We start from the raw sequence: 103,618 nt of genomic DNA on the forward strand, positions 1-103,618 counted from the left end.
ACTGATCTACTTAAATCTTAAATAGAAAACAAGTTGGTTGCATTGAGGATCAATTAAAAAAAGGTATCATTCAACACTTTATCCTTCAAAAAATGTCAAAGGCTCCTTTTTATGAAAAGTTTTTCTCCTCCCTCCCCCCCCCCCGCCCCAAAAAAAAGGCTTAATACTTTTTTCCCTGAAAAAATTATTATAGAGCTATTTTCAATGGCCTTTTGCAAGAATAACATGGATATTTTAAGCAAGATCAATTTGGTCTGGAGGCTTCTTCAAATTCCGTTATCAAAATGAAAATTTTAAGGGATATACTATTTTAAAAATATACTGCATCTACAAGAGCCTTTAATATTCTGGTTGATTTTGGTTTTCAACAGTTGTTTTGTAATATAAATGACACATGACTACAACTAATTTTCTAATTTTCTGTATCCCTATCACACCATTAATGCTGAATGAACCAAGAGTGAATCAGGGACTCTCAGAATGGACAGGATTGTTTATCCTAATAATCTTTAAGATGTTTGTTCATAATGAAACCCCTTGAAATTGATCCCTTTGCATTTCTTCATCCATTGGGATTCTTCACAGTTTTGAAGCCATGACATTGACATGTGGTTTCACCAATGGAAAGAGTGGTAGACTGCGTTTGAACTCTGTCATATTTTGAATCACATCAGGCTGCAGAGAAGTTTATTTGAAAAAAAACAAAAAAACAAAAAACCTCTGCTTAGTATCAAATAAAACATGAGAAATTGCTCACTTTCAGATTTTATCACTTAATTGTTCTATCCATATACGCACAAATCCTGTTTGCTATATCAGTGTTACTATTACACTCACAACATAATAAAATGGCTTTTAAGCTTTGAACCCAATCAGAACTTTCAGATTTATTCTAAATTATTTCAGACTATATTTATAATACATTTATTCTATAGTGTAGGTGCTCAGCATACAATTACCTACTTCCATCTACTGCTTCTACAATGGATTAATAGGGACAAGGGCAACTGGAAAGCCCAGCATAAAGCAGAAGTTTCCTCTTCTGTTTCAAAACACAGGATAAAATCCACCCGTACAGAAGCAGGCAATGTGTTTGTAAAAAAGTAGAAGCTCTGAGACAGTTGTGAGCCTGAACCTCAATTTGTAATGATAATGTCACAGGCAGGATTTCAAACAGTCTGTACCCTCACTCAATGCCCATTTTTCTATACTATCAAATAATTTTTAGTATCCAGATTTTTTTTTTTTTTTACCTGTGGCAAAGGGGGTGCTGGTGCCAGATTTACGTCATTTTGGCTTGGAAATTCTCCAACAACAGGACCTATTAAACAAAATTAACTTAGAAAGACTGCAGCTTCTAAAATATCTTCTCAAATAAACTACTTTGTAAAGTTAGACAAATAGCTAAAAGTACAGTTTATGAATTTCAAGATCCCTTCCTGTAGTTTTTGCTTAGCAGAACCCACCACCTAATTTATATTCTTAAATACCCCAATCAATAAATAGTTAAGAGGGTTTTAAATAAAAGACTTTGTGAACACTAGTCAATGCCACTTCTAATCACCTTCTAGAAGAATCAGTAGTTAATTGATAGCTACATATACCATTGACTGAATTTGTGTGAAGCAAGGATAACATCTCATGGCCAGTTACAACAATCATACATCTGTGTTCCCTATATATTTTCCAGGGGCTACCCAACATCCTACAACTATTACTCCCTTGGAAAAAGATGGCAGACCACTCTAATTTATTTTTACATTTTAAAAGCATATTTATGTTCTTCCTACTCATGCATTTTATTATCAGCTAAAAGAACTTAATGAAGATCAGTCAGTCATGTAAGTTAGAGATGGGAAAGTTATCTTAGAGCCTGTGTCACAAAACACACACAACCTGATGCAAACTGACAAATAATTTTGCACAAAATGTCATGGAAAATTCTTCACCAATCTTGCAGATAATTAGTGAAACCATTTTTTATTTTTTACATTTTAACTCTAGAGAGGAATAGGATAGTTAATAATAAATGACAACTCAGTCTGTTTTCCAACTGATTAGTTAATTAATTGGAAATAAAATCTAAATAAAATTATTAGTATGTGTATTTCAAGTATAGAATAATATGTTTCATATTACCAGTTGGAGGTTTATACATTTCTTTCCTCAGAAATGCCCCAATAACAGACTGGCATTTCGCTGTTGATCAGAACAGTCTATTCCATTTCTACATGGACATACTAAATATGTATATTTTATTTTCCAGAGCAAAGTGTTTGCAGGGTTTTTTTTAATGTCTTGTTATTAAAAATAGAAGTTGTACATTTTAGGACATACCATTTTAACATAGCCAGACACTTCAGAATGGGTGAAGCAATGGCAGGCTCATCATCTTTATTGTGGCTGGAAACCCACAACTATCTGAATTTCCCTCAAATGAACTATTTTTAAATATCCTTGTGGAAAAATACCTTTCTCCAAGAAGATATAAACCTCCTTTCCAGAATTTGGTTTCATAGTGCATTGTACTTGTACTGCACAACACACTGCTGTATTGCACTATGTCTGACTTGAACAGGAATAAATTAAAAAAACTACGCAATACAATACTTACAGGAATCCATTTCCCTTGCAAGGACGTGTACGGATACCTTGTGTCTCCTGGGAGCATCTACTGCCAACATCTCCTGCAGAAAGCAGCAAGGTCAGTTATTCCACAACAGAATCTAAGTGACAGCTAGCTGCTATCAGGAAGGGAAGCCCTTTGTTGTCTACATATTACAAAGGGATGGCAACTATTTAATGTGCAACTTTAGTGGTAATTAATGTTATAGTAAATTTTGGTTCTTTGAACCCATGTTGGGCTTGTCCCTGGAAATTTAACCAAAGTTCCAGTCCTTCACAGCTCTTAATGATTTCGGAACAGAGCTGCATGAGAGATTCAGTCTTGTGAAGTTCAGAAGCCGCAAGGAACTAGGGGTGAAATGCTGGCTCCACAGAAATCAGTGGGAATTTTGCCATTGATTTCTATGGAATCAGGATTACACACTAGATCTTTGGTCCTACAAAGTTTCTACAGAGCTGTTAACGGCAGAGCCCAGCAGCCTTGGGGAAGCACATCAACCCTGAGCACAGATGTCAAAGTCAGTTGGGCCAGCTCACCTAACTATGTAAATGTTTCTAGTGTCCCCTCCCGCATCCTGGGACAACTGGATAATCATGCACTGTGTATTAGTACAAACATTAAAATGGATAGAAATAAATCTACTCCAACTGGATGGAGTAGGATTCCACGAATACTGGTACCTTGGACAACCACATCGGTTATCACTTATTAACCATCTGTTAAAGAAATCTCTTAGTAATTTTTTATTTGCTGTCTTTGATTTTTAACAGGTCTCTGTGTGTTTAACTAATTGATGTGTGTAGTGTAGTTGTAGCTGTATTGGTCCCAGTATATTAGAGAGACAAGGTGGGTGAGGGAATATCTTTTATTGGACAAACGTCTTTTGATGAGAGAGACAAGCTTTCGAGCTACACAGAGCTCTTTGCCAGTCTCACCGCAAAATGTGAGGCGAATAGATTGTTGAGCATAAATGATCCAGGGACCAGTGCCACAAGTTCAACCGGTGCCGCGAGCAAGAGCGGCGCCGGGACTCTGAGCGGTGCCGGGAATCAGGACAGTGCCCCCTTTTCAGTGCCGGGGATCAGTGACCTGGCAATGTAGGTGGGCGCATCATTGTCAGCTTGCCGTGGGAGAAAAATTGTTGGCAAATGTTGGCATCATTGCTGGCTTGCTGGGGGGAAAATTTCCCGCAACTGTGCACGTGGCCTGCGCACACCTGATTGGAATCGACGTGAACAAGCACTCGAAGAAGAAACATGTTTACAATTTCCAATACTGGATATATATAGTGTTATTACAGTTGTCATGCTAATGTGAGTTGCAATACATGCATACAGTCGTGCAAATCATTGGGGCGGGGGAGCCATACTCCCATTAGGTATGCAAATTCCCACTAAAATCATCAGGAGTTTGTAGATAAATAGTTCCACATTGACTCCTAACTGTAATATTAAGACATCTGGACCAATCATGTTACCTTTATAAGACAGGCATAAACGTACTAACTTGTAATTCACACAAATAATCCCAAGCATATTTTCCTTTAGTGCCTATGTGTCTTAGTAATAAAGTTCTAAATATATGACTAACTTACCTTATAGAACTGTATGATATCGTCCTTGGTCAGGGTCTTTAGATACGCCACTTCAATGTTATCTGAACAATAAGTTTTAATTAAAACAAGTCTGCAAATAATAGTTAGTTATGATCATGATATTTTTTCAAAGTACTTTTCTTTCAAATTTAGACAGTGCAATTGACTGCAAATGACACGCTTTTCATTCTTAACTTACAAGCTACTATTTGAGTCTATGAAAAATAAATAGCAGTGGAAGCTTTAAAGAATTACACAAAATGAGCCCGTTTTGATTAAATGTGCTATAAAAGGCATATCTATTTCTGAACTCCATCTTCAAAAAAAGAGTGAATCAGATTCATAACAGATACTGATTTTATAGATAGCTTTTATTCACATTTATTATACTTAGGTAACCTTTTATTTAGGAAATAGCAAGATGGCATGAGTTTTAAAATATATAATAGAAGAAAGAAAATGTGCGTGATCTTTAGTGTGCAGTGTGGTCCAAAGTGAAAAGGAAGGTCTTAAAAATTAGTTTTGCAGAGGAAGTGACTCAGTAGCTATAGTATATTACTAAATACAGATACATTTAAAGGTATGCAAGTCCATTGTATAATGCCACTATAAAAGTATAATTATTACAGAAACACAGAGCCTACCATAAGGGGCAGCATAAAAGAAAGAGCAATCTTCAAATGAGGAGACTTGTGGGGCAGGAGGATCCAATTTAAGAATTAAAACATACATGACTAAGAAGTCAGAGGCAGATTGGCATTAGTCCATGGTGAGTTTTGAAAAACAGAATGGAATTTTTAATTGAATTCAGAGATGATGGGAAGTCAGTGAAAATAACTGAACAGATGTTGCCCTGGTTGGGATGGTGATAAGTAAACATGGGTGGGGAAAAAAAGTTAGGTAAGAAAGATGATTCAGACTTCTAGCCTTTAGAGGAAAGTTAAGTTTGAATCACGTGGTGTGAAAGAGTAAGAAACCTGGGACAAAGAGGGGACTTTTTTCCCCTTTGCATGAGTTGACTAACTTCTGTTTTTGTCAATTCTAGTTACACAAAAACCTTCTACTAAATTCTTCTAAATCAATGTAGGTAGATGGGAACTAAAAGGATCAGGGAACAAGTCAAGGAAATAAAGAACTGGGCATCATCTGTATAGAAGAGATGATCAAGGATAAGGTTACAGATAGCAATGAGTCATCCTGGAAAGAGAAGATATATGAACAAGAAAGCGAAGGATGGGGACATCTGAAAAACAGATGACACTGGAAAGCAGGACAGACAAGGTGTAACGCTCCTACTCGAGATGAAAAAGCAGCAGAGAGTAGGAATTTTCATGCTTCTCCCTACACCTGGAGTGACATCTCATTGCCAGTATACCAAGGGCCCTCACTCCTTTCAAAAAGTGTTTTCTGAAAGTTGTACTGAGGCCAATGTATAGGACACTACAGGAGGATACACAGTTAAAGCAGTTTCTAATAGGACACTGACTACCCCCAACAAAGCTGAACTTGGTACTGTGACAGGACAGCATGTTGAATGGAAAGCAGTGGAGAAGCCTACAGTGGGAAAGGTGGCCACAGAGTGTACAGATCATGTTTCCCAGAACCTTAGTAAATAAAGGAAGGTTGGAGACTGTACTTCTGAGCAGTAACATTCAGACACACACCAAATATAAGGCAGAGTAGATCTGGCCCTAAAACCTAAAATGGGACAAGTCTTTTATTTGAGAAGATAATATATGTTTTAACTGTCAAAATGATTTATCTTTCTTGTCATGAATTGTATTTTAAAAGGTTTACTAAGTAAATAGTGAACAAAGCCAAAATCTAAACTAGAATATTCCATTCCTTCCTTTTCTTTTTCTCTTTACCTTTTGGGAGGAGTGGAAGAGAAACATGTTTTTTATGGCAAAACCAATTTAGCTTTCTCTGTTTCAAGGTGTACTAAGTAGTAATACAAAATGATACTCTATCTAGCTCAGAATATTTCAGATAAAGATTATGGACTTGCTGGTGAAAAGAAAAAAAATAGTTTAAAAGGATGAGCTAGAAGATAAATGTTTCAATATTGATATAAATGATTTTTAATTCATTTTCAGTGAGAATACTATTATTCTCACCCTAAACACTTCTCCTGTAATGTTTGTAACCTTTAGAATACAAGATTAAATCTTCCAGTGACATCTAGACCTGCTCAGAACAGAGACAGACAACATGGTGGTTCAGACACAAGCTGTGGCTTACACTAGTGCTCCCACTGTTGCTAGCACTAGTAGAGCTGCACTGGTAGCAGAAACGGTGGGAAATTTTAGCGGGGAAAAGCCTATTATAAAGGCTAAGAATGTATGCATTGTCATAAGGACTGTGCAAGGTAAATATGACTGCACCTATCACAGGCACTAGGTGCACATGTAGTACAATCTTTAAAAATACATACAAAATAATTCAGGCTGACACAAAGTCAATATATAAAGCCTCCTATCATATATCCAATCCTTTAACACCCTTGGCCTACTTTATTGGCTCATGGAACTCTGCAAAAAGAGCTGAAGATCAATGAACGTGGGCTCAGTCCAACCAATGGGGAGAGTAAATTTCAGAGCATAGGATCCTCCACTATGAACGTCCCCTGACAAATACTGCAAACTCAGGTATCCTATTGGATATCTCCCAGGGTAGAAAGAAAAGACTAAAAGCACTCACACCACAAAGAAATGCATAAAATTATGTACAGAAGGCAAAAGATTAGGTCTCTAATAAATTCACTCCTATTCAGTGCAGCTGTAGTTGTAACCAATTTGCAATCAAATGTTACTTTTAGAAACAAGTGATACAGAACTTTTTAAAGATACTTACTTATCTGGGCCTACAGTGTTAATATCAGTGTGTAACCTGTAAGTTTTCCAGTTGTAAGAGAAGCGTTACCTGCTCTCAGCTCTCTCCTTTATATAGCTGCATTCATTAATAGCCTGAACTGTCCTAATTAAATTGTTAAACATTCTAAGTGGGGTCCCTTGTGTGGTTTATAATATATTGGGTGAAATAGTGCCCCTGTTAAAGTCAACAGGAGTTTTGCCATTGACTTCAGTGAGGCCAGAATTTCACCCATTATCTTCACTGAAAACGTAAAGAATATTTGACTCCTCTTTTTTTCTTGCCTTTCAAGTTATCTACTGTGTCCCTGAGAGATTCCTGGAGAATATTTCTGTGTACATTTCTGTGACAAGCGGATAAGAGAAATGCAAGAATTTTCAGTTATTAAAATCTGTTATATATTTAAATACAAGTGAAAGTAACAGTATGTTTCAGCACTTCAGCCCTCAATTTCACATTTTCATCTGACAATTTTCTGTTTTTCTTACCTCTGTCAAAGTTATACTGCTGGGAAATTATTTCTCCCCAGTATTTAGCACACTCTGCAGACAACTTCTTTGGTTTGTCTAGACGACGAATTGCTAAAGCTTGGATATGTTTCTGGAAGGCCTCCTCTGACATGTCTTCAATGCACTTCTCCATGGTTTTTAGGAAAGCTTCAACCCTGCTTTCCAAGTAGTGCGGTTGTTTTTCTGACTGAATAATAAACCGCAGTCCTTGTATGCCATTAGCCCGTCGGGGACCACTGAACACAATGTAACCTTGACAAAAGAGAAAAATTGCAACTGGTTAACTACATCTATATCTATGTCCAGTAAAAATGTTTCAGTTTGCCTCCTCTTCAATGAATGCTGGCTATTAACAATGTAGGATACCGTGAACATCTGTTCCTTATTTGTCAACAAGCAACACACCCTGTCCCATATTTTAGGAAGTTATTCAAAGTGTCACACACTAGAACTGAATGTATGATTTTACATTGTGTGTGATTCCATGAATAAAACATTGCAGGGTTCAAAAAATAGAAGCTACATCTTGTATTTTTCAAAGTTTTCTTTTATTTCCCTGAAATGGATGTGGTTGCCCTAGAGAGGAGGAAAAAAAAGAATGAAGAAAGGTTGTTTGTCATTATTAGTTTCTGATACCCAGATAGTAAGTGTTATTAGGTTGAGCATTCAGAATAATTACTTAGATCTACTATTTCTATCTAGTTACTACTTCTGTGTTTTATAAACTTTCATTACACCCCTCCCCCCCCCCCCCCAGCGGAACAGTCTCATTTTGAAGTAATTTTTTCCATGTTAAACCTTCACCACTGAGGTTTGGTTCAACTGTGTGCAATTTACACCCAGCAATGCACTGAAATGATTTTGGAATTCATTCCACAGACTATAAAAAGGAATTTTACTAAGTGGTCCTATTCATTTATCACAGTGGTTCTCAAACTTTTGTACTGGTGACCCCTTTCAAATAGCAAGCCTCTGAGTGTGACCCCCCTATAAATTAAAAACAACTGTTAATATATTTAACACCATTATAAATGCTGGATGCAAAGCAGGGTTTGGGGTGGAGACTGACAGCTTGCGACCCCCCATGTAATAACCTCACGACCCCCTGAGGGGTCCCGCCCCCAGTTTGAGAACCCCTGATTTATCAGTTCCTGTAGCCATGTTATGGTTAACATTCCAGCAGTTGTTTCCTCTATAGAGCTGTACTACTCTCCCAATGTATTATATACTGAAAAATATCACTATGGTTTAAAACTTAAGATTCTCAGGACAGAGGAAGGCCAGTGATCCTTGTTGAAATCCATACAAATAGGGAAATTCTTAGTAAAATGATCAAACCTCCAATACTTGGCTAATACCTCTATTACACACAATGGGCCCCCCATCTATAACATTATGCAGCCGTACAGACCTGTGCCTAGATACTAGAAATGTGATCCCTTAACTGTTCATGTCCATGTTTACATAGGTTTAAGTTAAAAGACCAATAGGGTTCAAATAGATTTTTTTATATCTCCAAATTAATATTCATTTTGAAAGCTATCTTTTCCAAGTTGATAACTTACATTATATTTTAATACTGGGTGGCAAACGGGATTTACTCAAAGTGTTTACTCAGCCTAGCAGGGCATTTTGTGCTTGGTATTTTGCATTTTCATGCAATCCCCCGCCCCCCCCCCCCCCCCCCCCACACACACACACACCCCCCCCCATACTGCTTACATGGTTGGTCACTTGTCCTTCAAACATAGCATCAGTTTACCTAAGAATAGGATCCTTCATAATGAAAAGTTCTATCAACATACAGCTTTTATTGTTGTTATTACAGTAGCACCCAAAATGTACTATGTGCTGTACTAAGGAGGATATGGATAAAGTTCATGCTCCAAAGAATTATTTGTAGATATTAAGCTAAAAGTGATTGTTTAAGGTATGATTTGCAGCCTGGCATGCCATCTAAAAAAGACCATTCCATGTGTAGTGTGTGTTGTGGAAGAAAGGGCAATGACAGTTTTGGGAAAGGAAGAGTGGTTTTACTATTGTAAACACCCGCCTAACAGAGAGGCAAGTTTAGTGAATGCAGTTTAAGGAACTCAGCAAGAAGACTGTGAGGCTTCATTTTTTTCATTTTGCTGCAATTTGATAATTTAAGCTCTCTCTTGTGTGGTAGTGTCTCTGCCTAATCTAATAGCAGCCACTGGATAAAACACAGGCAAACAGTGGCTCTGTCTCTGAAATGGAAGAGGAATCAGAGAGTTGTAGAGGCATTGGTGGAAAATTTCATTTGAATTAGCTCGGATACATGTGCAGTCACATCCTTACTAACTATAAGTCATACCTAGGGCTTTGTAAGCATTATTGCTTACCACTTCCCATAAAGGCAGTAAGAACAGGAGTACTTGTGGCACCTTAGAGACTAACAAATTTATTTAGGCAGTGTGACTGATTCTCTGTCAGTATTGCTCAGTTTTCTTCTGGCAGTCATTTAGCTTTGGGAAGCTGATCTAATAATCCCACCCTCTCCCGTCATTCACAGCTTTAGATGAAAGAACAGGGGTACTTGTGGCACCTTAGAGACTAACAAATTTATTTGAGCATAAGCTACAGCCCACTTCATCAGATGCATAGAACGGAACATATAGTAAGAAGATATATATACATACAGAGAACATGAAAAGGTGGAAATTGCCATACCAACTCCAAGAGGCTAATTAATTAAGATGAGCTATTATCAGCAGGAGGGGGGGGGGAACTTTTGTAGTGATAATCAAGATGGCCCATTTCGGACAGTTGACAAGAAGGTGTGAGGATACTTAACATGGGGAAATAGATTCAATTTGTGTAATGACCCAGCCACTCCCAGTCTCCATTCAAGCCCAAGTTAATGGTATCTAGTTTGCAAATTAATTCCAGTTCAGCAGTTTCTTGTTGGAGTCTGTTTTTGAAGCTTTTCTTTAGATGAGGTGGTTTCTATATAGCCAGTAAGACACCATCTTTTTCTGGAGTGAGGCAGTCTTCAAATATTTCAGTCTTGATCTTAAAAGCTACGCTTTTTTCATCTCAGTTTACCATTGTGAACTGTATAGTCTTTGGGGTCTCCATTAGTTAAAATAACTTGTTTACCAAATGTCCTTTAAATGGCATTCAGGGAGCAGGGTAGAAGCAGAGCTATAGAAAGTCTATCATCATACTTATCCTTATTTATTACTGAGATATGGAGGATAACTCTGGGAAAACTCACCTAACTGTTCCTTAGTACGCAGAGTGTTGAAGCAAGGCTCTGATATAATTTGACAGAAGAGCTCCAAAAACATATTCTCAGAAGTACTCTGCATATCTGTTTGGTAATATATTTCTATGCCACAGTTGTTATGAACTTCATTCCTCTGTTGATAGACAAACCAACCTCCTAAAAGAGAAAATTAAAGTAATTAGGCTCTCTCTCATACACACACCTTCCCAAATAGAGTCCAAGTAGAAAAAACAGACAGTCTAGCTGCAGATAGAATCTGATTTCAAGAAAGAGACAGATTCAAAGCAGATCTTCTATTAATAATCAGGCAACCTGTGGGAGAAAGACTTTTATAGTATGTTCACAAGGTTAACAAATCCTAGCTTGGCGAGTCACATAGGTAAGTGAATTCCAAAAGCCAAGGGTCCTCGCAGAGAACACCATGCCGATGTCTCCTCTCTTATAATGATCTCAAATGCCTCTGCTGATTTCCCACTGATTAGACTTGGAGACTACTGCACCCATCATATCCCTACCTAGAGGTGGTCCCTATGGATCAGGGTTGAGGTACATTTGTGTGGTTGGAGGGGAAGCTTGCACTGCCTCTCCCGTGCTTGGTTTGTTCTGTAAACAGAAGACTTCAATTTCTACGACAGTCAATCCAACAGATTTATAAGCATTAAAAGTAATTCAACAAGTAATACCAATAGCTTCTTTGGTACAAGGCATTTCCTATAGGCTAATGATCAGCTAGAGATTATGGCCTTTGGCTGTACATTAGCTATCTATTCGTACATATTCTCAGGAATTGTCCTCAATCTCCGTAGTAATTATTGCTTAAATCTTGACTTTTTGGCAGTGCACAAAAAATTGAGTACTATAAATAAATTCTGTAAAATCACCCTAGGTTAAAAAATAATCAGCTATTAGACATGGCAAGAAGTTATTTGGATAGAAACTACACTTTACTCAATGAAGCAAAGGCAGCAGCATATCATTGAGCGTACAAATGCAAAAAATGAAAGTTGCTCTCCAGGAGCTCTGGTCATTCAATGTGGACATTAATACCTCATACAGAATGAGGCAGGGCTCTCACTTTGACTGTGTAGAATAAGGAAGGGCTCAGATTATATTTCACATGCACCTACACACTAAACGTAAAATTTGTGTCAATTAACATATGCATGCATGTGCAAAGCAAGGAGAATGTTGGCACATAATTACAAATATCGTTATACTGTACCAAAACACACTGCAAATGCACGAAGTACATTTAAAAAACCCTTTTAACCCTGTCAAAATTTCAAGGTTCCACACCAAAACCCCAATACACTAGAGCTATTAGAAAGAGAGAAAGACAGAAAGAGAGAAAGAAAACTGCACAGCAGTGTCGGTCCTGACGTGAATAATGGCACCAGAGCGCCCTACTGTACTGACGCCAAGGGTGGTGAAAGCTGCCAGGGAAGCATGTGTGGCGCCAACTGCAGAGGAGGTTCCTGGCACTGGGGTCCTCCAATACCAATTCTGATACCAGCTCTATCCCTACTACTGGAAGAGGAGTGCTGGGATGTGGTGCCAACAGGCATGAGGGTTCAGTGGCTTGCTCCATTGGACGGGCTATAGATGGCACAGACCTGGAAAAGTCCTAGACCAATGGTGAGGTTGGGACCAAAAGGCAAAGGAGGTCTGCGGCTGCCTGGTACGCTGATGAACAAACACAGTCTGTACTGGCATCTCCCTCATCGGTAACAGACTCAAGGGATGCCCGGGGGTGGTTTCTGACCTTCCCACTCAGTACCGGGGAAGGGTCACAGGCACCCATGCCTTCCTGCCCACCACCACCAGCTCCATGTCAGTCTGCGCTTTTCCTGAAGGAGGCAAAAGAGTTACCCCGAGAACTAGAGTGGTCGTGGCTGGTCTTATGTGACATTTCATCGGCACAGTTGACAGGGAACAGCTTCTCCACCTCTTCAGAGAGGCACTGCTCCCACACGTGAAGCAGTCGCAGTCTCAGAGCCTGAGGGTAATTGTTGGCCTAATGAAGGCCTCTGTACCAGATCAGGCTGCATGGCCTGCCCGAGGTGAAAGTCCCAGGCCACCTGAGTCCTTTTATTGAACAATCTGCAGATCAAACAATGCTCTTTAAGGTGGTCCTTGCCAAGATAGAGCAGGCACCGTGCGTGAGGATCGTTGTTAGAGATCGCTCCCCCACATGAAGGGCAGTGTTTAAACCCTGGTGAAGGCATCAACAGGGAAAAAAACCTACTAAAGCTAACTACAACTATATACAATAAACAACTATGCTAAATCTGATTGCAAGGATGTAAGGTAATACCACACAGAGCTCCGACTTCAGCCATGGGCGGTAAGAAGGAACTGAGGGGAAGGGGTCAGGGTGGTGCCACCTCAGATAGCTAGGGATGGGGCCACAGCCATGAGGCATGAGTGCTGTCCCTCTACAGGTATTGCTAGGCAAAATCTCTGGCTCCGGCGCACTAAGCACGCACACACCTAATGGAATACATGTCTGCATCCACTCAAAGAACAGTTGTTACTTTAATGTTATTTTGCTTCAAACTGCTGTGCAAGCCACATGTCTGTATTCATCCTTCACATCAACACTCCAATATATTAAGCAGCTAAATACTATTTTATAGTTCTACAAAAAACAGTTACTGAGCATAACAGAAAGATTAATGTCACAGACCTACCTATACTACTTTTCATATGATGATATTTCCCATTTAATTCTGCAAGATTTACAGTGCAAAATCATTTGAAGTTGATTTCTAGACAAACTACAGGTAATATTCACTTCAAAAGTCATTAGAAGACACCAGGAAACAGCTTTAAATTATTTGCTTTATAACATAGAAAAAATGATTCAACTTACTGTCAGGAAGCTGCACTTCTCTATATCTTACTAGCTGACTGGGAAGGAGGGGCTTTGTATGAGCATGCTCAATGAGAGTGTCCTCAACCATTTGCATAATTCCTAATGCAGCCTGGAAAAGAAGACATTAATTTCAAGTTGTTTATTTAGTCTTTGACAATCCTAAATCTGGCAGCACACTGAAGGACCGCAGTTATTGTTGGTAAGATGCAAAATCAGGAATGGAAGGATGGAATGGTTAATTTAAAACAAAGTATAAGAAAGTGAAAAATAAGGTGGAAATAAGTGAGATTATTTTCCCTACATTAGCTTATTTATTTTTATTTTATTTATTTATTTTATTATTATTATTTATTTTATAGTAACCCAGTGCTACTGGCGAGCACCTTCAGCTACATTCATCTTTACACATTTAGCTAAACATTTTGGACCTATTCTTAATGTGCTCTCACTTTCTTACCCTTGAAGTATTTATCTGTGCAAACTTGGAAACTGCATACGTACTTCCCAATTTATAAACACAAATGACATTTTGTTAGCTGTTAATTTGGTTTCTCCAAGTCTTTCTATATCAGCACAGCTATTCACCCCATTTTGTTGCGTTGGTGGAGTTGGGACTGTTGGGATCAAGGCAGTCCCTTTTATATGGGGATAAAAAAAAAAAAAAAATCACAAGATTTTTTTTTTCCTGTTCCATCTGCTGGTAAGGAGAATAGGAAAAATAATTTTATCCAGCAGCCAGTGACAACTGATAACTCAGTCTACGCAAGTGAAATTTACTTGCTGTCAGATTAACAGTTGCAGGCCCGCACTTTAGGGCTGGAATTTTCAAGAGTCTAATGGAATCAGGCTCCAACTCCTAGTAAAAATAAATGAGAAGTTCCTAACTCCCTTAGGTGAATCCCTTCCTAAAATCCTAAATATTTCCTGTAGGGAGGGACAACACAAGTTTCAAAAATAAACTAGAGCATCTTGAGTAAAAAAAAATTAGGACCACCATATTTTCTTATTCTTCAAATCTGAGATCCAGGTTTCCCAGGGAAAAGTCAACTAAAATTTTCTTCTCCTAGCCTGGCAGGCTATGTTGGCATACAGAGATGCTGCAGGAAGCAGTTTTTAGACCCCAATTCAACAAAGCATTTAAACATGTGAGTAATCCTGCCCCTATTTGTCAAAGCACTTAAGCACAAACTTCAGTGCCACTGAAGTCAATGGAATTTAAAGCATGTAGTTTACTGTATAGGGATGGGATGACTCACATGCTTAAAGACCTTGCTGAGTTAGTGCCTTCGTGCCCACAAACACAGCACACATAATTAAGAAGTCAAAAAAGAGAGAGAGAAGGTATGTGACAGGGTAGCAGACCAGCTCTGTTACCATTTTTAATTGAAAACTATAAACTTCATTTGTTCTTTCAGAAACCTTACCAGATTTTTTTTTAAAAATACACTACAGTATACAACATACAAACATCAATACATGGCAACTAACATGGCAGGAAATGCTGAAGTAATGTAGTTTGGATGCAACGTTGGTCATAGTTCTAAAGACAGAGTAAAATTTATAAAACTGCCTAATCGACGGTCCATGAGACCTAGACTCCTAAGTGCCTAAGCTAGTATTGAAAAAGAATCATAGAATCTTAAGTCACTTGGGCACTTTTGAAAATTTTATCAAGATGCTCCAATATGTGAGTATACCCACAGATGTAGACTACATTGCTGTGCTTTAGTTATTAAATGTGGATGTTAATTAATATTTTAATTGAATAGGAGTTCTTAAAATGATAAATTCAGATTTTCCTTTACTGTCAAATATAATTAGCTTTTTATAAAAAGAACAGGAGTACTTGTGGCACCTTAGAGACTAACAAATTTATTAGAGCATAAGCTTTCGTGGGCTACAGCCCACTTCTTCGGATCCGAAGAAGTGGGCTGTAGCCCATGAAAGCTTATGCTCTAATAAATTTGTTAGTCTCTAAGGTGCCACAAGTACTCCTGTTCTTTTTGCAGATACAGACTAACACGGCTGCTACTCTGAAACCTAGCTTTTTATAAATACACAATACAGTGTTTATTCCTAAGCAGTTCTAAAGTTATAGCCATTTTCAGTAAATCTACAGTTTCAACCTAAACAGCATCAAATACATAGGCTATTTGAAGTTCAGGTGGTTTTATGAAAAGTTGGTCTTTAAAAAAAAAAAAAAAAAAGCAGCAGGGATTTCAGTAAATTACATTAAAAATTACACTTCAATGAAAAAAGTCTTTAAAACCTGACTGTGATGATGGGGGAGGAGGGGGCGGACAGGGTGTGTGTGAACAATATGTATGCCAACATTTTTTAAAAGTCTGGCCTCACTTAGATGTGTAACTTCAAACGGCTTGATTGCTAAGTGCCATGGCTTACATGTTGAAAAGTATAGCAACTTATTACAAAATCTGCTTCAAAATTCTATGCAGAAGCCCAAACCTCTTACTCTGTTCTGCCATGTAAACTCACAACACAAAATGGTTTCTTGCAGAAAACCTGCAAAAGATCTCTAAATTTATGAAGGAAAAGAAATGGAAAAAAAGGGATGAGGGAAATATAGGAAATTTCAAGGCAAAGCCAAAATAATATGTATTCTACTCTAGAAAACAACAAATTACCACAGAATATTTATAACACGGTGTCACTGTGAGCACCATTAGCCTACTACTAAGCAGAAATCAACACCCTATTGTGGCAAAATACAAACGTCAGAATAGAAGTCTAAGCAGACAGGTAGATTGCAAGGAACTCAGAAGAAGCTTGCAGTTCATTTCTGATCACCATGGTCTCCAAATACATAGATGCACCATATGCAGCGATGTATATTTTTATCCCTCCAAAAGCCACCCACACGACTGCTTACAGAAAACATCTTTTTCTCATGATTGGGTCGCATAATACATGTCAGCACAATACAGGACTCGGTCCTGAGTAATTCTGTGGTGCTTTATAGAGGAATTTAATCACATCTTGTTCACATATAGAGGGGGTTAGGAGGAAGATGGGATTATTCTTTAGTTTACATTTCCACACAAAAAATGTAAAAAAATTAAAAAACAACTTTCCTGGAGCTCTTATTTAAAGCTCCAACTTTCTATAGCCTATCCTTCTGGCTCTTTCCCTCACTGCTGCTGGCCACTTCCCTCTCGACGCACTCACTGCTGACCTGCAGTGTTTTAAGATACGATAGTCTAGTGTTAGTGTACTTTCACTAGACTAGTATAGAAGCATGTCTGTATCACATTTATCCAAAGATCTGAGTGCATTTACAAATACTGCATGTGACAATAGCTTTGTGAGAGAGTTAAAATATTAAAATGGCTGCATCTATTCCCATGGGGCTGATATAGCAGCATTCCCAATAGTATCATGACAGAAGTGCAACTCATTACAGTTTTAATGAAGGACACATTAAATAGTCTGTGCCTCTTACTAGCAGTGCCCTCTTACTTTCACAAGGAAAAGGAACTAGAAGTCTGATTTATGGACCCACACACCTTAGCCTTGTACTTAATGCTTCACTTTGAAGGATTCTGATTTTTTTAAACTTTGCTAGTCAGCTGAGTCACATGTCTGAAGCTTGTAAATGGAAAATCAGGAGCTGTAGCATACAGTTACTTTTGCAGTCTAATTACTTACTGTAATGACATGCAATGCAGACTTTAAAATATTTAGATCATAAACTGTTTTCTATTACAGTAAATCTCAAATACCAACATTCAAAGGGACATTGAGCCTGACAGACAGCAGACAAAACGTCATCATGATATACTTGCTGTAAAACAGCTAAAAATTAAGTGAAGACTATGAAATCATATTTGGCAAAAACTGATTTAAAACTTGGGACGATTAACTAAACCCTTGGTTTTAAATCCTGTTTTTAATACAAACTATTTCTATTAAAGAAAATATCAGACCTGTTTTGTTATATTGCCATGGAGAAGAGCCTCGATGTGTAACCGTGACAACAGTTGAGATATAAAGGCCTTGAGGCGGGGAAGAGTGACATCTAGAATAGATAAATAGACAGTTAAATTAATCACATGATTTTTTTACATTACAGGGAATTGACCTCATCTTCAGCAGATATGATCCGTTTCTTGGAGAAAAGGGAAAATCATAATAGTCAAAAGCAATGGATTTTTCCTTAAAAATTCATTGTTGGAAAGTTTCCAGGTTTAAATATCAGCACTCATTGCATAGTTTGCTTTGCTTAGAATTCACTTAACATCTGACCCAGATTCCACTAAGAAAAACAACAACAACCCTGCTCTCCAATCATGCTGAACACACATTCACTCTCCAGAGAAAATAGTTACTATCATTTAGGTGGGACTGAGAGATAAAGCCGTAGCTATTAACTACATAAAGAACATGTGGCTTACAATTCTCCTGGAAGTTACAGTACATTACTATCTAGACTAAAACAATTTCTGAACTCAAATTTCAGTTTTATAGCAATTAGCAATAAATCATGTAAATTAAGAATTATTTTTTGTAAAATATATATACATACCTGTACATGTACACACACACACCTGATTTTCATATTTTAAACACTTTTACAATCAGTATTACTCATCCATAAAGCAAAATACAAGTTACATATTAGAATCAATAGGCAGAATCAGCAGACTAAGAGACAGTCCCCTGGTATGAGCACTGACTTTGGAGTCAGGAGACCTGGGGTCCATTCACTGGCTCTGCCACAGACTCCCTGTGTGACCTAGGGAAAGTCCCTTATTCTCTCTGTGCCTCATTTTCTTATCTGTAAAATGGGGATAATAGCACTTCTCTATCTCAAAGGGGTGTTTCTAAGGATAAAGACTGTGAGGCTCTCAGTTACTATTGTAATGGAAGGCATATAAGTACCTAAGTTATTTTAGGATAAAAATATCTACCTATCATCAATACTTAATAATTTTTCCTCTTACTACAACCCCAACAAATGGCCTCCCAAAAACACACACCATTTCCACTTCTTTCCTCACCCCAAATCAATTATTAGTTGCTCTCACTTTGTTAGTCATATCTTATATTTAAACTTTGTCTCCTGGAAAAGGCAAGGGGTCTCTTATTGTTTGTGTAATTAGTCTCTTAATTCTGACAAACATTTGTCAGCAGTACATAGGGCTGGGGTCGTCTGGTAGTGGTGGTGAGGATGATAGTAGTAAAAATCAAACCAAAAAATCATTGTCCCTCAAGCAGATCTCTAATGTTGCAAGACAGTTAGACTTTAACCTCTTTGAACAGCAATTCAGTGTTAAATTGCCATGTTATGGACACTCAGTATTAAACTTTAAATGGATTATGTTAAGGGACAGAAGTTAGTAAATATAAAAAAGGATCTGCAATTCCTAGGAAGAGGAAAGGAGTGTCATTTATCAGGCTGACCCTGCTCTCGCTGAAATTAATGCTAGTTTTGCCACTGACTTCAGTAGGGCCCATTGAGAGTCACCTTACTTAACACTGTACAGACAACAGAACAAAATATTTAGGGCCCCGTCCCAAAGCTACTCTGTACAGTCAGGCCGTGCACTAGTATAAAGCCTAGGGTTGCCAACCCTCCAAAATTGGCCTGGAGTCTCCAGGAATTAAAGATTAATCTTTAATTAAAGATTATGTCATGTGATGAAACCTCCAGGAGTAAGTCCAACCAAAAGTGGCAACCCTAAAGCCCCCTATAGCGTGTATAGAGGACTGCCTGCATGGAGCAGCTTTCAGGATCAGAGCCTTAAATAGTGGGATGCAACAATATACAGTATAGTGAGTTTCTGACCATACTGGATTTTTCTTTCCCTCTAAAACGATTTTTCATTGGCATCTTTTAGAGTCGAATACATCAACCAAGAATGATTAAATAACTATCCTGCAGTACTACCCAGAAGCCTCAATCAGAAACAGGGCCTCATTGTGCACTGTACAACCACAGAGGTATTCCCAAGAGTTCCTGTTGGAAAAGATTTATACAATTTGTTTTTAAATTTTGTTGCTGATATTTTTCTGGTAAAAGCTTTTTCTTGCAATAATTAAAGGGTATACAGTGCCCAATATATTTTAAGCCTGCCTCAGTAGCAAGTGTACAAGATGTGCACACTCACCTCTTTATAAATATCTCATCAAGGGAAACAGGGGGAGGGAAGGGCAAGTTCACATCTTTGCTCATGATGGCCTTCAGCTGAAAGCAGTATTTAGTAAGGCTGGTTTAATAGGGTGGTAAGATGTCTGAAAATTAGAAGATGGGAAGCAGCTACCAAAAGATAGAAATATAGGGCCAAATCCTGCCCACTTCACTAATATGAGCAGTCCCAACAAAGTCAAAACTTGCATGAGAAAGGCAAGCTAGATTTGGCCCTAATTTACATCTTTTGGAAGATTTGTTGGGAATGGTCCAAGGAAAATCTTCTTTCTGCAGACTGCTCCAACAGCAGCCCATTCTCATGTCAGGCCAGAGTGGGGTACTACATGTAAAGTTCACCTCTGCTAAAATTATAAATACATCCTCAGATTATTTTGAAGTTGTTAGTAATTTTTATATTTTAAATTACCCTCCCCAGTGAATATAGCGAGGGATCTGTTCTTCATTAAGGACTATTTGCATGAAAAGTTTATAGGATTTTTTCCAGATATTTTTGAGACAGCGGTCATCAAAAAATAAATACATAATTTTAAAAAAATCTTAAATTCCCAAACTAAAATTTAGTAACTAAAAAAAATTAATAGTTTTTTCTCAAACTTTAAACACACTATGAGGCAACTGCTGTACAAACGTTGCAAAATATGGTTCAGAGTTCAAAATATGTAGCTCCATTAATGTTGATTAAGTAATTACTTGTGAGGACAACAGACTATGTCCCCATTCAAAAATGGAAACTCTTAACTCTACTAAAACAATACAAAGCTCAGGATTCTAAACATGACAAAAGTCAAAACAGGCCAAAATAGTGAATTCGGTAAAAGAAACAAACAGTTAAAAATTGGCAGGAACTCACCATCTAGAGCTTCTTTTAATTCATCTTTGGTCCAAGCAACTTCTGTCATCAACAGTCGGAGATAATACATAGCATGCTGGTGAGGCTGTTCAGCTCGAAAGTTGTTAAGTGATCGCATGTACTAACAAAGTTGAAATAGGACGTTCAATAATTACAAAGCTTAGCTTCTGAATATAACAGCAACATCACCCTGAATTACTTGGCTTTGTATACAACCCAAAACCCCACATTCAAGATGCCAGCAACTATTCTACACTTGTACTTTCTTGAGTAGCATAATACGGTAATTGGATTGAACTATGCTCATGATGATGCAGCTTTGCTTACATGATGAAGAAGCTAGGAACTAAGCTAGTTTCAATTTTGACAAAAACATGTATTCTCAGAGTGCATTTTTCCATTAATTCATTATGACCAATATTTTTAATTATTCTAATCAAGGCCTATACATTCTGTGGCAACTATTACCAAATTCATTGCTAGCTGCAAACTATAACTAATTGTCCAGTGCCCTATTCTCACACGGTCAGACAGAGGCAGGGGCAGCTACATACAAGAGGAACAAGAAAAGAATCTATCCTTGTGAGCAGGGCTGTGACAACTGTTCTTTTGTTCAGTTTGCATCCAGGCAAAATAAACACAGTCATCTCCTCAAACAGAAAGAATGAAAAGAGCAAGCTAACAGTCTTGGCAATGTGGGATCTACTGGGTCCCCATACAGCCACAGGTAAGCATAGCCTCAATTTCACAAGAGAAAGTCAGCTGTTTTTCAGAGGCCAGTGGGTAGGTGGGAAATACAACCCCTGAGACCATAAGGTGAGAGGGCTTTGTCTGGACTGACAGGAAAAAAGAGCAGTGTCTCCTTTAAGAGTCCCCCCCCACATGGGAATTGGGAGAGGGTGGAAGGGATCACCTAAGCCTGCAGGCAGGTCAGTAGGACTTAGGTAAGCCACTGGCCCCCTGCACACCTGGAGAGAGTATATAAACCCTACTCCCTCCAGCTGAGCCCCCTCCTAACCCAGGATTAGTTTAGGTCTGGATTTCCCCCCCTCTGTTATGGGCATTGTACTAATTGCCTCATTTGTGACTGGGAATGACTTACACCCCACCATGACCAATCTGGCAGTGAGGGGGAGTGTGAGTGTGAGTGTTTTTTCCTTCCCCATAGCAGCTCAGGGACCTGGTAGAGTAGATCAGGAGGTAAGGTTCAAGATGCCAGGTGTCCAGTGCAGCTACTCATTCCATAGGGGTCCAGTTCTGTGTAAAACTGGAATTGGAAGTGGATTTAGGGGAAGGCATCCCCTAAAGAAAAGGGGGAACAAGGTTAGGCCTCCAAGTGTCTGCTGCAACACAGCCCCTTAACCTTCATACAAGGGGAGGGTGGGGGCTGGAACCAGCGTTGGAGGGCTGATGGCACCACATCCCTTGCATCTTGTCTTTCTTTCTGTGTTTCTGGGACAAAGAGGAAAAAGTTGGTGGAGACTGCCTTCCCTGTTTCATAAGAAGAAAGGACCTGACCCTTTCTTAACATGGATGAGCTTGTGGGAGAAGAAAATGCAACTTTTCCTAGTTAGATTTTGATTTTTTTTTTCCTTTATATTGTTACACACATGGATATACATACAATAAAAATTGTACATTATCACAAAATATGCAAAATAATGAAAAATAAATTCTGAGATAAAACTCCCCTGAGTTCTGGAGACATAAATGAGAAAATATCTCATAATAAAGGAAAATCCCCAAGAAGTATGCATTATAGATAATGTATAGATATATTTAGAAATTTCTTTGGGGTTTTCCTTAGTTTTAAATTTAATTTTTATCTGTTTTATGCTGCCATGTGTGTCAGTTTACCACAGTAATGAGATTCAACGTGCCACATATATATATAGACCCTGATATTAGACTAAATCTTCCTTATATTTGATGTTCACCTATTTGAATATTAAAATTAAAAGTTTCCTGTTGCATTATATAATGCTTTCTTCTTATGTAGACAACTCCAATGTAAACAATTACATTTCTAGACTGAACTAACAGAAGTAACAAAGAAGTTGTAACCTATTTCAAAAGTTTTTAAAAAAACATTTGTAAAATGCAGTATATGAATATGGATCACTGAATTTTGTGCCAGTTTTTACTTCCAGAATTCTGCATATCCTGCATATCCATGTACTTCATCCTACACCATGAAATGGGTTATGATCCCCTGGGTCCAGAGGGGTCACAACCATCCCTCCTATCTATCCTGTTTCTTTATGGCTAGGTCAGACTGAAATCCTAAAATCTTTTTCTTGTTGAAAATGGGATCGGAGTATGGAAAAGTTTGAGAACCACTGTTCTACTCCTTTTATAAATGAAAGGCATAATCCAGCAGTTACAAAAAGTTCACCACACATTTTGCCTGAATAAAGACTGTAGGGCCAATACTTTTGAAGTTGTACAACTGTCATTTAAATACTTGGCTAGAAGTTCACCCAAAACTGAAGCCAATAGCAAAACTCCCATCAACTTCAGTGGGCTAGGATTTCACCCTATACTTTTGGGCAGATTTAGCTCTCAAATTCCATTAAAATGTTCACATTTCACTCATAGTCAATATATTCTGTTTTAAATTATCCCAATCACATTAAAATTCCATAGAGCTTACCGCTTCCTTGATAATTTCAAATCTTTTCTCATCAATCTCAAAGGTGGTCATTTTTTCAATGATCTTCTTTAACAAGATATGCTGCTTGTCATTATAACCTTTTACAGAAAGCTATGGAAAGAGTGCATAAGTTTCTTTAAACTTGAAAAGTCAAAGAGCAATTTCTAAAAAAAATAATTTTAAGTGTTTATAATGGCCTAAAACTCATACATCCCAATTAGAAAAAACACAGGTATTTGACTAAATCAATTTAAAATCAATTTTACTCACAAGGCCGTATAATATTGATGAAGACAATACTGTATGTCTTGGTGGTTTTACATGCAAAGGACAAATATAAATTCACTGTAGCTTAATAAAGCAGCAATGTGTCTGAGTATAAACTAACTGTTTATTAGTATGGGCTCTAGTCAGTAAAGTATGTTTGAAGTACTCAAAAATGTTTTTCACTATGGACTTCTCATTATAGTAATAAAAACTAGCTTCCTAGTCTCCTCAAATGTTACCCCAGAAACCTATTTTCAACTCTATATTTAATTTTCCCTCATGACCCATAAATAAATATATTTTACTGGGATGGTAGTAAATAATATCAGGAGACTAGGGTCAGTGTGGACACCTGCAGTCATAGAAGTCAGTATGATGCTAGCTTACAAAACCCAGGGTGTTAGAATCATAGAATATCAGGGTTGGAAGGGACCTCAGGAGGTCATCTAGTCCAACCCCCTGCTCAAAGCAGGACCAATCCCCAATGTTAGTCTCAAATGTTATGAGATATGGGTACCTCTATACAAAGTCTTGATAAGGCTGCATATGGGGTAATATGCACCTGGTATTAATCACCTAAATTACAAAATGAATATATATAAAATACAAAGAAAGGCTACATAATTTTTCATGCTATGAAGAATATCTGATGAGAAAAGGCTCCAAACAAAGGAAAATACAAGATGTAAGTCCTGTTTGCAGGAATCAAAAGAGGGCACACACATTATGATCACAGAATCATAGAAATGTAGGACTGGAAGGGACCTTGATGGGTCATCTAGTCTAGTCCCCTGCACTGAGGCAGCACTAAGTATTTTCTAGACCAGGGGTGGGCAAACTTTTTGGCTCAAGTGCCACATCTGGGTGGGGAAATTGCATACAGAGCCATGAATGTAGGGCTGAGCCAGGGTTGGAGTGTGGGAGCGGGTGCGGTGTGCAGGAAGGGGCTCAGGGCAAGGGGTTGGGGCGCAGGAAGGGGTGCGGCAGGGGGATCAGGGCAGGGGATTGGGGTGCGGCAGGAGGCTCAGGGCAGGGGGTTGGGGCGCAGGGTGTGGCAGGGGGCTTAGGGGAGGGGGCTCGGGGTACAGGCTCCGGCCTGGCACCACTTACCAGGAGGACCCAGTTGAAGAAAACTGTTGATGCCTGCGACCCAACAGAACTGGGGATGAGGAGTTTGGGGTGTGGGAGGGGCTCAGGGCTGGCGCAGAGGGTTGGGGTGCAGGGGTGAGGGCTGCGGGGTGGGGCTGGGAATGGGGGGTTCAAGGTGTGGGAGGGGTCTCTCACCCGCAGGCACTCCCCCCCACCGCAGCAGAGTGCAGAGCTGGTGCTCGGGGCGGGGGCAGCGCGTGGAGCCCCGTGGCCACCCTGCCTAGAAGCCGGACCCACTGCTGGCTGCTTCCGGGGTGCAGTGCGGTGTCCGAACAGGTAGGCACTAGCCTGCCTTAGCTGGGCAGCACCACCGACGGGACTTTTAATGTCCCGGTTAACGGTGCTGACCAGAGCCACAAGGGTCCCTGGGTGCTAAGGAAAGTGACCCAGTGCCTTACATGCCGCGACCCAGTACCCGAACTTTGAAAAATACTACCTTAGGTAATTTGTTCCAGTCCTTAACCACCATAAGGTGAGACAGTTTTTCCAAATGTCTACCTAAATCTCTCTTGCTGCAAGTTCATATGAAACAGTATCAAAAGCCTTACTAAAGTCAAGATATATCACATCTACTGCGCCCCCTCCCCCCCCCCCACATCCACAAGGCTTGTTACCCTGTCAAAGAAGGATATTAGGTTGGTTTAACATATGTTGAAAAATCCATGTTGACTATTACTTATCACTCTATTATTTTCTAGGTGCTTACAAACTGATTGTTTGATTATTTGCTCCATTATCCTTCTGGGTACTGAAGGTAAGCTGACTGGTCTATAATTACCTGGGTTGTCCTTATTCCCCTTTTTATAGATAAGTACTATATTTGCCCTTTTCCAGTCCTCTGGGATCTCTCCCATCCGCCACAAATTCTGAAAGATAATCACTCATGGCTCAGAGATCTCTTCGGCCATTTCCTTAAGTGTTCTAGGATGTATTTAGCCAGACCCTGCCAACTTGAAGACATCTAAATTGTCTAAGTGATTCTTAACTTTTTTTCTCTTTCCTATTTTAGCCTCAGAGCCTACCGTGATGTTAGTCATCCAATCACTGCTAACCTTTTGGTGAAAATTGGAAAGAAAAAAAAAGGGGGGGGGGCATTTAACACTTCAGCCTTCACGGTGTTTTCTCCTATTGCCTCCCCCCCCTCATTAAGTAAGGGGACAACCCTGTCCTTGGTCTTTGTCTTGCTTCTAATATATTTGTAAAATGTTTTTTGTTACCCGTTATGTCCAATAGCTAGTTTAATCTCATTTTGTGCCTTGACCTTTCTACTTTTGTCCCTACAAGCTTCTAGTGGGTTTTTATTTTTTTAATATTCATCTTTCATAATTTGACCTATTTTCCACTTTTGATATGACTCTTTTTGAGTTCAGGTCATTGAAGATCTTCTGGTTATGTCAGGATGCTCTCTTATCATACTTCCTATCTTTCCTATGCATTGGAATAGTTTGCTCTTGTGCCCTTAACAATGTCTCTTTAAAAACTGCCAACTCTCCTGAACTCTTTTTGCCCCTTAGACTTGCTTCTTACCTACCAAGTCTCTGGGTTTGCAAAAGTCTGCCTTCTTGAAATCCACTGGCTTTATTGTGCTTTCTTCTCTCCTACCATGAACTCTATCATTTCATGATCACTTTCACCCAACTGCCTTTCACCTTCAAATTATCAACCAGTTCCTCCCTATTTATCAAAATGCAATCTAAAACAGCCGCTCCCCTAGTTGCTTTCTCTATCTTCTCTAATAAAAAGTTGTCTCCAATGCAATTCCAAGAACTTGTTGGATAATCTGTGCCCTGCTGTATTATTTTCCCAAACAGGTGTCTGGGTAGTTGAAGTCCCCTAACATCATCAAGTCCTGTGCTTTGAAGGATTTTGTTAGTTGTTTAAAAAAAATTCATCCACCTCTTCTTCCTGGTTAAGTGGCCAATTGTAAGCCCCTACCAAGACATCACCCTTATTTTTTACCCCTTTTATCTTTACTCAGAGACTTTCAACAGGTCTGCCTCCCACTTTTATCTCGATCTCAGTGCAAGTGTATATATCTTTGATATACAAGACAATAACTTCTCCCTTTCTCCCTGCCTGTCCCTCCTGAACAAGCTGTACCCTTCTACACCAATATTCCAGTCATGTGAATTATCCCACCAAGTTTCTGTGCTGCCAATTATGTCATGATTGTGATTATTCACTAATATTTCTAGTTCTTCCTGTTCTCCATACTTCTTGCATTAATATACAGACATCTAAGATGTCCATTAGATGTTGCCTCTATATTCCCTTATCTCTCCTTTGTGCCTCCTATGAATCTTCCAGGACGCAATGACAATCTTTCCAAGGAAGGAATAAAATATTATAGTTATGATTGGAAGATCCAGATAGAAGATTTCATCCTATATAGTAGAAAAGGTTTTTTCTTCACTATTATTAAAATATTGAATAATCTACCATATGATTTTGAAGTAGATATCAAAAATACATTTTATGACAAAGGTTGATATATATAGTCATAATAAAATAATATACTTGAGTTGAACATAAACAATTTGAGCACTCAGATACTACAATAATGTGTGCTATAGAAATGTATGTATATCACATATAACACTCTGGTTTTAGTATAACATTCATCCTTCTTTAGGATATCAACATTATAAAAGCATGTCTAATGTACAGCATATACTACAGAACTGCAGAATACCTATCACAGATCTTCTTCTACACTGTAAAAAATATATATATATATATATTGATATATAAACTGAGGGTTCCAGATACCAATTCAGAGTAATATCACTTTACAGCATGAAACTTCACATAATTTTAAAATAAGTTTCCAAAATATGAACTAATTTAACTGCTAATAAAAAACTAAAAATCTGATAGTAAATGAGCATAATTTCTTTTAGAATTAACTCTGACCACTGAACTTGAAAATGTCAGCAAGCTTTCAGAATAAAAATATGTATACGTTTTCAGCCAATTACGTGGAACCACTGGAAACAGGATTTTGTGGCGTTAAAAAAAGTCACTACGACAAAGATGTTACAAGCCTTTGAGCACAGAAAATTCAAAGGCAATATATAGCACACTCGGTCCACTAAGCTTTTCTTTGAAGTAGCATTGTGTTCTATAGGAATGTGATGATGTCGGTGTGTTACATAAAGATTGTTAATAAAAGGCCTTTAACACACCTGCAAGCTAGGTTTTGATAACTTATCAGAAATATCTTAGGAACGCCTAAAGAAGTGACAATACATCATAAGATTAATATTTATTAAACAAAAATTGCCATAGTTTTGGATTTTAAAATGGTTGACAAAAATCAACTCCAAAGGAAATTCACAAAAATGTATCAGTCTGATACAAACATGCACAAATGGATTCATAGCTCACTGCTGATGAATTAGAGGAACTAAGTATATAGGAAATCTAGAGGGTTAATATTCACACAACACAAAATAATTTTTATTTTGAAAGTTCAGAATTAATCCATTTTATATACAAACACACCATCACACTTTCAGGGTTACTATGTAAGCAGGTAAAAAATGTGAATTAGAACGCACACAGTTGCAGCGTGCACACATTCACTAATTAACCAAATCGTTTACTGATGATTAAAAAACTGTTTTTTAATCGTCATGAGATAGATGCAAGGAAAAAATCATTAACCATCTTGTTTAGAAATGCAGAAGTCAATGTTTTCCCCAAGCTCAACTTAACTCTCAAGCGGTCTTCACTTCTTCCTGTGTTTTTTTTTCTTACTTACAAGAATTGCATTCATTCCTGATGCAATGCCATAGATCAAACCTGAGAGGCGTGCTGCATATGTATACTCTTTTAAATCATCCTTCAATAACCTGATAAACAGGTATGTCATGTTGCAATGGAGAGGATCAGCATAAATGTAGCGACTAACAAAAAGAAAAACAAAAGAAATGCTTTGATACCTCAAGCAGTGACATAGTAATGGATGAAGAAACATGACTGAAGAGTATGTATATGCAGCCTCATTATTAGTATCTCTTAGAAAAGAAAGTTGAAGTGAACCATTTATTTAGCAGCAATGTGAAGATTTTTTTTTCTTTGTCAGAAAGTCTTTCAATAGCTATCTGACACAGAATGAAACTAAATCGAAACTCAGAATTAGGAGATGAATCACGTTGTTTTTTTTTCTTTTTTGGAGTAAGAGCAAATCTTACAGCTAGCTAATCTGATGAATGGTGTAAAAGAAAGGAGTAAATTTGCTTAGTATACATGGAAATATTGTTGAAGACTTAGAACAAGATTCAACTTAACATTCAAATTATGAGAAAGTATGGTTAGCTATCAAGATTTAAAAAAGGAGTAAAAATAAAACCATAGACCATCGATGGAAAAAAAGCCATTTTTTAAATAAAAATGCTTCCATCAAATCAATATAAAAATCTTGATGAGTGGAAGTAGATTAAAGGCTCTAAGATTTTCCTTGATTTGGGTACTTACATACATCCCATAGATGGTATTTTGGAGGTCATAGTTCAAGCCAGCTAGTTCTGCTGCATATGCATACTCGTTGAGGGAGTCTTTGAGTAGTTCAAGGTACAAATAGGCCATGTTACAATGCAAGGGATCCACGTAAGCAAATGGGCTGGAAGAAAACATTGAAAGTAAAATATCCAGTTTAATTATTTCCCAGTTCTTTTTGGCCCTTTAAGTTTTAGCACAAGAAAATTTAATATTTAAATGATGCTGTTGGGTCCCCTTATGAAGTATTACTATTTCAAAACAACACACACAGATAACCAAAAATAGTGGTTGATTTCTCGTACGGTTTCAGTGTTGCCCCGTTATAAATATACATTCAGGACTTTAATTTAAATTCCTGTTCTTTTTAAACTGGTAAATCATACCATGCTACATTAACTCTGCTGCTGAAGTCAGAGCTCATCAAGTACATAATTAACTTAAATAAACCCTAAGTATTAAACATAAATAACTAAGATTAATCCAATTACTAAACATTAAGCAGATTAATTCTTTCATGCTATCAGAAAATACAATAGTTGTTATGTATAAAGATGAACAGTTACCAAACCACTGTATGCAAGGCACTGCAGGATTTCCTATACTCAGAGCAGGAAATAACTGCAGCATCTCCCATTCCATGGTATAGTAACTGTATGAGATAAATGGTGTCTTTTTAATGAAAACAACTGTACAAGTTCCAGTGTTTTGTTAGTATTATCTAATCTTATACAGTAGCTACATACATCTCTTAAAAGAGAAAGGCAACTCAAAGACTCAAGCCATGTTTCAACAATATTGATATCTGTTACATATTGGTATTTATTAGAGCACCACAAGCTAAGTCAATACTCTCAATAATTTATTCCTATTTTGGTCAGATATTTATTTTAATAGCATTATATGCATGTGTATGTACATAAATTTATAATAAAATGTGACAGACATAATAAGCAGTACATGAAATAATTCCTTGTTGAAGTATTGATTACCAAATACATACTAGTGTTCACTATATACATGAAGACAAGTCCCATTTCCAACACACATTTGTGGCAAAGCTTAAAGATGAACTGCAGATGTTTTTTAAACATTAACATTTCCTAATTTTTTTTGGCAAAACCTGGATCTCTGTCTCTCTCCCAACCCCCTAAAGTTAGGGAATGGGATGACAAGAGGAACTAAAAGGATACATTTTCTATTACAGAAATTGAGTGGCCCTTCAGAGTCGGATTTCCAACTCAATGGAAGTTGCCAACCCACTACAAAGCTACAGGCTCTGTTTTGGCTGGCCCTTTTCTGAATACTTAGCATGAGCCTAGAAGGAGTCAAGGTAGGATGGGGCTGTTATTTGCATTTCCCTCTATCTATATAAGGAACATCCCAACAACTGATTAATTTGAATATGTCCACTTATACATCTCCCAGGATAAAATACTGAAATCAAGGTAATATACCAGCCAACCATTTAGACTCCTAGATTACCCCCCAAATGGACTGAATTCTTCTCAAGTGTGATACTGGAACCAAGACTTGTTATTCTGGGCTATTTTCAGTATCTATAGCAACTATAACTCTTGCTATTCATTTGGCTGGTGAAGACCAATAGGGGCATTTGGGACTAGGACTATTAATTCACTTTATGAAAACAGAATGTAAGCCATCCTTAAAATGGTGATAGTAAGGGCATTGCTTAAGCAGCTTTTTTTGAGGCTACCAACCTCACCAGCTAGTGCTAATTTCTAATCTAGCATTTTTAAACAAGATTGTTGAGAAAGTGTTGTTGGAGCAATTCAGTCACATCTTGATCTCACGGATGATGTCCTGCTCTTACCAGCCTGGTTTCAGACATGAGTTTAGTACATATCCAATATTTTTGTGCATGGTTGTTGACTTCCTCCTAGCAATGACACAGATAGCGTCCTTGCTGATTTTTTAAGCTCTATCAGCAGTCATTCAATAGCATTAACCACAAGGCTTCTGACTTGCCTATGGAGCCTTATTGGCAGAGATGGAAAGGCTCTTCTTATAAGGTTTGTTTCTCCTCTTAGATCCCAAAATGTGACAATGAATATTTGTTATTCTTCTCTTGTGCATTAAGCAGGACCCCAACCTTTTAACCTGTCTGTCCCATATGTATGTATAACTGCTAGGGGCAGTAGTGAGACATTCTGGCCTGTACTTTCATAGATACGTTATGCCATAGAGATCTACTTTATTTAGTTATTTATTTTTGGTCAAACCAAGGTATAACTGTTTCTTTTCTAGTACCTGATAGACAGGGAAGTAGATGGGAGAAAAGTGGTTTATGCTTAATCCAGATAAATTAGAAAGGATGCTGATAGATAGGAAGAAGTGGCTTTGGGAAATGGCAAAAATGGGGTATACACCTTCTTTTGGAGGTGTATGTCCAATCTTTGCCAGTACATTTCACAATCTAGGGGTTCCTACTGAAGCCACTGCTGCTCCTCAAGTGACAACTTTTGCAAACAGTGCCTTATTTCCATGTATGGTTAGCCTGGAAAACTTTGACAGTTCCTTTGTGATGCTGATCTAGCCACAGCAATTCACACTTTTATAACCTGCAGACTGGATTATTTTAAAAACACATTATTAAGGCCTATACTTACAAAATACCTAGAAACTTCAGCTAGTGCACAATAGAGGCAAGGCCCTCTAAACACAAACAACAATACTCTATACATGAAATTCAAGATGCGGGCAATGATATACGAAGTGTAAATGGTGTGAGATCAAAGAGAACTCCCCTTCCTGCTTCTGTCTTTCCATTGATGGCAGGGAATTCTCAGTGAAGGACTCAGGCCTTTTGAACCTGCTCTCTCCAGTGGTCTGCCAGTGCTAAACTTTACCACGCTTTAGGCCACCAGTATAAGACTTATCTGTTCAGGCCTTTGAAAGCTTTTGAGCTGAGTTTAATAAGAGGATTGGGGATCAGCACTGGGATTTTCAAAGAAGCCTAAGTGAGTCAGACACTCAACTTCTGCTGAAAGTCAACAGGAACTAGTCACCTAACCCCCTTAAGCTTCTTTGAAAGTCCCAGCCTAGTTTCCTCCTCAAACCCTTCCCTCCGGTCAAATGGAGCAGACAGTTGCATCACTGGCCTTGAAGCTAAAATGCTAGCATTTGGCTATTTTACAATTTATTATTTTTATAAATGTAAAGCACTCTGTTGCTCAGTGATGCGTGCCAATATAAGTTTCCAAATAAACAAAATTCCAAAATAGGAATGCAGACTATGCCCATTGGAAAAAAAAAAAAAACAGCACCGAATTTTAATAGCCATCTGCCTAAACCCTGGGAAATCTAAAATGTAGGCCTCCTGGTTTCCCTGCCAGTGTGAATGACTCTACAGCCACCTTAAACAAAAGGTTGGAAAACTTCCTTATTAAACCATTATTTTACTTCTCTTTTTAAAAATGACTGATTGTCAAAATTCCTAAATCATAGTCTAGACAACACCCGAGGCTATTTAACACCCTATGGAGTGTCTGACAAGGCCTGCATCCAGAGGCCTTTAATACAAGTTTCACATGATGCCTGCATCCCAGGGTTTCCAGAGTCTTCAACCCATAGAACCTTACAGAGTTCCATATCCTTGGTCCATGCTGAAAATTTTGAGGATGAGAGGGAATGATTGACTATCCTCATTTTCTAATTTTAATTTCATCCACACAACAGGTACTGTTAGCATCATTCAGCCAGAAAGTGCTCCAGGGATCCTGGCTGCTCAGAGCTGCAGGCAGTAGAAATCCTCCTAAAGGATCAAAGGCTATACTCCAGACAACTTTTTTGGGGTATAGTGGGGTCTGATGTAATGAGGGAGACTCTATTTTTCAATAGGTTCCACTGAACTGCACTGATTCAAAGTAAACTCATTCTGGAACAGGTCATGGTGGCTCAAATCTTTTGCAAGGAAGGCAGACCTCTGCGGTAAGCCTCTTCACTACACCTCTGATCACAAAAATGTCATTATTCTGCTCAAGAGAAAGAACAAAGACCGGAAAACCCCTGGATGCTTTCATCTTCCCATGGAGAAAGATTAGTGTCCCACTTTACTTCTTGTGACAGCAGTCCTGGCCAAGCTCAAGAGAGACAAATGTTCAATGTAACCTCATTGTCAAATATTAACACAGACAAATCTGGTTTCCACTTCTGTTGGAGATGATGGTGGTCAATCTCACCAAGCCACATGTCTCCTCAGAATTGATCATATAAAATCAGGACACCTTCTTGATCCCATCTCTGGCTCCTCGCCTGTGATCATTGCTCCTCAGAGAAGGAAGATGGATCATTCTGGCATTTTAAATAGGGTATTTCAAGTCCTTCTAGCTGTTCAGAAAGAACATACCAGGAGAGTCTATGAATTCAGCTGGCAAAAGGTTCACAGTTTGTTGTGAATATGTCCAAGCGAATCCCTTCACTTGCTCTACATTAGAACTGTTTTAATTACTTTTTTCATTTGTCATACACTGGGTTGCAAATGGCATCCCTCACAGTTCATTTGGAAGCTATTTCACAGCCTTTCATAAACCTGTAGAAGATAAAACTTGTCTCTGTGCATCCCAAAGTGCCCAGTTTTGGACGTACATATTGCAGTGGGTATCTATTGCAGCAGGTAGAAATGGAGAAAGAGGAGAAGGGAAGTTACTTACCTTTAATTCTTGTTTTTGTAAGATAGGAAAGCCCAACAGATTACCATTTTATCCTCCCACCATTTTCTTAGACATAAATATGAATTAGTTTGCTCTGTTTTGTACTTTCAGTGGTTGTCCTGTAGCTTCAAAAGGGAGGTGGAAAGAAAGGCAGTGTCTGGCCAGGCTAGTGGCCCCCATACTAGCAAGCATTCTAATGGCTTGGAACTTTGTAGTAAGTGAAACCTGACCTTGTCAGTCAGCCAAGTATGATACAGACTGGTAATTTATTGCACCTAAATATTTAGAAAAGGAAATAGGTTTCCTAAGACAGGGTGGGTTGATAACTGTTGACATTCAAAGTATCTTCAGAAGGTAAGAGTTACAGGCAAGTACTACAGTTTTTTCAGTCTTCACTCCCATGCCCTTATACAATATGCCTGAACTTGGAAGGCAACTATCACAAGGCCCTCTACACATATTATTTGCTATTTTCTGATGAAGGGAGCATGACCTCTGTTGCACACACAACAGTGAAAGACAGTAACGGACTTTCTTAGAATGGCTCTATATGATGATCTATTGATTTTGATTATATTATATGGATGGCAATTTTTTTATGCTGGATGTTTGTTAGGATACTGAAGAAACTCCTAAAGGTCTGCCAATAGCACCTACAACACACTCCTAATGGCGATTCAAGACAAACATTCAATAGTGTACCCATGAGTGACTAACATCTCATACTCTAGTCTTTTAAAAATCATCACTCTGATCCATCAGGAAAAACAAGGAGAGGTTCTGAAATAATTTAGACGCTCTCTGGCCCAGCATGGGAATCATTGTCACATGACATTCAACAGTCAATACTGCTTCAAAACCAAGAGCTGAAAATGACTGCTCCAAAAGAAAGATCCACAACACTAAAAAGATCGACAGGTTTCCACATTCCCAGAACTATTTTCAGAGAATTCCAACTGGAAGTAAATCTCTTGCCTTGGCCTTTCTTGCCTTTATCAATTTTTTTAAATGGTACAACTCCCCATGAAGAAAATAATATAAGACCTGATTTAACTTTACTGTATGTGCTGCCAATGTGATGTCATGTATCTTCATTTGGGATCCCCATATCTGTTTCCCCCAAAATCAAAAAGTGACTTGATAACAGTCATAAAAATAAAACTTTGAATAATGTTTAAATCTTATCTATGTATGCATTATAGAAACTAAACAAAACCTACTCTGATTTGTGATTATATAAAAAGTGTATAAAACCACATCAGCATATTTAATATGTAAAGCTCTACCATCAAATACTGAACTTGTAATTTATTCATAATTTAAAATATAACATCTTTGAAACAGCAAAGTGAATAATAAGCAGTAGCTGTTGTCAGATGTGTTTCAGGTATAGCAAATAAAGGATTAAGATATATTGTTTTGAGACTGGATTAAGTATTTAATGTTATTACCAGCTTCTCATAAATATTTATCTGAACACCAACTGCTTCTTTCTTCAACTATTGCATAATATATGAGGTTTCCTGATGTATTTTATTGTCTAATATTACCAAACCAGAATAAACCAGTACTCTAGATCATTTTGAAGAGTTAACGCATGCATGAAAGTTTTTGCAACTTAAATGCAGATTTCCTGTAAAGAATAAGAAACTTTTGGGAGTTCAATTAGTGTGATACACTTAATATACTGCGATATACTTAATATACTGCATACCTGAAAAACTCAAAGTTGAGACAAGCTTTTGGCAAGAAGAATTTGTCATCTTGCTTGAACCATAGTTTGCTCATAGCGGTGTCCTGTGTCAAGAAAAAAAAATGTTTAAATTTTTTTAACATAAGACTTTATATTATGCTGTCACTTCTACTCTCAGTTTACATTTTTTCCTTAAATACATGTATACATGACTGGTGTACACAACCATCCGGCCTTGGAGTGAGATTCTCACCTCACTGTAGCTCCTTTATACCTGATAAAAGGGCCAGAATGGTGTAAAGGAGCCCTAAAAACTTCATGTCTAGCTGGGGGAGAATTCCCCTGGAGCAGGAACTGTGGAAGACAGCCAAAAAAGCTGCCATATGAGAAACCTTGCAAGCTCTAGTGTAGGGATGTGCCAGGGCAGGGCTGAATCATGCAGAACTGTGGAGATTATGGGTAGTGTGTAGCTAATAGGTCAGCCTAGGGAGGCTGCTGTAATTCACTCCAGAGAGCAGCTGAGGATCAGGAGGACACAAAGATGGCTTAAAGTCACCATAGCTGTCCCATTCCCTCCATCTTCAGCACTGGGGCTGCAGACAGACAATCTCACCCCCATACTTCAGGCTAAGTATATTATTTCTTAATCAACAGTCTTTAAATAAAATTTATGAACACACATTACACTGTTATAACAATACTGAAAACAAAAATATCCATCCATTTATAAACAGGAAAATATAGTGATTAAAAAAAAGACAGTCCTCTAAAGTTTTATTTTAAAATTCTCAGTGGACGAAAAAATTCAAAAGAACTGCAAACAAACTGACGTAAAACAGACAATCATTTCTCGCCCCACTTTTTTTTTTTTTTTTTTTTTAATTTCCATATATGGTGAAAGAGGCAACGTTGTTATGGCAGGCTGATTTTGTGGGGATGGGGCATTCTTAAACATCTGTTTGTTGCTGCTCATAGGTTTGGAATGCCAGTAGTCCAAGAAGGAGATGGACTAGTGAGCAGAGTGCAAGTGGGGCCATCAAAGATACACAATAAATAGATTTTATTGCATGTCCTTTTAATTTATAACATAGAAAATCACCTTTGCCACTACCACAAATGCTATAAGTGTATACAATTTAATACATAAATACATTTATGTTTCACATGCTTTTTACATATAAAAACGAAGCCTTCTCCCTCACTGCCCATCTCCCCATACACAACTCCCCACTTACACTACAATGCTGAATTTTTCACATAACTTATTTCTATAGTAACAGAAATTCTCATTCTAGTAATATTACTGCTACTATACAAAATTCACAATAAATTCTCTGCTGGCAGGAACAGAATAGTAAAATGGCAGTTACTGTGATTCTCTTCATTGTGTCAGTTCAAGAAGCTTTGAAAGATTTTGCTTAAAAAAAAAAAAAAGATTTAAAAAGCAAATCAAGTTTCCAAAGCTGTGACGCACTAACCACGGCTCATACCAAATGGTTCCTTTTGGTATGCTGCTAGCTTCTCAAGTTTTTGTAGAATTTAAGCTTTAATTAAAAAAAAAAGTGTCTAGCCTTTGTTCTTGTGAAGATAGCCTTCTTAAAGCAGAATATAGTCTTGTTTACTGAACCTGATGTCTGTCCCTATTCATCTCTATGACTCTAATTCAGGAAAGCACTTACGCTCAGACTTAAGTCATCCCTGTTCATGACAGCATGTACGTCCCAATGAGCTGGAACTTAAGCACATGTTTAAGTGCTGTTCTGAATAGATATGCTTTCCTGATTGGAAGCCTATGTTAACTTTAAATTCAAAAGACATCAATGTAGATTACAATATTTTACTGCTACTCATTGATGCACAAATATTAATTTCCTGAATTATCCACTGTGGTTGCATGTCACAGAAATTAGAGACTGAAGAGATCTATTAGATTTGGTGTCCTGCCAGCGTACATGCTTTCAGTATCTCTGGAAAAGCAAGGGTAAGAAGACCATAGAGCAGCGGCTCTCAACCTTTCCAGACTACCGTAGCCCTTTCAGGAGTCTGATTTGTCTTGCGTACCCCAAGTTACAGTTCACTTAAAAACTACTTGCTTACAAAATCAGACATAAAAAAAAAAAAAAAAAAGTCTCACAGCACACTATTACTGAAAAATTGCTCACTTTCTCATTTTTACCATACAATTATAAAATAAATAATTGGAATATAAATCTTGTACTTACATTTCAGTGTATAGTACATAGAGCAGTATAAACAAGGCATTGTCTGTATGAAATTTTAGTCTGTACTGTCTTCACTAGCGCTTTTTATGTAGCCTGTTGTAAAACTAAGCAAATATCTAGATGAGTTGATGTACCCCCTGGAAGACCTCTACATACCCCCAGATGTACACGTATCCCTGGTTGAGAATCACTGCCATAGAGAACTCCCAGGTGTGCTAGATAAGCTATGTTCATTCTGTGATCCAGCAGCAACAGGACAGAGTTGCAGAAGGTTCATCCTACATCCAACTCAGCAAAGCTCATCACTCTTGAAAGAGTAAAACTATTTCTTGACTCTGAATAGCCGAGAAATTATTTTCTCATACTCAGAAATGTTGAACTTTGCTGAAAGTGCGAGGGGGGTCCTTGCTTGCTGCTACCAGAAAGGTAGGGAACAGATAGGTGTCTTTGCTTGCAATTGCAAGCTCTTCATGCACAGCTTCAACAGAACGACCTTTTCTACTTTCTGACTTACCAACAAATGCTCAAAAAAAAAAAAAAAAAATCTGTGTGGCAGTCACTCTTCTGATCAAGAAGTTTCAATATGATTTCTATCCGCGGTTCACGCACTTTCAAAAGGACCAAGAAAGGGTTCAAGCTATTGGCAGACCCATTTTCAGGGGAACCCAAAGAAAGAGTCCACAGTTGAGCTAGAATTGACTGATTTTATTGCTTTCTTTGTTGCCGGTTGAGGTTTTTAAGAAAGCAGTTTACAAACTTTTGTACTTATGAATTAGCTATATATGACAGGTTAATCTAGATTATTTTAAAGCTTTTATCAGGGAATAATGATTAACCTTCCAGCAAGCTAGCTGGCTGACATAACTTCCATTTGATGTAAGAAATACATATCCTTACCTTGATAAGAGCAGGGTACTGTGGTGCATCCTTTTCTAGTGGCAAAATTTCAAAGTTAGTAGGAATAAACTCATTCTTCATTGGAAGCTTGAATTTCCCATTTAGGTCAGCATTTTGCCATTTCTGGATAAACAACAGTATGGTTATTAGTTAAATTTCTAACTAGCAGATGGATATATACTTAAATCCTGTAGCTCTGTAACAGAAAACATAATTTTGTTCTAGTATATACACTCATACATACATACACACACACACACACACATTATATATCTATATATTCTAAGCAGATTAGGATCTGTGGCCTGACAGAGCCCAAGTATCTCTTTCGGGCATACTGCAAGGCCAACTCATTTTAAAGTGAGTAGATAATTTTATCTGATGAAGGTTGTTTCCCCCTTCCCTCCTTTTTCTAAGGTTTTCGTTTACAGAAGTCCACTAAATTTTGCGCAATATATTCATTCTATAAACTTGAGAAAACAAACATTCTGAATCAGCCTCAGAACCATAGTTAAATGGGATGGTATTTCCATTATAAATTTCTTTTTCAGAACAATTATAGTTCATAAAAGTTACTTTTGGCTTAAATGTGATTATATAATTTTAAAAATTCACTCCTTTGTAGCAAAACAAAATTGTCATTTTACAGAAGAAAGAAAATGAGTTTGTAGCCAAGTCAGAAATCCTTCTCTCGTCTTCTAACTAAAACTATCTTTGCAAACAAAATGTTGATCAATAGTTTTTGGCACTGAAAACAATTAAATCGCCCAGGTTATTAAAAATAAGGGTTGAAAAATCCAGGCCCTATTGAAGTCAATTGCAAAACTACTATTGTCTTCAATATGGCTAGGATTTCAGACAAAAATTCATACAGAGGGCCAATCAAAAGTCAGTAGGAGTTTTACCATTGACTCCAAGGGTCCAGAATCAGATGAATAAGCCACAAGTTTTTTGTAACTTATTTTTTAAGTATGTATTGCAGATTACGGAGGTCTTACAAAGAAAATGTGCAAAGACCCATTGATTTCAGTGGATTTGATTTATAGCTATCATAACAAAGTACCTCAATGTACTATTTCGTAGCATGCAATGAAAAGTCTTGAAACCCTTTTAAATGAGGGTCTAATCTCCATTGCTTCCGAACAGACTGAAATATCATTGCTAATGGCAGTTGTAAGTGCAAATTCTCCTTTCCACAAATAGGAAAATTAAATCTCCATGCAAAAATTTTATTTCAGAAATGGAAATCTAGTAACATGCCTGGATGACTTCGTCAGAAATTGCTTCTTGCTTATACTGTGTTCCATACCACTCTTCCGTTCGATCAGTTTTTCCTTCAAAAGATTTAGAAACTATTGCAACCCTAAAAACAAACAGACAAAAATCAAACACACTTAGGTACCAAAGTACTTTACCAACAAATATACAAAGTAGTGTGAGAAATCATTTCATTCACCACTGAAATGCAGTCATCTCCAGCATGGAACTTAGAAGCTGTTCAAGATGCATATTGCCTGCAACTGAAGAATACCATCTCCAAATGAAACCGCAGGAATATTTAGGCCAACAGTATGCATGTATCCAAATTTAACACACAATCATAAGCCCTTAATCATAAACTTTCAATTTGTACTTGTTCAGCCACAATAATTTTACGGTTCAGAGTAAATGAAGCTCTAGAGGTCGGGGTTGTGTGCAAGCTTGCATGCAATTTCTGATTTCTTGGATTCTCCATCCTTGTTTTATGATTTGTATTGAGCAGTTTTAAAACAATGATCCTAAGAGATCCTATAAAAAAATCTGCAATAGGACTACTGCATTTTTCTCAACACCTACATCAGAGACCAAAATTATTAATTAAAGTAGTAACTGTACAAAGATAAGATTTTCAATATACACATTTTATGCATGACCTAGTTTATAACCACAAAGATTTAGGTCCTATTCCTGCATGTTGAGCCCTATATGCAGAGTTCAACATAAATTGCTGTTTATTAGTTAGCAATGGACCTTTTCACTGTGGTAGCAGTTTATTTTATACTTTTTAATCAATACACATTGTCAATCAGAAACCTACAAGAGACATGGCCAAGAGGAGGAACTCTAGAATAAAAGAGGAGAAACAGTGCAAGTAACTAATTACAAACCAAGATGTTTTCAACAGTCTTCACAATAAAAGTGCCAAGAAAACAAAACCTTGAATTCTATAACAGTTTTTACTGCAAAATGGTATATTCAACAAAGAAGCTCAACAGGAATTACAAACTAGATTAAAAGGCACATAACATTTATGAGAATTCTGAAACAGTTATTGTATATCCAGAAAGGTCATATCCTCATTATCTTCTTCATAAATTTAACATTTCATAGAGATGTTTAATAGCAAAATAATTAACAAAATGTCAAATTTTGTGCAGATGGTTAAAATACACACTAAACACATGTGCTGTGTATAGTCTATTAGATTATGATGAGCTCTTCAAGCTAGGGACAGTCTCTTATGTGATTGTACCACACAATTGGGTCCTGATCCCATAGGAGGCATTTGGACATTTACCAGTATCAAACTTAAATAATAAAGAGTATGTTTCTTTTGAAGTATTTATGGAATTTCTTTTATAAAATGCAGTAGAAAAGTTTAAATGTATGGAATGTTAGTGTTCTTAATGTGCATTGATCTACATCTCACTATTCTACTAACTAATGGATTATGTGACCACATTTTTAGTGGGGCATGGAAGGGTGCCACCCAAGCAGTTTGGGGAAATTTGGATTATATTATACGTAACTTCAGATACGTTTCACTAATTCTAGAAGTAAAAATTCAGAAATGCTTGTGAAAGTATTCTGTGCCTTGTAACAAAGGCACATCAGGGAGTGAGGGTGTCACCTGATGTAGTAAATGGTAGGTTTTTTTTGGTTTGGTTTTGTTTTTTTTCAAAAGGAAATACTCCCCTACCCCCAACATCTATAGTCACTGCCACAGAATATGACCAGAGCTTCAAATACTGAAGCAGGATTTGTACAGTAGGCTAGATTATTTTGAGACCAATATTTCTAGTCAGGCATGCTAAGGAGGGATGATCAAATCTCATGCTTCAGGGATGCAGATAATTACTGCAGGGGTCAGGAAGATAATTTTTACTTTCCACCTCAAAGACCATTGGTCAACTGGCATTTAAAAAAAAAAAAAAAAAAGTTATTCAGAAACAGTAGCTTGAGACAATTACCAGAGACAGAATACTGATCTGATCTGCCATAGCAAATGCAATGGTCCTATAAAATTTTTTATTCCAATCATATACAAACTGACTTGTGCCCTCATACATATTTAGTGTGTCTTTTTATTTTTTAAAATAATATATAAATAAAAAAAAAATGTTAAAAAGCAACAAGTAGCAGAGAGGAAAACCTTCCATCCTTAGAGAAGTATTTGTCCTCACAACACAGCAGATACTTACCCACTTACCACGATAAAACCTGCTAGAGATATTACTGATTATACAAAAATGTGCCACCACTATATAATTCTATTACATTTTGCATTCTGACTTGGACATCTGGTGAAGAAGCTCTGTTGTTTACAAATGAAGTTGCTAAGAGACTATGAAAAATAAAAGGTCTTTTAGAATTTGATGTGCTTCTCAGACTTCTTTTTAATGACCCTTTTTTTTCCCCTTTGAAAGCATCCTACTGAACCTAAATATTACTTCATAAAATAATTGTTATAAACTAGATAAAATTCCATGGACCCTACTAGCTGAGCAACAAAACCAAGGTGTTGGATTTCTTCGTAACTACAGTGGTGTGTAATTCCATATTTCATCCCCCTACACTCTCCCACCTTGAAGACTAGATGCCTCAGAGAACTAGTAGGGATACACTCATCTATCACACTGGTGAGTGAGGGAGGTGGGAGAGAGAGAGACAAACAAACTAGTATATTTTTGAGAGAACACCTGGTACATTTCAGTCAATAATAGCTACTGTTGATCTGGCAGAGATCAAGCTAAAGTCCTGGGAAATCACACTGAGATATATGGATACCCGGTGTAATAAAACTGAACAGATTCTGGGTACCTATCAGGAGGCCTGTGCAGTTGTGAAAGCTTAGAAATACAGTAAATAAAGTATTTGACAATATTTATCTGATAGGTAGACAGCATCAGATGAGAACTGAGAAAATTCCTCCTCTCTCTCCATCTGAGGAACCTGGGGATTAGCAATGCCTTCAGTTGAGAGGGGGAAATTTCTGGAGCAATTAGCCACTATCAAAGAGAGGCACTGGTCCATTGTTTTGCCTTCTCATTTAGTAATTTGTAGAGTTTAGAAGATTTGGCTGAGAATAAGCAGAATGAGGTGCTTGTAGAGACAAAGTGCTGTAAGTTAACTGCTGCATGGTTAACAGCTCCAGAACAACTAAATTATAAATTAATGGAGATATCCTATCTCCTAGAACTGGAAGGGACCTTGAAAGGTCATCGAGTCCAGCCCCCTGCCTTCACTAGCAGGGCCAACTGCATTATCCAACTTTTTCTGAAAGCTCAGAGGAAGTACCTCTAGCTCCTCCAAAAGTGAGGAGTTAGCTTCTGTAACTTGATAATCGTTCAGTATAGGAAACTAGGTCATTATGGAAAAAATGCCTTCCATGTTCATATAGTTCCTCTTAGAGACTGTCCTAGTTAGATAGGTCAGGCTTGATTAGGTCAAAATTGCAAGAAACAGCAGGGATAGAAATGGAATGTTGGAAAGTTCTAGGTTAGTGCTTTTCATTAAAAAAGCAACTCACAATATTTAAGGATACATTATCAGATGGGACAAAGGGAGTAGGAATGATTTTAGCTTTTAAGGAGGTCTTAATAGTAGGCCTTTTTCTAATAAATGCAGGTGTTTGCCTGAGGTTGGCAAAAATGAAAGAGTTCTCTAGACGTGCTTTTGCCAGATGCAAAGATCTTGCCTATCAGAAAAAGTAGGTGAGGCAGGAAGGAGAGACGAGGAGAAAAAGAGTCACGTTCCCAAGGCCAAGTCCTATCTTGGAAGCCTAGGGAACTATCTGAACATAAAGCTGTTTTGTTGTTGAAGTCTAGCTCTTCACTAGCCTAATTTGAGGCTGATGTTGTTTGTTGCCTTGCAGAACACCAAAACAATGGCTGGGAGATTTATCAGAAGAAGTATTAGAGACCTAGTCAGGCTGGTTTACACTGCCCTGCTACAAGTGGAGTAGCTATGGGTATGTCTAGTTTGGCTAGTTACCTTTTTCAGGCGCATATAATGGCTGTTACGATCAAGAGGAAAACATCTCTCTCTACACTGCAATTAAACACACGCGACTGTCCAGGTTTTAGCAGACTCGGGCTCACAGGGCTCAGGCTACGGGGCTGTAAAATTGTGGTGTAGACATTCGGGCTGGGGCAGCAGCCCAAAGCTCTGGGACCCCACGAGTGGGATGGTCCCAGACATCTACATTGCAATTTTGAAGCCTCGCAGCCTAAGCCCTGCAAACCCAAGTCAGTTGACATGGTTCAGCTGCAGGTGTTCAAACTGCAGTATAAACATATGCCCTACATGTTTTCCTCTTAACCGTAACAGCCATTTTATGCTCCTGAAAAGGTAACTAGCCAAAGGGAAATTCTGGAAGTAAGAGGGAGAGCTAAAAACTCATGCTATTCAGTCCATACACTCACAAGCGCAAAACTGGGGAAAGCAATAGTGCAAAACTGTTGATAATATCTGCTAAAGGGAAGCCCACCACTAGAATTAATTATGTATTGTTTCTTGAGCACTCAAATGTTTGCTAGGCATTACATAAACAAATAAGGCGGCAATTTGCCTGTCTATTGGAGCTTACGATTTAAATACATGACAAGATGTAACAGCTGAGAGCAACAAATAATAGCATAGCAGAAGAGTTACATATACAAGGTTATGCAGTTAAGTATGTCCCGTGTGCATCTTAAAAATTAGCAAGATATGTTACATTACTTTTCTTTCACAAAAGGTGCCATGAGATCCTTCACTTTCATCCAGTCAGCCAAAGTCAAGAAGAAGCGACCTTTTAACATTTTAACTGAAGTTTGTACTCCTGTCCTCTCCTCACTTCTGCAAGCTCTAAACCAAGGGTAAGAGCCAAGTCCTAATATGGGACATGATTCTTTGGCCCAACTGCTACCAACTGAACCAAATCAACCCAGATTTATGATAGATTTACTGAAATGTGGACATGGACATACCAGCAAGTTTAAAAGGCAAAATAAACCAATAACTGATGGGTAACCCTAATCAAATGCTAATAAATAAAAATGCAAAATCCCCTAACACATGCTGGAAAAGTAGCCACATGATTAGTGACCCTGGCATGCGACAATGGCACATATCCAAGTGGGCAAACAAATAAGAACTAGTCTGTCTTACCAGAATTCCTGTGTGCTATGCCTCTACCACCCTGTGACAATTTTTAGCACAAATGGATCAAATAAAGTCACCCAAATACTTTGTCTCATTGTTTACTTTTCTTTCCCCATCTGTCTGTATTAGTAGTAGTAGGCACCACAAGATTTTTTTTCCAGTTACATTCATTTGTTTTCATCACAGAATATTTGGTTTAAAATATAAAAGTTATTGCAGAGTAGCTTACCGGACATTTTCTGGCCTCAATTTATCCAGCACCATCTCTATTAAATCAGGCCTAAATTCTTCAAGTAAATATTCAGCAGCAAGCACTTCTTCTATGGGATAATACTAAAAAAATAAACAAATTAAAAAAAACAAACATATTTTTGACTAGAAAACATTTTAAAGCAACAAACAAAAAAGCCTTATTGCATTAAGCTAAAAAGTAATTATTATGAAGAACAGAGAGCTTTTATATTAGGTTCTGTATACATTATTATATGGTAATCTAAAAAGCCATCCACCCTAACTATAGTAGTTATTAATATAAAACTAAGTAAAAATAATATGGTAAAATAGTGACCCCTGGAGGATATTTTTAAAGTTAAAAGCAGCAAATAGTAAGTGTACACAGACTCTCAAGAATTCAAGTTTCAGAACTCTAAAATGATCCTTATAACAGTAACTTAGCCAATTTTTCAATTGAAAGAACATCTTCAGTATCTAAGAACACAATATATACTGCTACAATAATTTGGGGTTTTCAAATATTTCTTTAGAACTCCAAGTTATACAATCATTTTCCTTAAGATTCTACAGAGCAAGCTGGATTTATAGGAAAAGTATATTTTTGGACTGTGTGTTCAATGGGCACAAAGGGAGGTACAAATTGCAACCTCTGCAGGCAGCGATGGTGGAGTTAGGATTCAAGCTGGGGAAGGCAAGCAAGCTATTGCAAAGATTCCACCAGGTAACAGCATAACCCACGTGTTACTGGTCCGCCTCTGTGCCTATTCACAGAGCATATGGGTTGCTACTGCCTGCAAATACAGAGACTTAGCTCTTTAGCTCAAGCTGTAGTAGCACGTGTTTAGGTCCGAGATCCCCCATTAAGTCCATGGTGTGTATGCCAAAGGAATGACAATGGCACCTGTACTTTCCTGCTGGGATCTCTATCATTGCCTAATGATGGAATCTGCCTGGGGGAGCTACTGAAATCAGTGCATCTCCTAGACAGCCTGGCTATGGCCCTGCTGTCTGTCAAGCTTGACCTGCCTAATTTCTGATGGTGCCAGTTTGGCTCCTTCAGACCAGAAGGCTCCTTCAGACCCCAGCAGCTGTCAGCAGCTAACCCCTGTCCCCCCACCCTGCTCTGCAGAGATGTATTACATGGGGGAAGGGGACACCCTGACATCAGCATCCTCTCCTCCCCCTCCCCCCCCCCGCACAGTACAGCGGGCAAGAGGGTCCCGGGAGCAGCTGGTCTGGGGCTCCAAGGGAGAGGGCAGGAGCAACATGGCTGCAGAGCAGCGAGGGGGAGGGGCACCTGAACACACATCGCCAGACGTGCACGCCTCTGCTAATCAAGTGCACAACACTTGATTGACTCTTGGGCGGCTGCATGGTTTAAAGAGAACACAGCCAGCAGAATGGAGCACCCCGTGACATAGGGTATCAAATGTCTCTTGGCCAATCGTGTCTGGTCAGAGGCTGGAACCCTGCTCTTCTAGGCTTGAATCTGGAGCTGCATCTACCCTGTGCTACAGAGTCTCCCACGGAACCTCCAACTCATCAGAAGAGAAGACTGGATCCCAGACCACCAGCTAAACCAATGGTACCGATGGCTGCTCCTCAAGCCTGGCAGGTGGGACGGGAGAACAATTCTGCATTCTTGGGATAATCTCTTCCTCTGACGTAACAATGTCTCTGTAATGGTGAGGCACCCGTCTCTCACGAGCACGCCTTCTGGTTGGGTGTGTCTACAGTCTTTAAACAGTCCGGGCCCTGGTATCAGGCTGTACCCCCAGGGCTTCCTCCCAGAAGGCAATGGTTTCACCCTCTTGGTCTACGCTGGTCCCAGCTCTTCAGCTGGGCCACTAAGTAGTTCAGTTCCCCTTCTGGGGATTTATCACTGTCTGATTGTAGGCTAGTTCCCCAGTGGCCTATGGGAGGAGGGGGGGAGAATGGGACCCAGGCCCACACACTACTTTGGTTCCCAGCCCAGGGACCCTAAGAATACCAGCTACATTGCCTTCTCCATCAGATATTTTCTAAGTCTCTGTTCCCAACCCCCTAGTTCAACTGGGGGGCGGGAAGTGACGGAGGGATGGGGGAGGAAGAGTGGCAGATGCAGCACTTGGCAGAGGTGTGAGCCTCGCCTAGGCAGCAGAGGCAGCGTTGATGTTTGTTGCTCACAGAAAAAAAGAGTGAGGGGAGGAAAAACAGTTTTTTGGACTCTTGGCATAATCCCAGACTTTTTTGTGTGTGCGGGTGGAGAGGTTGAATTCCCCAGGTGGGGAAGAAATGGGGTAAAAATACTAAGTATACTATGCTATACTATACCATAAAAACTACTAAACTTCTAAAAACCAACTATACACAATATGTTTAAAGCTATGATGCAGCAGAAAGGAGCTGAGGACACCAAAGATTCCAACTCAGACCCTGCGGCAGAAAGAAGAAAGTGGAGAGGCATCTTTCCACACCACCCTTTATGCCCTTGGTTCGGAGCACGAAGAGAACTACAGCGCATGTAAGGGCCAAATGACACTGCTTGTAAAAAGATTCCAGACTCAGGTGCATGACACACATGCATACCCATGTGTGGAATACGCACAGAGACCATCACTTGTAGAAGAATAGTAAAATATTTCTTTCCATTCAGAGATTGCCCAAAATACAAATGCTTTACTTACATGCAAAATCCCTCCAAGCTTTGATGTATAACCTCGTGGTCGTTCTTTATCTTTAAATCTGAAAGCCACAGCATTTAGATCCTAAAAGAAAAAAAATAAATAAAATTATGCATGGGAAAGCCATTTTCTACTTTGTCAGAATAATAAAAGTTTAATTAATACATTTTACACTCAAGGTCAAACTAGTCATTTAGTCAAATAACTGAAAATAAAGGACTGGACATTTGATCAAATGCTTGTCAGTTGCTTACCAATTTAAATAACCAAATGAATCAGTGTATTACCCTTTTTTGTACACTATCATATACAATAAATCATCATCTATCATCCAATAACTGAAAATCCCATGATTTTATATCACTGGGTGACTACTTCTTTAGACAGTAGTCCAGTGATATCAGCTATTACATTCAAATGCTTCAAAAGCAGCTCAGCTTCAGAAGGACAAAGGGCAGAAAGGTGGCAAGATCAAAGGCTTGTAGCTGCCAAGTAGAGTTGAACTCTCCTCTCAGTTACACAAGTGCTGTAGTTATTATTTGGCATACAATAATTCAGAGCACACTAGCTGGTTCCAATAATGTTTCTTGGATCCACACCACCCCTATCTCTGTTCACAGTAGAAAACTATACAGCTAAGTGATATCCTTCATTACCAGAAAACCATTTTGATTTAACTTATCAATATTTTGATTTATCCTCCCCCCCAAAAAATCATGATAAAAATCTCGGATTAGATTTTTTTTTTTTGTAAGACTGTATATCTCCTGCAGCTGTTTCCAGTTAATTCTTACATAAAGTGTTATATTGTTTATGGAAACTGAGCCTAATATAGCTTTACAAGCCTTAAAAACATCCATGCTCTTTTCACATATCCAAATCCAAGAAAACTTCATAGGGAAGGGGGGAAAAAAACCAAGCTGTTGAAATTTCATTAGCTCTGGCAGCTGTGAGAAGGCTATGCAGGAGAAAGTAAAATTTACACAGCAGGATCTTGAGAAAGGAGGAGCAGCATCATGGAACTGAAGAAAAATTCTAGAGTAGGGATCAATACCAGAGGCTGAGTGGGGATAAACTGGAGAGGTTGATGGGGAGAAGTAGAAGAAGGAAGCTGCCCAATTAGCATATGTGAGCAAAGGGTTGGAATGCAACAGGAACGCTACGAACATTTCTTTATCCAAAATAGCACTTTGGCAACGGAAGTTTTAAAGTTTTTGAATGAAATATTCAAAGTGTTACACTGAACAAGAATAAATAAACTAACACCTGCACTTTTCCCTTTTTTCTCTTATTCAGTCACCAATGGTAGAAACAGAGAGGCAGAAGCCTTTCAGAGCCCCTGCACAAGGCATAACAAGGAACCAGGAGGGTGAGAAAAGGTTTTCCTGGTGCTGTCTTTAACCATATGAACTGGAGAAATCTCCCCTCGGACTGTACTACAAAGAGAGTAGAGAGACATCTTTTTGCAAACACCTGGCATGAAGATGGAAGGAATAAAGACGACAACTGTTGCATTGCTGGTCCCTCTACAACAGGATGAAGAGACATAATAGCAGGGGCTCCTGAAAGCCATGCGGTTGAAAAGCAGGGGTGTGATGTGAAGTGGCAATTGAAAGGGAAGAACTTAAAAAATGAATTTACTAAAATGGGAGTCCTAGTTAGTGTAATTCATGGTTACACCATGTAAGATATATTTATACTCTATAGTTTGCCTGTTGTACCAAAATACAATCAGTGTTTCAAATCATGATCATACAATGGTCAATAGTCTCATGGTCAAGTGGCTAGTTTGACAGAACATATATATTTGCTTGTAATGGCTAATTTGCAGAGCAATATACATTATCTACATAAAAAAACACACACACAAACTTCACACCTAGAGAGAGAGAGAGAGAGAGGCCTTCCTCAACACTGTTACAACAGGGGCAAGGTAACTTATTTCTTCTGCTGTTTGAGACTGTCAACAAGGAAAGATTTTTAAGGGACCTTATGGCCATAAACAACAAAACTCCCTAAATAATTTTAGGCGGTACATGTAGCAAAATTAAGTAAAAGTATTCAGACAGAAAAGTGATTTTTTTCAGTTGATACTGTCTCTCTAAATTCCTGCAGACTGTGTGAATCCAGCACTGATGAAAGGAAAAAACTGCAGCTAGGGAGTAGCACAATATGGGAGGAATAGAGCTGATTACATTATAGTTCCTTCTCAAAATGTAGTCCCACAAGTCCTTGGTACACAGACAGAGGTCAATTTTTTTTTATTTAGTAAGTACCTGGTGAAACAAATTAACTTTTCTCCAGTGTACAACTATCTGTTATGGAGTTACAGTCTATGGCATTCTGCAGCTTGTAAAACTTTGAAATCTAGAGATGCACATGACTGGATAAGACCCTTAATTAATCATTCTATATCTGATATCATCATTTACATAACAGACTGGAAAGGAGATATCAACAAGCAATTACTGCTTTCCTGTATTTATAAATCATATAAAAATCTATACTGACATAGGTTTAGCCAAATGAGACAAGTGCTTGAAAATGTTAACATATTTGACATTTTAACCAAAAATTCTGTTTTATATCTTGTCAAGTAGATAAAGATATTCTGAATATTCTAAGTGGAAACTATTACTAGTTACTAAGTTTAACAGGGTATAACTAAGGCCCTGATCCTGCAACATTCACTTGCATGAGTAACCCTTACATGAGTAGTTCCAGTGACCCAATGGAGCCACTCTTATGAGTAAAGGGTTGAATTACATTTCACATCACCACTGAGAAGTGAAATTTTATTACTGAGTATTAATAAAGCACTTTCAAAGTTTGCTATGTATGCGCACACAATCACACAGCACTAGACTGCACTTTAATAATTAGTTCTGTAGAAGGTGCAGGATACAGCTGTACTGTCCAGGAGGAGTCCAATGAAGTAATTTCCTGAGCTCTTGTTCCACAAGGTAATAGAGAATACTAACCGCCTACATGTCTGTGCCAACAGAATTGTGCCAGTTGAACATGGGGAAGAAGGTGGTCCCATCCATTCCCCACCCATCACCCAACTGTACCAGGTGTGCAGTTCCTGTTTTCCTCCCACACCTGTAATGGAGATGGAAGAAGGCCAGGCAAGTGCATTGAGGGGGAATGTAATACTTCTCCTGACACCTCTATGCAGCCACAGAAGGTAGGACCATGATCTAAACCACTCATCTGGCTCAGAAATAGCATTTTGTATTTATATTAAAAATACTGGTGTATTCAAAGTGTAAAGCTCGGCTTTAATTTTTTAATAAAATGTTATAGTCTCATACAAACTGCTTCTGTAGATTTGTGAAAGAAATTCCAATAGGGATTGGACAGCCATGGAATTTGGTTCTCTAACATCCAAATTCTATCTATAAAAACAGATTAATAGAGAATTGCTACTATAATTTAAAACTACTATACCTTGCACTCTTGGAAAACCCATTCTTGAGGTCCTTCTGTACGTAGTTTTTGAATATACTGAAACATGTGCAAAATTATATCTTCAACGTGCACTGAAAAACAAAGATTACACACTTAAAAAATTCCTTGATTTCTGCATCTTAAAAAAAAATTTCTTCACCTAAAATTAGACTAAAAAAAAAAAATTATGAAAAAAAGTCTTCAACCTTGGTTAATTAGGACTTAATTCAACAAGGTATTTAAGTACACCTCTACCCTGATATAATGCTGTCCTCGGGAGCCAAAAAATCTTACCGCGTTATAGGTGAAACTGCGTTATATTGAACTTGCTTTGATCCACCGGAGTGCGAAGCCCCCCCCCCCAGAGCATTGCTTTACCGCGTTATATCCGAATTCATGTTATGTTGGGTCGCGTTATATCGGGGGAGAGGTGTATGTGCACAGTCCCAGTGCAGAAGTCAACCTGTCTATTTACTTGCTTGAAATGAGGCATGTGTTTAAGTACCTTATTGAACCAAAGCTTTATTTTCTATAGAATTCTTTGAACATGTTAATTTTTCTCTGTGCATATAAGCATTATTATTTCAATACAGATTTATATGGTATGAACCATCTAGCATGTACAGTGTAACAGCTTATTATATTTGGGGAGAAATTAATATCAAACATTTCTTTTGTGAAATGGTCTTATTCAATACACTCATTTACATTTGGTTTCTCACTCCTTGGTAAACAACATACCTGTCAACTTATTAAGAGGATCAATGTGCAGAACACTTTCACAGGGCACAGTCAATGTACAGAAATGTATCAGTTTGTAAGTTATTAATATAATTAGTCTCTTTGGATAAGAGAATAAAAGCCGGAGTGCATCTTGCTTTCTAATACAGGAGATTGAAAAACAAATCTTCACTTACAAAGCCCTTCCTCTGTCAGGTCCACATTAATGATGAAGAACATGAAACCTCTAGCACCTTCTTTCTGTCCTCCAACCAGAGTATTTACCCAGCCTATGAAATTAAGAAAATATATTTCAAAAAAAGTGTGTTGATTTATGCTGTTTCTCTAAATGTTTTTGGTGATAGTAATTTAAATATACACAATATGCACTCTGAAAAAACATTTGTATCAAACAACTTATATGCAGAGTACCTATTTCATAAACAAGTTAAAAGAAGGATTAAATACACACAATATTATCAGAAGCTGAAGAGGATATGTACATGTAAACTGTTGTCCCCTTGCCAGTTTGGGGCTTCAGAGAAGCAGCTCACAGGAGCTCCCACAGACACTATCCCATTCATGGAGAGATCCAGGCAATTTGCCCCAGCTGATGTGGAAGACGTCCGGTGATACTGGCAGCAGTTGATAGCTGCTGGCATTACCATCGAGTCAAGGAGACAGCATGCTTCTCCCATTGTATTGACCAGGAAGAAAACCAGTACTGTCCGCATGCAAATCAACTACTGGACACCCAACAAGAGGGCTATTCTGCCCAATACATGATGTCATGAGTGGATGATTTTGGATTGTCTGACTGGGTACAAATGGCATTTACACTGTATCTATTACTAAATTCCAATGGGGGTAGAGTTCAAGGAGAAAATTGCCTTCATTTGTCCACTAGATTCTACCAGTTCAAGCACATGCCCCAAGACATCCCAGGTGCCTCAGCCACATTCCAGGGACTGATGGAGAAGGCAGAGAGAGACTGATGGCAGTCTTGGTATAGCTTGATGACTTGGCTGTATTCAAGAGCACCCTAGAGAAGCATGAAATTTGGCTCATGAAAGTCCATGATCGGCTAAAAGCGAGTGGGTTGAAACTATAAATAGTAGGGCTATCAATTAATCGCAGTTAACTTATGCGATTAACTAAAAAAAAATTAATCACAATTAATCACAGTTTTAATCACACTGTTAAATAGAATACAATTGAAATGTTTTTCTACATTTTCATATATATTGTATTCTGTGTTGTAATTGAAATCAAAGTGTATATTATTTTTATTACAAATATTTGCATTGTAAAAATGATAAACTAAAGAAATAGTATTTTTCAATTCATCTCATACAAGTACTGTAGTGCAATCTCTGTCATGACAAAGTGCAACTTACCAATGTAGATTTTTTTTTTGGTTATGTAACTGCACTCAAAAACAAAACAATGTAAAACTTCAGCGCCTACAAGTCCACTCAGTCCTACTTCTTGTTCAGCCAACTGCTAAGACAAACAAGTTCGTTTACACTTACAGGAGATAATACTGCATGGAAGCATGTCCTCTGGAATGGTGGCCGAAGCATGAAGGGGCATATGAATGTTTAGCATATCTGGCACATAAATACCTTGCAATGCCAGCTACAAAGTGCCATGCAAATGTTTGTTCTCACTTTCTGGTGATATTTTAAATAAGAAGCGGGCAGCATTATCTCCTGCAAATGTAAACAAACTCGTTTGTCTGAGCAATTGGCTGAACAAGAAGTAGGACTGAGTGGACTTGCAGGCTCTAAAATTTTATATTGTTTTGTTTTTGAATGCAGGGTTTTTATAAATAAATAAATAAATAAATAAATAAAATAAAATAAAATAAAATAATTCCACATTTGTAAGTTCAACTTTCATGATAAAGAGATTGCACTACAGTACTTGTATTGAATATACTATATTTCTTTTGTTGTTGTTTTTTTACAGTGCAAATACTTGTAATCAAAAATAAATATAAAGTGAGCACTGTACACTTTGTATTCTGTTTTGTAATTGAAACCAATATATTTGAAAATGTAGAAAACATCCAAAAATATTTAAATGGTATCCTATTATTGTTTAACAGTGTGATTAATGACACAATTAATTTTTTTAACTGCTTGCCAGCCCTAATAGATAAGTACAAATTTTACCAACTCATGGTGAAGTACATGGGACACATTGTATTGGACAAAGGATTTGCAACAGATATAGCAAAGATGGAAGCCCTTGCCATATGGCCTCAGCAAAAGGACTTGAAGAGTCTGCAAACATTCCCAGGGTTCTGTGGGTACTACACGAGATTTTTGAAGAGCTACTCCATTGTGGTAAAGCCACTTAGTTTTCTGATGTAGGGTTACCCACCCACTCAAAGAAAAGGGAAGACTATCAAGAAATCATCTGACAGGGTGTATTACTGTGTGTCTGAACCCTTTGGTGATCAATGGAATGCATACTAAGCCTTCAAAAAGAGAGCATCTACCGTTTGACTAATGCACCAGTATTAGCCTGAGCTGATAGCACTATAAGCCTTACATTCTACACACAAATGCCAGTCTTAGTGGGCATGAAGCTGTGCTTTACCAGGAGCAGCCAGAAAGGTAATATTGTATAGCCATTTGCTAGCCGAAGACTCTGAGCAATGGTATGCTGCTCACAAGTTGGAGATCCTTGTGCTCAAGTGAGCAATGGTAGAAAAGTTTCATGACTAGTTCTATGGGGTGAAATTCCAAGTCAGAATAGATAATCCGCTGACCTATGCACTCACTACCGCAAAACTGGGGGCAACTGGATAAAGTTGCGTGTCTGAATTAACAATATAGGACTTAAGCCTGAAGTACCATCCTGGGAGTATAAACATTGTTACAGACACTCTGTCATATAGACCACAATAGAATATAAACCCTTAACAGAACTGAGTGTCTAGTTGTTGTATAAACATATCTGAGAGGACAGCCCCTCTCATTACTATTACTAGTGTAGGAGCAACAGAGCTAGTCTGTATGGACTCTCTCTCTTTGGAAACAGATTAAGAATATTGGGACTACTTTGGTCATCACTGACCACTTCACAAGGTATGCGCAAGCTTACCTCACAAAGCATCAACTTGCCAACATATTGTAGGAAGAATATGCCAATGTATTGTGCATTATTGGTTACCTACCAGAATCCACACAGACCAAGGATGAAATTTTGAAAGTTGCCTCATCAAAAGCTGCTACACCTCGTAAGGGTAAAAAAAACCCTGGAACTACCCCTTATCACCCACAGGGAGACCTTCAGAAGGAGAGGTTCAACTGCATGCTGTTAAAACATGTTGGGTACACAGGACTCATCAGAAACACAATCAAAGTCAATGTGTCTCATCTTGGATATACCTACAATTATACGCATAATGAAGCCACTGGACACTCACCTTAGCTTCTAATGTTTGGTCAATAAGCTATCTACCTGTAAAACTTTGTTTTGGCATTTCTGCTAGTGAACTCCTACTCAGAGTAGTAAAGGCATGTCAGGATGCATGGACTTCACTGTAGAGTCCTAAAAGACTGTCCTTTATCACCGCTACCAAAACATCCTTCAATCCTAGATCTGTCTTCTGAGCACCTGAATGTTGGATTTAGTCAGTTGTGGTAAGGAAGCAATGTACAGGCTGGCGAAGTAAATATATGCATGAGGAATAGCTTCTGGTTGTATCCCCAACTAGCAAATATTATGCCCTATGTTGGCAGTTGTGGGGGGCCCCTTAAAGATTACTATCTGGCCCACGGCCCTCACTTCAGATGGAGACACATCAGTTCAGTATACTACTTTCAACAGACTACTCGTCTAAAAGAACAACTTCAAGAGACATACCAACAGGTCACTTCAGCTGCACAACAGAACAATCATAGTAACAAAGCACTCTATGGCCCCCAGGCCAGAGACCAAGAATTGCATACAAAAGACAGAGTCCTCATCAGAAACCTGCACATTTCTGGGACACACAAAACTGCAGAAAAGTGGAAGGCTGAGCCACACATAGTCAAAGAAAAGATGCCTAGCCTGCCAGTCTATCAACTCAAGCTATAGAAAGGAATGGGTCCCTCTACTATCCTGCATAGAAGTCATATCCTGACAATAGGACATTTGGTGAAGATACCAGTCAGGACCTCCTCACATTCATCTATTACCACACAACAGATAATAGATCAACAATGCCCTCATATAATCATGCCTTGCAATCCCCATTGGTCCTAAGATGGGACACAGAGCCCCTTAAAGAGAAGGAATAAGAGGCTACACCACCCTTGAGAATCAAGGGTGCCCCAGAAGAGGCACAGAAAAAAAATACTTCTTCTGAGAAAGCAATATGTATAATTACCATAAGGGAAATATCAATGTCTATATTTCTTTGCAGTTGTTCTGGGCATGAACTCATATTCTGGCGGTAATGGATATCTCAGTGGTATACATTGTAGGTATGGATGGTATTCAGTAAAATGGTTTTGCAGTTAATAATTTGGCTAAACTTCAATAAAAATGATGATATGTACAGAAAGTTACCAATCACAGTAAAATGGGATCCAAGAAACAATAGTTTCAGTATTTGAGATTCTCTTTGTAACCAGAGAAAAAAGAACACCTGAGAAATGCCTTAGAATTAAGATCTAATTTATTTTGATTTCTGATATTTAAGCTTTTAATTTTCAGAGGTCAACCTGAAGTGAAATATTGCTCCAAGGCTTAATGTCATATTTAATTTACTACTTTTCACAGTTCACTTCCAGTGGGCTTACCTTTAGCTTTGAGTTCTGATAAAAGACTTCCTGGACCTTCATGCCCAATGAGATGACCAAGGTAATGACCAGGGTTTGATTTATAGTATTTCTGAAGGTCGGGTATTGGAAACGTGACATAAAGATTTCTAATGTCCTTAATAGGTACCACTTTGTAAAGTTGCTAGAAGTAAAAATAAAACATTCCATTAATTCTAGTATTTCATCTTTTCAGCAGCATATATTATACCCTCCTACACACACTGTTAACTACATACACACCTATACCATACAAAAAAAACAAAAACAAAAACATTTGCTTAGAGTTATTTCTTATCAACACAATTGTTAAAAATTCAGGAAACAACAAATTAATCAACATTCACAATCATAGCAATCTCAACTCACAAGCCTTAGCACCCAAACACACGTTTGGAATCTTCATTTCTCAATTTCTCTCAATCACATTCAAATGAACAATTTTAACTATGACCTTAGCTAGATTAAGCTGTATTGTCTATAGACACCTGTAGTAGTAGTTGTAGTAGTAAAGTGTATGATGTTGTTATTTCTACATGGAAAAAAGTAGGAGAACAGAGTTAAGATCTTCAGAGAGTGTATACCAGAAAGTCTCACAACTTACCCGAAGATGTTCTTCTTGGAAAGGATGTTCAGGAAATTCTGGTAATGGGACATTTTTGTTCTCTACTTCTGAAAATAGCTTCACTACCAAACTGGTCAGCTCATCCAAGGATTCTAAAAGAGAATAATTAGAAACAGCACAAACATTGTCAGAATATTCCAGCAATCTGGGACTTACATATTTCTTTTAGAAAAATAATAAATTATAAGGTTGGACTTAATGCCTCTCCCACCACCACCAAGTGAACTATGATTATTTGGAGAGAGGGAATATATTCTGAGATTTATTTGTATTACTTATAGATAAGGTTTTGTGCTTTATAAACAAGATCTCAACTGTGGTTAAAATAAATTCCAAACTAAAAAAATCTTTAAGTTGCAGTTACGACTGCCAAGAACAGTTCAAGAGAAGACATATCAACCGTAAACACATACAAACATTAAAAACTATTAACATGTAAAAAGCATAATTAACAAGGAATCCAGTATAACGATGCTCAGCACTGCCCCGTGCGCCTTATGCCCTTCCAGAGTGTAAGTTTAATTGCCAAAACTCAAACAGTGGAAAACCAGAAAATACAGAGTTAAAGTGATATTTTCAATACCACCTTAAGTTTGCCCCCTTGGTTCCTTACCCTATGAAGTCCCTCAGGGAGATCACAACACCTTACTCCTCAGCCCGTCAACCAGCAGCAAACCCCCTGGATCAATGGTGCTTCACAGAGCACAGTGAGAGTCTGCTGAACAGTATGAATAGGAATGCTGATTTGGGGTTGTCCTGGATGCGGAGAAAATGGCAATTTGGTTGGTGAGGGGAAAGGAACTATTAAATTCCCAGTTCCATTGCCATCCCCACGAGGCAAAGTTTTCAAATGTTTTTGTTTTGTTTTTTCCTTGTAATGTTAACCTTCTTATAAGGGATTTGTCAGAGGAATTAAACTTTCACATTCTAGAAGGGCATGAGGACCACTGGGCACCTAAAACCTTAACTCCATGGTAAAGTTTTTTAAATGTGAATTTTCCTTGTTTTTCTGATAAAGTGGTTGTGAAGGGGCAGATTACGGCACTCCTTCCAGCACATCAGCTACCAGATGGAGGTACTGCCACAGGGGTAAGGGGAGTCCTAGACTGTGTATTGCTTTCAAGGCTCAGCAAATCAGTGCATTTTAGACTGGCCCTTGGTATCAGACACTAGAGCAGTTCAGGGGCCAGAGAGAATACATTTTTATGTGGATACTGCCCATAGTTTTTTGGCTGGATCTACAGATCCAACCTACATAAACTTAATCACGGGAGTCAACCAAGGAGGGAGATTTGAATTTATGGTCACTGACACTGCAGATCAGTACCACTCCGCATAAGCTACCAGCTGAGTTGGTCAATAGGTTAATCACTCAGCCTCTCTCTTACTGAACTTGTCCATGAGGAGCCTGAGCACTAAGCTGAGCATGAGAGTAAGCAATTTTCCTGATCTCAGCTCCCCACCCAGTCTCAGTATTATGTGCCTACAGGATGCATTGAACCTACCTATTTTCAGATTCCCAAATCAGCAATCTGTGTCTGTGGTACGCATCAAGCATGCCCATTCTCAGCTCCCCAGTCCTGTTTCACACTATGTACCTGTGGCATGCGCAGAGTATATCCTCTCTCAGCTACCCAGTTTTCAGTGCTGCATGCCTGATTCTAAAGCACTCTGAAAATTAAAGCTCACTTGAGGGAGGGACTTTATCCTGGGAACCCCGTAACGCATTGAGTCTAAATTTGCACCTTGTACTCTGACACAGCATAGCTATTTTCAAAGCAATCTGCCTACACATGTGCTTTTTGGAGCACTCTCAAAATAAAAGCAGGTCATTTCAGGAGCAATAGCTCAGAAACCTTTTGATTAGGTGAACCCAAATTTATAACTCAAACTGTATCCCATACTCTCAACTGGTATACCACATTTCAAGATGACCTGAACGTTTCTGAGAGTTTTAGAACACACTGAAACGGACATGCTGTGTTTCGATTTCTGGTTTGCATCAGCCTTATGCACCCCTTTATAGAACCAGGAAGAAATGGCAGTAACGTTTTAAGATTGCACTGTGAAACTGCAAGGAGTCTGGTGGCACCTTAAAGACTAACAGATTTATTTGGGCATAAGCTTTCGTGGGTAAAAACCTCACTTCTTCAGATGTTGTTTTTGTAGATACAGACTAACACGGCTACCCCCTGATACTTGATACTGTGAAACTGGTTCATTAGCTGAGATCAGGGGAAGTCCATTGTTGTCATTTTCATGAGAATCCTGCCTACAGATTTTTACCTAACTGCGGGCAAAAAAAAAAAAAAAAAAAAAGGTTATAAGAACAAGTGAATTTTCAAATGAGGTGTTTCAGGAACCTCTTCACCCACTGACCCCAAATTTGTACCACTAATTCTATCTCTGGCCCTGATGTGGCACAGCAATTTAAGACAATCCGTCTATGTGCATTTTAGAGAATACAGTAAGCTCCATCCCCATTCTTAACAATGGAGTCACTAACACCCACTGCTCCATAATAGAAAGCCTAATTTAAGGTTATATAAGTAAAGTGACACAAACCTTAACATTTAATTCATGTACACAGACTATTAAAACACATACTCACAATAATCAGCACCCAAACAACTATAACTCTGTCACTGCTTTTGTGTTAGTATTTTAGGGTCCAATCCAGCTTCTTGAGTAATGAGACTTGGCTGCAATCTTACAGAATTTTATAACATATATTTAGATATTTGAATATATGTTTATATTTGTCCCGCAGCATCAAACTTGATGGTTCATTATGACATGAATACTTCCTTTTTTAATGCAATGGATATTTTTATCATCGGGTATAAAATTTATGTTTAGTCTATGCTCATACAAGAGTCTTATCTCTAATGATATTCACCTAATTAAGGTGGAATTAATGGACTTGCTAATCAAGATACAAAGCAGAATAAAGAAACAGATACAAGGCGGGAATTAAAGCAGCAGGCTACAACTTTATTAAACACATGGATGTGGTGATGGGGAGTGGGGAAGTTAACGGGGTCCACTGTATGGTTAACTGGCCTTAAGCCACACAATCACATAGAGTGAGGATCAGCCCCCTTGCCTAGGTCGTCCCTTACTAAGACAGAATTCAACCCAGCTATGGAGTCTACCCACAAAGGGGAGAGAGGGTACAGAAGAGGGGTGCCTCAGTCTGCAAAAGAATCAAGATCTCCTTGTGCCCAACAGAACAATGGGGACACGCCGGCCACCTCCTTGGTCCTATGCTTGGGTTTACCTAGGAGTTAGTCCCCTAAAGCCTTTTATCCACACTGGACACCAGCCCCGATTTATTACCTTCATTAATTTCTCTCTTCTGTTCTATTTTAAATTCCTATCTAATATTCTTTTTAACCTTAACAACCAGGCCTTCAGGATGCTCTGAGGAAGCATAAAAGCCTAGCAGATGCCATGCCAATTTTGCCCAGCAGAAAAAAAGATTCCCTCTTGACCTCAAAAAAGATGATTTAGTCACACTCAAAGCAAGCCCCAAAACAGCTCTGATAGGTACAATAGTTTATAGAGCAGGGTGGATTGGGCAGCATTAAGATGTCCAAGATGGAGACCCTGGAAGGTCCTTAAGTAATTGGCAGGTAGGGAGTCCACAGGAGCCAATCAGTTCTATTCCCTCTCATAAATCAGCCAATAGGAGGCCAAGGTTGGCAAACACCCTTTTGCCCCCTATTTCTCAGCCCATATCTCTACATGTGTTGGTGGAGGAGAAGGGAAGAAAAACTGGGGGGAGGAAGAGGGTTACCTGGATGTACAAGAGTACAAATTTACCCCACAAGGGACTTCAAAGGTGGACCAGCAGAATGGTCCAAACAACCCACTGAGACTGGGGTAAAATTAGGTATACTGGCTTGCACTGCTAAAGTTTGTTGATTTTGAGGATTGTGTACAGCTATATGAAAGTTCACACATTTTTTATTACCCAGGTCTGAATAAGAATAAAGTATCGTTTTTTACATACAATTCTAAGAAACTGTGACAAATGGGTAAGGTTCATTTAAACTTCGTAGTTATTGTGAGAGTTTTGTTTCTAGGGCAGAGTTCAAATTGCCTGTGTCATGGACATTGAGAATGTTTCTGTTTAACAGTCTGTATTTGAATTGGGTGCTGAGGTTGGTGTCAAGTGCTTTGTGTAATCTTAACTTGTGATTTAGGTAGCATTTATTTTTTGTGGGTTTAGTTTTAAAAACTGTACAGATGTTGCATCTTTTCTTGAATTGCATTTAGGAACTTTAATTATAACTAAGTTTTTATTAGAGACCTAAACTAGCAAATTCACACCTCAATCCTCCATCTCCCTATCGACACTTGCACCCAATTAAATCTGAAACTAATCAAACTAAACCAAGCTTTAGGCATTCATTTAATCTAGAATGCACAAGGTCTGTTAACTCAATTGGGAGATCCACCAAAGTACAGCTGAAAAGAGAGTATTTTATGTTGTATTCATTTATATTCTGTTGCACTAATTAACAGCACTGATTAGCTGATGACAAGAATGTTGTGGCTGAGAGTTTAGAGTGAAGCTCGCAGGGGTTAAACTAGTGTTGTCTGTGAAGGGCCCTTGGCTATGGAACTTCCTGCCATCAGAGATCAGGAGGAGCCTGAGTCTTGCAACTTTTAATTTCTGTTGCAAGTTCCGTGTCTGTGTGTAGGTCTTCCCCAATAATCGAGTCACAAAGTTGCTAAGATATAGTCTCTTGGAAAGTAACTGACTAAATTATCCCACTTGGACAAACAGCTGTTAGGTAATTGTGGAGAGTTTAGGTCCCTGTGCAGACAGACTTACATGCAACTTTTGTGTAACTATGTCCATCAATGATGGCTACTTTAGAAATACATAAATAACAGAATATTAGAGTGAGCATTCTCTACACAAACACCATGAAAGTAATTTTTCAGAGTACTTCAACAGTATTCAAGATGGCAGCACCAAAAGATTTCAGCTTCCCCTTCTCAAAATAAAATTTCAAAGGCTATTTCTATAGGAAGGAAAATTTATGGGGCCATCTAACAGTTAAGAAATCATGCTGGAGAGAGTTCCATGCAAATACACTTTTCTTAAAAAGTCAGAAGTCTAGCAGCTATACTTTGGAGTTCTCTGGTCAATCTCTAAATAAAGTAATTTGCAGGGCCGGCTCCAGGGTTTTTGCCGCCCCAAGCGGCGGAAAAAAAAAAAAAAGCCGCAATCGCGATCAGCGGCAGCTCAGCCGCACCGCTTTCTTCTTCGGCGGCAATTCGGTGGCAGGTCCTTCCCTCCGAGAGGGGAATGAGGGACCTGCCGCCGAATTGCCGCCGAAGAGCCCAACGTGCCGCCCCTTCCTCTTGGCCGCCCCAAGCACCTGCTTGCTAAGCTGGTGCCTGGAGCCGGCCCTGGTAATTTGTATACTTGCCAGTTCAATATTTTAGAGATTTACTAACCTACTCGGTGACATATTTGTTACTTTGAAAATTATATTCCAGTTTGTTTTGTTTTTTTTTACTGTTTCAGGCATTTTTGTCAAAGCCTTGAAGCTATGAAAAGAAAAAGGACTTAACGAAGAGAAAGTATTATTCAGCACAAATGTATGATTGAATAAATAATACAGCAGGCTCTTCAAAAATATTGAATCAAAGTTAAACAATTTAAGAAAGATTTAAAAGAATTCTCAGATTATTATTGGATAAAGATTGCTAAAGCAACCCTTCTAAGATTTAAGTAAATCTAAGAAATGAATAAAGTAATACCTTCCCTTACATAACATGACTGACTTTTTTTTAATACAACATCAATTTACATGAATTGTACCAACAATGTGATTAAAAAACTCTAAGGACCTTATCCAACTAATGTAAATGGAAGTTTCGTCTAAGAAAGAACTGTAATATTGTGACCTATCGCAAAGTACTGTTAAAGGTAACCTGCAAAAAAAAAAAAAAAAAAATATTAAGGGCTTGAATTATTTATTGTTATGCTTTGCTTTTGTATAAAAAAGTTTTTTCCACTCCCACTCCAAAAATGTTTTTCCTTATCCTTGTTTTAACACAGAAATATCAAGTCCGGTTTTCCTAGGCCTGCTCTACATCACAGAGTTAGGTTGACGTAAGACAGCTTACGCTGATCTAACTCTGTAAGCAGGTGACTCAGTGTCCATGTAGACACCGCGTTACTTACATCAACTGTTGACTATCAGTCCTGCATGGGGCTCACAGCTGGAGCCTGCCCAGTGCCAGGGCTGATAGCTTGGCCTGTCAGCCCCCCAGGGGGGCTCCAGCTGTGAGCCTCAGAGCAGGGGGGCCCCCACAATGCCCCACTCAGTTAAGTCGGTGGGAGCGCTCCTGGTGACAAAACGCACCACTGACAGGAGCATAGTGTGGAAATGAAACAGCACTTTAATTACTGCGGTGACTGTACATCGACTTAACTTAAGTCAACTTAATTTTGTAGAGTAGACATACCCCTAGAGAACCTCCTGGGAGCCTTAGAATATGTTGTATTTTGGAGTTCTCACATCTTTACTGAAAAAGTGAGCATATTGAGTCTTTAACAAAGACATTTAATATCTAACATGTTAATTAGTCATTGAAATTAAACAAGTATCAACAAAGAGAGTTTTAAAATAGTGATTAAAAAAATCAATTGCCCTCTCAGAGACTCTGCTTTCAGGCTTTTGCAATCTTACTAGTTCTCCACTGATCAGAGAGTTTTTCAAGGACAAACAAGTACTGAATTTCCAATCCCAAAAATAACAATCAATGAACGAAAGAATAAATAAATAAAATAGTTCTTAAACATCCCCACCCTCCTTCCTGTTAGGACATCTAAAGCAGTGGTTCTCAAACTATGGGTCAGAACCTGTTTTAATGGGGTCGCCAGGGCTGGAGTTTAGATTTGCTGGGACCCAGGGCCAAAGCCCGAGCCCTGCCGCCTGGGCCCAAAGCCAAAGCCCGAGCTGCACCGCCTAGGGCCGAAGCCCAAAGGCTTCATCCCTGGGGAATGGGGCTCGGACTTCAGCTTCAGCCCTGGGCAGCAGGGCTCAGGGTTACAGGCCCCCCACCCGGGGCTGAAGCCCTTGAGCTTGGTTCCCCCTCACCCCCCAACCTGGGATGGTGGGGCTTGGGGCCTCCCCGCCCAGGGCAGCGGGGCTCAGGCTTTGGTCCCCCTTCCTGGGGTCATGTAGTAATTTTTGTTGTCAGAAGGGGGTCATGGTGCAATGAAGTTTGAGAATCCCTGATCTAAAGGAAACAAGAAAGAGCACCTTAAAAACACACACACACACACACACACACACCCCAACAGTTTGCAGGTCAAATTAAGGCTGTGGAAAAAACAAAGATGTTCACAGTTCTCTAATCAACATGTAATGTTACAAACCACATGTGCTGCAATACTAAAGCATGAGTTAGGCACGTGAGGCCTGATCCAGCAGTCCATACTTGCACAAAACTCCCATTAAGTAATACATAATAATAATAATAATAATGCCACCACCTAGCTCTTATATGGTGCTTTTCATCAGAAAATTGTAAAGTGCTTTAAATGGAGGTCAGTATTTTAGAGATGGGGAAACTGAGGCACAGAAAGGTGAGGTGACTTGCCCCAGGTCATCCAGCAGAACAGGAGGGGGGTAATAGAACACAGGCAGTTCAGTGGGCGTAAGGTTATAATTCCACAAGCATAGTTAGTCAATTAATTTCGTAACTTGAATTTCATATTAAAAGATAGAAAAAGGCAAGGTACCACAGAGGTTGATGATAAAAAAAGCAGATGATGGAAAAAAAGACAACTAAGGGGGGATATGATAGAGGTCTATAAAATCATGAGTGGTGTGGAGAAAGTAAATAAGGAAGTTTTATTTACTCCTTCTCAGACCACAAGAACTAGGGGTCACCAAATGAAATTAATAGACAGCAGGTTTAAAATCAAACAAAAAAGTATTTCTTCACACAACTCACAGTCAACCTGTGGAACTCTTTGCCAGAGGATGTTGTGAAGGCCAAGACTAACAGGGTTCAAAAAAGAACTAGGTAAGTTCAGGGAGGATGGGTTCATCAATGGCTATTAGTCAGGATGGGCAGAGATGGAAACCATGTTCTGAAGTGTCCCTTGCCTCTGTTTGCCAGAAGCTGGGAATGGGCGACAGGGGATGGATCACTTGATGATTACCTGTTCTGTTCATTCCCTCTGAAGCATTTGGCATTGTCCACTGTTAGAAGACAGGATACTGGGCTAGATGGTCCATGGGACTGACCCAGTATGGCCATTCTTATGATAGCATATACTCTTAGTAGCCCTGATTTAGGAATGTTCTTAAACATGCAAGTAGTCCCAATGAAGTTAGTGGGACTACTCATATGTTTAAGATAAGGAAGGTACTCAAGCACATGCATTAACTGGGATGTACAAGTTATCATACGGTATGTTTATGTTCCATGCAATGTTCAACGTCATTGCCGTAGCAATTTTTTATTTTTTCTCAAAAGCAGTATTTTCTAAAAGTAATTAGACAGTTCATCTTATTGTTCTTATTTGACTCTTCTTTAAAGCATGAGTATTACCACATTATGTTACTTAAGAGGCAGACAATTTAACAAAATCTATCAAATTCCATGATTTTAAAAATTAATCATTTATTTCCCATATTTGGAAGTTTGAAATTGAAATATCTGCTTATTGAATTTTGTCTGATCATGTATGCACCCCACCCCGTTATATTATTGTAGTGTGGCTCATGAATGCTGGTCTCCCAGTATATTTAAAAGTTTTTCAACACGTTGTTATTAAGCTTTTTGAAACTCTCACAAAAAATATGGTCCTGATTCTAGGAGGTGTTGAGCATCTGTAACTTTAACTGACTTAATTTAGAATCTTGAGTGCACAGCACCTCTGAAATAAAGGCTTCTAATCTAATTTCTAAATTTCTATAAAACAAATATCTAGATTAAATTTTGGCCCTTCTATCTTTGATTATAGGTCATTGTGGAATTACACAAACATGCATCAGAGAAAAATCACAAATTATGCGAAGTATTTTCAGACTAGATCTGCTAAACTGCGTGTGGTACATTTCTAAAAATATATTTATATAAATTTTAAAAACCTCTCTTATCTGAGGCACAAGTACTCCTTTATCATGCAGCATTCCATAGCAAGTTTTAGGATTGGGAAAAAAAAATCAAAAAAATTCTGCACAGATTTACACACACTGAACTGTGCAGGCAATGAGTATCCTCGCGGACTTCAATGGGATTGTTCACAGTGCATAAAATTAAGCACATCAAGTCTTAGCTGATTTAAGTATGTCTTATTTTCTTCTTTAAGAATTCAAATAATAAATGTAAAAATCATACTCAGCTAACCAAGAAACTACCATTAAAAGTTTGGCACTCACCTCGTCCTAGGACACAAATAGCCATTAAATTTGATGAATAATAAGTGGAATGGAACTTCAACAGCTCTTGTCTTACATCTATTCCTTCTTTAGTTGGTCTAGTTTCCAAAGTGAATTTGTTCCCTGTAATACAAAAGAAAAATCATGAAGATATTTATTGCTGGATATACACACACATTATATGAATTTACAAACTGAAAAAACCTGGTCTGATTACCCTGTGTTCTAGGAGCATGTACAAACTTTTATTAAAAAAGTACATACCAAAAAAATCAGATTGGACCAATATCAGCTAATCTCATCAGGACCAATCAACTCTTCCATCCTCAACCCACTCCTTTCTTAAAAGGCTGGGAAAATAGATAACTTTGCAGTAAAGCTTACAGGTCAGACAGACGCTTTCAGATAAAGGAAAATTCCCTTTTAAGTAGTCACTGCTATTGATTTTTGAAGGTGTCACATTAATGCACAGATGGCAACTTTTACTGTAAGAAAATATTTAGGTTTATAGTTAAAGCAGCAGTCTTGTCTGGTGCAAGAGTAGTGAGGGGACACTAGAAAAAAAGTCAGAATTTGTGAAAAGCAAGCTGAGCAGAGTTGGATTCTAGTCCATTCCACTTCACTTGGTAATCTTTTGTTGTGTTCATGTGGCTGTAAAAGAAACATACTAGAACTTTGATAGGCTACCAACTCTAAGACTAATTTTACATTACAGCCAAACAACAAAGTATTCAGAAAAAAGGAGCACTCAATAAGAAGGTAGGAGGGAGGAAGCAAGACAACAGGGTGGAGGGAGATAATAACACAGGATATGCAATAGCAAGAAGGATAAACATGCTATTAAACAAATCTCCAACACAGGTAGTAATTAACATACATCACCAAGGCAATAAGTAAACACCAGGCATAGTATAAGCTTGCACCAGAAGTTGCAGGCACATAGTTTCTGGTCTTCAACCAACCAAGAACCACAGGTATCCAGTATACAAAGTCTTCATGAAATGATTTATTACTTTTATTTAAAAAGTTATATTTGAAATTGAAGTTAAAAAGAGCATAAGAGCACATAAATGTAGTTCTTTAATGTTATTTGTTTTTAAAATGTTTTGTTGTTTCCTTTTCCTGATCTCCCTCTACCTCTGCTAAGCAGACCACAGATGTCAGGAACTTACTGGCCTTTATAGAGCTCAGCCTGAAGCCCGAATGTAAAAGTACATGTTTCAAAAGACTCACCTAAATGTTTAAGTCTATCATTTCCATTCCCACAGAAATGGGCAATGGATTGGCAAAAACAGGGTGAGATACCAGATGATTATTTTATAAAAATTGTGCTGCTAGGATATATATGAGTGCCAGAAAGTGTCTGGGGTATGTGGGTGGGTGGGCAGAGCACCAGACAGTGCTTGATGTCTGGGAGAGGTAGTTGGGGGAGAGTGCTGGAAGGTATTTGGAGTCAGGGGAGGGAGTTGAATCGCTGACAGATGTCTGGGGCTGCTGGATTAGGTGGGCAATGAGTGTATGGGGATTACTGGGGACTGAGTGGTGATACTAGGAGGAAAGTTGGTGGGCTGACTGTCTATCCAGCATGAGAAGCAGCACAAGGAGAGTCTGCTTGGCTGATGGCAGAATAGGTTCCACAATGACCCATGGTGGCCTGAAGTAGGAATTACAGCCATTCCTGGAGCCCAGCAGAATGCATAACATCTCAGCTGCAGACAGGGCTGCCACATGTGTGCATCGTGCAAAGTGTGAGACACTTGGCAACCCTCTGTGTAATTTAAAAAAATAAAAAATAAAAAAAAAAAAAATCACAAATTAAGGCTTTGGTTCTTCAACTCGGATTGACAAAAGGTCCTCTTTAAAATATCTGATTACAGAACTGGGGCCTAAAATAATACTATACATATTGAGAATTATCAGCTAAGTATTATTACTACTGAATTTGAAAATATTTCAGGCACCCTATCTAGAAAAACATCTGTAAACCTGACCAGCCATAAATCCCCACAGCTAGCTATGGATATGACAGTTGCATAAGGCAGAAATATTTCAACAGGAACTCTTCTAACCTGCAGAAAATGTTTCCTGAAACTTTCCTGGATACCTCTTGGGAGCGGCACAGGGATTTTAAATTATTCCATCCTGCCCCAGCAGCACAGTACTGATTCATGAGCACCAAACCCTGGCTTGCTGAGATTTATGTAATCTGTTTTTTCCTTATTAGAAATTAATCCACAGACACTGGATTTTCTCCCATGGATCATCAGATAGGTAACTTGCAACACTTTCCTTAGATTTTTTCTCTATACATTTTTAAAATGATTTCCCACTTCAGAGAGTCCTTCCTTACTAGGAGAAAGTCAACATGTCCTCATCCAAATAATCTTACCACTTTAGGACGCTAGAGCCAATTAGTCAGACACTGCATCTATTAATCAGCCTGAGAACCCTTCTGAAAGCCTTACATCCAAATGTTAAATATTAATTGAGAATCCAAGGACATCATCATCAATTGTAATAATGTTCTTTTTGCTCTCTAGGGGTCATCTGAGCTCCAGCAACCCCACACTTGCAGTCCCACTATCCTCAAGGCATCAGATTTCTGTGGCCATGAAGGGGTTGATAAAGCCCTGAAAAAGCACCTGAAGTCCAAGAATTAAATACAACTTAAATCTCTTTTGTACTAGCACAATTTGCTAACTAATGTACTTATTCATTTGAAATTATCAAAAAAAGCTCTGTAGTAAAGTGCAGAAAAGTAACTTCTGTGAAGTGAACCTAATCAAGCCTCTCTTTCCATTTTAAAGCTTTTCTGTTTTACGTACATGGAAACAGATAAATAGTATCTAAACTCAAATAAATTTTTATAAATGTTAATTTGAATTTTTCTTCAGCTGTTAAAGGGCATCTAAGGAGCAACAAACCCTGTAAAAGCCATTTAGCCACCTGATCAGTGTATTTATCCAAGGCCTCACTTTTCTTAGCCATCTATCGCTGTTGCCCACTGTGATTTATGCTCTAGATTTTGTCTTGGTGCTCACATCCATTAATTGCGCCAGTGCTTTGCTGAGCTTTCCTGATTTACTTAACCTGATTTACTACAAACTTCTGTTTGTCCTCCCAATGCAATAGTTGTTAGCAAAATGCTATTTGGCTGCTGGCAATTTAAATACTCTTCATCCACTTTCTCTGTCTCACAATGATTTACAGTCCCAACTTGGGGGAGACACTTCCAGTCATTACAAAAGAATCGTCTACTGCTGAAATCATCATCATAAAGGCTGTGTCATCACCAAACTCCTAGTCTTGTATCAGTTTGTGCCATTTGTTTTGTCCAGCTCTTTTTTTAATCCATTGTGTGGAAGATGTAATGGAACATCACAACAAACATGTATGGAGGAAAAAAGGAAATTGTTTTCAGTCCTATCTTCACCAATTTTACATAAACAGTCTCAGCATGGATTTTATGCAGAAATCTGGGCATTTTTGCACCCAGGGAGAGCAAGCAAATTTGCTCCCTCTACCGTTTTTTTCATCTTCTTCCGCCCCATTCTTCCACTCCGCGGCTGCCGCACTTGCCCCACCCTGGTTACAGCCCTGATCTTATGTCAACTCTAATAGATGGGTGATTCTATTCTAACAAACCTGTTCCAAATTTACTGAAGGGATGATTGGGATTTCCAGTAGCTTTCTCCAACTGAAACAATCGCCAGGCATCATTCATTAAATTCTTTTCATGCTCGGAATCAACAGCATTCACCTCCCTTTCCTTGCAGCTCTCATCAAACAGAGGGCATAGGAAAAACTGGGCAAACCTAAAAGAAAATTTTACAAATTTACACAACTAAAATGTAAACCTTTTCCAAATCAGGATTATTGCACATAAAAAACAAAACAACAAAAACCAACCCTCAAACCATGAAGTCTGAAAACTCATGTAATGTTTTAATTTGTTGTTAATTAAGACTAGAACCTCAGAACTCCTGAAACCAGTCCTGGCTTTGCCACAGACTCGCTGTGTGGTTTTAGTCAAATCACTTAATCTCCTTCTTCTCAGTTTCTCCATCTGTAAAATATCAACAATGACTTACTTACCATAGAAGAGTGTTGTGAAAATCCAACACTCTTGTTAATACAGTGCTGTGCACCCATGGAGAATGTCAAATGTTTATTTTTTAATATTTATTGAAGGTTATATAAATATTATACAGACTTATACAAACCTAAGTAAAACCAAACAAAACACATAAACCTTGATCTGTACACAATGCCATAAATGATATTTATATATCACATTATATCACTCACTATAAATGCATTTCCTATAACTGATGCAACTCAGCCCATAAAATAATTTCAGTCTTTCATTTTATCATTCATTTAATAACCAAGATGTTCATACCATGCTACTTTTGTCATTTCCATCTAAAAATCTAACTATTCACCATCATGTGATCTTTATTATTATAGCCCTAGGAGGCCCCAACAGAGATCAGAGCCCCATTGTATTAGGCATCATTCAAACACATAATAAATAAGGCTCCGTATTTGTCACGGAAGTCACCATTCCGTGACTTTCCGTGACTTCTGCAGTAGCTGGTGTGCCTGGCCCAGGGGCCACTTGAGCAGCTCGGGCAGCCCCTGGGCCAGTCGCACCGGCTGCTGCTGGGGCAGTCTCGGGTCCCCCCGCTCACCAGCAGCAGGAGTTTGGGTGTGGGGGGGCTCAGTGCTGGGGTGCGGGGCAGTGCTTACCTGGGGGGGAGCTCCCCAGAAGGGTGACAGCAACTTCCCCTCCCTCAGCTCCTAGCTCCACTTGCTGCCTCTGCCCGCAGGCACCGCCCCCGCAGCTCCTATTGGCCGTGGTTCCCAGTCAATGGGAGATGCAGAACCGGGGCTTGGGGCGGAGCAGAGGCAGCACATGGAGCTAGGGTCGCCGCTTCCCAGGAGCTGGGTGGGAAACCTGCCCCAGCCCCACCAACCCCAACCCCAACCCCCCCCCCCCCGCCAGGCCGCCCCCCCAGGCCACCCTTCCCTTCCCAGCACCCACAGCGCTCCCCAGACTGCCCTCCCGAGTCTCTCTCCCCCCCAAGTTTTAGTCAGGGGTATATAGTAAAAGTCATGGACTTTTTCTTTACTGCCCATGACCGGTCCATCACTTGTACTAAAAATACTTATGACTAAAACGTAGCCTTAATAATAAGAGAGAGTCCCTGCCCAAAAAAGCTTACAGTCTAAATAGACAAAAGGTAGGAGAAAGGAAATAATATTGTCTCCATTTTATAGATAGGAAAATTGAGGCAAAGGCGGCCTGACTCAAAGCCTATTAAAGGTAATGGAAAGACTCCTACTGCATTCAATCGAGCTTTGGATCACATCTTAAGTGATTTGCCCAAGATCACATGGAAAATCCATGCCTTAAACACAAGTCAACTCTTAACAGTCAGTGCTACCAACCCCACCTATAATACAAGATGTAATGCTGTCAGCAAGAGTTCAACATATAATTATGATTTTGTTTGAGATATCACAAATATCAACCCAAAAAAGCCCTCAGAAAACTAGAGGTAACACAAATCTGTTTACCTGTCCAATGCACCTTCTAGATGTTCATGTGACACATCAAAGTAATAATTGGTATGTTCTCCACTGGTGAAAGCATTTGAACTTCCTGCATGCTCACTAAGAAACTGACTGTACTCATTCTCTTTTGGGTACTTCTTGGTTCCCAAGAACAACATATGTTCACAAAAATGGCTAAGCCCAGCAATGTTTGGGGGGTCTGATAATGATCCTGCGGAGAAAAATACACATTAAAGAAGTCATATTATAACATGTATAGTCTTTTAAAAATAATTTATATTATACTAGTGTGTAATCAATTATGTGAATTCTGTAGTTATAAAACTCCACTTAACTCCAGCCCCACAGTCATAGGAAGCCAAACCCAATGTTCAAAAGAGGTATTTCAAAATTAGCAACTTGGTCATCTTGAGAGGGCTCAAACTCTGTTTCTTCCTTTTGGGCCAAGCTAGGGTAGGCTCACTGTACACCCGTGATTCCTAAATTGAGGCCCATGGACCATTTTTAGTCTGTAGAGAACTGAATGATCACATGGTTCTGGTTTCTCCTCTTTGTTTCCAGCAGCTACACTGCATTAAAAGGCAGCTAACGATACACTAAATGCTTTCCTGATATTACATTTCCATACAAGCCATTGCTGCAATTTCCACAAGGTTGCTATGCAATTGTGAATAGAAGGGAGAGGTGTCACTTCAAAAGGGAGGGAAGGTAGTCCATGAGAAAAAACTGTCTATTAAGATGTGATGCACACTATGAAAAATATTGATAACCTCTGCTATAAACTCTGAAATTCATGTATAAGATTTCAGCGTTGGATAGGCTAGCTAGCTACTCTCTGAAGTGTGTAGATATGAAAAAGTCTAGACACTGATTTGTAACACACATCTTTCCTACAAGCTATGGTATGTGTAAAGAGAAATATCTTAGACTTTTCAGATCTCAGAAAAGATTGCTTATCTGTTACTGTAAGAGTCAGAAGCAGATTAACTGCCTTTGTTTTTCCACCCCAGGCACTTTATGTCCACACTCTAAGGGCTTGTCTACATGGAAACACACTCAGGAAAGTTATGATGAATTAACTAAAGGTGTAAAGTTAATGTGCATAAATTTAAGACCATTTAAAATTGTGTGTGGATGCTCTAATTCAGAAGAAAAGTGATTTAATTCTCTGTAATCCTCCAGATTAAGCTAGAGTGAACTAAAGACACTTTACTTCTGGATGGGAGCATCCACAGGATGGTTAAAGGAACTTTAATTTATGCACATTAACTTCACACCTTGAGTTAATTCACCTTAATTATCCTGAGTGTTCCTGTGTAGACAAACACTGCCATATCAGAGATTAAAGTTTTCCTCTTGGCACATTATGCTGCTTTTCTTGCCCATACTCATTACAATAAACATGCATGAAACAAAAATCTAGAATGGTAGATAAAGCAAGAGAGAATGATTTCTCCATCTTTTTTTTTTTTTTTTTTTTTTAATAAATGGCTCCTTCAGAATGTGGAATCATATGGTTAAAATTACAAGTCTGACTACTGACTAAGCATGTGTTACATCAGGAAAATTTAACTAGCTCGAATAATTTCTAACAGGATTTATGGAGAAATAAAACTGGAACTCCCAATAACAGAAGGTTGTGCAACCTGCTGAAAACAACTCCTGTAAATGCTACCATATTTTGTGCTATGTACCATCGGTTTATTTGCAACTAAAATATTGAAATTAGTGGCACACTGAAAGTAGGTCAGATTCCTTTTCCTCACAGAAACATAGTGCAGTAATTATTTGCAATGCAAAGCCCGTGGAACAGAATACAAAATGAATTCATTAAATACCTATGTGTACATCAAGTGCTGCTGACGACTTATCTGTGGTGGGGTCGCAGATGAGCATTGCTTTGATGCCATTTTCCAGTTCTAGTCCACGATATTCTCGCTTATCCTCAGGTGATTTGATAATTTCGTTTGCTATTCTCTTAATAGCTGGATTGCTCATTTTGTTATGGGTATTCTTCTGAAGCCTAGAAGGAAACAGTAGAAATTCAAATTCCTAATTTATATTTAAATAACTATCTCAAGGATAAATTGTGAGGAAAACCTAATTCCCTGTGCAGAACCCTTAAAACCTGTTCTGTATGCTGAATTGTGGTCCAGATTCAAAGAGATGCTGAGCATCTGCAACTCCCATTAAAATCAGAAGATTTCATAGGGGAGTCGATCACATCATTGAATCTACGGTCACTTCCACTCTCACAGTAATTAAAAATTAATAACTTAGCATCAAAGATACAGGTCAGCCACCCTATTCAACTATAATAAAAAAAATTAAAGGCTACAATGCAATCTTGCCAAATCCATCTTCAACCTATAGAAAAATATTTTAAATCTCTTTGTATTTATATTGAAATTTTACAAAAATCTACACTTAAAATCAAAAGAAAAACATTAAGTAATAATAGGTATGTTTACTATCATGAAGACTACTACTATGCTGTCATAGACTGCCTTTCATCCTAGGATCTCAAAGCACTTTTCCAAAACAGTCTTAACTCAATTTTACAGAAGGGAAAACGGCAGGCGGGGAAGGGTTAAATAACTTGCCCAAAGTTCCACAGTAAATCACTGGCAAACTGAGGAACAGATCCAACCTTTCCTGTTCCCCAGGTTCCTCTAATTCAACTGCCTCCGTTCTTAAAAACTACTTTTAGAGTTCACTAGTTCTAGAGATACAGTAAGCAAGCCTCTGGGTGTGGCAGCAATATTTTGAAATGTTTAACACCAAGTGAGATTCTGGAATAACATTCTCTTGTTATTTTAAATTTTAGGCAAACTGCCAAAATAAAAACACGAGACATACCAATCATGAATCCTGATTTTAAAAAAGGGCTTAATTTTATTTGAAACCACATACTTCTTTAAAAAAAAGGAATCAGAGAAATGGGAAATGAGAGAGTAATATTTGAAGCCAAGCACCGTGCAGTCAGGTAGTAAATTTCCACATGTAACTCTGCCAATGAATCTTAATCCTGCTTTACAAGATAAATGTTTCAGTGAAGGGCATGTTCCTAAGAGAGAATGTCAAACAAACAACTTTTTTGTCTGTGGCACAACATATTGGTAAGTGACCACCAGAGACTGGTTAATAGCTAGCGAACTAAACTCGCTTGGGAGCTAAACCAGATTTGAGCCTAAGCCTCCAGATATGATGAGCTTGTGTAATAAATCTTTGTTTATGGTAAAAACTGCTGTAAGTACAGTTCCATCAGAAGCACAATATATGCTATTTCAAGCGTTTGACAGTATTGCTGCTCCTGTCTTCAACTCACATTGGGCATCACAAAAACAAAAGCCAAATTCATTTATTTTCAGACGCTTTAAGATTGTATAGTGTAAGGCACTGAAAAGACTGACTATAATTAGTATATTTTATATATAGAATATTATTATGTAGCTCCCCACACATTTACTGTGGAATGTCTTCAATCATGACATTTATTAGGCGAAATACCATTCGGCTTATAAAAAACATATAACGTTTTAACTAGCTTTCTTGTGATCTGTGCATACCAACTGATTTTTTTAAAATGTTAACAGACTTCAGAAGTGAAGCTCTGGAGGTGAAAATTAGAATGCTTATTTAAATAAAATACCACTAAATGGAAGACAACTTTAAAGTTCCCCTTTCTACAGCCATATTGGTATAGAAAAGTGGTATAGGTCATCATTCTTCTAGATTACCTCCCTTCCACAGAACGGTGATGGCCACCTTGGCGCCAGCTACATGTGTAATTTACACCACTGGTGTAATAAATATTGTGGGTAGCTGATGATGATACTATGAGCATCACAATGAGGTGAATGTTAACACCTCCAGAATCGGAAGGATTCAAATGCTCTTAGGCTTTCTAGAACACGGCCTTTCCTGTATGTTTCTAACAACGAGTAGTCCTTGTGGCACCTTAGAGACTAACAAATTTATTTGGGCATAAGCTTTCGTGGGATATAACCCACTTCATCAGATGCATGAATGGAAAATACAGTAAGCAGGTATAAATATACAGCACATGAAAAGTGGGGGGTCAGTGCTAACGAGGCCAATTCAATCAAAGTGGATGTGGCCCATCCCTCTGTTGATACTCACACCTTCTTGTCAACTGCTGGGAATGGGCCACATCCACTTTGACCCCCACTTGGTAAGGCAACTCCATCTTTTAAGGCACTATGTCTCCAGGTCAAAAGTCTAGAAATACAGATGCAATTTATATCCTGGCTGAGACTGTTAGAATATTTTTTAGTTCAATAGCCCTTATAAGTTGACGTATAAAACAACACAGCACATCTGCAGAAAGGAAAACAGAACCAAACAACTCAGCCTTTCAAAGACATTACACGAGAGATTTTAAGACAACATATAATGCAGTCTATATTTGTATGGATTTTAAGTTACTTTATTTACTAAACTCAGTGAGCCAAAAGTAGTTAAAATTATATTTAACATATTCTGGGAGGAAAAAAGTAAACTAATTACGCTATTAGATGGTTAACAAGAAGTAAATTATTTACATTCCTCACCTCTTGATCAGTTCAATAGGAAAAGTGTTTTTAAATGGGCAACAGACAGCACAATAAGATATGCTTTATAGCCTCCTCTTTTCCAAATTCCAGACTCTAACCAGCGTTCCCAAGTTGTGGTTCATAGAGGACTTGCTGGTAGACCACAAAGTTGGCTTTTCACATGGTGCTGTCTATCCTGCTTGTTTCCAGATGCTAAATTGCATTAAAATACAGCTAAATATATATATTTTTCTAATATTACTTTTCACTGTAAGCAACTGTTGCTGTCACATAAATGTTACATGATTACAAATGGAGGGAAGGTGGTCCACATGACTGAAAACAAGAGGGGGGAGATTGTCCATCAGACTCTCTATCAGCATGGCTCGCACTATGAAAAAAATTGATAACACCTGGAAACTCCTAAGGCTTTTCATAGTTAATTTAGTGGTGGGATTTTAAACCATTTCAGAACATCAGTGGAAAATCCACAATCTTCAAATTATTCAGTGTCCAAGTCACCATCTTGTGGTGGATTTTTTATTTCAGTCAGTAGAATTCTAATGTAGTAAAAGAGCTAAAAGTATTACAGGGACAGTACATGTTATGATCAGAAAAAAATAATAATTAAAGAGCCAAAAATTCTGCAAGTTTAGAACATTTAATACCACTGAATTCACTATAATTGGTCATAGAGACTGCCCCTGAAGAACTGTAAAAATTTCAGGGGACCTATCCTAGAAATACTGCCTTTGTGTTTGTGTTTAATTAAAAAACAGGATCTTCTTATCACTAGCAAACTTAGAATCAGTTATTTCTCCCTTCTCTCTGCTATATTTTGTAAAAATAATCAATTTTGAACAATAAAATCAAAAGTTTTTGACTAGAACATAAAGATTAGGATTCCCTTACTGGAGCTATTAATGATTAGATTTGATTTTATTACTGTGACATATCGAGGGTACAATCCAGACTAATGACTGGCTGTGTCATCCCTGCTCTCTAACCTGGGACGCTTTGCTTTGCTGCTGTAGCCTCCAGTCTGGACTGCTCACAACCTCCAGCATGCAAGTCACTCCCAGCTATGTCTGTGGATGTGCTGCAGCCAGCCACACCTTGGCTCTTACCTTGGTTATACTGCAGGAGGACCCCAACACCTCCCACCCAACAGGGTCCCAGACCTCAAGCTCCAGCCCGAGCCCAGGAGTCTACACAGCAGTGAAACAGCCCCGCAGCCTGAGCCCCACGAGCCCAAGTTGGCCGGCATGGGCCAGCCAAGGGTTTTTTCCTTGCTGTGTAGACATACCCTCAGTCAAGTAAGGCAACAATGTGAGCATCAGATGCTGGAATACCTGAAACTTACGAAAACAACCTTCTTTACTCCACTCCCATTGAAAGCTTTATACAATAAGTAATGAGGTGCCCTTAAATAAGGGCAAAACTTTACTACTCTATATTTTTAGATAGAGATACTGAATACAGAAAGCATCAGAAGAGAATAATTAAAATCAGTATACCTGTAAACAACAGTGAGGAACATGAACTCTTGCAAGCCTATAGGAGATTACTTTCTAAAAAAGTAGAAGTTTCTACTAGCAAAACGGCACTATCACATTACAAATTATAAAACAGTGTTTCATTCTAATATCCATGTAAGCATTAACAAACACACAGAAATAGCAATCCCAGTCTCTAAATTCTAGTTTAAAACTACACTAACCATCTACCAAATTTTATCCTGTACAATGGCTGAGCTGGTTGTGCTCAGGGTTCACAAGTTATCCCATAATTGCCTACTGCATGGGATCATCCTCTGAAATGAAGCAGCTAGTACTGGCCACTTGTCAATGACTGGATATGAGACTATATGGACCACTGGTCTGATCCAGTATGGTAATTCCTATGTTTCTTGTTATGCCTCAGTATTATTAATGCTATGCTATAATGCAGGGGTCGGCAACGTTCGGCACGCGACCCACGTGGCTTCCCGCCACCCCCATTGGCCCGGGACGGCGAACCGCGGCGAGTGGGGGCCGCGATTGGCCGAACCTGCCGCATCAGCAGGTAAATAAACTGGCCCGGACCGCTAGGGTGCTTACCCTGGCGAGCCGTGTGCCGAACATTGCCGACCCCTGCTATAATGCATACAGACTGCTACAAAAAAAATCTGACTTCTAGTTCACAGAATTACAGGACTAATTAGACATGCTCCTCAGCAACTGGGTCCCTCTTAAATAAAAGCAATCCTGCTCTATTTGTTAAATACTTGAAAATTCAAACAGTACTTAACATCAGTTCAATCTGCTATGCCAGACAACGGGGAATATAGAAAAATAAAGGAGGCTCCTGAATCCCTTGATTTCACCTTAACTATTCAATTAATAAACAGTATGCATTCTATCCTTTTTAGTTAAATGTATGTCTAATTCGGTTTCAGACTTCAACATGCTGGTTGCTTACTGGTGCATTAACCTTCGAAGTGTGTTCCACACACTTTCTACCCTGTGTTTGATGATGATACACCTGATTTTTTTTGTCACCTGCTACTTCCTTATTATTTTTAACCCACCCCCTCAAGTCATGAGGTTTTATCATTAGCTTTAATGATTCATCTACAATGGTGACTCATGTAATGCTATGTCCACTGTGAAATCCCATACATTTCAACTGATACCTTGTGAAGGACCACAGAGTATACTGTCATAATAACAATTCTCTGTTTCTATCTCAAAATTGGGTACAGTGAGCATTACTCCCCACCCCTATGTTCTAAAACAGTTAGTTTCAAATCAAAGGATTGATCTTGCATGCCCTTACTCATCACATCAATAGGCCTACTAGGAAGAGCAAGTTGTACTTACGCTGGGGTTCGTAGGATTGGGCCCTAACACTTAAGCAGGATAGGAAATAAATCCATTAAAAAAAAAAAAAAACCTGCACACACCCAAAACATAACCTGCTGCACCAAACCCAACTCAGGAAAAAGCCAGAATAAATAGATAGTGTTTCCCCCTCCTCTCCCCCGCCAAATGCCTGGAAGGTCAACAGACTTGGGCTTATATTTCATTTGTCTTTTTTATATGATGAGGCAAGTGCCGTCCACCAAGAATACTAAGCCTCCTCGGTGCTGAATAAATTATTAAAATATAACCCTTGGAGAGAAGAAAACATATATGGAAAATCAATGGAAAAGGCAATGGAAATATGTTTGAACATTTTTACAACGAAATCAGTGTAAATAAAAAAGGATTGAAAAAAATTACAAGGTGTGAAAAGGCATTTCCTTACTTTTGAATGCTTTATTGTGCAAGCTTAATGTTCTCTTAAGATGGTTTCTGGGTATACTACTACCAGGTACTTCTCCAGTGCTTTTCACCCGAAGATTCCAAAGCATTTTACAAGCTAACTTTCAGATCAAACCTCCATTTCCTTCTAGAAGACAGGCTTCCTATCTGCTCTTCTAAAACTTGCTTGCCTCTTTCCCCTCACTTGTACTTTTGGGTAAGCTGCCCAATTCCAAAGTGCTGATTCCTCTCCTAAGATGCTAGTACTAAGCTAATACCTCTGTTGATGGTATGACCACCGCTAAGTTGAGCACCAAAATGATGACCCACAAAATGTCTTAGCTATTTAGAGAAGACTCATTCTAAATAATTAAAAATAATATTTTTAAAATTAAGATACTTTAATAGTATTGCCATAAAACCACAGCAACATCGAATGGCCCAACAAAATACAGGCAGCAGCAAGAAATGTTCCTTAGTACAGCATTTTCGGAATTGTGCTGCTTGCTCAAAAAGTGCAAGTGAGGAGAAGACCTAAACAGAGGGCAGGATAACAGGCGAACGCAAAGAATGGGCTGAGCAAGGGAGGTCTGAGCGGAAAGCAGGCTCACATTCAATGATAGGGATACATAAAGTACTCTCTTAGGTCCCCCTCTCACCAAAATGCCCTCTTCGGTATAAAAGATCAGGTACTGAGGAAGAAATCAACAGATATTTTATTTTACAAGTAAGTAAAAGCAAGTGGTATACTTTAAGATGCTTTTTCTGCAATGAGATCCATGCAGGTGGACTTCTGCATACCGACAGAGCCTCACTGATTTCAATGGGGCTCTGTGAGGGTGCTGAGGTCCACCTGTGAAAAACTTATTACAGGACTGGGGTTTTAATTTTTAAACTGCATGTGATACCTATGTCAATCTATAGTTATTTTAGAAAACAATTTTTAAATGAAAATACAGTTGGCACATTAGCCAATATAGCCAAACCTCATTTACAGTATTTGAAACCCAGTTACCAGAGACCTCTAGCATTTGACAACAATGCAAAAATTTCGGTGCACAGCCAAAAGAAATGGCTCACTGAGCACTGGCTTCAAAATTTTCTTCAAGATCTGCTGGCTCAACAGGATGTATATGTTTAAGCCATATTAGTAAGGCCCTACCAAATTCATGGCCGTGAAAAACGCATCACGGACTGTGAAATCTGGTCTTTTGTGTACTTTTACCCTACACTATACAGATTTCATGGGGGAGACCAGTGTTTCCCAAACAGAGGGTCCTGACCCAAAATGGGTGATGGGGGAGTCACAAGGTTATTGTAGAGGGTGGCGGTCACAGAAGTATTGCCATCCTTACTTCTGCGCTGCTTTCAGAGCCGGGTGGCCAGAAAGCAGCAGCTGCTGGCCGAGCACCCATCTCTGAAGGCAGAGCCACCACCAGCAGCCATGCAGAAGTAAGGATGGTATGATATTGCCACCCTTACTTCTGTGCTGCTGCGTTCAGAGGTGGGCCATCAGCCAGAAACCACCACTCTCCGGCCGCCCAGCTCTGAAGGCAGCAGCGCAGAAGTAAGGGTGGCAGTACTGCAACCCTCCTATAATAACCTCAAGAGTCTCCCACAACCCTCTTTTGGGTCAGGACCGCTGCAGTTACAACACCATGAAATTTCAGATTTAAACATGAAATTTAAGATTTTTAAAATCCTATGACCGTGAAATTGACCAAAATGGACCGTCAATTTGGTAGGGCCCTACACATTAGCCCACAAAAGTCTTGCTGAGCCAGATGAACATCTATAAACAATAATCAGATCTGGAGAATCAAGCTGAATGGCTATAGTTGGGATGCCAGCTCTGCAGATTTTGAAGACTGTGCTTGGTGAGCTCCTCCAGTTATCTGAAGGTTTTGGGTTTCCCTGAGACCTTCAGATAATCATGGTTTTACTATAAATGCATATCTCTGGTGTGCTGAGCCATACTCAAAGCATGTCTATATCAACTGATGAATAAACAGCACAATTTTTGTTACTGCTTTTTTGGCTCATGTTTCATATCCCTTTTTGTGTACACCATTACACTGCACTGAATGCACCACAATTATTATTTGAGCTCCAAAAGTGTCCTTGGCATTATATAAAGATCATGATTGTGATCTACTATCAATTCCAAATTTTTCATCTGTTCCAAATTCTGCAGACTATGTCTGTATTCCTTATATATACACACACACACACACACACATATTATGTTTTTATTCCAGATCTCATTACCCAGTAGTTGCCATGGATTGAAGTTTATGATGAGTTAATACCTGCCTATGTTCTCAATTTATCTAGATCTCCATCATTGATCTATACTCTTTACATTTTCACTAATCCACCTACGTTTACATTTTCTGCCAACTTTCATAATGTTACAAATATGCTGCTGTTGACAGCGCCTGGCGTGAAACTCTCAGGAGCTGGGTATTTTCAGTAGAAGGCTCTGAGCTACAGATCTCCCAGCCAGTGGGAATCATGGTGAATTTGTTTCTCACCTCTTTTACAGAGAAGATAGTGCTGAATTGAGTGCTCTGGAGAATTTGCTGAAAAACTCATTATACTCTGGTGGGGCTACAATATTAGAATAGATCCCCATTCTCTTGTGTCTCTTTTCTCCTTCCCCTTTACCACACACATCCACTAGTGCTCTTGGAACAGATTATCACCAGATGGCAGGACTGTGACATCCTTACCAATGCAATAGTGACACTAGAGGTATGTCATCCAATAATCAGCCTCCTCTCTTCACCTTCCCTCAATTCACTTGCATGCTATAACTGCATTGGTTAAAATGAGTTAATACTAATTAAGTATTTTCTTAAACTAACAATAAAATGTTTTATCAAAATTTGACACTGCACATCACAGAAAAATAAAATTCTAATAAATTGGAATAGAATTGGAGTACTTTACCACACACAAAAGCAAACTAACATAACAGAACATTATTATAAAGGATGCTGCAGAACATTTTACCCTTATTTATTATATCACTAGTTCAAATGTAGACCAAAGCTATTAGGCTCCCTTTATTCCCTGGTTAACATATGATTTCCTACTTCTTGCTTACAAACTTGGGAATTAGGATTCTCCAAGATATTACACTTCCATAGCTTCAACAGCTATCTTAAGTAAATTCTTTGACCTCTGAATTTAGGTAACTCCCCAATATCACCCTAACCTGAACTTAAATAACTAGCATTGTCTGTTATCAAAATGTATGCAAACTGTTCAAAGTTTTGAACATATATTAGGCTCTTCTGCCCACAGGAATTAGCAGGAACTCATCATAAAATTTGATATCATTCGGCAAACACCCCTCACAAAAAGTTCTACAATAATTAATAAGTATAATTCAATCAACCCCACTTAAAAAAAATTATAAACTGAAAACTCTGGTCTTACAAAATCAGAATTTTTATCCTAATTTTATTCTTGAGAATATGTCTAACCCAGAAGACAACTTACTCTACTGTTTTAAAAAAGCTAAATTTGTGGATGATCATTACTTTGAAATTACTGCTTATCTGATCCATTTTGAGGAAATTCCCATCTTGCCACAATTCAAAATTTACTTCTCAACGTGAGACTGTAGTAGGCAAATCTCTCATTGACTCCACATAACCTTCCAGAGAAGTAAAGGGCAATGTCTACACCAGGGAATTTAACCAAAAAACTCTCATCACTTTTACCATCAGTCCCTAAAGAGTTTACACAACTTAATTTCAGATGTGACAAAACACAGGAGGCAACAAAACAGCTAAACTAATTACTGTACCACCCTAATCTAGTTTCCATATCTGTTTTTAAAACTGCTCCAAACTGAGTATCTTAAGCATGCACTCAAACGTAAGTAAACTTTATCCAAGTTCAACTTAAAATTACAAGCAATCAAAAGTGGCAAACGTGTGAAACCAGTCTTTTCCCAATATTTTTAAATGTAATCTCCAAATATATCTCATTGCACCTTTTACAACAGTGCTGGAAATTAAATGGAATAAATTATGAAGAGGCACTTGAAATTGGGAAACCAATTACCATTTTCAAGGTTGTCGAACGATTAAAAACAAATAGTTATTTATTTTCTTTTTTACCATCCCAAAGCATCTTTACAGACCTGGGGAGTAGTACAGTTTCACCATTCATTCCTGTCCCTAGGTTATTCCTCCATTAAGTCCATCCCGGTCATGTCCACATATATGATTCACTATCTAGTCCGTGGTCAGCTTCTAGGTCTGACTGACCTTGATTGTGTTTGCATTATTTTCTTTAGCATTCTATCATCTGTTTGTCTTCTCCAGTGTCACCACCCTCATAATCTTTTCTATTACAGCCAATCCCATACCCTGACTTCACATCCTACTCTCTTCTAACTTAATTTCTCTTAAAATCATTCCACTTTAAACCTGCCATTTTCTCTCATCTCTACTGCTTCCAGCCTTCTGATGTCTATTTCATGTAATGCAGCAATACAAAATACAACACAGAAGGTTATTGGAAGGCATAAGCAAACAAGGAAAAGCTGGACAAGCAACAAAACAAGACTATTACAGGAAAAATGTAAATAAGTCAAGAATGCTGGGATAATGGAAGTAATAAAAGCATTGTGCAAAGTGGTATAGAAATCACAGACTGGACAAGTAAAAGGCTCAACAACCAGAGAAGTCAGCAAGAAAACCAGATACAAAAGGTTAAGTTGTATGGAAACACAATCAGGCCAACAATGCAACAGTAAAAAAGGCTACCAGTGAACTGACAATAAATGCCAAAGACATGCTGAATGTATAGAAGGAGCACTATAGCAGTAGGAACTAATACTGACCACCTCTCCAGGATGGTCACAGTAATTGTGAAATGCTCAGGGAAATAAGAGAAGCTACAAAAACAAAAAAAATGTAGTAATAAAGAGGGACTTCAACTATCCCCATATTGACTGGACACGTCACCTCAGAACAGGATTCAGAGATAAAATTTCTAGACACCATTAATGATTGCTTCTTGGAGCAACTAATCTTGGAACCCACAAGGGGAGAGGCAATTCTTGATTTAGTCCTAAGTGACACACAGGATCTGATCCAAGAGAGAAATATAGTTGAACTGCTCAGCAATAGTGATCATAATGTAATTAAATTTAACACGCCTGAAGAGGGGAAATAACAAAGAAACCCATCACAGTAGCATTTAACTTCAAAAAGGGGAACTATACAAAAAATAGAAAGCTAGTTAAATGGAAAATAAAAGGAACAGACACAAGAGTAAAATGCCTGCAAGCTTCAGGGAACCTACTTAAAAACACCATAAATAGAGGCTCAAACTAAATACATACCCCAAATTTTAAAACAACAACAAAAACAGTAAGGGGAGCAAAAAATACCACCATGGCTTAACAGATTAAAAGAGACAGAGGCAAAAAGACATCCTTTAAAAATTGTAAGTAAAATCCTACTGAGGAAAATAGAAAGGAGCATCAACTCTGGCAAGTCAATTGTAAAAGTATAATTAGGGAGGCCAAAAAAGAATTTGTGGAGCAACTAGCAAAAGATAAAAAAAAGTTTTTTTTAAGTACCTCCAGAAACAGGAAGCCTGCCAAACAAGCAGTGTGGCCACTGGACAATTAAGGTGCTAAAGGAGCACACAAGGAAGACAAGGCTGTTGCAGAGAAGCTAAATGAATTCTTTGCATCAGTCTTCACCGCAGAGGATGTGACGGAGATTTCAACATCTGAGCCATTCTTCTTAGGTGACAAATCTGAGGAACTGTCCCAGATTGAGGTGCCAATAGAGGAGATTGAGGGGTGGGGGGGAAACGGTAAACTAAACAGTAATAAGTCACCAGGACCAGACTGTATTCACTCAATAATTTTGAAGGAACTCAAATATGAAATCGCAGAATTTCTAGTAACTGCAGTATGTAACTTATCGCTTAAATCAGCCTCTATACCAGATGACTGAAGGATAGCTAATACAACATTTTTAAAAGGCTCCAGAAGAGATCCTGACAATTACAGGCCAGTAAGCCTAACTTCAGTACCAAGCAAATTGGTTGAAATTATACAATGAACAGAATAATCAGACACACAAATGAACATGATATCGTAGGGAAGACTCAACATATAAAGGTAAAACCATGTTTCACCAATCTATTAAAATTCTTTGAGGGAGTCAACAGCATGTGGACAAAAGTGATCAAATTGATATAGTGTACTTGAACTTTCAGAAAGCCTTTGAGAAGATCCCACATCAAAGGTTCTTTAGCAAAGTAAGCGGTCATGGGATAAGAGGGACGGTCCTCTCATGGATCAGTAACTGGTTAAAAGATAGCACACAAAGGGTAGGAATAAATGCTCAGATTTCACAATGGAAAGAGGTAAATAGCAAGGTCCCCAAGGAGCTGTAAGGGACCTGTGCTGTTCAACACATTAATAAATGATCTGGAAAAAAAGGGAGTGAACTGTGAGGTGGCAAAATTTGTAGATGATACAAAATTAGTCAAGATAGTTAAGTTCAAAGCTGACTCCAAAAAGTTACAAAGGTATCTCACAAAACTGGGTGACTGGTTTAAAAAAAAAAAAAAAAAAAAAAAAAAAAAGTTTATAAAATCAAGTATTGTGTGGAGAAAGTGAAGGAAGTTTTATTTACCCAATCACATAACACAAGAACCAGGGGGTCGCCCAATGAAATTAATAAGCAGCAGGTTTAGAACAAACATAAGGAAGTACTTCTTCACACAACCCACATTCCACCAGTGGAACTCATTGCCAGATGTTGTGAAGGCCAAAACTATAACTGGGTTCAAAGAAGAATTAGATAAGTTCATGGAGGATAGGTCCATCAATGGCTAGTAGTCAAGATGATCAGGGACACAACCCTATGCTGTGTGTGTCCCTAAACCGTAGGCTGCTAGAAGCTGGGACTGTATGACAGGGGACTTGTTAAATGCTCTATTCTGTTCATTCCCTCTGAAGCATCTGGCATTGGCCACTGTTGGAAGACAGGACACTGGGCTAGATAAACCATTGGTCTGACCCAATATGGCCATTTTTATGTTGTTAGCATCTTGACAAAGTGCTGAACCCTGTAATTCATCCAAATGCAAACATTCTAGACATGCTAGATGAACAGGACACCTTGCAAGGCTGAACAGATGTCAGCACTTGAACCACTAACAGAAGAAGAAACAAAAAGAGTAGTGAAGCAGTTGAAAATGGGAAAAGCTGCAGAAACAGACAATAAAACATTTGAGATGCTAAAGTTGACTGGACAAGTGCTATCAAAACACTAGGAAAAATATATAAAAAGATATGGGAGCAAGAGGAGGTTCCAGGTGACTGGCTAAAAGGCAGTAGTTGTACCAATCTTGAACAAAGGAGAATAATTACAGAGGTATAAGCTCATCATCAGTCCCAGGAAAAAAATCACAATGAAAATAACTGTCAAAAGATTATGGCCAGTTTTAGAGGAAGCAGAAGGTGAGGAACAGTGTGGCTTCTAACCAGGCCTAAGTTGCATTGATTAGATGGTTATTTATATAAGATCTTAAATGTGCAAGTTGCTATAGACTGACTTCACAAACCAGATAGCAAATAGTTCATACTGAACATATTGTATCAACAAACATTTTGGTTAAAATGTAAAAAAGCAATTCAAGTACAAAAAAGGCTGAGAATTGGTGAGAGAATCTGACCCAAGTATACCAAGATGAAGAATGTGAGGGTACTTAGAAGGGAAAGGGAGAGAGGGGTAATGAAAAGAATTGTTCAGAACTTTCTTCTTTAGTTAGATTCTAAAGGAGAACTCTATTATTTAACGTAATCCTCCTAAAACAACTGCCTGTAACATTAGATCTTTGACAAACCCAACATATCTACAAGGCTCAGCATTTTACAAAAGTTAGCCACGCATAAAAAAAAAAAAAATGCTCATGAGCTCCAGCAAAAATTACATATAAATATAATTTACTTATTGTGTGCTATATTGCAGAATTCTGAAAATATTTTATAATTAGTAAAACCAACATTGTAAGTAAAGCATTTTCAGTATTAAAGCTACAATTTTTTTGGCTTTGCTAATGTAGGTAATTATGATTCAATATAACTCAGAAACAAGTTGTGTTAATTTTATTTTAAATTTGAAACCATCTAAATCAACTTTTAAACAAGTTGAACACAAAATCTATCGTATTACAAATACAAGGTGTTGTCATATTAGCATACAGCAGCCCACAGTCTATGGAAGGATCTAGATGGAATAGAGGCTGAGAGCACAAACCTGTCCATTAGCAGCAGCATGCCATGCATTTGTAGATACAGTAACCATTAAAGCAATCTCTGTCTAGCCCCAGTTGAATGGAAATATTTTTCATTAGACTTTCTATTTTATTAAAACATTAACACCTCAAAATAAAAATACACACATCTAATGCAATGCTATCAAAAATAAATTAGAAACAAATATCATCCCAGAATGTGATAGCCCAACTGCTCTGAAAGTATTTATAGTAGGTGACTTAGACAATAACCTGAAAGGACCCTGGCAGTGAACCCAATTTATTTCCAGCTCAGTGCAACAGGAGTTGCACTGCGGGCAATGTAGAGTGAACAGCCTTTCTTTTGCACTTTCCCCTCCTGGACCCCACACAGAGCCAGGGGCTACTTATGGCACCAGGCCCAAAGTGACACCCCACCTCATGTACTGTTGAGTCCTACCCAGGATGAAGCCACTATAAGCCAGAGAGACATGACAAATAGAGAAAAGGAGTCCTGTTCCTGGAGATGCCTTGATATCAGTACCACTAAGTGATCTTTTGTTTGCCCTAAGATAGAGGATTTCAGTGCTGGGAGCAAGGTAAGAAGGAGGTTGTTAGAAAGTCTAATGGAGGGATTAATGGGATAGGGAATAACTATATATAAAAGGGTTAGGTTTAGGGTTAGATGACAATTGAGAGAGAGAGATGTGGGATGCATAAGAAGGAGATGGTTTGTTTTTTTTAAATGGAAGATGAGTGGAGAGAAGATTTAATGTGAAAGTGTTATTCATGCTCTCGTTTTTGGTCTATTATCCATATAGGTCCTGATTCTATAACTGACCCTACACAGGCAGATCTCTGTCCTGCCGGGAGCCTTCCTGAAGTCAGCGGCATTACTCACATACATAAAGTTGAACACATGCACGTATGAAAGACTGGGACCTAAAAGATCATTAGTAATTTGCTACAGCTAGTTTCTTGCACTTACATACTTTCTCTCCCTGTAATAGATCATGATATACCTTTTCTTCTGTTTCATTGTCATGTTTTCTTTCCCTCCATCTTTTTTTGTCCTACCCTCTCTTTATCTACAAGGTACATCCTATCTCCTCCCTCATATTTTCTCTCCAATTTCTCAAATCACTAATCAACTTCTTCTTTTCTATCAGAGGGGTAGCCGTGTAAGTCTGGATCTGTAAAAAGCGACAGAGTCCTGTGGTCCTATAAGGTGCCACAGGACTCTTTGTCGCTTCTTTTCTGTCGCACCCATCAGCAAACCCACACCCATTCATCCACCCCATTCCAAATTCCCTTAGCCTATCCTCCCAATTGTTCATACACAAAGCTTGAAAAACACGTAATAGACAGATGACTAAGACATAAGGAGTCTAAAGTTAGAAGTCAAGTCTCCTTCCTAATCCCCATCCTTGATACTGGGAAAGGGAAAGGTGCTGGGATTTTTTTCTAGGGTGTTGTCCCTGGGTCCTATTTGTGAGCGCCATCTTTTGTAGTCTCTAGTTAGTAGATGTCTGAAATTTGATGAACCTTCTGGCTTCTGGAAAGGAGCACTCTCTCTGTTCTCCCCCCTCTTACCATCTCCTCCTGTAAGGCTGGTAGCATGGAGAAGAGTCACTGCTAATCGACCCTCCATTCTGTTTTGGGTCCCTCTCCTCCAGTGAAAGGTTCTGGTGACTGTTTACAGCTTTCAAAAGAAGAAACTGACCTGGTTCTTGTCCCTTTCATTGCTGCCTACTGGTTCCCAATAGAAGGAGTGAAAAGTGACAAGTTCTGGTAAGTTTTCACTCTACTGCAGGTTAGCAAATGAATCAGTAGCAGTAGAAGCACTGGAGTTATCGATCTAAAAAAAAAAACCTCAAAAAAGCACTGAACTAGCTTATATTTGGTAGGTTATTTTTTTCCACCCCAAATGAAACCTTGCATTCTGTAAAAGTTGATGATACTTGCCCAGAAGTGTTTCTTACTCAGAAGTGTGGGCAGGTGGATTTTTAAAGATCTGCCAATCATTTCACACTCTAAGCTCTCTCTAGATATTCTTTGGCTTCCTGTTTTCTACCATATCAACTTCAAGTTCCGCACTTTGCACAACCTTGCTCCAGACTGCATCTGTTCTCATTTCCCTCTACTCCTCCCACTCTTGGGTCTACACCTTCTCTTGAAACAATCTTCCACTTCTCATTAGCCAAATACCCTCTCTCCCTTCCTTTAAATCCCTCCTTAAGACTCACTTCCTCTATGAATCTTTTGTACATTGCACGTTTTCTCATTTGTGTTCAAATGTAAGTTCTTCTGTGGAAAGCAAATATCCTTTTCTGTGCTTTATAAAGTACTCTATACACTTATGGTACTATATAAATAACTATGAATAACTTCACACCTAAAATTTGACACACATTGACAGCAGTCACCCTACACTGTTTAAAGGGAAATAGCTGCTTTAGACAAAGTCTACTTTCCATATAGGCCAGTTACCAATCTTTTCTCTCAATAAAGTTGTTTGAAGTTTGCTATCTAAACTATAGAACTCACACAGAAGTATTAAAATTAATTCCATGCCATGCTAGCGATCAATTATCTTGTTATGTAGTGAAGAAGCCCCTCCCATCAACAGTTCCATAAATACTAACATTGACAACTGAAAAACTAGTTTCTGTTGCAACATATATCCTGTTTACTCTGTAGATAGATTTAACAAGTTATGCAACATTAAATATTACAATTTGGCAAAACACAATTCATATGGGGAAAATAATGTTATACCACAATAGGTCACAGTGTGCCATGTCCCCTGATTTTTATAATAGAGCACAGTTCTCACTATAAGAAATAAGACTCCAACCCTACTGAATGTAATTTTTTCTAAATGTTGACCTATTTGGAATAAAATAATCAGAGGCAATAAATGTCTTTACGTATGTTTCACAACACGGTGTGGTGCAGTATTAAGGCCTTATTGACGAGTTCAACAACAATACAAGGTATGTTACCATACCAGTGCAAGGTATGTTACCAGCTTCCTTAAAGCACATAAAGTCTACCCCAGCACCCACCATCTGGTCGCACATTCAGCTAGTTGGCTACTCTTTTCCAGCACTCCCAAAACTACCCTTTTCGCCACGGGTACAGAGTGCCCTCAGGACGTTCCAACCTCTCCTCTTCCCCCGCAGCATGATAAATCCCACCCAGGATGTTACCACCCTAATCCCCTCCCTCCAGGAGACTCTATTCCCCCTGCGTCTCCATCCCTTTTAGTAACAGGCGGACACATTAATGCTGATTCACGAGTTCCCAGATCATACGCACCCTGTTACACATAAACAACAACGGGGGGCACCAACACATCTCCTGCCACCCCGTAACCTCTTACGCAACAGGAGAGGGCCCACAACCTCACCCACCCTCGAACGGGATGAGGGGTCCCCACATACGACAACCATACCCGGGCGGGCGAGGCCACTGCTGCAGAGGAGGAGGAGGAGGCAGCCGGGAGGCACCGGGGCTCACCAAGGAGGTCAGAGTCCTACTGAGAAGAGGGAGCAGCCGCTGCCGCATATCCCGGCCCTGCTGCCAGAGACCAGCCTCTGCTCGCTTCCTTCCCTCCGCCCGCCCCTTTCAGGGGAAGCTGCCCCTCTGGCCGGCGGAGGCGCCATCTTCCCGCTCGTGGGCCAATCCCTCCCCAGCGCCCTCAGGCTGCTCTCCTCCCAACGGAGCCGCCGCTGCTGCGCTGGCTCCGGCCGGGCCTACCACCAAGGCCGCGCTCCGGGAACCTACCTGACACCGCTGGGGATGTCGCTGCTGCGAAGCGGGGCGGCGGGGGTGAAGAGAGCTGGCGCCGCTGCGGGGAGGAGCTGGCTCCGCAGCCGGTTGGCGAGCCGGGGAAGCACGTCCTGCTGATGAGGGCTGCCCAGAGTCCGGGAAGCGCTGCTGCAGCGCGGAGCAAAGGGCCCCTAGCACGGCCACTCACGCTGCGGGTGTGTAACACTCACGCTGTGCGGCGGAGCCGCAGTCCCGCTCTCGCATGTGACTGTCAGTGTGTGTGTACACCAGGCGCTGTGTGTGTAACGGCAAGGCGCTATGAAGGCGACGGATTCTCACGTTCACTGTTTGTAACTATCGCGCCTTCTGTTAGTCTATAAGGTGTCACAGGACTCTTTGTCGCTTTTTACAGATCCAGACTAACACGGCTACCCCTCTGATACTTCATTGAATGTGTGACACTCGCCGTCCATGCAACACGTGTGCTCACTTCTGTTGTGTCACACACACACTGTATGTATCACTGGTGCTGTGTGCGCGATACTCCTTCTCTGACCAGTTCAGTGCGTTCAACACTCCTCTGTGCCTGGCGATGTCTTTGTTTTCTTGCTGGTAAAAAGTCATTGCAAACGATTATTTATCATTTTATTTCATCAGCTGCCATGACATTTTGCATAACTGATTTCAAATGTCTTAATGAAACAGATGCCACAATCTCCCCCCACCTTCCCCACCCCAGCGAGAGACGTTAAACACAACGAGCTCCCATTAAGGAGTCTGCTTTTTCCAGTCCTCTTACATAAGAGTTTTGGAGCAGCAGGTCTGTGCTTTTTCAGATTCATGGTCTTTTTATAAGATCTAGTATAGTTTTTGGAGTATAAGAGGGATTTCATTATAACCCCTTGTTTTCACTTGCTCATAACTTCCCGGAGGAAAAAAAATCTCTTAAGGTATAACTTTACCTGCTTGCTCTCCTTTTTTGGGAAAGTTAGAAGATCAAGACCCAATCTGAAAGATGCTAAGCATCCTCAGTTCCTGTAAAGGCAGCTGTTAGTGTTAGAGAAATTTACCGAACAATTCCTAAGTGTACACAAGGCTTCTAATGTTCTATGTTAATATGTTTTGGATCAAAAATGTGTCTTTATCGAGTTCTATAAGTTTGGTTTCTTTCAAGTATCGTATGACCATGTCTCTTTTTTTCTCTAAACCTCAAAGAAAATATTAAAACAAACAAAAAATGCATAAGTAAAAAATCTCAATATATATTTATGTAGTGCCAAATTGTGGTCTAGCAAAACACCCCCTTATGCGCCTCACAGGTAGCAGTACAGGAGTACAAGTGGACTCCAGAGAGCCACTCCTCCTTCCCAGTTCAGGACTGTGTTTTCTCTAGGAAAAAGCAACAGAGGGTCCTGTGGCACCTTTAAGAAAAAAGTTACCTAACTCAAGTTAATTAACACCAGGTAAAAAGGTGTTTGTGGTTTCATACACGTTAGTCTTTAACTTCATCTGCTAGGGTAGGGAAGGGTGAACCACAACACTAGGTTCCCTGTTCCTAGTGCTAGTCCCAAGCCCAGATACAGTGCAAGGGTTGGGTGATGGCCTGGCAAGCCATCCCCATAAAACCTTCCCACATTTGACACACACAAGAAAAGGACATAAAAGTTTGGCAGTTTCATCTGCTACTCACAATAGAACCAAGCATCAGGATTCATACAAATCTTCTACTACGTGCAGAGGATTCAGACCATATGTTGGTGGGTTTTCCATAAATCAGAAAGTGGGGAAAGCATCTGATATAAAGAGGGTATGTCCTCTTCTGCACTGAGGACAGGATCTTGGAATGTTTGATCGTTAAGAGTCGTCAGAAAAACAACTCTCCTGGCTTAAGAATTGGAAAGGTTTAATGTTGATATACATGTCAGACAGGGAACATTGTGGAATTTGAACACCCAGAGCACAGCTCTGACTCATAGTGGTCAGACCTTTCAATTGTCCATGCCTGGGATACATCTGATAGGCATACCAATGTTGCTGTGATTCTGTCCCCACGAGGGTGCAACCTACACTACTGGCTTGGTAAGCTTGTTCTCCATATTTGATTGCTACCATTTTCTGTCTGAAGATAGGATGTGCAGTAGTTATTAGTGCATATGCTCCGCATGATGCAAGGTCTGATGTTGACAAAGAGACTTTTTATGGCATGTTAGATGACATTGTATCTAGTACGTCACCCCAACTTCATATTGTCTTCTTAGGAGATATGAACACAAGAATTGGCCATAATGGAACTGGACTTGAACTGGCATTGGGGTGACACAGTTTAACAGAGGAGAGATCAGGTAATGGTGTGTGTCTATTAGAATTTGCTGCCACACATGAACTATTTCTTAACGGCTACCTGGTTTCAGCACAAGTATTGCCATAAGTGTACATTTTGATATACTTCGGGCAACAGTGCAACCTTGGATCACAGTCTAGTTCTGAAACCTGTGATTAAACTTACCCAGGATGTATGTGTATTGAGTGCTGATCTTGCTCTGGAGTCTGATTGTCGACTTCTAGCAACAGTGATGTTGCAGAGGTGGGTATCTATTGCATCGAGATGCTTCAGTGTTGATAAGCTTTGTGATGAAGCAACTGCTAATTGTTACAAGGTATTAATTTCCAATAAATATACTATATTGGATGACCAGCTGTCTACCGTGAAGGAAGATTGGACTTTATTTTTGATTCTACCACAGAGATTGCTGGAGAACAACTCGGACTAAGGAGAATGCAAAAGCGACATTGGATACAGATGATACCATCAAATTGTGAGACAGAAAAGAAGAGGTGCAGTGCAGAACGGTTGCACTGAGTCAGAGTCATTGGAGAGGAGGAAATGTCAGAGTCAGAGTCAGAGGAGAGGAGGAAATGGGCAGTAGAGGAAAAGAAATGAATGAGCAGTCAGGAGGGCCTGTCAGAATGATCATAACCAATTGTGGAATAATACGGAGCAGTGCATCAAGTAAACCTCTGAAAGACATGACCAAAAATGGGTATTTGAGATTTTGAAGGACATAATTGGATGTCCATTCTTGTGGCATCTGCTAGTTAAGGACAAACATGGAAAATAGTGACAAGAATTAATGAACAACGTAACAATTGGCATGGGTGTTTTTGTGAATTAATTAACAGATCCCCACCAAGATGTGAACTACAACTTCTCCAAAAATGAACCCATCAAAAAACAGGCTGGTGACATTAGAGGAAGTGACGCTTGCAGTCAAACAGTTATGAAATGATAAAGCAGCTGGTCTTGACAATATTTCATCAGAAGTCCTAAAGAGGTCTGGATTTAGTTCATGGTTTCATAGAGTTGTCTTAAAAGTAGGGCTGTCAAGCAATTAAAAAAATTAATTGTGATTACTCGTGCGATTAATCGCACTGTTAATAATAGAATACCATTTATTTAAATATTTTGGATATTTTCTACATTTTCAAATACTGTATATCGATTTCAGTTATAACACAGAATACAAAGTGTACAGTGCTCACTTTATTTTTTATTACAAATATTTGAACTATAAAAAACAAAAGAAATAGTATTTTTAAATTCACCTAATACAAGTACTGTAGTGCAATCTCTTTATCATGAAAGTTGAACTTACAAATGTAGAATTATGTACAAAAAAAAATAACTGCATTCAAAAATAAAACAATATAAAACTTTAGAGCCTACAAGTCCACTCAGTCCTATTTCTTGTTCAGCCAATCACTCAGACAAACAAGTTTGCTTACATTTGCAGGAGATAATGCTGCCTGCTTCTTGTTCAGTGTCACCTGAAAGTGAGAACAGGTATTCACATGGCACTGTTGTAGCTGGCGTCACAAGATATTTACATGCCAGCTAAGCTAAAGATTCATATGTCCCTTCACGCTTCAACCACCATTTCAAGGACATGCGTCCATGCTGATGACGGGTTCTGCTTGATAACAGTCCAAAGCCGTGGGGACCAACGCATATTCATTTTCATCATCTGAATCAGATGCCACCAGCAGAAGGTTGATTTTCTTTTTTGGTGGTTCAGGTTCTGTAGTTTCCGCATCAGAGTGCTGCTCTTTTAAGACTTCTAAAAGCATGCTCCACACCTCATCCCTCTCAGATTTTGGAAGGCACTTCAGATTCTTAAACCTTGGGTCGAGTGCTGTAGCTATTTTTAGAAATCTCACATTGGTACCTTCTTTTTGTTTTGTCAAATCTGCTGTGAAAGTGTTCTTAAAATGAACATGTGCTGAGTCTTCATCCGAGACTACTATAACATGAAATATAGGGCAGTATGCAGGTAAAAGAAAGCCAGAGACATACAATTCTCCCCCAAGGAGTTCAGTCACAAATTTAATTAACACATTATTTTTTAAACGAGCATCATCAGCATGGAAGCATGTCCTCTGGAATGGTGGCCGAAGCATGAGTTAACTGCGATTAATCGACGACCTCACTTAAAAGTTTGGGAAACCTGTCACATTCCAGAAGATTGGGAAAGGGGCTATATCATCCTTTTTTTCAAACAAGGAGAGTGATCAGTGTGCTCAAATTATAGGGGAATAACACTGCTGTCGCTCCCAGGAAAGGTATTTACGATCATACTAGTAAACCAAGAGAAATATTGTCTCAACCCCAAAATGAGAGACAACCAGTGTGGTTTCCATACAGGTCAATCTATAATCCATGCTATATATGCTTTGCAGACTGTTACTGAAAAATTACTAGAATGACAAAAGGAAGTTAATATCATGTTTATAGACTTTGCAGAGCTTTTAACTCACTGCTGTTATCAGCACTGGTAATACTCCTATGCCAGTATGAGGTGAATAGCATAGCTGAAGTCGACGTATCTTAGATCGACTTAGAATCACTTACTTCGTATCCTCGCAGCGTGGGATTGATGGCCACCGCTCCCCCGTTGACTCCGCTTCCGCCTCTCGCCGTGGTGGTGTTCCAGAGTCGACAGCAGAGCGATTGGGGATCGATTTATCTCGTCTACACTAGACGCGATAGATCGATCACTACCCGCCAATCTGGCGGGTAGTGTAGACATACCCTAATGGAGGAACTGTATTGTGATACATTTAGCTGTGTGAAGGTCAACGGTTGCAATATAGACAGGTTTTCAGTAGAATGAGAAGTATGCTAGGGATGCATTCTCTCACCTATGTTATTTAATGTTTTAATAGACTATCTGATGACAAAGTGATAGTGACCAAAGTAGGAGGTGTCTTTAGAAGATCTTGAATATGAGGATGATATTGCCTTACTTGGAGAGACTACTGATCTACTACAGCTAATGCTGGAAGAGCTGCAAAAACTGCAGAATTTATGGGACTTAAGATCAATATCAATAGTGATAAAACCAAAACTATTCATGTCTCCTACAAAATGGAAACAATGATCTGCCAATGCTGCATGATATTGCATGGTTTTATCTGTCTGGGTAGTTGGTTGACAGTAGGAGGTTCTGTAACTGAAGAAGTCATGTGTTGTCAGTGGCATTCAGCATCTTCAAAGGCCAACGAAGATATGAATGTTCAACGTGGTAGTGATGACAACTCAACTATATAGAGCAGAAACATGGCTGTTAAAAAGTTGAAGAGAGGAAACTAAATACTATCAGTGTCAAAAGTTAAGGCATATTCTTAACCTCCGTTGTATGATTTTTGTCACAAACAAGGAGATACTTAGACAATCCTGGCAAGTTGCAGTCTTGCACTAGTTGAAACCAAGATGGCTGCAATGGTAGGGTCATGTCCAATGTGCAGAAGAAGGTACAGTATACAAAAGGTTTATAGAGCTCAGGTTGAAGGAAGTAGAGCACAAGGCCAACAACAAAGGAGGCTGGAAGATGCATTTCTGAGTGATTTAGGAAGGCTAAATCCTCCCATGCCTACTTTGGCTGAAAGAAGTTGCCTTGCAAGGGACTTTTCAAAATGGAAGTCCATTCTGTGCGCCACCACGGTTACATCATAGCCATGTGAATCTGCTGTGCTGCTCCAATGAGGGAGCTTAGATTTCAAATTGACCTGCCGCTAACTCATGTGAAACCTACAAACTGCCTTGTCTTGGGGATTTTACTTTGAGTTAACTTCCTTGAGTTAAGAACACACCTTATTTTTCCGAGTGTAGACAAGACCCAGGTGGTTGGGAGGGATCAAGACAGAAGGTGGAATATAGAGTCTCAGCTCAATCCCTGTCTTCAGTGCTCGAGGCAGCATAGTGGTGGATATAGAACTGGTGCAGTTTACTCCCTCCTTGAAGCAGCAGGAGAACAAGAAGTGAGATTGTGATCCAGGGCTTGTCTACATGGAGGTGGCTAAAGCGGCAGCGCTGCAGTTATGCCACTGTAACCCTATAGCATAGATGCATCCTACGGTGACAGAAAGAGATTTTCTAGCGCTGTAGGAACTCCACCTCCCTAAGCAGTGGTAGCTAGGTCAACAGAAGCATTCTTCCATCAACCTAACTGTGTCTCAACCAGAGGTTAGATTGACATAGCTGTGGTGCTCAGGGGCGAGAATTTTTCACACCCGAGCGCCGTAGCTATGTCAGTCTGTATTTTTAATGTAGACCAGGCCATAGAGTCACGCTCTTATGTAACGTCTACACTAGGAGCATTTTGACGGTATAGGTATACTGGTATATTATACTATATTGTCAAAGCACTCCTATTGTAGATACAGCATATACTCATAGGCACCGACTCCGTGGGCACTCCGGAGCTGGAGCACCCATGGGAAAAAAGTGGTGGGTGCTGAGCACCCACCGGCAGCCCCCTTATCAATGCCTCTCCCTCCCCTCAGCCCCTCCTGTCCCCCCGGTGGGCCCTGCCGATCAGCACCTCCCCCTCCCTTCCAGCACCTACCGCCTGCCACAAACAGCTGTTTTGTGGCGTCAGGAGGCGCTGGGGGGGGGGAGGTGGGAAGGAGCGAGGGTGCAGTGCGCTCAGGGAAGGGGCGGAACTGGCCGGGGAAGAGGAAGGCGGGGGCGGGAAGAGGCGGCGTGGGGGTAGGAAAAAGCAGGGTGGGGTTGGGGCATTGGAGGAAGGGGTGGAGTGAGGGCGTGGCCAGGGGGGGAGCAGATTAGAAACTCAGCGCCAATGTATATACTAGCAAAACTGTCCTTTTGCTGGTAGAGTTTATTCCATACACACACATACTGAGCAAAATAAGCTGTACTGGCAAAAGTATAACTGCATCTATGCTAGGGTCTTTTGCCAGCACAGCTGTGTCAGTCAGGGATCCCACCTCTTCACATCCCTGACCACCATTGCCATGCCAACAGAATTCTGTAGTGTTGCTGTGAACTGAGTCAGTGGTTCTCAACCAGGGGTTTGGGGGACTGTGAACAGGTTTCAGGGGATCCTCCAAGCAGGGCCAGCATTACACTCGCTGGGGCCTAGGGCAGAAAGCTAAAGCCCCACTGTATGGGGCTGAAGCCCAGGGGCCCTAAGCCTATCCCCCTGGGGCTGAAGCCAAAGCCTGAGCAATGTAGCTTTGTGGGGACCCCTAAGGCCTGGGGCCCCAGACAACTGCCCTGCTTGCTACCCCCTCACACCAGCGCTGGCTTTTATATGCAGAAAACCAGTCATTGTGGCACAGGTGGGCCGTGGTGTTTTTATAGCACTGGGGTTGGGGGGGAAGGGGTAGAAAGAAAAAGGTTGAGAACCCTGGAACTAAGTCACAGTCTCCATTCCAGGCTTCTACTGGTGCAGTGGAACAAGGCATTGGCACTTATTCAGGGTAGATCATTATCTCACAATGTAGATCTTATTTATTTTAATTTATAATGATATAAAATGGCTCTCATCTACTATTCTAGGCACTTTTGACACTATTAAAAAATGCAATCAATATAAAATCAGGAGCAAAGTTTGAGGGGGAAATTCCAGCAAAAATCCTCTCCTACTACAGCTTAGCAGGCAGGACTTTTCCTACTAAAACTTTCATCCCTCATACAAAATGCCCCTACCACCTTCTTCAAATCCCTGGGTAAAAAGATGGGCCTTGCAGTATGCCCTAAACATCAACAATTCTGAATTATTTCAGACCAAGTGTGGAATCTTATTCAAAAAATTAGTGCCCTTTATAGAGAACGGTGTATCACCAGCTGTCTGTTAACTGAGGGAGACTCCCACTGTATCACCTTTGCTGACCATAACTGCAGCAGTATAGCACTGGAGAAGTGATCCCTTAAGGAGGCAGATTTCAAGTCATTTAGGATTTTACAGGCTAAAACCAATACCTTAAATTCCACCTGAAAAACCAATAGACAGCCAGTGTAGAACACAGAGGTCACATGATCCCAGTAACATGACACTTTCTATTACCTTCTGGTCAACTCAAGTTTCAGGGTTAAAGTGTGGTGCAATATAAAGAACATTACGGTAATTCAGTGTTAAGGTGACAAAGCCATGAATCAAATCCTTATCAGGCTCACAGCCAAGAGAAATTGTAGCAATTTCCTGGGCAGGAGCAGGTGAAGAAAAGCATTCCTAGTCATTACTATAATATGATTCTCTAACTGCAACTAGGGATCAAGTAGTACCTTTACTACTTACCCCTGAGTGCTGTCGCTATGTCAATCCAAATTTTAAATGTAGACTAGCTTCTAGACTATGATACAGCCATATAGAAAATAGAAGGGGTTAAACAGTAGTCTTAGTACAAATTAGATTAGCTAAACAGTTGTATACTATCAGAAAGTAGGCTAAATGTAGGGAAAATATTTTACTTCTGTTCTTGCTACAGAAACATCTTTGCTTTTCTCTTTCTCTAAAGCCTTGTCTACACACACAAGTTGTACCACGTTAATTGTTATGGTGTAGTTAAAGTGATATGATCTCCTCTAGTGTGGACATACAGGTCTAAAGATTACATATGGTGGTATAGATGTTCCCATACAGGAAGGAGAATAAACTATATGAGTATAAGGCACCTTTATACCAGCATAACTGCAACCAGATTAGGAATTGTATTGATTATAACCATACTGGTAAAAAGCCACACCCCTGAGATAATTATACCAGTACATAATCTGTGTGTAGGTATAACATTGTGCTTGACACGCTCCATGGGGGATACTAATTCTGCTTACAGAGAACCTAACCAGTTTCAACCTTGAAGATTTGAATCAAATTCTTTTTTTCATGTTATAATTGGCTTACTTGCACTTCATTAAAGAGCATCCTTTCTTAATAAAATAGTTTTCATCGCCCGTTGGCATAGAGCATCTTCACCAGACGCACTACAGGGGCGCAGCTGCTTCAGTGAAGTTCTGCCAATGTAGCATTTCTAGTGTAGACCTGCCCTCTCTATTACTTTTTCAACTAGGTCAACAATACTTGCGGTTTGGAAAAATGCTGCCCAATTGGATTGGCTCCTCAGAAGCCAGAAATAGTTTCCCATGACCTCAAGTTGCAGACAGCTACATTGTATTGTCAGATCCTGTGTACAAATTGTTTTGTTGAGATCATTAATACTTTTTTTTATTTGTAGATTCAACCCCATTACAATGTTAATTTAAAAATAAACAATTACTTTTCTGCCCATTCATAGTTTATAGGGCCGGAAGCGACCACTGTGATCCTCTGGTGTGACCTCCTGTATAACACAGGCTCTAGGACTTCCCTGAATTAATTCCTGTTTGAATTAGAGTGGGTTTCTTAGAAAAACCTCCAATCTTGATTTCAAAATTCCCAGTGATGGAGAATGCACCGCAGGCCTTGGTAAGTTGTTTCAGTGATTAATTAACCACTTATGCCTTCTTTCTAGTCTGAATTTGTCTAGCTTCAACTTCCAGCCATTGGATCATGTTATGCTTTTGTCTGCTAAATTAAATAGCCTTCTATTATCAAATTTTGTTCTAGGTAGGTACTTATACACTGTGATCAAAACACCCTTTAACCCTTTTGGTGAGCTAAATAGATTGAGCTCCTTTTTTCTCCAATCCTTTAATCATTCTCATGGCTCTTCTCCAAACAATCTCAATTTTTTCAATATCCTTCTTAAATTTTGGATTTCATACTGGACAAGGTATTGCAGTAGTTGTTGCACAAGTGCCAAATACAGAGTTAATATAATGTAATCTTTCTACTCCTACTCTTAATATTTCCTGTTTATACATCCAAGTATTGCATTAGCCCTTTTGGCTGGAGTGTAACAGTAGTGTAATAATGTTCAGCTGATTATCCACAATAACTCACAAATCTTCAGAGTCACTGTTTCCCAGGAGAGTGAGTCCCCCTTTCTGTAAGTATGGCCTACATTCTTTTTTCCTAGATGTATAATTTTACATTTGGCTTTATTGAAACACATATTTTTAGCCTGCACCCAGCTTGCCAAGTGACCCCAATTGCTCTATCAGTGAACTTCATTATTTGTCACACCTCCAGTCTTTGTGTCATCTACAAATTTTATCGGTAATTATTTTGTGTTTTCTTCAAGCTCAATGTTAAATAGCATAGGGCCAGAATTTACCTTGTTTGGGATTCCACTAGAAACACACCCACTTGATGACAGTTCCCTGTTTACAATTACATTTAGAGACCTATTGGTTAAGCAGTTTTAATCAATTTAATGTGTATCATGTTGATTTTGCATCATTTTAGTTTGTTAATCAAATTGTTGTATAGTACCAAGTCAAATGCCTGACAGAAGAGTACCAAGTCAAATGCCTGACAGAAGTCTAAATATATTACATCAACCTGATAGCAGTGCTGTTTACCCTATCTGGCTTCTCATTACGTGAAGTTCTACTGATGAAGGCTTCTCTTCATCTCTTCAAGATAGTTAAGTCCAAAGCAGACTGCAAAGAATTACAAAGGGATCTCACAAAACTGGGTGACTGGGCAACAAAATGGCAGATGAAATTCAGTGTCGATAAATGCAAAGTAATGCAAAGCATAATCCCAATTATACATACAAAATTATGAGGTCTAAATAAACTGTTACCATTCAAGA

The 103,618-nt window shown here is 39.0% G+C and overlaps 1 protein-coding gene across 2 annotated transcripts; it reads right to left on the reverse strand.

The window, feature by feature from the left end:
• Nucleotides 1–222: 222 nt before the first annotated feature.
• Nucleotides 223–92,810, reverse strand: IDE (insulin degrading enzyme). 2 transcript variants are annotated; one of them, XM_065407188.1, is made up of 25 exons: nucleotides 92,636–92,810; nucleotides 74,562–74,746; nucleotides 72,727–72,934; nucleotides 70,789–70,958; nucleotides 67,144–67,266; nucleotides 57,698–57,810; nucleotides 57,076–57,238; nucleotides 52,471–52,563; nucleotides 51,554–51,645; nucleotides 48,107–48,187; nucleotides 45,436–45,539; nucleotides 40,062–40,164; nucleotides 38,802–38,924; nucleotides 35,704–35,786; nucleotides 28,580–28,724; nucleotides 23,401–23,511; nucleotides 20,748–20,868; nucleotides 17,673–17,764; nucleotides 13,726–13,837; nucleotides 10,842–11,009; nucleotides 7,580–7,852; nucleotides 4,221–4,282; nucleotides 2,615–2,687; nucleotides 1,254–1,321; nucleotides 223–675 (listed from the first exon to the last, which is right to left on the reverse strand). In XM_065407188.1, the coding sequence occupies exons 2-25, from the start codon at nucleotides 74,719–74,721 to the stop codon at nucleotides 580–582; spliced, it is 2,937 nt and encodes a 978-aa protein (XP_065263260.1). In that variant the 5' UTR covers nucleotides 74,722–74,746; nucleotides 92,636–92,810; the 3' UTR covers nucleotides 223–579. The 2 variants fall into 2 exon arrangements, with proteins under 2 accessions (XP_065263260.1, XP_065263259.1); XM_065407187.1 differs by lacking the exons at nucleotides 28,580–28,724; nucleotides 92,636–92,810 and adding exons at nucleotides 29,296–29,440; nucleotides 92,304–92,395.
• Between the last annotated feature and the right edge of the window lie 10,808 nt (nucleotides 92,811–103,618).

Source organism: Emys orbicularis, chromosome 7, assembly GCF_028017835.1.
Source record: "Emys orbicularis isolate rEmyOrb1 chromosome 7, rEmyOrb1.hap1, whole genome shotgun sequence".
Lineage (NCBI taxonomy): Eukaryota > Metazoa > Chordata > Testudines > Emydidae > Emys > Emys orbicularis.

Coding starts and splice junctions, on each gene's coding strand:
- IDE (XM_065407188.1), bottom strand. CDS start 74,721: ATGAGCAATCCAGCTATTAAGAGAATAGCAAACGAAATTATCAAATCA. Junction 48,188..51,553: donor GGGTTTTCCAAGAGTGCAAG/GTATAGTAGTTT, acceptor TTTTTCTTTTAG/GATCTAAATGCTGTGGCTTT. Junction 1,322..2,614: donor TGCAAGGGAAATGGATTCCT/GTAAGTATTGTA, acceptor TTTGTTTAATAG/GTCCTGTTGTTGGAGAATTT.